Source organism: Sarcophilus harrisii, chromosome 6, assembly GCF_902635505.1.
Source record: "Sarcophilus harrisii chromosome 6, mSarHar1.11, whole genome shotgun sequence".
NCBI classification, from domain to species: Eukaryota; Metazoa; Chordata; class Mammalia; order Dasyuromorphia; family Dasyuridae; genus Sarcophilus; species Sarcophilus harrisii.
The window spans coordinates 177,007,242-177,146,278 of NC_045431.1; the positions used below are offsets into that span (position 1 = coordinate 177,007,242).

At 44.9% G+C, this 139,037-nt stretch overlaps 2 protein-coding genes across 2 annotated transcripts; both read left to right on the forward strand.

The window, feature by feature from the left end:
• Positions 1–30,000: 30,000 nt before the first annotated feature.
• MFHAS1 (malignant fibrous histiocytoma amplified sequence 1) lies at positions 30,001–83,672 on the forward strand. The gene is made up of 3 exons (XM_031943249.1): positions 30,001–33,529; positions 79,613–79,739; positions 80,661–83,672. The coding sequence occupies exons 1-3, from the start codon at positions 30,445–30,447 to the stop codon at positions 80,692–80,694; spliced, it is 3,246 nt and encodes a 1,081-aa protein (XP_031799109.1). The 5' UTR covers positions 30,001–30,444; the 3' UTR covers positions 80,695–83,672.
• An 18,985-nt stretch (positions 83,673–102,657) lies between these two features.
• FRG1 (FSHD region gene 1) lies at positions 102,658–120,407 on the forward strand. The gene is made up of 9 exons (XM_003772806.4): positions 102,658–102,816; positions 108,004–108,074; positions 109,307–109,432; positions 110,892–110,949; positions 111,215–111,329; positions 112,371–112,475; positions 115,670–115,761; positions 117,691–117,801; positions 119,528–120,407. The coding sequence occupies exons 1-9, from the start codon at positions 102,755–102,757 to the stop codon at positions 119,562–119,564; spliced, it is 777 nt and encodes a 258-aa protein (XP_003772854.1). The 5' UTR covers positions 102,658–102,754; the 3' UTR covers positions 119,565–120,407.
• Positions 120,408–139,037: the final 18,630 nt, after the last annotated feature.

Genomic DNA, 139,037 nt, shown 5'->3' on the forward strand with positions numbered 1-139,037 from the left:
GTTTCAGCTAAAGGTCCCCCTACTGCAGGAAGCCTTGGCCAGTCTCCCTAAATCTTAGTGACTTCCCTCCCCAATAATTCTATTTGTATCATCTGTACATTGCTGTTGTTCTTACCTCGCTTCAAGGGCAGGTTTTTTTTTTTTTTGTTTGTTTGTTTGTTTTATTTTTTTATTGCCTTTTTTGTATCTCCAGAATTTAGCATAATTTCAGGCACATAGTAGGTGCTTAGTAGGCACACAGTAGGCTTGTTGGCTTGACTTGACTATTTGGATTTCCCATCAGCAAGAGACTCACACCATCACACACCTTTAGACATGCACAAGGTTCCCATGAACAGGATACATGATCATGGACCATGATGTCTTTGCTTTTAGAATGAACGTTGACAAGCCCTTGGTTCAAACAGGAGCCCCCTCATGAACGGGCCATTTGGAGCCATCCCCAGGTGGAGAGATGTTGGAGAATCCAGAGCTGTTTTACCTGAGGATCCCCTCCCTGGGCTTATCCCACTGTACTCATTCACTCCCATTGCAAGAACTGAAGGCATTATTCTTACATCCCCAGCAAGAGGTCCTTCAGCACTTAAAGACCTCCAAAGCAGGGAGCCTTTGCTCTTACTGTGGGAAGTTTTTCCCCGGTTGCCCACCTAAATGTGTATCCCTGATCAATTGACCAAAGAGGGGCCCATGGGCAGCTGAGGGGATTTCTGAGTATTGCTGATGGCCACCCTGGGGCAGAGGCTTAGACCGGTCCCTTGGGGAGTCAGCCTCAGCTCTGCCCCTTGGATGGTGGTCCCCGCCCTCTTCATGGCACAATCCCAAGTGACCTGGCTGGCTGTGCTTGTGCCCCAGGCTCTTCTCAACTGTGAGCTCCAGAAGGGCAAGGACCAGTCCAAGGGAGGCTCCGGACGGTCCCCCACACCTAGAACAGTGTTATTCACCTTTGTGGAATGAGTGAATGAGCCAGTATCACGTCTGTACCATCAGCATTTTAGAGTCACTAAACAGGGATCAGCAGCTCTGACAAAGGAGCTCTTCTCCCCTGTCCTGCTCCCCCACTATCAAGAAAAAACAGAGCAACAAACATGTTAAATCTTGTTTTGTTTTTTAAAACAGATGGTGTCGGGAACAAAGCTGCCCCAGCATTCAAGATGAGGGTGGGACATGAAGGAAGGAGGAAAAGTTAAAGTAACTCTCTTCCCAGAAGCAGATTAGGAGTTCCATGAAGGGACTGATCAGTCATACCTGATGCCTTGAGGATGATGACAAAGCCAGACCTTTATGGGAAACAACCCCCACGGAGCCAGGGGAACCTCGGAATGGGATGACTTTGTGGGGCCTGAGAGGAAGGGAGGAGGGGGATGGCACCTCATGAGCTCATGGGGACTGAAGCAGGCTGAGTGCCCATGAGCCAGAACAAGAATCAAGCTGGCAGAAAGAGGAAAAATGGGCACAAACCCAAGTGATTTGGGCACAAGAGCCTACGAGTAATTAACTAGGAGGTAGCAACTCTCGAGAATTCAGCTCCACGGGCTCCCAACCACACACCCGTGGCAGAATGAGACTGCCATCACAGGGCTGAGCCCAGAATCTGTCTGTCACCCTCTCCATCACACCCAGGACTTTTTAGGATCTCCTTCCAGTATCTCTTTCCAAGTACACTGATTTATGGGCAGAATGAGATTGCCATCACAAGGCTGAGCCCAGAATCCATTTGTGAACCTTCCCCATCTCACCTAGAACCTCTTAGGATCTCCTTCCAGTATCTCTTTTCCAAGGAAACCTTTACATTCATTAAATCCAATTGATGAGAATTACAATTGATGAGAAAAAGGTCAAAAATTGTTTTTAGGATCAAACTTTGAATATTGCAATCATTTACAACTTGTGCAACCCTATGTGATTTCTCTGGGCATTAGTAACCTTAAATGTAAAAGGAAGATTTCCAGGTGGCTTTTTGGGTACCTTCCCATGCCAAAGTCCAAGGCTTCTCTAAATCCAATCATCACGGGCTGGGGGATAACACTATTCACTGGCCAGATGTATTAAGAGCTGGATGTCTAGTTTTGCCTTCATGCACCAACCATTGTTGCTCTTTTGTTGGTTCTGCAAGACCTGAGAATATCAGGAACCAGGATGGTCTAATCTTTCAGGAGCAAATGAAACTATCTCAATGATGGAAAGACCTGGTATTCCCTCCACACGGGCAGCTCCCTGAGAAAGGCTGCCCTAGGGTCAAGACACTCTCTGCTGGACCACCCACTCAAAAAGCAAAGCTCAAGAGGATACATTAGTTCAAAACAACAACAAAAAAAATTTTAATCAAATATCATAGCAAATAAGATAAGAAGATCCTCCAGAACAACATACTTGAAGAAACATGCAACCAGGGATCATGTATGGAGGCCATATGCAGTGAACATGCATGATCAGCTATCACATGTGAAGATGACACTCAGGTGGGCAGGGACAACATCTGGGGGTCAGAGCACACACCTAGAGTGCACCTGTCTAAGGAGCATGTATGGCCACCCATAGCCCAAGCATCCCAGACACTATGGGGCCTTTGACATCCTTTGGTAATAGCATCATGCTGCTCTCAGCCCTTTCAGCTCTAAATCCAGGAGCCAGGGTATCTTTTCTCTCTCCTCTCTACGGAGATCACCCTCCAGTTGTCATTGCACTATCTCTCCTGGGCATCTCTCCTGGCCTAGGGTCACCAGCTGCCTTCTGATGGCATCTGATGAGTTTCTGCTCTTCAAGGTTCTTCTGAGTGCTCAGTTCTCATTCATTCAGGGGCAGTGGCTCAGTGCCTGCTCCCTAGAAGGGAAGGCTGATCCTTTCAGGCATTTCTCTATAAATGTGAGCTCCTCACCCAGCCAGGCAGGCAACAAATGCCAAAGAAGGCCATCAGATTGAGCTCTCTTTGTACGGAGGGGAGTGAGGTCCACCATCTCAGACATCCATCTGAATTAGGTTTAGAAAATTGCTTGCGGCTCCCACCTAATCCCTGAGAGGAAGTCTACGTCCCTGAAACCTGCCCTTTAAAACTCCACAGGAGCTATGTGAAGAAAATCTTCCTCCTTCCCAGAGTCCTTTTTAGTGTACAGAAAGGGTACACTGTCCCATAGGTGAATGAGCTATCAAATAGAGAAATATATGCACTTTCTTTGCCAAGAAGTCATGGCAAAGCCAAACACTTTGGTGAGACAGACATTCCTTCATGTTATATACCACCCACCAACAAAAACATTGACTCCTCTTTGCTTATTTCAATGGTTCTCAGTGTTTTTTGTTTGTTCAGTGAAACATTTTCAACAACAATAAAACAAGTGTCAGGAACTCACAAAATAATTTAATATGCTAATCAAATTATTCTTTATACTAATTTACTACTTAAAAGTGCCATAAAGAATTTTTAGCTTGATTCTCTTGAACCATGATCAAGAACCCCCAAGTGGTTCTTAAGCAATTAATTTATGTCTTTTTAAGATTTAAGTTTTTTTATCTCTCCCCTCTTTTTCCTCCCCTCTTTTTCCCCTTCCCTCTCTCCCCCCTCCCTTCTTCCCTCCCTTCCTTTCTTCCTTCCTCTCTCCCTCCCTTCCTTTTCTCTTCCTCTCTTTCTCTCTTTTTCCCTCCCTCCCTCGTTCTCTCTCTCTCCCCCTCCCTCCTTCTTCTTTCCCTTCCTCTTTTTCCCTCCCTCTCTCCTTATGTCTCTCTCTCTTTCTCTCTCTCTCCTCTTCCCTTCCTCCTTCCCTCTCCCTCCCTCCCTCTCTCCCTTCCTTCCTCGATGTCTCTCTCTCAGACTTTAAACTCTTTGAGAATAGGAACTGGTTTTATCTCCAGTGCTTAGCAAGTGCCTAACATATAGTAGGTAATTTAGCACCCACTTTATTAATTGATTGACAAATAAATTTCTATTTTATAAAACTCATGGAGGATAAATGGAAAAGCTCTCAAAGTGTTCAAGCCAAACAGGTCATCATGGTGTGATAGAGACCTGAGTGTCTGGAGATGTGTTCTGTTTCTGCCACTGATTGACTGTGTGACCTGTGACAAGTCATTTAATTGGTGCTTCAGTCTTCTCATCTGGAAAATTAGGGGCTTTCAACTAAAAAAACCTCTAAGGCTCCTTCTGTTATTAGCCACATACACAGATTGTTTGATGAAGTGTTTGGGACTCGTTTTAAATATGATTTAGGTAATAATTATATACTAGTTGTGCTTGGCACCTGTCGTCTAGTAAATCACCTGAAACAGGTGCATCCTGGAGGCTGATGAAGGAGAAGCTAAAATGGACTCGCGTTTGGAAGCCTAAGTATGGACCCTTCACCCAAGTGGACTTGGCAGGGAATGTCTATCTTGAAATTTATTTTAAGATGATTTGGCAGGAGCATTTCATAAAAATAACTTCTACTATCTCAGGAGCTCAGCTTCCTGGCAGGCTTCCCTTCCAAGGATGTCCCCTGAGTCTCCCCTAAGCTGGGGCACCTCAGGACTTTTTTAGATGAAAAGTCAAGGAAAGTATCCTGACTGATTCATTCCAGACATACCTGGCCATGACTTCGGGCTTTGTTCCCTCCCACCCTTTTAATACAGTTTATGGAAACAAAAGCAAAGCTATGCCTTCAGACAGCCCAGCCCATGAACTATAGAAAAGAAGCTTTTTTCCTTTTTGTAAGAAAACAGAAGCGCTTGATCCAGGCACTAACAGTTCAAATAAAAGACAAAACACTCCAGTAGAGCTAGGAATCCAGTCCTGTGGGTGGCTATCCCAACCCCAGGAAATGCCCATCTCACTCCATCCTTACCTTCCCAGTATCCCATTGCCACAGATATTTTGGCAAGTGTGGACCAGACCTTGTGAAGGGATCTAAGCTGCTAAAAACTGGGATTTATTTCCTCCCAGCTCACAAGGAGATGCTTTGGAGGGGTTCGAAGTGGAGGGAGGGTAGAGTCTTTCTGAACCAGCAGTAGATTTAAATCTCTCTAGAGAGAGAGCTAAAAGAACAAGAGAATAGCTCAGCAGTAACAGCAATGGGGTCATCTCCCCAGCCACGCCTAAGACTTAATGAAAGGAGAAATCAAAGGAAGACCAAACAGGAGCAGAGAATGGAGAGATGGGTGAGACCATTAGCCTTCCCAGACATTTCAGAGTAGGCGACTCAGGCTATTCAGGAACTAAGGGAAAGGACTTCTTCCCCACTCTTCTCTCCCTGAGACTCTGTAACACACTCTACTCCTTTCTACATCTCTAACATTTTCAAGAACCTGAAGTTTTGCTGCAATCATGAAAAGTGCAGGGATAAGAGACAAACTTAAATCAAGGCAAAGAGATAAGCCTCTTCCAAATGTTAAGAATTTTTCTAACTGGGAGCTCTGGCGAGTAATGTGATTATATTCTCAGCTTTCTATTCAATATAAATTCCATAAAACAGTAGGATGATAGGGACAGAGATAGGAGAAATTCCTAAGGGTCCATTATAATTCCTAGAGACTCAAAAATGAGCCAAGTGTTGTAATAGATTTTTTGCTGATTAAATCACCAGAGACAAAGGAGATAAGGAAAGGAAGACCTTGAGGACCAACACCCACATCCATAGGAGTCACACTATGTACAAATACTGAGAACAATGGGTTGACTTAAGAGTTAGCCCAACATACCTATGACTGAATACAAGTCAAGATTTCTAATGAGGGGTGTGCTGGCAAATATTTAACAACTACCTCTTGCAGAAAAAAAAAATACCTATGACTAATTCTTAACTTTAATCTGCAATATTGACATTTTTTCCATCATTTTCTTAAGTCTAGATGATTCACTGTTAAACTTTTTCCACTTGTAACCTTTTTTCACCCAAGAAATTTTTACATGACCCTGGGGTAAATAAGTATAATAAAAAAGGTATACAAATTAAACATTTACCTATAACAAATTGTAATTTCATGACCCCGAATTCAATTACAACAATAGAACAATAAAGTCCTGATGTGTAGCATTTGCTGATTTATGGGTTATAAACACTTCTATTGAAAATTAACAATCATCTCTCTGGGGCTGCATTGAACTAATTCTAGAGCAGCCCTGTTTCTAACTCTGGACTCACACTAATGAATTATATTCAGCCCTGAAAAAGCCTAGTGTCTAGAGAATTGAGCTCTTTTTCTTAACTCTATTTTTTTTTTTTTAATACTCCCTGGAACTACAGGGAAATAATTTAAATATTAGTTTTGGCTCATGTTTAGGGTAGTTTCTAAAAAGGGAAGTAGAAAGATCCTAAATGTGCAATGTAAATCAAAGAGGACAACTATTTATTTCACACACACAATCGTGAGCCACAAAAGATTTACAATATACCAATAACTTAAATGTGAAGTGGTAACTTAACTACTGTTATACTCTCCAGGGAGTTTGACTTTAAACATCCAAACTGGAAGCACTGTGTGGGGACACTGTGCTGAACGGATCTCACCCTTAGACTGAGCTCTGCATGGCTGCCCTTACACTCTGTTCCTTAGAAAAGTCTTTTGGTTGTCTTCTCCTCCAAGAAATATTATAAGGGATGTAAGAGGTAACTTCTACCCTTACAGTTATAGTTACTGTTGAGACATCTATGAGCTCTAGACCTCTCAGACTCATACAATTACCTCTAATTCTGGCCACATCCATCTCAAAATCACTGTTCAATCACTATGCTCAGAAAAGGCACACAAACAGAAGAGGCTCAAAATCCTAGAGCAGGCTTCCCAAAGTAGGACACATGCCCCTTACCATGTGCTCAGAGTAGCCACTTCTGTCAGCACCTTTCCCCACTCAGATGGGAAATCCCAGGAAAAGACAAGTCTGTTGCATTATTGCACTAGAACTTATAGGCAAAGTAGAATGGGAACACTCCCCATAATTCCAGGGCAGAAAAAAATGCTTGTGGTCAATACCCTAGAAGTATCTCTGAAAACGGCTTAAGACAGTGTGCCTTCCATCCTGGAAACAGAACTCTACTTCAAGAAAAAGTTAAAGAATAGGGAAGTTAAAGTTAAAGAAGTGGAAAAATTAGCAGACAACAGAAAAAGATTCTGACCATAGAAAGTTACTATAGTGACAAGGAAAATCAATCAGGGAAAAAAGCTATTTTTGCCATGTATTCCATGAGATCAAGAGAAATGGGTCATTGAAAAGGGCCCATCTCCAACCATGCTCCATAGGGTATACATCAGCCAAAGCCAATTATCAGTAGACATTCCCTTGAGTTATAGTCACTAAATTGATATTATACCAGCAAAAGGATGATAATCAAAAACAATCATGGTATAATGAATAGAGTGCCAGAATTGGGGGTCAAAAATCCTGGATCCAAATTCTGCCTCTGACACTAGCTGTGTGACCCTTAGCAAGCCACTCAACTTCTGTGTGCCTTAGTTTACCCATCTGTAATGGCAACTCTACCTCTCTGATATGAGTCTATCCCTTGGTAGAATACTGACCATCTAGTTTTTCATCTAGACTGGTCTGCAAATACACCACTATCCCTTGCACTTAAAGTCTGCTCAGATAAGTACCATCTAAAATTGGGCTTCCAAAGCACAGGCTCTGAGAACCCACCCTTTTTTTGGTGAGATACTTAAGAAAGACCCTTGTGGAAGAGCTTAAGAGAAATTCATACAACTGTCTCTCAAGGAAAGGAGGATGCGAAATCTGTTTCATTAGAGAGAGTAAGTACCTCCATGGAAGCATCACATCCCATAAAGCACTGATGTAAGTAAGCATCACAAGCCAAAGGAAGACAGATAAATGTTCCAGACAGAGATGTCCCAGGACCAGAAACCTGAAATCCTACCTCTGAGCCTTGTTCTGACATTGTCTCAGTCATTGATCTTCTTGATGCCTCAGTTTTTCCATCTATAAAAGAGGTCAATCATGTCTGTCTCATAAGGATGTAAAGAGAAGATGTAATTTTCTCATATGCTTTGAAGATGAAAAGAACTTCATACATCAAACCAATGGCATAAGAGTTCCCATGGGGGGGTAGGAAATATGGTGACAGTTCGATGTCCCAATAGTGAAGAGTAAAAATGAGCTGGTTACAGCATAATAAGATCATAAGTTCAGAGATAAAAGAAACTCTGTAGATCAGGGAGTCTAATCATTCATTTTAGAGCTAGCTTATAAAGATAGCTATCTGTTTTCAATTCAAAAAACCTTTATTAAACACTGATTGTGTGCCAGACACTGTGGATAGAAAGACCAAAAAAAGAAACAACCAATCCCTGCCCTTCAGGAGCTGACATTCTATGAGAGGTAAAAACATGTACATTAATAAATAAAAGCAATTGGGGGGTGAAAATGGGAAAGATCAGGAAAATCTTGCAAGAGGTGGCATTTGAGCTCAGTCTTAAAAAGAAGGAGGGATTCTGGGAGCCTCAAGCCAAGAAGAACATTCTAGTCATGAGACAACCTGTGCAAAGGCTGGAGATGGAACTCCATGTGAAGGTAACAGTGAACAAGTCAGATCAACAGGTCCACAGAGTTTAGAAGTAAGGATGGCATGAAATCACTCTGGAAAGTCTAGAGCTCAATTGTGAAAAGCTTTATTCTAGAGGTAATAGGGAAGCCACTGAAGGGAGAGTGACATTGTAAGAAAAGTGCATTAGAAACATCTATTGGCAAATGTGTGGAGGATGAATTGTAGAAGGAGAAGACATGAGGGAGATGAATCAAGATAGTCCACAGAAGAGGGGATGAGAGCCTGAAGCAGTGTGGTGGCTGCTAATGGAGAGAAGGGAATAAATATGAGAGATAGATAGCACCGGGGTATGACCTGGAAAAGGAGATGAATTAGCCAAGCAGGAGGAGTAAGGACAAAAGGGGTACCTCTCCCCACTGCCTTACCTCTCATTCCCCAGATGTTATCAGGTTCTATTAATTGAATTCCATTCAGCTCAAGCAGTACTAAATATTTACATATATAAGGCATCATCCTGGATGATTTTTGTTCACTCTTTCAGTCACGTCCAACTCTTTGTGACTCAGTGAACCATAGGACATCAGGCCCTCTCTCCTTCACTACCTCTCAAAGTCTGTCCAGTTTCATGTTTGTGTTTCTATGAAACTTTCTATCCATCTCATCCTCTGCTATTCCCTTTTACTTTTGCCTTCAATATTTCCCAATTATCAGGATCTTCTCAATGAGTCCCATCTTCTGATTATATGATCAAAGTATTTAAGTTTCAGTATTTGACTTTCCAGTGAATAGCTTGAGTTAATTGCTTTAGGTATTGACTGATTTAATCTCTTTGCTGTCCAAAGGACTCTTGAGAATCTTCTACACCACAATTCAAATCTTGATTCTGTGGCACTCATCTTTCCTTATAGACCATTTCCTACAGCTATACTTTGCTACTGAAAAAACCCATAGTTTTGACTATATGGACCTTTGTCAGTAGGTGATGTCTCTGCTTTTTTGAATGCTGTCCAGATTTGCCGTAGCTTTCCTTCCAAGTAGCAAGTATCTTTTAATATAATGCTACAGTTGACAGCTGATAGTAAACTCTGAATTCAAGAATATAAAATCTGATACTATTTCTGTTTCTTTTCTATTTGCTAGGAAATAATGAAACCCATTGCAAAGGTCTTTTTTTTTTTTTAAGCTTCGGGTCAACTTTTACATTCTCCTCTTTTATACCTCATCAATTTATACTTTTCTTCTTCACTTTCTGTCATCAGACTAATATCATCTGCATATGAGATCATTGATATTTCTCCCAGCAACCTTAATTATAGGATATCTACAAGTACCTCCAGTATTAATGAAGCAGCTGGTCCAAAGCTAAAAGGAAGCTCAGCTGCGGATGTATCTGGTGACAAAAGACAAAGTCCAATTCTCTTAAGATTAATATTGCATAAGAAGCTGGAATGTAAGATCTATGACCCAAGATAAGCAAAAGATGTGGTCAAATAGGAGGTGGAAAGAGTAAACCCAATAGCTTGGGTGTCAATTAACTTAAATGGACAGGACATGGGTGAATTTAATTCAAATGTTCACTACCTATTCTACTGTGGACAAAAATCCCTTAAAAGAATGAAATAGCCCTCATAGTTAGCAAAAGGGTGAGAAAAGCAGTACTGTGGTAAAATCTCAAAAAAATGATAGAATGATATCTGTTTGAACTGAAGGCAAATAGTTCAATGTAACAGTAATAGAAATCTATGCTCCAACTTGAAAGGCCAAAGTTGATCAATTCTATGAAGACCAGTAACACTTTAAAAAAAAATCCCCAAAAGTTATCACATTATAGAGAACTGGAACACTAAAGTAGGAAATCAAAAGATAATTGAACCCATGCATATAACTTGTAAATAAAAAGCTATTAAAAGGAAAAAAAAAAAGATAATTGAAATAACAGGAAAGTTTGGCCTTGGAGTACAAAATGAAGCATAGAGTTTTGACAAAATATCATAGCAAACACTCTTTTATACAACAATCTAAAAGGCAGATGATCAATATTGATTGATTGATACTGATATACTTTGCAGTCAAGGGTAGAGAAACTCTAGACAGTTAAAGCAAGATCTGGAGCTAACTGTAGCTCAGATCATGAGCTCCTTATTGTAAAACTCAGACTTAAATTGAAGAAAACAGGGAAAACCATCAGATCATATAGGTACAACCTAAACAACATCTCTTATGAATAAGAAGTAGAAGTGATTAATAGATTTAAGGAATTAGATCTTTTAGAGTGTCTGAAGAATTATAGACAGAAGTTCACAATATTCTACAGGAAGCAGCAGCAAAAAAACATACCAAAGAAAATGAAAAGTGAGAAAGCAAAATGGTTGTCTAATGAGACATTATAAATAGATAAAGAAAGGGAAAGGAAAAAAGGAAAGATATACTCAACTGAAAGCAGAATTCCTGAGAATAGCAGGGGAAGATAAGGTTTATTTTCTTTTTAACATGAGCAATGTGAAGAAATAGAAGAAAACAATAAAATGGGAAAGATAAAAGAAAAAGAAAATTAGAGATATCAAGGGAACATTTCATGCAAAAATGGGCATGTTAAAAGATAAAAATGATAGGCACTTAACAAAAGCAAAATAGTAAAGAGGTGGTAAGATTACACATTTAGGAAAGATCATTCTAGTCCTTGCCCTCAGGAAGTTTACATTTTAGTCCACTTCTACAAATTCTCCCATATCCATTGTCCCTGATCTCTTCAACTGCCATTATATGCTCACAAGTTGTTGACTTGAGTTGAGTTGCTCAGGACCATCTCCAACCTGGCTTTCTATCACTGCCCTTTCTTCCTTCCAAATTATCTCATCATGTCAGTAGAATTCCTACACATTTTTAAAAGCCACATTCAAATTTTCTCTCCTCCACAAGCCCTCCCTAAACTCTGGTGATTTTTCTCTTGGGTCTTTAAATCACCTTTCTCTGTGTCCTTCTCTCAGGTACTCACAGTACAGAACTTGACCCCTGGAGAAGGCTTTAGGAGCTCCCATGTGAAAGAATTCAATGCTGTCAAATCAGAAGAGAAAGAGACTGGACATTGCCCCTTGCCTGGTAAGCAGACATGATTGGGTGGCTAGGGAGAATGGTCTGGTAGGAAATCAGCAGATGCCCTGGTTGGTGATACAGCCAGAATCCAGAATCCAGAATCTCTCTGTAGCAGGACCCAGGAGAATTCTGTTCCCCTTTGTCCACTGACAGCTTCCCTCCCTGTTTCCCCTCTGACCAGTAGGCAGAGATGTAAGGGGTGGGGAAGAAATTCAACTTCCTCATTTCTGGATTCAGGCAGAGTCCCATAACCCCTCCAATGCTCTTATGCTCTTTGAAATGCAATTTAAAAATATGACCATTCATTTTGCCCAAGCCTGTGACTTTGTAGTTTGGGTTCAGGCTGTTGTATGAAAGGGGTAGAGAGTGGAGAAGAAGAGAAAGAATTTCTGCAATGTTAATAATCTTGGAGCGATCCACTCCTGTTAGACTGCTTGGAATCTGGGGAAATACTTATTAAGGAAATGAGCCAGTGAAGTGAGGCTGAAGATAGTGTGTTTACAAAACCTTGCTGGGTCCACACATATCAACCCTAAATTTTCCCCCATGATTTCAGTTCTTTGGGGACTTTCTTCCTCTCAGACTCAGCTTCTACAACTAGACTGGATGATTCTTTATCTGGACTGGATCCTTCATGTATTATGTCCTGTGATCCTACAATTACCAATATATATATTCGGGAGCTATATGGCTAACATACTGAGCTTGGATCCCAAGTTTGAATCCTAACTTATTGAAACCCAAGTTGAAATCCAAATAACTGTGAGACTTTAGAAAAAGTTAAATTTCTCTAAACCTCAATTATTTTCACAGTAAATTTGGCATATTGATATCTTATAACATTTACTTTTCTTTTCAAAAGACCCAAGTAATTTATCTTCCAAATTATACTTTTCTATCATTGGTATGTATCTATCATATTGGAAAATGAATTTATTATTTGAAAAAGTATTTAATCATCTCCCCCATGGACTACTAATGGATACTCTACTATGGATTATTTCTATGCCACAAACCTGACTTTGAAATTCCTCCTAACAAATTCAGCAGCACAGGTGATAGTCCTTTGTTGACAAAATTCTCTGCCGCTTGTTTATTTTTCCTTTCTGAGGCAGCCTGCAGCCCACCCAGAAACCGCAAACCCATAATTACTGCCTTTAACCCAATTCAGGTACATGCCACAAATATATTGAGAAAAGGCAGCTCCTTTTATGTCAGAGTTTTCAAAACTATGAGGCATGGGGCTTGCTGTAGTTACTCAACAAAAATAAGCATTTATTAAGTGCCTCTTCTGTGCTAGGTTGTATACTAAGCTCTGGAAGGGTAGGAGATGAATCAGTGGTCAAAGGCATTAAATTATCTCTAATACAACCTTTATCAATAAAGCTATTTTTTTTCAGTGAAAAAAAAAGTTCATTTCAAACTCAACAAAGCCAAAGCTAATATGTAAGATTTTCTCCAAATGACAATGAATGTCATAATTATTTAATAGTGCATGCAAATCAGATTAGCTTTGGGGCTGATAAAATCCTTTACTATCACTACTGGGGAAGGCAGGGCTTCCTGATTAGAATGGGGGAGCTAAAATCTCAAAATTAAACAGTTTTTGTGTGGTAATAACTATATTATTTCTCATCTTCATTCATTTTGGCAAATGCAATGAAAAAGCTGATAACCACACACTCTACAACTTCAAAAAATAAAAATAAAAACCTGATACAGCTTATATATTTCAAATGAGATAAAAATGTGAAGTTCTTTGCAAACCATAAAGCTATTTTATTATTATATATAGCATTTGAAGTTTTCGACAATTAAATTTTAATAGAATTGTTTCAAATGTTTTATTATCTATAAGTTTTTTAAGTTAAATAATATCCCTCCATGGTGGACAAATATACAACTAGTTAGAAGAGAAAAATATCACGAAGTCACTAAAACTGAGCATAAAATTGAGTAAAGAGCATAGAAACTGTTTAAGAAATGCAAATTAAATCCGAATACAGCAAATACAGTCTACTCTATAATTGGATTTCCAAGTACTGATGGAGAAGGAAGGCTACTTTGTTTACTTTGTGGAATATGCTTTCGCTGCAGATATCATGGAATCTATTAAATTGAAACAGCATCTGGAGAGTGCATTGTAGAATATACCGGCAAGACAAGAGAATTTTTCCAAGGAAAACTAGATGCTTTTAATTTGCCACTTGTTTGCTTTTCCTTCCTGAGGCAACTTGCAGCTCACTCAGAAACCTCAAACCTACAATTACTGCCTTTAACTCAATTCAGGTTCATGCCACAAATATACTGAGATAAGGCGGCCCCATTTAGGTCAGAGTTTTCAAAACTATGAGGTATGGGATTTGTTGTAATTAGTCAGCAACAATAAGCATTTATCAAGTGCCCCAGAATTATTATTGTTGTTATTAAATTCTCGCAAAAATCATATCTATGACATTTAAAAATTACATATATCTATAAAGTTGCTTACAGAATTAGTAAATATAAAAAGCCTTATTCAAAAGGAAGGACATCAATGCTACCTGTAGCTATTGATATAATCGAAATATTTTATAAATCACATACAAAACACTTGCACATAATATGGTGGGAAAGAGAAAAGTCAATATATCTGAAGACCTCATCAATCAATTAATCAAGAAACTAAAATATTACTATATGCATTGCAAGTGAATAAAGCAACAGATGCTCATTTGATGCATAAGTTCTGTTATTGAAAGTGATGCTGGAGTGCCATTACTGGATCTGTATCCCAAGAAAATCATAAAGGAAGGAAGAGGGCTCCCATGTGCAAAAATGTTTGTAGCCCTCTTTTTGTGGTAGCAAAGAATTGGAAAATGAATAGATGCCCATCACTTGGGGAATGGCCAAATAAATTATGATATATGAAAATAAAGGAATATTATCATTTTACAAAAATGATAAACAAGTTGATTTTATAAAGGTCTGGAAAGATTTACAAAACTAATGCTGAGCATTAGCTGAGCAAAACAAGCAGAACCAGAAATAAATTTTACACAGTAACAGCAAGACTAATGATCAACTATGAAAGACTTGGTTTTTCTCAGGGGTTCATGATCCAAGGCAATCCTAATAAATTTTGGATAGAAAAACCCTATCTGCATCCAGTGAAAGAAGTATGGAGACTGAATATAAATTAACACATGCCATGTTCACTTTTTTTTTTCCTTTTTCTTCTGGGTTTTTTTTTTCTCTTGTGAGTTTTCCCCTTTGCTCTGATTTTTCTCTCCCATCACAATTCATAAAGAAATGTGTCTAAAAAATGAATGTACATGTATAATCAGGAAAAAACAATAATAAAAAAGAAGGTGATTCTAGGGAGATGTGTTACCTTGCAAATGTACTGGTAGCAATGCCATATCAAAAGATACTTTCAACAAAATTTTTGATTTAAAAAAATAAAATGACACAATATAGAAGAATTTTACTAGAGTCTACAGTGACAGAGATCAGCCTCAGAACAAATTGCAGATCCATAAGTACTAATTAAAAATGTGTCTTCTTAGAATTGTACACTTCACACAAAATTTTAAAAATAAAATATAAAAAAATCAAAAAATAAAGTAAAGCACTTTATATAGTTTTCATGTTATTGCAAGAGAAATCAACCTTATTAAAATAATTCCTAAAGGAAAGACTCTGAAAAATTGTGTAATTATTTGAGGGCAATTTATAATCTAGGCAGCTAAGTGTTTACTTAGTTTACTTGATCTGGACTTGGGCATCTCTAAGTTCAAATCCTGCTTCAGATACTTACTAGTTTTGTGACCCTAAACAAGTCATTTAATTTCTCTGTGCCTTAATTTCCCCATCAGTAAAATAGAAATAATAAATAGTTTCTATTTCCCAGGACTTTGGTAGATATCAAATGGGGCAACATCTGTAAAATACTTTGCGAAACTTAAAGTATTTTATAAATTATATTATTGTCACATTTGATAAGATATTATTACTAGTATTACATATTACGATAATATATATTATTACATTTACATATACATAACACATTATTATTACTTTATTGTTACAAGGAAAGAACCTCAAAATCTTGCTCCAATGCAGAAAGATCAAGTAAATGAATTTATAAAAAAGTTAGAATTATGGGTAATAAAAGCACTTGTGAAAAATGTCCCAGTTATACTAGTGCATCGTTGATGGAATTGTGCATTGATTCAACCATTCTGGAGAACAATTTGGAACTATGTCCAAAGGGCTCTAAAACTGTCCATATTCTTTTATCCAGCAATACCACTACTAGGTTTATATCCCAAAGAGATCATTTAAAAAAGGGAAAGGACTTACAAAAAACAAAAAATATTTGTAGCAGCCCTTTTTGTGTTGGCAAAGAACTGGAAATTGAGGAGATACCCATCAATTGGGGAATAATTAAACACGTTGTGGTATATGAATATCATGGAATGTCTTGTGCTGATTATTATAAGAAATGTTGAGCAAGTGGTTTTCAGAAAAACCTGGAAAAGACTTACAGGAACTGATGCTGAGTGAAGTGAGAAGGAGCAAGAGAACTCTTAGCTGTAAGAATTCAAGACAATTTCAAAAGACTATGATGGAAAATGCCATCCACATCCAAAGAAAAAGCTCCGGAGGGTGAATCAGATCAAAGCATAGTATTTTCACTTTGGGGTTTTGGGAGGGATTTTCCCTTTTGTTCTGTTTCTTCTATCACATGACTAATGTGGAAATATGTTTAACATGACTGTATATGTATAATCTATATCAGATTATTTGACATCTTGGGGAGCAGGAAAGGAGAAAAATTTGGAACTCTTAATCTTATAATAAAATGAATTTTGAAAACTATTTTTATATACAATTGGAAAAATAAAATACTATTTATTTTTTTAAAAAAGAAGGGAAAATGTCCCAGTTTAAATATGCCAGCCCTGAAAATGAAAAAGAAAGACAAATTCTCCTTATTAATCTTTTCATTGATCTTTAGGAAAGCATTCCCATTTTATTGTTAAGGGCCAGACATTTTTGAATTTGAATAAATTAGGGATCCATTTGCCATTTGGTCTCACAGCAACAAGAATGGTGTGGAAGCATACAAAAGTAAGGCTTCAGATGTGTTAAAATCTGAAGCCCTTCATTTCACTTGAAAATGTAATCAAGCTATAGGTTAGTGTTTGACAGACCTTGAAGTAGGGTTCTTAATAGTTCTTGTGTCATGGACCCCTTGGGCAAGCATACTGATGAAACCTATGGACATAGACATTCTCTCCAAATCATGTTTTTAAATACATAAAAGACATAAAATAGAAGGAAGCCAATTATATTGAAATAAAGATAGCCTGCATGGTGATATATCATTGTAATCCCAAGTTTTAGAAAAGCTGAGGCTGGTGCATCTCTTGAACTAAAGAATTCTGAGCTATAGCTAAAGCCAATTGGAGTTTTGCATCAATATGGAGAGCCACTGCAGGGGCCCAGGGTCGGGGGAAGAAGGATATCAAGGATTAATGGCCCCAGACCTGAGAAAGAGCAGGTCAATGCTTTCATGTTGTTCAGTAGTGGAAATGAGTCCATGAGTGGGGAGGGGAAGGAAAGGAAAGGAAAAGGGAAAAGAAGGAAAAAGGGAAAGGAAAGGAAAAGGGAAGGGAAGGGAAAAGGGAAAGGAAGAGAAAAGGGAAGGGAAGGGAAAAGGGAAAGGAAAGGAAAAGGGAAGGGAAGGGAAGGATATAGAGAGGAGAGGGAGAGGGAAGTAGGAAGAGAGAGAGAGAGAGAGAAAAGAAGAGCGAATTTTTTTCCTATCCAAGTTTTTAGATCCCTGAAATCTATTCATACACTACTTGGACCCCAGGATAAGAACTCCTGTTTTAAATACTATATATAAATGTTGTAATAATAACAATAATAATATATTCATTATATTTCCCTTGAATAGAAGACTTAACCACTTTTAGAAACTGATATGAGTTCCCCCAAAACTAATTTCTTGGAGAATGTTTTTCTTATTTATGATGATTTAAATAAGAATGAGAATATCCTTTGACCCAAACCAAATTTTTTAGCCCAAGTATAAGACTTTATATTTATATCCATTTCATCTCATTAGATTCAGCCCAGTCTTCAATTCCAATGGGCTCTTTGTAGAGCCTAATGCCAGCATATTATCTCTTTCTCACAGCTTTGTGTCTTGGGTAAATTTGATAAACATGCTTGTACCTTTATACAGTCCCTGAGAGAAATGTTAAAAATGTAAGACTAAGCACAGATCTCTAGGGCCCTATAATATAGACTTTCTGACAAAATGGCATTAAACCATCTAAATGTTGTCTCACCTAGTCTACTTCTCACCATTTTCCATAGGCAACTTATAGATATGGAATTTCCCAATCTACAAAAATAGTATCAAAGATGCAACCTACATCACTCCTGAATGCCATTCAATCCATATTAAAAATGTAACTGAAAAATATTTAACTAACTAAATAAGTGAAAGTATAATAAAACATAGATAGCATTATACTTTAAAACTAAGTCAATATGCAGCCAACAGGATCCTGAAGTACAGATTGGTATTCCTATTTCTGCTTGAATTTGATAACACTGACATACACAATTCAATAATCCATCCCCATCCCCTCAAAACAGTTAGTCTGATATGATCTGTGCTTGAGGAAACCATGTAGGCCCTTTCCTAGATAGTTCCTAACCATCTCTTTACTGACATATTCTAGAATTTTTCCAGGAATTGAATTTAGTCTTGTTGAGCTCTGGTGTACACTAACATATATGTGAGACAGGAGGAGGGGGAGTCCCCAGGTATCATAGAATCTATGGATGTGTATAATGTATGTGGTAATGTCAGACAAGACTAGATGCAAGCAGCAGTACCAAAAAGGTGCATTTGAATGGATCTGATTACTCCCTCATCTCTCTCTCTCTGAAGCTCACAGGTTCATTTCCTTGTTAAATTTCTCTCTAGCTATTAATATTTTCAATTTATCAAAATATAAAAAGCATTCTCAAAAATTGACTCTCCTCCACTAAAGAGGCTGTTGATGTTGGGATAATTGGGAGTCAAAAGAAATATTAAGATTGGATAACAGATATAATAATAATAATAAATAGATCTAAGAATTATCTCCATAGACATAATAATGGAACTCATGGCAGCTGAAGAATTCACTAAAAGAGATCATATAGAGGGACAGGAAGAACCACTGGGGGACACCCAAAATTTGTGGCCACGATCTGGTTGAAGATCCAGCAAAAGAAAAAAGAGAACAAGTAGTCAAACAGGTAGGAAGAGAACCAGGAGGAAATCATTCCCAAAATCCTAGAGAATAGAGTAGTTAGATGGGTTCATAGTTTCCTCCAGTCCCAGGCAGAGGATATTAATAGGAGCAAAGGCAGCAGATGGTGGGAGTCATCCAAGGATGAAGTTTGGCCAGACTTTTGGTGACATGATAAGGGAGGAGGGGCAAGGCATTTAGTTTAGTTTAGATGCTTTGGGTCAAGATGGAAAGGGAGAAGGGCAGGCCTGGGAGAGAGCTGGTAGTGGGAAGGATTGGTGGTGATGGTGAGGATAAAAAACCAGATTTAGGGGTTTAAAGGGAGAGGAAAAAGTGGAGTGATAAATGATACTGATCAGATCAAGGAATTTCAGAGTTCATGAACATGGAAATATTTACCATTATATATAATGGTAAGATTAAGAATAAGGTCATCTCTTATACATTTCAAATTGGATGCCCTGTAGACATCCTAGACTCAACATGTCCAAAAGCGAAATTATTTTTTTCCTTCAAATTTTCTCCCTTTCCAAACTTTCCTATCACTGTCAAGGGCATCAACATGCTCTTCATCACTCAAGTTCTTGGTGTCATCCTTGACTCCTCAAATTCATCCTATGCAGCAAATCCTATGATTTCTAATTTCCTGATTTTTCTACTTCTGTTCTCTCACCACTTGGGTACAGGCCCTTATCACCTCTCTCCTAGACTATTACAGTAGCCTGATGGTTACTATCCCTAAGTCAAGTCCATCCATTCCAAAAGGAATTCCCCTAAAACTCCTGATTGTGTAATGCCAGAAAAACTGAACAAGACAAGAGATTAGAGACCAATTCAATAGTTTATTAAATGGAGAGAAATACTGGGACCATTGGATCCATGGTTGATCCCAGGGCTAGACGAGATTATCATCTCAAAGAGTCTAGCCCCGGGACAGCAAGTTTTTTATAGAATAACAAGAACAATGACATAATGGGAGAGGTATCTAAGTGGGGATAACCTAATGGAGGGAGGTTACTGATATTCTAATGACATTTAAAATGGATAAACTTTTATCTTGTCAAACATTAAGAAGGAATGTCTATAACCTAAAGATATAAAACCTTTATCTCATCAAACATTAAGAGGGAAAGGTTATAACCTGAAGCAGAATAACTAAATAGGACAATTGGAGAAACTGGGTCATGACATTAAAAAGGGAACTTTGGCACAACAATTGTGTCATTCTTTTCTTCAATAAACTCTCCTGTTTGGCCTTTAAGGCCCTTCAGAACTCAGACTTATCCTACTTTTCCAGTCTATTAAAAAGTTTACTCTTTTCCATGGACGCCATAATCCAGTGATCCTGGGCCTTGTGGCTGTCTCAACCCTACTCCCCCACCCTCAGCACTCATCTCTGTTCCTAGTCTTGTTTCCATTCAATGATCATGACTCCCATCTCAGGTTCCCCTCCAACCTTCTCAAGAGAAAAACCAAACAAAAATGCCCTGGCCAAATGTCTTCATTTTTCTGAGCCAGAAGAAAGTTCCTTCAAGGTCAAAATCCCTGGAAATCTGAGGAACTCTGGATAATGACTGTGTGTCAATGTGCCCACATTATTGCCCATCAATTCTCAATAGAGACAGAGACAAAGACAGAGAAAGCATTTATTAAGTGCTTACTATGTGCCAAGAATTCTATCTCAGTTTTATATATAAAGTGCTTTCCAAAACTTAAAGAGCTATATAAATGTCAATTATTCATATTATTATGAATCTATCAATCTCAAGCATTGGACTGTGAAATGAACTTCTGGAAATCTTGGGAACAGAATACATACAGTTCTCTCTGTATTCCAAGGTCATTCAAGAATGTGTCTTTTCTTAACAAAACCTAATTTCCACTATTCCCCTAGGTGTCCCAGAGTGAAAGATCATGGAACTCTTGCAGTCAGTGTTTCCCTGGCTCCCTTCAAGTCTTAGTGAAAATCCCATCTTCTGTAAAAAGCCTTTCCTGGTCATCCTTAATTTGAGCAACTTTCCTTTGAAATCATTTCCAATTTATCCTGTGTGTATCTTGTTTGTACATTGCTTTCGTGCTGTCCCCCCAATTAGATTGGAAGCTCCTTGAGATAGGGAATATTTTTGTCTCTGTATCCCCTAAGTAAATGCTTTAAAGTGTTCGTTGACTTGCTGGCTCTCCTGACACTGGGCAGAGAAGTTTTAGCTTGATTTGGTAGCAACAGAATGAGTCACTGCATTTTTTTTTTGGTTGGGGGGGGCAATGATGACATAATTTAAAGTATTGCTTTGGCAGTATAAAGAGGAAGGACTGGAGTGGGGAGATGCTGTTATGCAGGATGAGCTGATGAGAGCCACCACGAAGACTTGGGTGGTGGCAGTGGGCATGAACCAGAAGGGAAGGGCCCCAGAGAGATTTCAAAGGAAAATCGTTGGGACTTGGGAACTGACTGCAACTATGGAAATAAAGCAAAGGGAGGAATCAAGAATGACTCAGAGTTTTTGAAGCTGATGGCCTGAGGCAGTAGTGAAGCCATCGACAAAGACGGGGAGGTTTGAAGGTGGAGCTGGATTGGAAGAAGATGACAATCCTGAATGATGATGAGATAGACAAATGAAAATACCAGGGGCCCTGGAATTTATGATCAGAGTATAGGCAAAAGAACTGACCTGGACACAGAGATCAAAGCATCATTAACAGGAAGTGATGGCCACTTAGAGCGAGTAGTTGAAATAATTAGGATGAATAGGCACTCCAAGAAACACAATTGAGAAACAGAGTCAGAACCACAAAAAGACAGCTAGACAGAGGCAGAGAGAGGGGGGAGATACAGAGAAGGAGAGAGAAAGAAAGATAGAAAAAAACAGAGAGAGAAAAAGAGAGAGACACAGAGAGAGATGTATGTATACACACATGTATGAATATAACTAATATTCAATTCCTAATAGTTTAATGATCAAAGGATATGAACAAATAGTTCTTCAAAAGGAGAAATGTAAATCAAAACAATCCTAAGTTTTCACTTCACAACCAGCAAATTGCCAAAAATGGCAACAGTCAATGTTGTGAAAAATACGCACACTAATACATTACTGGTGGAGCTGTGAAATAGTATAATTTTGGAAAGTAACTTGGGATTACACAAATAGAGAAATTAAAATACCCATATCCTTTGAACCAGAGGATGTTACTGGGCTTATACCCCAAGGAAACCACTGACATGGAAAAAAGTTCCCCAAATCTCCAAAATACTTATAGTAACACTTTTTGTGATAGATAAGAATTGGAAACAACATGGATACCCATCAGTTGGGGAATAGTTCAAAAAACTGTGGTACATGAATGTCATAGAATATTAAAGTGCTATAAGAAATGATGTATGATGAATAAGAGAAATATAGAAAAATCTTTATGAATTGATGCAGAGTGAAGTAAACAGAAACAGGAAAACAATATGCACAATAATTACTACCATTTAGTTGGAAAGAACACCTCAAAAAAATCATCCGAATGTGACACAGTTATAAATATCCCATAGGACTTGAATGAAGAGAGATGAGAAGACTCTAACTCACCCATTCACGTAGATGGGACGGGATAAGTATCAAAGAAACATTGCACATGTTAACAGACTTTTTCAGTGTATCAATCAGATGTCCTAATATTCTTTTCTTCTCTAAAAATATTATTCATCGTATGGGAACGCACTCTGAGAAGGATCAGGAAGGGTTACTAAGAATGACTGTTGTGAAGTAAGAAACAGAAATATTAATAGAAATTTATCATTTAAGAAAAGAATCAAAACTTAGTTTTAAAAAGTCCAGTCATTACTATTTTCAACTACTGGATATGAGGACAAAGTTGAGAATAAATTTTAATACTTAAATGTCAAAGTACAGGTAGGACCAAGTAGTTCACACATGTATCAACCAACAAGTGTTTTTGAAACACCTACTATGTGCCAGTCATAGGTCCAGGCACTGATGATATAAAACAGAAATGAAAGTCATTTCTTTTAAAAGTAATTTAATTTTTAAAAAATTCTAAACAAATGTCAAGCAAAAGGAACCTTTTCATATACAAAGTAAAATAGAAAGCAGGTTGTACTGAAAATCCCTATAACATACAGCTTGCTTTTCCCTTCAAACATATCATCAATTCAACTTTCAAAAACTTTCAAATCTAAACTGCTTTTTTGTTCTTCCCTCTGAACTGTTGTCTCCTATTCATTAAAAAAAAAAAAATTCAGTAACCCTCTTTTCTCTTTTTCTTCATTTTTTTTTTTTTTTTATGAGGAGGGAGAGAGACCCAGCCTTAACTGTAATCCTAAGCCCCTTGCTCTCAAACTTCACATAAAAGAAAAACAAAATTCTTATAATTAACATGTATAGTCATATAAAAATGATTATATCATTCTGTGTCTTGAGTCCATTACCCAAGAGATAATGAACTGTGAAGCATTAGTTTTTAATGTGGTTTTCCACAACCCTTTACTCCACAGTTTCTATAGAAGAAGAAGACTTAGAACCCCACCCCAGTTCTCCCCCAACTACTGGCCTTCTCTAAACTCTATCATGCCCTTGCTTTGAGTAGCTTCTCTCTACCACTCCAGATTTACACCTTCTTTTTATGGTTTGTTTTCTTCCATTAGATTATAAGCTCTTTGAGGACAAAAATCATATTTTTTTGTATCCCCAGGACTTATCACAATGTTTAGCATGTGGTAGGTGTTTATATGTTTCTTGACCAATGATTATTGAACTTGAATGAGGAAAAAATAGTATTTTTCTTTCCCCTACCTTCTCACTAAAATTTAGCATTTCCTTCTATTAGTTAAAAAAAAATTCATTTTGATATGAATAAGTTCATTGGCTTCCTCAGACTGTTTCTATCAGGGTTCCAAAGTCTCCTACAGTTGTTGGTCTTTATAAGGTTGTTGTTTCGGTATACACCATTCTTCCCCTAACTCTGCCCACTTAACTCTGCCCTGGGCAGGTAGATTCTATCTGAGAGGAGAGCATACAGACAGATGCGTTTGTGTAAGATATTGCCAACTTAAAGGCCATAATTCTGGATAATGAGACACTACAGCTCAGGGATCCAGCAAGATCTCCAATATTAAGGCAAATGAGCTGTGTTTTGAGGGAAATCGGGGATGCGAAGGTTAGAGAAGAGCTTTCTAATAATGTGCAGAGGCCTGCGGAGACAAGAAATGGAATGTCATGTGGGAAGAGCAGCAAGAAATCCGGTTTGGCTGGAATGAAGAATGGGTGACAGGGAACAATGGATAATGCGGTTGGAAAGGAAGACTGGAATCAGTTTGTGAAGGGCTTAAAATGCCAAATAGGAGTTTGCTGTTGATCCCTGAGGCAATAGGAAGGCCCTGAAATTGTCTAAACAAAAGAGTTGCATGTAGAAAAAATAATAATAAATCTGGAAGAACAAAAGATCAGGAATTTCAAGAGAATTAATGAAAAAAATGCCAATGATGATGGCCTAGCTGTATCAGAATAAAACTATATTATAAAGCAGGGATCATCAAAACCCCTGCTTTTGATATTGGCTAAGAAATAGAGTAGTGGATCAGTGAAATAGGTTAGGTTCACAGGACAAAGATTCTAGCCTTTGGGGATAGGAGCTCACTGACAAAAATCACTGGGAAAATAGTTTCATGGTCTTATCTGTGCTTGAGGAATGATATTTTGGAAGCAGAGACCAACAAGGAGGCTCTGACAACAAAGCTCCAGTGAGAGGTATCAAGTGTCTGAACTAGGGAAGAGGAAGGAACAGAGGAGAGAGCCTTACAGAGGTAGAAATAGGATTTGGTGACTGGCAGGATCTGAGAGATGGAGAGTGAGGGATGAAGGACAACTCAGAAGTGGTAAAACAGAATGAGAAGGATGGTAATGTCCTTGACAAAAATAAGGAAGAATTTGGGAGAAATGGCAATGATAGTTTAGTTTTAGACACAATTTAGAGCTGGATATATCAATCTGAGGGACATTTACATAGGAGAAGAGTTGTGAATTTGGGAGAAATGGTAATGATAGTTTAGTTTTAGACACAACTTAGAGCTGGATATATCAATCTGAGGGACATTTGCATAGAGATGGTGGCCAAGCACATAGCCGCTGAAATCACTAAAAGAGTGTGGCAAGACAAGAGAAGTCAGGGCAGCCCACATACTGGAAAAAAGAAGGATGAAGTCCAGCAAAGGGGAGCAAGAAGAATCTAGAGGAGAGAGTTGTGGGAGACAAAAGAAAAGGAGCTTACCTGGAGAGTGTCCCTGGCTGCAGAGAGGTCACTGAGGACAAGGACTGAGAAAAGCTTTAGTAGTTATGTGATCCCTGGTAATCTGGAGTGGGAAAACAAAAACATTGAGTTGAATGGTGAGATCAGGAAGCCAGATTGAAAGCTGAGAAATGAATAGGAAAATAGGAAGTAAAGGTAAGGTATTCATGAACCTTTCCAGAAGTCTAGCTAGGGAGAAAGGAACATAAGACAACAATTCCAGAGGAGGACTCTGTCAAGGGGACTTTTAAAAAAAATTTTTAATAGTATTTTATTTTTACCGTGTGTTCCAAATATTTCTCTCTTCTTTCCCCTCCCTCTCCCAAGACAGCAAGCAATCCAATATAGGTTAAACATATGCAGTCCTTCTAAATATACTTCCATATTCGTCATACTGTGAAAAAAAGGGGGAAAAAAACATGAGAAAGGAAAAAAACCAAGCAAACAAATAATAATATAAAAAGATGAAAATATTATGCTTTGATCCCCACTCAGTCTCCAGAGTTTTTTCTCTGGATGTGAATGGTTCTCTCCATCACAAGTCTATTAGGATTGTCTTGAGTCGCTATAATGTTAAAAAGATCCAAATCCCTCATAATGGATCATCAAATAGTCTTGTTATTGTGTATAATGTTCTCTTGGTTCTACTCACTTCACTCATTTTACTTCACTTAAATCTTTCCAAGCCTTTCTGAAATCATCCTGATGATTATTTCTTAGAGAACAATAATTTTCCTTTACATACATATACCATAACTTTTTCAGCCATTTTCCAGCTGATGGGTATCCACTCATTTTCCAATTCCTTGCCACTACACAAAGGGCTGCTGCAAATATTTTTGCACATGTGGATCCTTTTCCCTCCTTTATGATCTCTTTGGGATATAGACCCAGTGGAGACATTTCTGGATCAAAAGGTATCCACAGTTTGATAGCCCTTTGGGCTTAATTCCAAATTTTTCTCCAAAATGGTTGGATGATTTCACAACTCCACCACAATGTATTAGTGCAAAAGGATGTTGTTTTAAGAATGGAGGAAACTGCTTGAAGGGTTAGCAAAGGAGCCAGGGGGTAAAGAGGACATGATGGGAGAAAAAGCAGAAAAGTCATGAGGGAAAGCTCCCAGAAAAGGGAGAGGAGGAAATTTAAGACATAAGTAGAAGAGGTGGCCTTGAAGAGACAAAGGGCCACCTCTTCCTCAGAGAAGGGAGCTCTGGTGGAAGGAATGGACCATAATAGAGAGGAATTATGTGGAGGTGTAGAGTGGTGTGGAGTGAGGGAGAAGAAAGAGTTGAATCGATCGAGTAAGAAGCAGAGTTCTCTGCTTAGAGGAAGAACTGAGGGAATGGAGAGGGCTAAAAGAGAAGAATGAGTGGGGCTAAGGAGTCTAATAGCTGCTGTGGCGAGTAGAAACAATTTTTCTCCCATTTGTCCCTTTTTTCCCCTTCTCTCACACAATTACCCCTTACATCTGGACTCTTATAGTACTCTTCTAAGTGATTTCCTTGCTTCCATCCAATCAATCAATTTATAAACATTTATTTTAAGTATCTACTATATGCCAGAGATGTACTGAAATGCTTTGTGAATCTGCAAGCTCTCCAGAAGGACTAGGTACTATTACGATTGTGTTTTGTCCTCTCTCTGATCCCAGTAGAACATAGGGTCACTGAGGACAGGGACTGTCTCATTTTTGTATCACCAATGTCCCATTTTGGGGAGGGAGGGAGACATCTGATTTTACTGGTGTAGGAAATGTCCAGCAAAGAAAGCCCCTCTGGAACATCAGATGAGAAGTACTGACCATGCACTCCATGGAAATTAGAGCTTTCCTACTGTTCTGTGTAAAAGATAGTGCTTGAACCCCAAACTCCCCGGCTCGGAGGCTCGCTTTGCCAGCCATTGCAGCGTCATAGGGAGAGTGTCACATGTGAGATTAACTAACTTAAATTTGTCACGTACCAATTGACACAGTCACACCAGTGACACAGGAATGGAGAAAGCAGGTGATGGATCACCTGGAAGATCTGGCAAGGTGTGACTGATGAATGATAAGGATTCCAGGGAAGAGGACAGGATCTGGGTAAATTAGTCAAGCATAAAATTGCCTCATAAAGACAAAGGAGACCAGAATAGAGGTGATAGACTGGGAGAATGGGGAAGAAACAAAAGGAGGACAAAAAATAAGGTTAGGAGGAATGAAAGAAGGGAAGAACTAAGGATAGGTGGCTTTGATCAGAGATAAGAATTCCAGGATCCCAGATTATGGAGGAAGAAGGCATGCAGAGTAATCTTAGATCAGGGAGATTGTGGATGCTGAACCTGGAAGAGCACAGAGGCTCAAGTTGGGGAAATGGGTGTCAGCCCTTTTTGGAGCCAGCTCTGGCCTGTCTCTGGCCCCCTCAAAGAGGGCTGGGATCCTTTGAGTTCTAAATTATCTGAACAGATACCTGAATGCTGCTGTCTCCTATAATGGGGGGAGGAGAGGAGAAGAGGAAGGCCAATGTTTGTGGGCTGTTCAGGGGTCCCATGGCCAGGTACACAGCATTCACCTGAGCATGAACCATGAGTTCCTGAATAAACTGACATGGTCTGGATGTACTCCAGGCTATTCTTGTTCTCTGGGACCAAGGGAGCTGGGGACAGGGAGTATTGTAGGGCATCCAAAGAACAAAATGCCATCTGATGGAAAAGACCAGAACCCCATTCACTGGCAAGTCTCCCGAGCAAGTCCCAGAGACCCACATCTCATCTTTTTTTTGAGGAGAGCAGGAAAGAGAGAATAGAAATTATGTGTATCAGGATGTTCTCCCTTAGCCCCCAGAGGGATGGCTTTAGGATATGCATCTCACGGACAGTATGTAGGGTCTAAGAACACAAGCTTCACAGGTTCTGCTGCTGGGAAGCCTTGGAAACCAAGACTGGTAACAGACCTTCTGTTCCCTGAGGATCTGCCTGAGTAAGGCTGGCCTCTGGGCCCACTTTTCAAGTCCAGCAACTCTCTCCAAGGCCACATTTACAAAGGTGCAGAGAACTTGTAGAAGAGTCAGTAGCAGGAACATCTACTCCATAGAGGAAGGGGGAGTCAGCCTGAGTCAGTGGAATGAAGACTGGGTATGGAGGCAAAGGACTTGGCTTCCCTGGGTCTGACATTTTGTGTGTGGCCTGGGTCATTTAACCTTTGGACTAGCTGACGTCAAAGGTCCCTCTCACTTCTGGATCTAGGCTCCTGCAGCATTCTAGAGCCTGGAAATAATAAAATACATTTAGGGCATGTTCTGGGGAGAGGAAGGTCCAAGAATGGCAAAGTCCTATAAGTAAGGGCTGGCTTTGAGATTTGCACCTCCTAGTGATAAGCCCTGATCATGGCACAGACAAGGTAAGACTTTACTGCACAAAGCCAGGAAGCACTTGAACCCCGGACCGGACCTTCTGACTTTGAGGGCCTGCGGGACTCACTACACCCCCACCTATAATCTGATAAGAGGATGCAAGTCATCTGGTAGTGAGCCTCCCTGCATTTAGGGAGAGACAGTTCATCAGGGACCAAACTTCCAGGGGGAGAGAAACCCTTCTAATTTTTCCACTCAGTGGGAATCCGGGGCCAACTTTGAAGCATCAAGGAGTATTTTATTGGAGGCTGCTACAGTAGCAAGCACGAGAACCGTGTAATTTTGTTCCAAAGCATTTGGACAACTACTGTCCTGGTCATTTTGCAAATGAGCCAACTGGGGCTCAGCAAGAAGCCACATGGCTTAAGTCCTGGATTCTTTTCACCGGCCCTCTAGGAATATGAGCTTGGTTTGACAACTGTCCCTAAAGACCGTGGGAACTAAGACCGCCTGTTATGGCCCCCGCCCCCCCATTAGATGGGAAAGCAGGGATGGTCTCCCTCCTTTCTCTGGCATCCCAAGCACTTAGCACGGGTTTTGATATAAAGGAAACCTTTAATAAATGCTTTTGTCATTCCTTCCTTCCCTCCACCCATTTGTTGAGGTACAGTGGGAAGACGGTTTCTGATCCCAGTGTGATTTCTGATGAGACCCCGCCCTCTCCGGGCCTCAGTGGACTCATCAGTAAAAGAAAGGGGCTCGACTAGATGTCCCAGGTGTCTTCCAGTGCTCAGCCCTACGATCCTGCGTGTATTCGGACCTGTTGGACACTTCCGGGTCGGCTCTCCACAGTCCCCATAAAGGGATAACGCGAAGGGCTCAGGAACACAGCGCGTCCCCCTTCTCCGCCTCCCCCACCCACCCACCCCCAGCTACCGGCTGCCCCAGGTCTGGAGGGTGCATTGTCGGCAAAGGAGAGGACCCCAGCCCCCAGCTGCTGCCCCCTGCTCTGATAGCTAATGAAAGTCTGGGCTGGGGGAGGGGGTCCTTACGTCAGGTTCAGAAACCAAGGTAGGGGAAGGTGGAGAAGGGGAGAAGAAAGCCGGGCGCGGTGCAGGCTGTCTAACAAAGGACACGGGCGGGCGGCCGGTCCTGGGCTAGCCCCTCCCCGGCGGTGGGCCGCTGGGCAGATCCCGGACTCGCTCAGCCCAGCCTAGTCTGCCGGCCCGCCCAGAGGAGCAGAACCCCTTCCCCAGTCCAGGCCTGCCCCCGCGCTGGTCACGTGAGCGCCCCCCCCTCCCGGAGCCTCGGAGTCCCCAGCAACCTCCCCCTCCTCATCATCCTTTTTCTCCTCCTTCTCCTTCCCTTCCTCCTCCTCCTCCTCCTCCTCTTCTTCCTCCTCCTCCTCCTCCTCCTTCTCCTCCCCGCTTTGCTGCTGCTGCTGCAGCCGTCGCGGGGCGGGGCCGGGCGGGGCGGAGACAGGAAGGCAGCCCCGGCGGAGCAGAGGAGCCGGGGCGGAGCGGGAGCCAGAGCCGGAGCCGGGGGCCGGGGCCGGGCCGGGGCCAGGCCCGAGCAGCAGCCGCACCAGCCCCAGCGCCACAGCGGCGGGCGGGAGCAGCTGCGTCGCCAGCAGCACCAGCCGCAGGAACAGCACCAGCTTCGATCTGAGTCGGGGCCGCGGGCGGGCGGCGGGTAGAGGGCAGTGGGCAGCAGCCGGCAGACAGCGAGAGGCGGGCGGCTGACGGCTGGCGGTGGGCAGCGGGCAGCCGGCGGGGACAGCGTCTCGGCTCCGTTGCGGGCCATGTGAGGGGGGAGGATGCTCGTGGCGCCCGGCCCCCCGAGCCCCCGGAGCCTCCCCACCGCCGCCGCCCGCCAGCAGCCCCGGGCCGCTCCCCCAGCCGCTGCTCCGACGGCCACGGCTACGGCCGCGGCGGACCCGGGGGGCCGGCATGTAGCGGGCCCGCCATGGCCGGCACGGACGGCGGCGGCGGCGGAGACCTGAAGACGGCCCGCCTGTGGCGGGAGGCCGCCCTGCGAGCGCGCAAGCTGCGGGGCAACCTGCGGCAGCTGAGTCTGAGCGGGGCCGCGGCCACCGCCTCCTCGGACCAGGGTCCCGGCCCCGGCTCCGGGTCGCCCAGCCCCACGTCGGCCCAGCAGCCTCCGCCTCTCGTGCTGCCCCCCGACCTCGCCGACGTGGAGGTGCTCAACCTGGGCAACAATGCCCTGGATGAGTTGCCCACCGGCCTGGCCACCGCCCTGGGCAGCCTACCCCTCCTGCGGGGTCTGGTGCTGCGCCGGAACCGCCTGCCCAGGCTTCCCCCGCTGCTCGGCCAGCTGGGCGCCCGCCTCACCGAGCTGGATGTGAGCCACAACCGGCTGGGTGCCGTGACCGCGGAGGTGCTGAGCGCCCTGCCCCAGCTTCGCAAACTCAACCTCAGCCACAACCAGCTGGTCGACCTGCCCGCCCAGCTGGGCACCCTGGGCCACCTCGAGGAGCTGGACGTCAGTTTCAACAAGCTCCCCCAGCTGCCCGAGGCCCTAGGCCACCTGCGTGCCCTACGCACACTGGACCTGGACCACAACCAGCTCACCGCCTTCCCCCCTCAGCTCCTGCAGCTGGCCACCCTGGAGGAGCTGGATGTGTCGGGCAACCGACTTCGAGGCCTGCCGGAGGAGATTGGAACCCTTCGAGCTCTCAAGATCCTCTGGCTTAGTGGGGCTGAGCTTGGCACCCTGCCCTCTGGCTTCTGCCAGTTAGCCAGTCTGGAGAGCCTGATGCTGGACAGCAATGGGCTGCAAGCCCTGCCCGCCCAGTTCAGCAGGCTCCAGCAGCTGAGGATGCTGAACCTCTCCTCCAATCTCTTTGAGGACTTCCCCGGGGCTTTGCTGCCTCTGGCCAGCCTGGAGGAACTCTACTTGAGCCGCAACAGGCTTACTGCAGTGCCTGCCCTGGTGTCAGGCCTGAGCAAACTGCTCACCCTATGGCTGGACAATAACCGGATTCGCTATCTGCCTGATTCCATCGTGGAGCTGACGGGCCTGGAGGAGCTGGTGCTACAGGGGAACCAGATTGCTGTGCTGCCTGACAATTTTGGGCAACTCTCCCGTGTGGGCCTGTGGAAGGTCAAGGACAACCCGCTGATTCAGCCACCCTATGAGGTGTGTATGAAGGGCATCCCCTACATCGCAGCCTACCAGAAGGAGCTAGCCCACTCCCAGCCTGCAGTGCAGCCTCGACTCAAGCTGCTGCTCTTAGGCTGCAAGGCTGCAGGCAAGACCTCCCTGCGCAGATGCCTCACTGAGGGAGACCGGGAGGAAGGGGTCCGAGCAGGGAAGGGTAGAGAGAAGGGCCACCCGGGCCTGGACTCTGTCCTTGGTCCAACTTTGAGCAACAGTAAGGGCATCGAGGTGACTAGCTGGACTGCCGACGCCGCCCGGGGCTTGCGCTTTATCGTCTATGATTTGGCGGGGGACCAGAGCTATGAGGTCATCCAGCCCTTCTTCCTCTCCCCGGGGGCCCTTTATGTACTGGTGGTCAACCTGGCCACCTATGAGCCCTCCAGCTTCCCCTCCGCAGTGGGCTCTTTCCTGCATTGCGTGGGGGCCCGCGTGCCGCACGCCGTGGTCTGCATCGTGGGCACCCACGCGGACCTGTGCGGAGAGCGGGAGCTGGAGGAAAAGTGCCTGGACATTCACAGACAGATCGCCCTGCAGGAGAAGCAGGACGCGGCCGGTTTGGGCCGCCTGGCCAGCGCCGTGGACGAGGCCCTGGCTGGGGACTTTGAGCTGCGCTGCGCCAGCCCCCACGCAGCCTATTACGGGGTGTCGGACAAGAACCTGCGAAGGCGCAAGGCTCACCTGCAGTACCTCCTGAAACACCGCCCGCAGATCCTGTCCCCGGTGCTGCCGGTGAGCTGCAGGGCCCCAGCGCAGCTGCAGAGGCTGCGGGCCAAACTTCTGTCGGTGGCGGAGCACCGCGAGATCTTCCCCAACCTGCACCGCGTGCTGCCCCGCTCCTGGCACGTCCTGGAGGAGTTGCACTTCCAGCGGCCGCAGGCGGAGCGCCTGTGGCTTAGCTGGTGGGACTCGGCCCGCCTGGGCCTGCAGGCGGGGCTGACGGAGGACCGGCTGCAGAGCGCGCTCTCCTACCTGCACGAGAGCGGCAAGCTGCTCTACTTCGAGGACAGCCCGGCTCTCAAGGAGCACGTCTTCCACAACCTGCCTCGCCTCATCGACATCCTCAACGTCTTCTTCCAGCGGGACGCCAGCCTGCTGCTTCGGAAGCTGCTGCTCGGGGCCCAGGGCGAGGTGGGGAGCCAGGGAAACGGAGCAGGCGCGGCCCTGGCTGGGGAGGGCGGCGCGGACCCCCTGCGGGCCGCCCAGCTCCACCACTACGTGGAGGGCTTCCTGCTGCACGGGCTGCTGCCGGCCCACGTCATCCGGCTGCTGCTGCGGCCTCACGTCCAGGCCCCCCAGGACCTTCAGCTCCTCCTGGAGCTGCTGGAGAAGATGGGGCTCTGTTACTGCCTCAACAAGGCCAAGGGCAAGGCTCTGAACGGGGCCTCGGCGGCCTGGTACAAGTTCCCTTGCTACGTGCAGAACGAGGTCCCGCCCGCCGAGGCCTGGATCGACGGCTCGGGCGGCGCGGCGGCGGCCGCCCTCGCGGGCCAGTCCTTCGTGGCGGAGCAGCTGCAGATCCGCTACAGTTTCCCCGTGCTCTTCCCGCCCGGCCTGTTCGCCCGCTACAGCGTCCAGATCAACAGGCACGTGGTGCAGCGCTCGGACGGCAAGTTCCAGATCTTCGCCTACCGCGGGAAGGTGCCCGTGGTGGTGAGCTACAGGCCCGGCCGCAGCGCCCTCCAGCCCGACACCCTGTCCATCGCCAGCCACGCCTCCCTGCCCAACATCTGGACGGCGTGGCAGGCCATCACCCCGCTGCTCGAGGAGCTGGATGCCCTGCTTCAGGAGTGGCCCGGCCTCTGCTACACCGTGCACATCCTCTGCTCCAAGTGCCTTAAGAGAGGCTCCCCCAACCCACACGCCTTCCCAGGTGAGCTACGGGGAGGGCTGCCGGGGAGGGGGAGGACCGGGCCGGGCCTGCCAGCACTCCCAGAGCGGCTGCCTGCCGGGGAAGGGAGACGGGAGTGCGGGGTGTGCCGTTTCTGGCTTGAAGAACAGGGCCAGAAGGTGAGACCTAAGAGCCGGGAGAGACCTGGGACACCTCTCCAGCCAGCCCCCATTTTTTACCGAAGGAAACTGAGGTTCCCAGAGGGAAAGGAACGTCCCCAAGGTCACAGGGGCTTACGGAATCCCTATTTTAAGCCTGGAAGGCACATAGCCGTCATCTGTTCAGCTTCTAACTTTTACAGAAGAAATGGGGAAATCGGGACAGTTTAGTAACTTGTCCAGAATCACTCAGATATTAAGTAGCAGTGGAAAAAGGAGTCAGAGAACTTGTTCAAATCTCATCCCCAAAATTGGGCAAGTCACACTCCTGGGCCTCAGTTTCTCTATCTGTAAAAGAAAGGAGCTGACCCTGATGGTCTCAGAAGTCCCTATCAATTCTAGATATAAAAACTTTTGTGTGACCTAGGGCAAGTCATGCCTCCTGAGCCTCAGTTTTCTTATCTGTAGAAGAAAGAAGCTGGCCTTCTGGCTCTAGGACCCCATGCTCCTGTCAAGGTGTCCAGACTCTAAGCCAGGAGCTTTTTCTCCTCCATAACTCCTCCTCACCTCTTCCCTTGGCAGTTTTCCCAGGATGAATTGTTCTCAGTACCTAAGGCTGGGCCAGCATAAGGTGCAGCTCCTGGCTTGGTGCAGAAGGGAGGGAGAACCAGGGGCTATCTGTGAATGTGTTTGCTTTGGTAAATCCTAAGAGATGTGCACCCCAGATGCCCAGGAGAACTCCAAGCACTGAGCCAAGGCGTTTGGCAGATCATCCCCTTTAATCTCCCCAATTCACTAAGTGTCACAGACCAAGAGTATCTGATGTACCCTAAGCTCTTTTGACCTCAGGCTCCATAGTTTGGCATTTCCTCCTGTCTTTTCCTATAAGTTTCTGTAAATTTTGACCCCTGTGTCAAAAGGCACATCCTCCTTTTCTTCTGAATCTCAAGGAGAACCAGACAAAATGCCTTGGGTGTCTGAGCCATGGGTGAGTGGTTCCAGGAAGGGTGGATTGGGCCCCCAGGCCTGAAAAGGGATCATTTCCCCAGCATATCTGTGGGCCCAAGCCCAGAATGGCTAGGAGACTAGGCGGGGCAGCTTGAAGGTTTCCCCTGAGCAGGAAATGTTGACACTGATGTGCAAAAGGGGATTTCCTTGGTGTTCTGTGGCTGACTTTGGGGGAGCTGAAGTCTAGCTCAGTGTCTGTCATTTGTGCCATGTAGTCCTATATGACTGCTTTGAGGGGCCGTAGGTCTGTACCTGGGGGTGACAGGGTCATGTCGGGTGGGCAGGCACGTGGCTACTTTTACCCTTTGTTGCTGCTCCCCAAACCTTTGTGTGCCCATCCTGGGGAAGGAGGGAGATCTAGCCTAGGGTGACTTTGGGCTACTCCACTCAGATGGCCCGAATCCCGTCCTTTTTGGAAAACCTTTCTTCCAGGGTGGGTCAGGCAGGTTGACACTATTCCAAATGGCCTAATCAGAAACATATTTGGATCTATCCTAGCCTGTGTCACCGCTGGCCAGCCCCACCCCACCTTGTCTACCCCGCCCAGGCCTTGTTTACCGGGGCCCCCTCCTGCGGCATTGAGGGGACTGAAACCAAAGCCTTGTGCCACCCTGGGTGAAGGGTGTCCTCGGCTGAGGGCACACAAGGAGGCCACTCCTCCTGAGGCTTCGGAGGAACTGGACACGGGCGTTTCCGATGGGCTGCCCCAGATCTGAGTCCGGGCTAATTCATGCCCTGAAAAGGCCTCCAGATTACCAGTTAATTGAGCCTGTGAGAGCCTCCGTTATCTCATCACCCCAAGCCACCCTGCCTGTACCTCAATCACATTGAATTCCCTCTTGTGTTCTCAGAAGCCAGGCAAGCATTTGGTCTCTGCGCCCCAAGGGACCACGGCTTAGAGGAGAGAGAGGATATCTGCTCCCCCAGTGCAAAGGGCCGGCGTGGCCTAAATCCCTGCGGTGTGGGGACACTGGGGGACAAAGGCTTGTGAGGAAAGGGAAAACATACACACATGTATGTGTCTGGGAGATAAGGGAGGGAGAGAAAACCACTGAGAAGCCAGGCAACATGCCCAGGGAATTTGGATGGCAGGGAGAGTGTTTTGGAAAGGGGATGGGGCAGGTTAAGTCAGACTTCCTGGGAGAGGTGAACCCGAAAGGGTTCTTGAAGGAAGAAGCAGGAATAAAGGAGCCTTAGTGACTGGAACCTGGACGAGGGAGAGAACCAATTCCAGGTGTGGGAGGCAGGGGGAACAAAGGCACAAAGACAGATGGGAGGGGCAGGCCCAGTGTGGCTGAGAGGTGCAGAAGGTGATGGAGAGAAAGAGGGGAGAGTTTGGCTGCTAGCCAGGTGACAGGCCCTGGGCTGCCAGAGTGAGGAGTCGCCAACATTGGGAGATTTTAAACAGAGGGCACCCATGGGCAGAGGAAGCCTGGGATTAAGTCTTTGGGCAGCTTTGAGAATGGCATTGGAGAGGGGAAGGCCTTAGATTAGTAAAAAATTAAAAAAAATAATGTCCTGAACTGGGGTGGGGGGGTCTATGGGAATAGAGGGGAGGGGACAGGTGGGAGAGATGTTTCAGAGGTGGAGTTTGGAGGGGAGGGTGGGCAGGGTGAAGAGGGGGCAACGGAGGCTTCAAAATAGGATGGGCACAAGTAGGAAAGTTAGGGTAGTTGTATGGAGAACCCCAAGGTAGAATCGGAAAGTACTTTAGAGGTTTCTTAAAACTAGGAGTCTTAGACATCATTGGGTCCATCATCCCCATTTTACAGGTGAGGGAACTGAGGCTGACAAAGATTAAGTGAATAAGCTTCTCAAGCAGGGTTTTCCTGACTCGAGTCTCACTCTCTGTCAACCATGTCTAGATGGAGATATCTGATGGAGATTCAGGACTGGAGTTCCTGATAGAGATTAGAGCTGGACATATAGATTTGGGAATGTCTGAGTGGAGGTGGTAATTAAAGCCATGGGAACTAAGGAGAAAAGAAAAAGGCTTGCAACAGAGCCTGTGGGAGTATCCAGGTTTGAGGGGCAAGGGAAAGCTGAGGATGAAAAAAGAAGAGAGAGAAGGAACAAGCATTTAGGTAGGATGAGAAGCAAGAGAGAGCACGAGAGATGAGGGAGGAGAAAGGGTCTGAGTGGTCCCAGCAAGGGGCCAGGACTTGGAGATCCCAGCTGGGCTTGGGGCCAAGAAACTATCCAGACAATCCCCCTTAGTCCCAAGGCTGGGGGATGGGAAAGAAAGAATGCTTCTACCTCCAAAAGAAGGAAACCAGCTGCTAAGCAATCCGATCCCCTCATTTCCTGAGCACCTACTATGTGCTGGGTGTAAAGACAATCCTGGCTCTAAAGGAGCTTATATTCAACCTGTGTAGAGAATGGGTTATAATATATAAAAGAGATATAGCTAGCTTTATTTATATCCTTATTTTATATATATAAATTGATGTTAATATATGCATGTATATGCATTTTAGGAGGGACAGATGGCTTAGGGGAACCAAGATTGGTTTTCTATAGATCCTAGAGAATGAGCTAAGTGTCAGTGGAAGCTAAGAATTTTAAGTGGGGAAGAGCTTGCTAGAGCATTAACAATTAGGCTATAGGTAACCAATAGACGTGCTTGTTGGATTAGATCATAAGGGGTTTGGGATGTTGGCCATTGCACTGACCAGATTCCCTTCCAGTGCCCTAATTGCAAGCTTGGGCCCTTTTCCTCCTTGTTTTTCTTCCCCTTTCAGACCAATGACCTGTCTTTGCAAGTGTCACTGAGTTTGCACAGAGAGAAGGGACTTTTTCTAATGGGACTTTTGCAAGAGGAAAATAAACATATAGTTGAAAAATCCTAAAATAACAAGGTTGCTGAGGTGGGAGCAAAGCATGAATTGTCTGCACAGTTCTGTGCATGGATTTCTGCCTCGTCTGCTCTGGCCGGAGAGCAAAGGGTGCCCTCTCCTTTCTGTAAGGCTGGAGAATTTTCCAGAGCATTGTGAAAGATAATTGAGTAAGGAATTGTAGAAAGGGAGCAAGGACTTCTCTATTTTCTGTTAAAGCAAGGGTATGCCAGACCAGAGAAATTTATTGGAACCATGCTAGGCCAGACCTACATCACTTATTTCCTTCTGTGCTATTTCCAAAATAATTGTCATAATTCTCACTCCTCTGGGATGGGGGAAGAGGTGTCAAATGTTTAGATGCAAAAAAAAAAAAAAAAAAACCAGCAAAAAACTTTTATCACATTCATTGTCACAAGAAATGACTCTTTGGGAGGGGAAAAGAAGGGATACAGAGGAACATTTAAAGGGTGTATTACAGGAAAACATTTAGAAGGTGTATAAACAAAAGAGATCAATAAATATTGATTTTGTTTTGAATGTAGCAACAGCTGGGCCTACAGGAAAAAGAGCCTGGATTTGGAATAACCTGCTTTATTCCTTGCTTTGCTAACAATAATTGTAATCGTCATATTTCCAATAATCAATGGCTGATACCTTCATGGTGTATTCAAGTTTACCAAGTATCTTGCTTATTTACCCCATTTGAACCCTGCTTTCTAGATACTCCTTTTAGTGAGTCAATCCCCTTGTCTTGGCCAAAGGAAGGTGGTAAAGGGAACAAGCAAGTATTAAGTGCCTAGTGTGTGTCAGGTGCTTTTTTTTTTTTTTTTTTTAAACTAAATAAACCTCCTGACTCTCTCTTGGAACCATTGTTCAGATTCCTGACCATGTCTATCTCTATTAAAACCCCCACAATAACAGTAGCTTCCATTTATTTAAGTGTGTAAAATAAATGTGTTTGATTTATCAGGATTTGGGCAAGAGCTCTTGTTTTGGGATTCTAGTTGTGATTCTGCTTTTAGGATCTTAGATAAGTGATCCTTGTTGTCAGGGCCTCGGTTTTCTTGTCTGTAAAATGGCAGGTGTTTTTCCAGCTTTGAATCCAGAGGACCTTGAGGGAGTATTCCCTTGGGATACTTGTGATTTCCTTGGTATCTAAGTAAGGAACAAAGCTATTTCCTCTTGCTTATATTTTCAGCAGAAGGCAAGACAGGTCCCGGAGACTTAGTTTTTAAAGCTTGGTGCTGATCTTAGGACTGGGCTTGCTGTCTAGGGATCGGTGAGCGGATCCCAAAAAGGAAAAAGGATGCTAAAAAATAAGTAAGCTAAGGAAGGGCTCTGCCCCTTGTCTCTATTTCTTATCTGAACCAGAATGTGAGCTTGGGTGTGACCCACCACCTCTCTGGGTCTCTGTAAAACAAGAGAGTGGGCTCCCTGGGGGCAGGGTCCCAGGACAGGTGAAACCCCTACCAATGCCAGCAGACCCTAGGTGCACAGTCTAGACCCTGCTCCTAGGTTCCCCTCTCCCCTACAACTACTACTCCCTTTTTTCCCCACATCTCAGTTATTTGTGAGTGGGCTCCCATAAATTCTTCTGGGTAGGGAGAATTAGCTATATTAGAAGAGAGAAAAATGAATTACTTATTATATTTGGAATTGGATTACATTTATACAATAGCAATGTGGAATAGTGGATCAGGAATCTGGTCTTAGAACCAGGAAGGTCAGGATTCAGATCTTATCGTTGATACATCCTGGCTGTGTAACTGAGCACCTCACACAACTTTAGTGCTCCCAGGAATCTCCCTATGTCTATTAAGTTTCACGGGAGGTGCAATTGTCCTGAACTGGTAGAGGGAATTTTTTCCCCTGGGGTTCCCTATAGTATTGACCTTGCAGGTCCAATCCCTGTCCCTATTACATTCATACTTATATTTGTCTTGTCACTCGCTCTAAATTCGTGCTCCATAAGGGCAGGAGAAATGTCTCAGACAAACGTATCTTCTTCAGCCTCTGAGCCAGGATTCTGGATTCGGAATATGCTTAAAGAATTTCTATTGGTTGAATGGAATTTTTGAAACTTTTAGTTTCATTGAATTATCAGTTTTATTTTATCTTTTTTTTTTTTTTTTTGTAATAAGGGTTGGCTTGAAAGATGAGAAGAGGTATAGAGGGAAAAGTAAGAGATGTCAAGATAAAAGATCGATAAAGTCTATTTTTAAAATGCCAAAAAAAAATCTGCTGAATAAATTCCACAGAATCAAACCTTCCCTGAACTCCCAGACAGCAAGACCTTCCCCCTGCTAAACTTTGCTCTTGGGACTTTGGGTCAAGGTACCCACTTCTTGGGTACTCACTCCCTTCTACTTTGCATGGGTTTTATTCGGAACCAAAGGGTCCAAAATCCCCACCTTCCACTAGGATGCAAGTTGCTGGAGGACAGGATGTATGATCTGGAAACTCCTCCCTGCCCCCTATCTTCCAATTCCTGGCCCAAAGTCCAGATGGAGTAGTTTTCCCCCACATTTGTTGAATGACTAAATGTAGACTTGTTGGTAAGGAATGGAGCTCTCCTTTTTCCTTCCCCACCGGCGTGCACACTGAGCTTGCTGGGTGCCCTGGCAGTGCCCTTCTGCTCCTTCTCCTTCCTGCCCCTCTCCCCCACGGTGCCCCATTCATGAGGACAGAGCTGATTGTTTTTCCTTTCCCTGAATGACTCTCTTAGTTTGACTAATGAAGCAAAAGAGGTGAGGGTCTCACTCTGTTTTCATTTCACTGGGGCAGAGTCTGTCCGCTGCTGGTGACCTACAAAACAGTTGCTGCCCTCTTTCTGCAGTTCCCTAAGGGCTGTTCAATAGACACTTTCCCCTCTGGTTTCATTGACCCCGGTGCGTCTGGGATTTAGATGATACTCTCCCGTCTCATTGACATTTACCACCCTGTTCTCTTTGCCCTGTATAAGTGACTATGGGGGCCCTGGCTGGGAGACCCCGAGATTGCTGCAGAACCTTGGGGAATGGCAGCAGTTTAGGTCTATGTAGCCAATCTGAAAAGGGCTTAGCAGAGGTATTGGGGTGAGGAGAAAGAAGGCCAGCCCCCCTGTGATGGAATTCATGAACCAAAGAAAGTTTCAAAGTGGTCCTCAGTCTCAAGAAGTCCCTTGGCTTCTGGAAGTTTGGCAGGAAAGGGGACAAGATCTTAGACCTTGGTCAGGAAGGAGTGTCTGCTCCCAAAGTCTTCAAGAAGTTTTAATGTGTTAAAAAAAAAAATGTGAATTTGGGAAAACAATTTATTTCCAAATGTGATACACTTGTCCAATGTCCATCACAGAAAGACTAGATCACCTCAACCTTGATATTCCTCCTGGAAATGAAACTGGAAACTAGAAGGAGATTTCATTTGTTCTTCTAGGAGAGTGGGTTTTATGGCACGTCTGTCCAGGCAGTATTGTATTGCAATGGTCCTGAGAGGAATATACCAAAATACAAAAGTAATTACAGTTTATGACGCTGCTGCTGTTAAAAAAAATTTAGAGGTAGAGAGTGTGACAAAGAGCTGTATAAAGTTATCTAAAGGTAATCAAAGGACAACCACCTTCATTAGTGACTCCAATTGCAAAGACGGGTAAAGAGCAAAAAAGCTGCATTGAAAAGCTTGATTCAAGCCTAGCACCCTTATCTTCTGGATGCTTTATTCTGACTTCAAGAGTCAGGAGATGCTGATGGGCTCAGCAGGAACCCAATAGCTTTATAGAAAATGAAATCATTTGGATTCTAAGTGACCTTTTAACAGAGAAAGGAATCATTTTGAGATCAGCTGTCCACATGAGGTTAGACTGTCAGCTTATTAGAAAAAAATAAATATTACCAAATTGGAAGAACAAATATGTTTAAGTGATATATAACTGAAGCAATTCTACCTGACCTATTTAAATGAGGGAAATGGGAAACAGGTAAAATAGCTGACTGTCAGCGTTTTCTAGGGAAGTTTATGCATTGTGAATCAGTCATCACAACAACAGGTGACTCTAGAAACAACTACCTTGGTTTTATTACTAAGAGGTCAAAGAGGACAGCCCAGAGTGTCACTAATTTTGAACATAAACTCATTTGCAAAAGCTGATGGAGGAAGGTCATACACAATCTTGCCCCATAAAAGCAAGAAATCAAGGAAGAAAAATGAAATTTACAGAATGCTTGGGGAAAAACTCAACTAAGCTAAGTCATAAAGGACATTTATTAAATGTTTGCTAAGTCCAGAGCCTGGAGAAATAGCATAAGCAAGCAAGACTGTTCCTACTCTCAAGGAGCTTACATTTTAATGTAGGGAAACAATACAGAAAACAGAGCTAAAAAAGTGAAAGGGCATGGAAACAGTCAAGAAATGTTAAAGAAGCTTAGTTCTAGGCAGGTCAGTAGTTATAGACTGATTGATACAAATTAAGTATGTGTTAGGAGTAAAGTTGTTGGGAGGCTTTCATGCTAAATCCTCCATCCCTCCATCTCTCCATCCCTCCATCCCTCCATCTCTCCATCTCTCCATCTCTCCATCCCTCCATCCCTCCACCCCTCCACCCCTCCATCTCTCCATCCCTCCAGTCTCACCCTGTGATTAGGCAGTACAGCATATTCTCCCCCAAGAATTGTACAGGGAAGCCTTGTGAAAGCTTTAGAAAAGACAATAATGAGAAGAGAAGATGGGTAGTCATGGAAAGGAGAGCAGGGAAACAAATAGACATCCCCCGGGTTTCACCCATATTCATACAATAACAAGAAATCCAGAGGAGTGCCCCTGGTGCATTGGGAGTTCTGTGTCTGCAAGTATCAGTAGACAACAGGGAGCTATGAATGGATGCTTAGATGGATGGGAATGAACTCATCTAGACAGTGTTATGGAGGATGAATGGAGGGTGGTGGAGAAAATAGCGGTAGGAAGACCTGGGGATAAGGAGTCATTCCTCTCCTGGGTTCTCTGGTGGGAGCCCTCTCAGTCCCCAAGGATGGCAATGGGATCCCCTGGAATGGCAGGATCCTGCCCCCTCCATGGCAGCTGCTGCAATGGTGTGACTCTGGCTAGGGGCCCTTTCCTTGCGTGGACTGTGCTCAGCATCCAATAGCTCCGGTCGGTCTGAATTACTTTTTAGCACCTTCTCCTGCAAGGCAGGATTCCAGCCAACTGAACCTGGAGGCAGTGAGGGAGGGAGTGACTCACCTCCCTGGCAGGTCCTGCTGCAGCATCAGTGCCTGGGGCCAACGGGTCTGAGCTTGCCAGGACAGCAGGGAGGGGAAGAGAACACCAGGCTTTGGATAAAAGCAGACAGGGAGGGACATGGGGGAGAGACTGTGCAGGAGGAAGACCTCTGTGAAGTTTCAGAGGCAGAGACAAGGCTGAGATAGAGAAAAGGAGAGAGAAAGAGACAGAAAAAGGGAAAGAGAGAGACAGACAGAAAGATAAAGAGAGGAAAAAGAGAGGGAGACACAGAAAGAGAAACAGAAAAGAAAAAGACAGAGAGAGAGGCAGAGACAGAGAAAAAGAGACAGAAAAAGGTAAAGAAACAGACAAAGAGAGGCAGAGAGAGAAAGACAAAGGGACAGAGAGAAAAAAGAGATGCAGAGACAGAGAAAAAAAGACAGAAAATGGGAGAGAGACAAAGAAGCAGAGAGAGACAGAAAGAGAAAGAGACACAGAAAAAAGAGAGAAAGGAGAAAGAGAGGGAGAAGCAGAGACAGAGAGACAGAAAAAGAGAAGAAAGAAAAAACAGACAAAGACAGAAGAAAGAGGCAGAGAGAGAGAATGAGAGGCAAAGAGAGAGACAGAGCACTATTCTTTGGCTCAAGGGAAATCGCCTGGTGATATCAGTAGAGCCAAAGCGAGTCTGTGCAGGAGGACTGGGCTTTTCCTCTTTGGAAGGCTCCATTTCCATACCCAGGCCACGGGATTTCTTGTCCCTTAGGAACGCTGGAGAGGGAGCTTTGGCTCGGCTGCAGGCTGGACTAGAAGCCTTTGGTGTCCTCTTGGGCCTGGAATGGGGTGATTCTGTGAGCAGGGGGTGGGCTGAAATGGGGACTGGTGGTCTTGAATTAGAAGACACTGATCCACAAAACCCAGAAACCCCCTTCCTCTTTCCCTCCAAGCCCCACCCCTAGCAGCATCCCTGAGCCCACCTGCCCCCTTCTGCTTACTGGTACAGTGTACAGGGGGCCAGACTGGGGAGGGGACAGTAGGAGCCCACACTCTCCCCAGGGTTTGCTGGCGGTGCAGCTGCATTCTGGGGGACTCCCTGCCCAAGACTTTGCCTGGAGAGGGGCAGGTAGTCCGGCCCCAGCCCTGGCCCCTGCCAAGGCAAGCCTTGGCCCGAGGATCTGGCTCGGATGCCCTCAGTGCCTCCTGAGAAGGCTGCAGCTGTTTCCTCTGCAGAGGGCGGATTGCCTGTACCTGGCAGGCCCTGCCAGGAGCCCAGAGCTTACTGGGACTCTCCCTGGAGGAGACACACGGCCCGTGAGAAGGATGGCCTGCCCTTGGGAGAGCTCAGAGTCTCACCTTGAAGCTTTGCCTTCCAGCTGGGACTGGGGCTCAAAGACAGACTGACTGGGGCCTCCTGGAGAGAGTCTCTTGCCCAGCTCGGGGACCCTGGGCTGAGCGATTTCAGGGGTCCTCTCTGACCTTGGAGCGATGGGGCTGCTGCTGGAAGGTCCTGGTTTCCCCAGCAGGGACTGCAGGACCTGGCCACAAACAATGGGCCAGCTGGCTTCCCAGCTCCCCATGGCCAGCCTCCCTAGCTGCTCGGCCAGCCCGGCCTCTGCTGAGAGATTCTTCCTCTGTGAGAGGATCCAAAACCTTAGGGCCAGGACAGCCATCCTTCTCCTAGTCCTCTCCCCACTGGGAGCTCCCATTAGGAATGGCAAGGAACTGGGCCAGCTTGGCTGAGGAAGTCCTGGGGGGCTATGGAAAGGTAGATGGAGTCCTCCCCACCTCCCATCTGGATTATCCTTAGCCTCCCAGCTGACTTCGCTCCCCTGCTCTCACAAAGGGCCATTCCCACAGCACAGACCCAGCCCTGCTCCATACCACAGTGCATGGCTCCCTATTACCCCTGGGACCAAAAACACATTGTTCTGTTTGGGATTAAGAGCCCTGGCCAGTCTGGTTCCAATCTACCTTCTAGTCTTGCTTCCAGGCCTTGCGGTACATGTGGGACTGGACACATCTCCCCCTTCCTTACCTTTGCACGTGCAATCCTGCAGTGCCCTCCTGACTCACTTCTCTCTTAGAATCCTTCAAAGCTCTGCTCAGGGGTGCCCTTGTCCTTTAAGCCTTCCTAGATCTCCTGGCTACTGATACGTTCTCACTCCTGCCCCTAAAATACATCGAATTTACTTTATATGTGCTTTAGTAGGTGTTTTATATGTGCTTTTTTGTATTTGTTATCTACCCTAGTAAGTGGAGCAGGAATGATTCCTATTATTATCCTCTCTCCCACCAACTCTTTTGGGCTTGAAACTGTCATTTCATTAGTATAAGAAACTCCCAGTATGGAAATTCCCTCTACTGACACAAATAGGCAGTTCCCTGGTAACTTGCATCTGAAACAACTTCCTCCATTGGGCAGATGAAGATCCGTGCAAAATAAATCCCAAATGTTGGGGAAAGGGCTTGAGCCAAAAGCTCTGGTTGCCAGAGGTAAAGGTGAGGCAGGGGCACCTTTCAGGTGCGGGATGTTACCTGTACAAAGTTACAGGGGCAGGAAATCATGTTGCCTACAGGGACAGTGGTTATCTAGTTCAGCTGGAGCAGAGGGAGTGTGAGGGAAAGCAATCGGCTTGTGAAGGGCTTTAAATATTTTATCCTTGCTGTAGTCCTGAAGATTTTTGAGTGAGGGAATAATCTGTCAGACCTGGGCTTTAGGAACATCAGTTTGGCGGCTTTGGGGAGGGGGACTCAGGGAGGGCAGTGTCCCCAGATAAAGGGGAAGCTGCTGGAGACTTCCAGACCCCCGAATGGAGAAAAGTCCCCATAATGGTAGGATGGGGAGCTCTCAGGCACAGCCTTCCTTATCAAGGCTGGAATATCTTTAGTCATGAGATGACCACGGAGTTCCTTCCCTTGCCTTTGGTTCCAGTCCATAAATCTTCCAGCTTCTTGGGCCATGTGAGAATTGGGGCACATTGGCTCTTGGGGAATTTCCATGTGAATTGTGGCTCACTGGAGGAAGAGGCTCTGATAAGCCCAGAAACCAGAGCTCCATTTGTGACTGTGTCCATTTACCTTGCATGGTGAAATACTGGTATCTAATAATAATATATAATACTGGTGTATATATCTATATATAACATATTAACATATATATAATGGTATATAATAATACAATTTTTTATTATTTTTTTTATATAGGATAATTCTGGTTTTAAATAGGATGATTCTATTGCTTCTCCCTTGCAGACTCAGGATCCCTCCTGGGATCTGCAGGTAGAAGGGACCAGACCATAGAGTTCCTCATTTTATAGATGGTGCTGACCCAAAGACCTTTATGAGTCATGTTGGGAGAGAAAAATCGAAACAAAAGGGGAAAACTACGGGAGAGATTAAAAAGCAGAAAGAAGAAATGAACATAGCTATCTATGTCCGAGGAGGCAGGACAGGGCCCTCAGAACAAGGCCAGACTAAGATGCTGCTAGCTCTCTGGACTCCAGATTTAGTGTCACTACCGCATAACATGTTCTCTGCAAAGTAGAGCAAAGTCACTGCATTTGGGACTTTGAAGATTTTTCTTGCTCTCATATGTAAGCTTATTGAGTCTCTGAAGAGGTTCTTGATTTGATTCAGTGGATTGAGCCCCCCTCATGGGGTCCATGTGGGGTTTCAGGACAAGACAAGTGTAAGAAAGGCCTTTCTTGCTGGGGGGAGCTTCTTTGGGATTTCTGACCCCAGGTGGTTTGCTTTCTTGTGCTCATGGCTGCCTATAATTCACAGATATCTAGCACAGAGACTTGGGTGCAAGAAAACAAGTTCTGCTCCTTTTTGGTACAGCTTCCCAGATCCAGCTCCTTTCCCCGATATCTGCCCAATCTAGAAGGAGTGATGGGGCAGCTCTGCCAAATCACATGGTATTTTTAAAGGTCCACCCACAATAAGTAGAATCTTGTTGTATACTTTGTACCTTTCGTCCAATTGCAAAACTTTCAAGAGGTGACCTGTTGTAGAATCTGAGCTGCAAAACCCACCTGCCTTCTTGGATTTTCATCATCAGAGCTCTCAATACCTGTGTAAATTAGGTTCATATTCAATGAGATAATATTTGTAAATTAATAAATTCTTGTTCCTTCCCCCCCATCCTCTCATTCATAAAGACGTATTCATGATAGGAAAGGAGGTGTGTAAGCTGGTGGTTATGGATCAGGACTTTTTCCTTGACCATCTTCCCCAGTACTAATGCCATCCATTGTTGTTTCCAATCATTAATTATTGAATATCCTTCGAGGAGGATTTGATCTCTCCCTGCCTGAGAAATTGTGAGCTTTAAGCATGGCCCTCCTCTCACAACACATTTAGAACTGAGATTTCTGGAGCTAAATATGGCCCGTTCCTTATTATTGATGGAGAAGGGAAGGCAAGGAAATAAGAATTGATTCATCCCTGACCTCAAAGAGTTCCCACTCCAATGAAGAAAGTGCATAAAAAGGGAAAAGTGAAGTGGGGAGGGAAAGCAAAAATAGTCATGGTGCTTGGTCCTTCTCAGTGGTTCAGAGATCTAAAACAATCCCAATAGACTTTGGACAGAAAATGTCATTTGCATCCAGAAAAAGAACTAAAGAGACTGAATGCAAATCAACACATGCTATGTTCACTTCTTCTTTCTGTTTTTTAATCTCTCCCATAGATTTCCCCTTTTACTCTGATTTTTCTCTCCCAACATGATTCATAAAGCAATATGTGTTAAAAATAAATAAAAATGTAAATCACAGAAAAAAAGGTCATGGTGCCTGGAAAATCAGGAACAAAGCCAGGAAGGGAAGGCAGAATTAGAAGAAAATAATTTCTTTTCTTATAGAAATCTTCACAAATATTTCCCATTTTTCATCTTTTTCTTGTTCTCCTTTCAATTTTAACCTAAAATGTTCTTTGGAAGATCTGGTTTTGTAGTTCTCAAACCAAGATTTCTTTTTTTATACATAATAGCTATTTATTTTTAAAAAATACATGCAAAGAGAGTTTTCAGCATTCACCCTTTGCAAAAATTTGTGTTCCAAATTTTTCACACACCCTCTCCCCTAGACAGCAAATAATCCAATATAGTAAAGATGTAAAATTTCTCTAAACATATTTTCACATTTATCATGCTGTACAAGAGAAATCAGGTCAAAAGAAGGAAAAGTGAAGAAAAAACAAACAAACAAGCAACAACAACAAAAAAAGTGAAAATACTATGTTGTCCCATCAAGATTTCTGTCAATTTGTTTGTTCTTCTCTTGCCTCTTGTTATTTGGAGGCAGTTAAATGATGCAGCAGAGAGAGAACTGAGTCTAGAATCAGGAATACTAGCTCTGTAATCCTGAGCTGGTCACTTAACCTCTGTCTGCCTCAGTTCTTCATCTATAAAATGAAGATAAAAATAAGACCACCTAAGGTTGTAATGAGGATAAAATGAGACAATATTTATAAAGTGCTTTGCAAACCTAAAAGTACTACATAAATTTTAGGTAGCTTTATCATCATCAACATTATTATTTTATGAGGCTTTCCTATTCATGATGTTCTACTACCTCCCCAATGGGACTTTGTAAATGCATTTTTATTCTAAACAAATGTTCTTTTGACTGCTCCACTTTGCAAGGAGTTCAAGCTTCTAATGGCTGAGATATATTCTAGGCTCTCCTGACCTCCTTATTGTAGGAATTGCTTTATATATGCTGTACATCCATGTGAAAGGGTAATGGACTGTGTTAAAATCTTTTCCCTTTTTTTGCATCAATAGTTTGTTTACATAGGTCGTCAGAGCTGCTTTCATTGCAGATCATGTCTTTTCATTTCTATTCTGCTGATCTTGATTATTGGGCTAAGAAATTGCTGATTGAGCACTGACCTCTAGTTCTACACCACCCCTACTTTAGTAACCATTCAGTTACAGTTCTGGTCTGTGGACAGCCCATTCAGCTGTCCTGGGATTGCCATGTCCAGCATTTCCTGTGTCTTTCTCGAAGAAAGTCTTCATGATTCATAGATGGGAAACTCCCATGTATCACTTGATTCCAACTTTTTTTTTTTGCCCTCCCTACATCCCCTTACACTGATATCAGTGACTTTTAAGGTCTACCTGGATTTTATAGAGGGGGTCTCACCAGGATTTCTATAGCATTTCTCTGTCTCTTTATTCTTGGGCGAAAACTCTGGCAAGTAAACTGTCATTATTTTCACAGGGGTCTCTTCTCAAACCTTTTCTAGAACACTGCTATGAACACTGGCTGATTATGGGCTGATTGATTGTATGATTATATATATCATATGAATATGTGATTATGATTCATGGAACTAAGTTTCTTGTTGCCTTTGAATACACAATAAAACCAGCTCCAGAACCATTAGTGCAGGGTAAGGAATTACAAATACAAAGAATATCATATGTTGTTTTCTGTCAATTTGTTTGTTCTTCTCTTGCTTCTTATTATTTGGAGGCAGTTAAGTGATGTAGCAGAGAGAGAGCCGAGTCTAGAATCAGGAATACTAGATTCCTGAGAGACATGATTGATAGAGGAATGGTAGGATATTTGATGAGCATTTCCTATGTTACTTGCAGTTATATGTGCAAGCACCAGGCTAAATGCTAGGGATACACTCCGAGCAAAAATAAAGGCAATTCCTGCTCTCAAGAGGCTTACAAACCTAAAGAGGGTTCCAAGTGTGTGTGCTGGGGAGGAGAGTGTAATATTAATGATGGCATGGCTTGGGAAATGAATGACAACCTGGTCCTAGGCAAGAAAAGATGAAATTTATCTCTCAGAGATCACAATGGTTCTAGGAGAGACATGAATAAATATAGAATAAAGCCAATAGAATCAATTAAACAGTGAGTTAAATAGTGAGCTTCTGTAAAATGAACTAGAAAAGGAAATGGCAAATTATTCCCAAAAAATCTTTTCCAAAAAAACCCCAAATGGGATAACAGAGAAATAGACACAATTGAAAAATGATTTAACAACAATAATTGTGTCTAGAGAATCCAATATATTAGAAATATTAAATGATGTGGCAAGATTTAACAGTCCGTGTAAATGGAAAGAATAGAAAGGGAAAAGAAACAGTGGATACTGCGTCGTTACCATCGCTGAACTTGGCCCCCAAGGAGAGGAGGAAATGCATTAAGCATCTTCCCTTTATGCAGAGGTGGGGTTTATGAGTGTGCAATACTGCATGCATTGTCATATATGGTTTGGCTGCTTTCTTTTTCAAGTCTTTGTTGCAAAGGAAAGGTTGGTGAAAGATAGATTCAGAGATGAAGGTGGGGTGACTAATTTTGTGATCTCCTTGATTTAAGACCCTCAGTAGCCATGAGCTACAAATTCCTGATCTCTTCTGGTTTCTTTAACAGCAGTCCCATCAAGATGGTTATAATTGAACTCATACAGTGTTAGGTTGACTCACTTATTGGACAAAGATCTCTCATTTAGGGCACCAGTTGCCAAACTAAGGCTTAAAGATTGTCTAAAAATGTTGCCCTTTCCCACCATCATGCAGAGGCAAGGAAAGGTTTTGTATTTTTTACGGGTCCCTAGTCAAAGAGCCAAGCAGCCAATCTAGGAGAAAGGAGTGATTGTCAGCTTAACTGGTCCTTGGAAATCAGACTTCACATGGTCTGGGACCATCCTAGGCTTTCCAGCTTGGCTGGACTTCCCCAAGCTTTGGCCAGAACGGCTTCACTTTGAAGAACCCTGGGCCTCTCCCTGACAAGATGCAGCATCGGAACAAGGTTCCAGTAGGTTCTGGCCATGGTCCACATCGAGGAAATATATACAAGAACCATGGAGATGAGCCGTGACAAACATGGCAGCTTGTTAACTGCTGCCAGAGGCACAGGCAGAAGGCAGGTTGACGGGAGCAAAAGCAAGAAGAGCCAGAGAAGGGAAAGCCGTCCCACTGAGAGAAGGGGGGATTTTAAGAACCTGTCCTGCTTTCAAAGTGAATTTGAGGACCCACAATACTGAAAGCATAGCAGGATCCCCTTGCCTGATGGTGGAAGAGGGAATGCTGTGAGGGCAGAAGCGGCTGGCTGAATGAATGGGCTCTTCTCCAGGAAACGGGCATTAAATTAGATCCCTGGATCTTTGCCATGTAATCCCTAAGCAGGCAGAGCATTGTCATTGTTGCCACTGAAACTTGACAGTGTTTATCATTCATTATTAAAGATCAGAGTGGAATTTCTACCAGGAAGATCGAAATGGTTTTATTTTTCCTTTGGGCAGGACAAATGTAAACAGGTGGGTGTAGGAAAGTGTCACACTTTGGACCCGAGGTGAAAAGATTCCCTTTGTTCATGATGAGGGATTAGGGGCCCCTGTGGGCCTGGATTTCTCTGGGTGAGCGCCTGTTCAGGAGGGTAGGGAGGGGTTGGGAAGAAAGGAAGGGTAGGTAGTTAGTGGTCAGCAACACAATATGTTAGAAGAGATACTTAATTCAAAATTAGAAAGATATAAGTTCACATCCTATCCTTGATACTCACTGGCTATGTGGTCATTTAACTGCTCTGTGCCTCAGTTTCCCCATCTGTAAGACAAAGAAAAAAACCAGTGCCTTGTCAGGTCCCTTGGATTATTATTAGGAAAGCACTTTATGACTTTTTCTTCTTTGATACTTGGATGGATCCAAGCGCTCACTGATATGGATCAAATTTCTAAGGGTGCAGGTCGCTATCTATCCATACTATCTTCTGGGTCACTCTTGTCCAGCTCCTCCCAGGGAATCCTGTCAGGGTAACCACTGAGTCACTATTCACTTTTAGCTCCATGATTTTAAATCACCTTCTCAAGGGGAGCCTTCACCTTTGCTCCTCCCTGGAGTGTCTGGAACCTCTCTCTGTAGGATCACTCACAAACCTCACCTTCTCTGAGGATCTATCTCTGGGAAAAGTGCAGTGATTCTGAGGAACTCTTCCCTCCCACAAACCTACCTAGTAAAACCACGTGGAACTGAAGGGAGAAGCTGCTTCTCAGTCCCCATCAAGAATGCTTCTGGTCACCAGGCAGATCAACCCACAAGTGAGGTCCAGAAAAGAGACTTACATCTGGCAGCCTCTGCCCTCCTCCCCACCAGGGATCCCAATCACTGCACACCCTAGGCAATCTCCCTTTCCTCCCAGCCCTCGATCTCAGGCCATCCCAGAGCCCAGGAGCATGATCAGCAGCATGGGCTCTCTGCCCTTGCACAGAGTAAGCTCTTAAATGCTGCTTTTCCATTCGTTCATTCCCTGCGTTTGTCTTGCTCTGTCCATATCCAGGTCCAGGATCCTGCTAGCTTCCAATCACATTGTATTTTCTTTCTAAATATGTGCTTGGTTTCTTGTCTTCTCCATTGTGATACCTGTCCTTACCCTTGGGGACTTGGAAGGAAGGAAGGAAGAAAGAAAGGAAGGAAAGGAGGGAGGAAGGAAGGGAAAAAAAGAAGGGAGGAAGTCAGGAAGGAAGGAAGAAAGGGAGGGAGGAAGAAAGGAAGGAAGGAAGGAGGGAGGGAGGGAAGGACGGACTTGCCCAGAGTCACAAAGATAGCACGACTTTGAAGCACGACTTAAACTTGGATCTCCCTGACGCTAGACCACCTAGCTCACTAACTTCTTCCTTCTCCCATGTCCTCTATCAATATTCTGCTCCAGTCCCTGACAGACACTGTCATCCCTGGACTGGAACTTTAAAATAAGTCTTGTTCTCTGTCCTACTGTATAAGAAAACCAGACTGTTTCAGTCAGTCCCTAAGTGCCGCCTCACTGATCCTGAATCCTCAAGTTCCCCATTCAGATAACCGTTTCTTGCCCTTCCCCTTCCAGGACTCTCCTTTGTCGTCCTACAGACCTTCATCCCTTCCATCCCCTGCCCGTTCTCTCAGCCCCTTGCCCGGCCCCAGTCACCTTTCTCCCTTCACTGTTGACTGTGGGGAACCTGTCCAGCCACAGCCTTCTCCCCCTGGGCTCCTTGTCCTGCTGTCATTCACACCCCGCCAACCTCAGGCTTGGGTAATCCTGCTGACAGGGATAATCAGCCCATTGCCTGCCCATGTAACTTCTCCTCTGGGGGTCCTTTCATTCTCCCCCCTGGATTTTTGCCTCACTCCTAGGGAGATGTCCCAGAACAGCTTCTCTGCCCTCGAGGCCCCTTCTTTCCCCCTACTCCCATTTCTCTCAGCCAGGGGATTTGCCTTGGAAATGAAGGTTCCCTGCCCCCACACACACAATGCCCACCTCAGAGGTTTGTCCTTCCCTCCTTTGCTTTGGTCTCTAAGAAAGAACGCCTTTAGGGCCTTCCAGCCAAGACCATGTCCTCCGCATGGGCCATCACTTGCCTCCTCTCTTTCCCTCCCTTCAGCTGGTCCTAAAACCAGGTCTGCCCATATTCCTCTCATTTGTATCTGAAGCAGAGGCCCCCCACCTCTTCCAGTCTTTAAACTCCAAAGCTTTCATACAGCTCTCCCATTCCTACCCTATATACCCCATATACCCACATAAGATATAAAATAGAGAAATGCAGTCATTTCAGTAGGATGATGTAGTTATTTACCAATATCCCTCATAATCCCCATAAGCTTATTTGTGAGAAGCCCCCGGGCCATCAGCATATGAGCCCCTATGAGGGCAGGGACCATTTCATTTTGGTCTTCAGGCGCCCAGGGCTTAGCACAGGTACTAACTACTACCTTGTACAAGTATGAGCTTAGTAAAAATTGGGGAAAATAAACTGAATTTGAGCCAAAAGAGACCTTAGAGGTGATTTAATCCTATCCTTCCATTTCTTGGAAGAGTAAACTGAGAGAAAAGGTGACCTTCCTTTGGTCACCATATTCATAAATAAGGGGCAGACCTGAGCCTAGAATCTGGGTCACCCAGGCTACTGCCTGCCCCTGCTGTTTGGAACACCTGCTCTAAAAATATCTACAGAAAACTCACGAGGGTGAGATAGTTCTAGGGCTGCAGCCCTCATCATCCCTGGGACGGCAGCCCTTGTGCGGGCTTTCAGAAAGCTCTAGTCCCTGTGGTAGCATGGACCCAGAGTACCTGGAAACCTGGGAGTTTCCCTCTTCAGCTCCCTGGCTGTCTGGTCCAACTCTGTGCTCCCCCGGGGATATTGAGAAAGTGATATGTGTATGAAAGCGATTTGTAAGATCAGGCCATTGAAAGTATCCCCTTTCCTCTGGGGCCAGGGTGGGAAATGCCCTGATAGATACTCTTTTCTGCAGGAAGATCCCACAAAGAGTATACCTTAGGAAGGCAGGTAACCTCCGCCAACTCGTGAAAGCATGTCTACTCCTTTTTTTTCTTTTGTTTTACAAAAAAAAAAAAAGTTAGTTTTTGACATTTAATTTTTTTAAATTAGTATTTTATTTTTCTGAATACATGCAAAGACGGTTTTCAACATTCACCTTTGCAAAATCTCGTTGGCATTTACTTTTATAAGATTTTGATTTTCATTTTTTTTCTCCTTCCCTCCCTTCACCCCTCCCCAAAACAATTATCAATCTATTCTAGGTTATACATGTACAATCATAATATACATTAGTCATGTTGTGAAAAAAGAATCAAAATAAAAGGGAAAAACCACAGAAAAGAAAAAACAGCAATAAGGGTGAAAATAGTAAGTTTTAATCTGCATTCGAATTCCATAGTTCTTTCTCTGCATGTGGATGTCTCCTTCCATCGGGAGTCTTTTGGAGTTATCTTATTTCATGGTATTGCTGAGAAAAGTTCATCTATCATTCACATAATATTGCTATTACTGTGTACAGTGTTCTCCTGGTTCTGCTCACTTCACTCAGCATCAGTTCGTGTTAATCTTTCCAGGTTTTTCCAAAATCTGCCTGCTCATCATTTCTTAGGATACAATAGTATTGTTACATTCATATACCACAATTTGTTCAGCCATTCCACAACTGATGGGCATCCCCTCGATGTCCAATTCTTAGGCACATCTATTCCTTAGGCAAAACAGGCAAAAAAAGGAGGGGAACAAGCATTTATTAAATGCCTAGTATATGCCAATTACTGTGCCAAAGGCTTTACAATTATTATCTCACTTAATTCTCAAAACAACCCTGCCCCATTTTATAGTTGAGGAAATTGAGGCAAGTCTAGGCTAAGTGACTTGCCCAGCTAGTGACTGAGGCAGAATTTTAATTCAGGTCTTCATGAGTCCAGGTCCAATGCTTTATCCACTGGCCTTTTTGCTGTCTCTTTTACAAGAACAAAAGTGCTGCTTTATCAATGGTTTCCTTTTTAAAGCACAATAATAATAATAAAATAAGTCACTCTGATGTCAAATGGTTGAGATGTACTGCAGACTGTTAGGAGTTCTGGACTGTGCCCTCTGATATTTTATAAATAAATAAAGGAACTGCCATTTGTGTGGGGAGGGCAGAAGCTCATTTTTTTTTTTTTTTTACTGGATCCATTACAAATTTATTACATAATCTCAAAGATTATCATTGCTGATAGTCAATCCTTCTATAACTCATCAACTCACTATCCTGATGTATTTCTTTTTTCTTTTTCTTTTATTGTTAAAGCGTGCATTTCAAAGACAACATTGAATAGTAATGGTGATAGAGGGCAAACTTGTTTCATTTTGATCTTATTGGGAATGGTTTCAGTTTATTCCCATTCCATAAGATGTTTGCTGATGGTTTTAGATAGATGTTACTGATCATTTTTTTTTTTTTTATTTAATAGCCTTTTATTTACAGGATATATACATGGGTAACTTTACAGCATTAACAATTGCCAAACCTCTTGTTCCAATTTTTCACCTCTTACCCCCCCCACCCCCTCCCCTAGATGGCAGGATGACCAGTAGATGTTAAATATATTAAAATATAAATTAGATATACAATAAGTATACCTGACCAAAACGTTATTTTGCTGTAGAAAAAGAATCAGACTCTGAAATATTGTACAATTAGCTTGTGAAGGAAATCAAAAATGCATGTGTGCATAAATATAGGGATTGGGAATTCAATGTAATGGTTTTTAGTCATCTCCCAGAGTTCTTTCTCTGGGCATAGCTAGTTCAGTTCATTACTGCTCCATTAGAAATGATTTGGTTGATCTCGTTGCTGAGGATGGCCTGATCCATCAGAACTGGTCATCATATAGTATTGTTGTTGAAGTTGTTACTGATCATTTTAAGGAAAACTCCATTTATTTTTAAGCTCTCTGGTGTTTTTCTTCTTTTTTTTATATTATAGCTTTTTATTTACAAGTTATATGCATAGGTAATTTTTCAGCATTGACAATTGCAAATCCTTTGGTTCCAACTTTTTTCCTCCTTCTCCCCACCCCCTTCCCTAGATGGCAGGTTGACCAATACATGTTAAATATGTTAAAGTATAAATTAAATACAATATAAGTATATATGTCCACACTGTTATTTTGCTGTACAAAGAGAATCAGACTTTGAAATAGTGTACTATTAGCCTGTGAAGGAAATCAAAAATGCAGGTGGACAAAAATAAAGAGATTGGGAATTCTCTACAGTGGTTCATGGCAATCTCCCTGAGTTCTTTCACTGGGTGTAGCTGGTTCAGTTCATTACTGAGAAGCTCATTTTTAAAAATCATCTTTTGGGGTTTTCAGTTCTCAGGAAATGTCCTCCCCCAGCCCCATCTTGTCATGAGCTAGCTCTGTCTGGGGGTTTTCCTCTCCTCTTTCTGAATGTTCTTTCCTTCAGTGACCATCTTTAGACAGATGATGGTCATTTTCATTTACCCAGCCTCAGTCTTCCTCCTGAGCATCACTCTTGAACACCTTGTGGACAGCTCCACCTGAATCAGCCATCATCTCCAGCTGAACAGGACCAAAACAGAGCTCTTCCTCTTTCTTCCCTCCACTCCAACAATCCCCTCCTCCCAGTCTCCCCATTTCTTTTGTGGGTGCCATCCTTCCTACCTACCTGCCAGGATCATGACCTCAGAGACAGTCTTAATTCTTCCTTCTCCCTCACCCCCACATCCAAACAACTGAGTTTTATAACATATTAATTGTGTATAGAAGCCCCCTTCTTCTCCACTCACCTGGCCATCACCTTAATAGTTTTGGGGAAAAAAATCAATTAATAAGCTTTTATTTTTTCCTCCTCCCACTCCTTCCACACTTTTCACCTCCTATTATAAGTCTCCTCATTAGTCTGTTTGATTCCAGCTCCCCCCCATTCTAATGCATCCTGCATATACTGCCCAAGTAATCTTCCTAAGATACATTTCTGACTTTGTTACTCCCCTGCACAAATATCTTCAGTGGCTCCCTATTGCTTCTAAGATATAATACAAACTATTTAGATAATATTTAGAGGCCTCCACAATCTAATTCTAACTAACCTTTCAAGATTTATTTTCTATTACTCTCCATTATATACTATGCATTCCAACTAACCTGAACTTGTAGCCTTTTCTTTTTTAATTTTTGTTTTTGCTGAGGCAACTGAGGTTAAGTGACTTGTCCAGGGTCGCACAGCCAAGAAGTGTCTGAGACCAGATTTGAACTTGGGTCCTCCTGACTTCAGGGCTGGTACTCTATCTACTATACCAAATAGCTGCCCCTTGTAGCTTTTTCTTGAGCCAATCAACTTACTTCTCCCTCCTGGATCTCTGCTATAAGTAGCAGGCCATCCCTCTCCATCTCTGCCTCTTGGAAGCCTTCTCTTATTTCAGGTCTAAATGCAAAGGCCACCTCCTCCATGAAGTCTACCTGAGTTCTCCCCTTTCCAGTTGTTGGGAATCTCCCTCCTTGGCTTGTCTTGTCTAATTAGACTGGAGCAGCTGGTCCTTGAATAATTCATTCTTTTTCGTCAAAATCATTGTTCCATTTGGTATTTATTTGAATGAAGGGAATAAGATATGGCTGGATTCCCATCTTTCATTAAATTGCTGTTTTCCCTGTGTTTTCCTGGATTCCTTCCCTGTGTTTTATGAGATGTTGCTTATCAAACACTACTACGTTGGCTATAGCAGGCTTCAGTTAGTGATTATATGATTTGTCCTTTTTTAAAAATCCAATACCGAATAGTTTTACAATCAGCACATCCTTGTGTGGTATGAAATCTGTCAGGGCAAATGCTCCTTCTTTCCCCTTCCCTCATTTCCCTTGATAATCTGGTCTGCTTGCTCTTCCATGAACATCTCATTATTTTATCTGATTACAAGAAGCACCCTTTGGTGTTGCATTAAATGCATAAATTAATTGAGGCAGAATTGACATTCTCAGTGTATTGGATCAGCCACACTGTTTGTGTCTTCATCTCTTCAAAAGAAATTTTTCTACAACATTTATAGGGTATTGTAGCAGGGGGGTTTGTGTGTTGGGGGGACGCTAATGCTGAAGTATCTGGATGAAGAAACAAATGGGAAAGCATCAATTAATTGCTTATGATATACCAACTTATGAATAGAGCACCGAGCCTGGAGTCAGGAAGATTCCTCTCTGTCTCAGTCACTTCAACGAGTCACTAAATCTCAGTTTCTTTATCTTAAAATGAGCTGGAGAAGGAAATGGCAAACTACTTTCCCCCCTAAAGCTCTCAAATGCTGTAACCTCAGAAAAAGAAAAGATGTCCCAGATATAGAGGAAGGAAGAAGAATCAACTTACAATGTTTATAAAAAAAAACCTCATGAAACACCATCAAAGAGTGTAAATACCTGTAGAGCTTCTGCTGAAGTTCCCCATCCCCACCCACATCCTCCACTCCGTGCACTGGGAGGGAGCTCACGGGCTCACAGTCTAGTTCTGGGACACATGTCCAGCCCCTTCCTGGCTCAGCCCCAATGCCCCCTTTGGACTTAATCACCAGGGAAGTCTCCTCCAGCCCTGAGGCACGGTGAGCCCGTGCTCCCGGCAGGGTAAGGAGTCCCAGTGCACTCCAGTGTGGACCCCCAGCCCCAGAACGAGAGCCCCCTCCCCAAACCTCCCTGTTCTTGCGCTTCCTCTTCGGACTCTGGTCCTGGAGGCTGACGGTCACTGAGAGTTGGAGAAGTGACTTGGGTTGTTCCGCCCTGACTCTGTGATGGGAGAAAGGGGCCTGTACACCTGGCCCTGGCTGTCCCCAGGAGGGGAACAGACCACCCCCGATAGACTGTGTCTCCTCGCAGAAACCCAAGAGATCTGCAAACAGAAGAGGGAAAGGGATTAAGATAAATGAGTGCAGCCCTTCCCCGAGGACCCGATCCTGCAGGGCACTGCAGGGCTTGGGAACAGATGGGGACTCTTGTGGGCTGCCGCTTATTTGGGTCGTTTATTTACTTTTGGATAATTACTTTTCTGGAGCACTTTCTATTCTAGAGGAAGCATGAAAGCCTGTGCCCTCTGTGGTGTAAATGTGATTATCCAGGTTGTGGGTAGTGGTTAGAGAGTCAGCCTTGAGACAAAGAGGCCTGAGTTAATCGTCATGTGGTCCCTGGTCCATCCTGGCTGTCTGAGTTGTAGAGAGGGTGCTGATCTTCACTGGGGAAAGGCGTTGCCTCCCCTGGGAGCTCCCAAACCACGGTGAAATCACTAGTCCAGCCCTTGCTCCTTCAAGGTGAGAAATCCTGACTAGTGGAGGAATTGGGCCTTGAAGGAATAGTTGGGGATTCAAGAGCCTCAGTTTTCTTCTCTGTAAAATGGGCCTGTGATAATTATACTCTCTCCCTCCCAGAACAGCACGGGATGAGAAGTAGAATAGACAGTGCATAATCAATACTGTTTGATTGATTAAGATAACAAAGAAAGGAGGCAGAGAGATGGTTGAAAACAAAGAGGAGAAGGAATGGGGAGCTCCATTTTGGCCCCAGTGGAGACAATGTGAAGGGAAAGGTCGGTAACTGAGCCTGAAATGGTTGGCTGGGCTCAGATTGAAGTGGGCCTTGAATGCTGGGGTCAAGAATCTTCGTTTCTGGGAAAGCCCTGAAGGATTTTGAATAGAGGGTTTCTTTCCGGAGCACCCTAGGATTGCTCCAGCTTCGGTTTTATCTTTCGGGTCCTCTCAGATTCTACAGTCCTTTTACCTTTGAGTAGGTCACTAGAGATCCCAGGCGGTGAGGGGGGAGGCCTTGGGGACCGGCCTGCTGCAGAGAGGAGCCTCGGTGAGGAAAGGGCCGCAGAGGAGTCAGGGTTAATGGACACTAAGACAGGAAGGCTGGCCCAAGCAGGTGGGCCATGGGCCCTGCCCGCGGCCTTCCTCCTTCCGAGAGCTGAGAAAGAGCCGGCCCCTCTCCAGGCAAGGACAGAGTCCCAGGCCTTGTCAGACTCGGCATAGAGGAAGGGGCTTCCAGGTGAATCCCCCTTAGATGCCGTCTAATACAGAAATAAATGTAAACTGGCTTTGGGCAGCCTCCCTGTAGGCCACGTGGCCTTGGGGCTGAGTGCAGAAGGAAGGGTCTCTGGCTGGCCCTCCGGCCCCCAGGGGAGCTCTGGAAGCTTCTCAGAGCCAGACCAATGCCTGAGGTGAAAGGTCCCGGCGGCAAAGGGCCAGAGAACCTGAGAATCCTCTGTCCCGTACCAACCGCCAAGCTAGGCCCAGAGGTAGATGCAAAACAGCACCTGCTGGTGGGAGAAGCACCCAGCCAGACCCGACCAGGCTCGGGAGCCTCTGCTCCTCTGGCTCCGGCAAAGCCTTCCATCTGCCTGGAGAGCGGGGAGACCAGGGCCCGCCGTGGGGTCCCTGCAGCTGGGGTAGCCCCTGGGTTTTATAAATTAGCAAAGAGCTTGGGTGCCTCGGTGACGGTCCCATACCCAGGAGGCATGGACCCCGACCTGGAGCCCCCCCCAGCCTGCCCACCATCACCGTGGGATGGACACTCAGGGCGCAGGCCCAGCGCGAATGTGTGGGCACATGCGTATACAGGAGGCACTTAATAAATGCTTCCTGTCTGCTCCCCCAACGACGGAAGGACGCGCACCGCGCAGCTACAGATGAACTTTTGCAACTGGGTCTGAGCACTGAGAGGTTCTTTCTGGGGCCCTGAGAGGTTCCGCAGCTTGTCACACGCTGTGCCATTTGTCACTTAGCAACCAGCAGGTGCTGGAGGCAGAACGGGCTCTGAGACCAAGGGGCTCCAACACACATGGACACACTCTCTGTCTCTCTCTCTCTCTGTCTTTTTCCCTCCCCACTCCCCCACTCCCACTACATCTGCTTCCTCAGGGCTTATTAAATGGAACTGAAAGTGGCTGCATTGAGTTCTGGGCGTCCTGGGCGTGTAGGGCAGTCCATGATGCACCAGGGCGGTAGCCTGGCCAGAGGCGCGAGGTGCAGGTGAGCTCCGGGTGCCTTGCTTACCTGGCGCACACCTGTACAAGTCCCTGGAAGGACGTGCAGATCCAAGGGCTCCAGCCCTGGCCAGAGAGCAGGACTTCCTGTTCCCGGCCCCACCTAAGTGTGACATTGTCCCAGAAGCTTCCCAGGGATCGGCTTCCGGGATTTGTCTCTATCTGGGTCCCCAGGCCCGTTGCACTCATGAAAAGCAGGTAGAGAGTCAGGGAGGGGTCGGGATTTTGTTCCCCCTCTGCCCTTCACAAAGGAAGGATGTCACCCTCCCAGTGACCAGGTTTCCTATCTCCAAGCTTCACACAGAAGTCGGCATTAATCGGTCGCCTCCTGCCACGTTCACCTTTGGGGCAGGTTACTTTTCCGTAGGGAAATGGTTGGGGGCTGACCTGAGGGTGTTCGATGACCTCACTTCCTGGCGGCCCAGGGGCTGTGCCGACCTGGTCAGTGGGTGTTTGTTGGCCGGACACCTGGCACAGTGAGGGTTGTGCCCCGTGGCTCGCTCACTCCTCCTATCTCCTGGTACAGTGGAGGCTGACACCATCATCTCTGTAACTTGATGAACATTCTCTGAATTCGATCCAAGGGTACCCCTCTTGTGTGCTGGAACGGAAAGACCAGAAAGGCCCCAAACACCTTTTTTAAACAGTTTTTTATTTTTCCAAACCCACACCAAGGCAGTTTTCAGCATTCACAAAATGTGTTCTGAGTTTTCTCCCCCCCGCCCCCCTCCTCCCGCCTCCCCTAGAGAGCAAACAATCCAAAATAGGTTAAACGTGCAGTAAATAAACGATATTTATACCGACCCCTTTGGCTCACAGAAGGGGGTATGGCTTGAGAGGAGGGGACGGGACTTGCCTCGGCCACATTTCCCTCTCAGCAGGAGGAACCATGGCTCTTTCCTGCTTTTCCTAAGGCTTTTTTTTTTTTTTTTTTTTTGCTGCCTTTGACTTTTCCCCCCTGGGCTCCCAAGCCAGGGGCAGGACCCCAAGAAAGGGGAAATCTAAACCGCTTCCCATTCTTTTAGGCCCATGCAGCTCCCAGCCTGAGCTCGATCCAACAGTCTGCTGTTAACTTCTGCTACTTGAAAAAGCAAGACCCCGTCCTCCTGTGCAGCAGCCTCCTAATTTATTCAGGGCCGGAACAGGAACTCTGAGAGCCAGAGAGCTCCCTAGGGGGAAAAAGCCCTGACCGGTGTATATGGGCAACTTCTCTGTGACTTTGAGACTAATGATGAGGGTGGAGTGAGATGGGGTGTGGAATATTGCATACAAGGGCAAATTTTTTTATGATCTGGGTATTATTTCCTCATTTTTGTACTAAGGGTAAGCTTTCTAGGAGGAAGTGGGGTGAGAGAACTGGGAAACGTGGCTGATATATAAACAAAAAATAATATAAAATTTTTTAAAAAGAAAGAAAGATGATTTTAACTTTGTAGTGAATGCATTGTTGGACCAAAAGGAAGAGGTGGATCCATTTTCTGCAAATCTGGTCCATGGTGGAAATCAAGGGCACTCATAAAGCCCTACCTAGAGTCTTTAATTTATTTTCCCATTTTTACCTCTAGTTATTCTGAACTTGACAAATACAGACATTGTCACAAACAAGGGAAGAATAAAAAAAGAGGATTGTCCATGACCTCTCTGACCTGAAGCTTGGGTTTCAAAGCAGTCCTGATGTTCTGTGACTCTCCAAATGCCTTTCCATTTGTTAAATGCATTTTTAAAAAAGCTTTTATGAAGCTCTTTCTTATATCCTCTTTTCCACATACTTATGTCTTCCCTCAAAACAAAGAATAAAGTGAAAGAAAAAAATCAATTTAGGAAAGTTAACCAAGCTGTCAACTGACATACTATGCAAGGTTGGCCAGCTACAGCCCAGGGAGATTCCATGACATTCATTTGTTCAGTGATTGCCCAGTCATTAGGCATCTACTTTATTTCTAGTTCTTAGTTCTCTCTGAGTGTGTCTCTGTCTCTGTCTCTCTGTCTCTCTCTCTCTCTGACTCTGTCTCTCTCTCTCTGTCTCTCTCTCTATCTCTGTCTCTCTCTGTCTTATGCACATACACATACACACACATATACTATTGCTATAAATATTTTGGTGTCTATGGAGACTTTAATCACCATCATCATCATAGCCAACATTTATTAAAGTGCTTAAGCACTTTACCACTATTACCTGATTTTATCCTCACAGCAGTCCTGGGAGGTAGGTGTTGTTATTTATCCCCATTTTACCAATGAGGAAATTGAGGCAAATAGATTAAGTGACTTTCCCCAAAAAGTGTCTGAATTCAGATCTTCAGCTGACTTCAGACCTAGAGCTCTATCCACTGAGCCAGCCCAGCTCTCTCCTATGGGGCATGAGATCCGTGTGTTAAATGGCTGGCTTGTGGGTCTTCTTGACCTTTTTATAAATTTTAATTTTTTATTGTGAATTTAATCATCTTTAGACAAACACTTTGATATATAAAAAAATATGCTTGTATAAAAAACGGAATTTTTTTTAGTTAGTTTATAAGAAACCCATATGATGGCCCACCCCTGTAATCCCTGCCTCCAGGTAGTGAAGGCTAGTAGACCCTTTGAGCTCAGGGAGTTCTGAGCTAGTTGAATATCAGACACTAATATGGTGAGTGATGAGCCGGCCCAGGAGCAGGCTGGCTCAGAAATAGAACAGTTCAAGCCGCAGTGGAGTCAGTCTGGCCCTGAGTGTCCATTGTACTCCAGCCTGGGAAAGAGGGAGATCCAGTCTCAAAAATAATTAAAATATAAAATAAAATAAGATAAAATTCCTTAGGGTAGAAACAAATCAGCTGTTTTGTGTGTCCCCTTGTGGATTTTGTTGTGCATTTTTAGCTGCCCCAATGGGCATTTATTCACTCATTAGTTCATCCTTCCCTGCCCTGTATCAGGAGGCCGAGGTCCACAAAGCATCTCCTTGAGCCCCTCCTGGGCCTCCTTCTCTGGCTGCCTCTGGGTGGGAAGCTTCTCCCTCACTTTGCTGCAGTAATCAGGCTCTGGTTCATTCTTTCTTCCTGTTAATGTCAGTATCCCCCTGGTCCTTCTCACATTTCTCCACATCAGTCCTTCTAAGTCTTCATAGGCTTCTCGGAAGCCATCGTCACTTACAGCACGAAGCTCTCTCTTATATTCCTGCTCCGTGCTCTGTCCAGCTTTGCCCCCATTCCCAACAAGCTTCTCTCTTGTCTTAAATTAGCAACTCTCTTTTCCCAGAGCCCTGTCTCTGAAATGTCCCAGTTAACACGGGCACGGTTTTTTCCTTTGCATAAGCAGTGCTGCAGTTGGTTCTTCCCCAATTTTATTTCACGTCAGAGAGATATTTCCCTGACCCAAAATTCTACCTCAATAACTCTCATTCTGCTCATTTCCAAGGGGATTTTTAATACCGTCAACACTTTCCATTCTAGCCTGATGCTAGAATTCTCTCCTAGACAATTGTGCAAGTGGGTTATAATAGAGTTCGATATAATCATATATTTATATATATTTATGTTTTATATAATTATATATTTATAGTTTATATAATATATTTAATGTAGTATTATATATTTATTAAGCACTTTAGGGTTGTCCCTAATGAAGAATTATGAACAACCAGTGCCCAATAACCCCAAGCTAAGGGGCTAAGGATCCCTGCCCATGAGGAACATGACCTCTCTCTGCTTTAAATGCAAAAATAATCAGAATAATCACTTCTGCGGAGCTGGGCCTGGGAGTAGACAAAAGAAGCAGGTTCTCCCTCTCCTTCTCCTCTTCGGGCTCCCTCTGTGTGGGAAGTACGCTGAATATCTTTCCAGTCAGGTCTTGCTGGGGTCAGGGGAAGATTTTTTCAGGACAAGACTAGCATCCAGCGCCGTCTCTTACTTTGAAAACCTGCATTCTAGACTGAGAGAATGGCATAGCCTGTCCCTTGGTGAGGGACATTTAGTCTTGAGACATGAGAGATGCTTTTGTGACCATCAGACTGGGCCCTGCCGGTCTACTCCAGGAAAGACCGCCTATTTCCTGGGGTGGGCCATTTAAGTCTGGAGGGGTCTCAGGAAACCAGAGGATCCTGGGTTCCTGAGCAGGAAGGAACCTGAGACCTCTGACCCCATCCTTTTAAAGTCCAGGAAACAAAGGAATTTGCCCAATAGGACGCAAAGGGACAGGCGTCCTTGAGAGTCCATCCTGGGACTGACTCCCCCCTTGTAGATTATTTATATCCTGTCTCTGTCCTTGCCCCCTCAAGGTGCAGGGGATGATGCTTTCTGAGGGGACAGTCTGGTGCTACAGCCTCAGTGGCCCAGACCTCCCAGGGTCCTGGGGTCCAGTGGGCCGAGTTTCATCACTGGAAGTCAGAAGGGAAAGCTGGACTGGGATGCTTCAGATGCTGCTCTTGGGGTTTCCTGATGGGCAGTCCAGCTCTCTTTCTGCAGATTCCTACAGCCCTTTGTCACAGACAAAAGCTCTGTCAGCAAATGTGAAAAAGATACAGGCAGAACACCCCCTCCCCCAGATGCTGGCCATCTCCTTGGGGGGCTCAGGAAGGGACACAAGACAGTAAAGAGCGGGATGAGGACAGTTCTTGTCCTGCAGCTCTCCAGGCATCTGTCCTCCCCTGGACCCATTTAAATTGCAGTACTCTTGATGTGAGCCAGTGAGGGCTCCTCTCCTTGTACTGGAGCAGATTCTTACAGAAGGTTTCTGGACTAGGAGGGAAAGAATGACCGAGTCCCTGGTACAGACTGGCATCTTGACCAGGGAGTGGCAGAGTCCTTCAGAGACTCCCTGGGTCTGGCCAGGCTTTTCAGCCAAGCAGGCAAACCCAGGGGCCCACGTAGATGTGAGGGAGTGAACTCCCCAGAACTGGGAGGCTGCTAGCAGAGAGTCTAAATGACCGCTTGTCCAGAACATTTCAAAGAACATTCTCTCTAAGGCCCTCCCAGCCGTTAGGATCTTTCAGGAAAATATTAAATTATCCTTCTTAAAAGTAAGTTGCATGGGTAATTTTTTCAATTTTATGCATATGTTTTATAAATAATTTTTTTTTGAAAAAGCAAGTTGCAGAAACCAATTTAATCAATCAATCAATCAACAAAGCATTTATTAAGTTCTATTGGGTACCAAACACTATACTAGGTGCTGGAGATACGAACCAATTCCTGCTCTCCAAGAGCTTCCATTCTGTTGGGAGAGAAGCAAAGGAGGGGAGGGTCCTGTGCCCCATGAGCCCCCCCCCCCCCCTACACACACACACACACACACACACACACACACACACACACGCATATGAGAAAGGCTCAGATCTGGCCAGGGCTGTAGCGTACGCGGGGAATCTGCAGGAATAAAAGCTCAGGACTTTATGTGGAAGCAGCTGCCAGCCGTGGGCAGCAGGAACCTGCTGATGTTTCCTTGAAACAACCCCCAGAAGGACCAAGCCCAACTCTGGGAACTGCACGTCCTTAACAGCCGACAAACTGGCCTAAAATTAACTTTCCAGTCATCCCTCCCCTCTCCCCACCCCCAACCTTACAAGGTTCACTCCTGGCTCCTGGCTCCTGGCAGAACATGAGAGCCCCCGGGGAGGGGAGGGCTTTGATTTGGGTCCCACCCTGCCTTCCTCCAGCAGACCACTTTAGGGGCTGGATGGAAGGGGGCAGCAAGCCAGAATATCCTCCTGACAGACCCCCACCCCTTCTTCCGTCCACTGCCAGCTCTCTAGCCTATTGAGATACTTCCCAAGTCACACAGATGCTTTTTAATTTTTAACTAGGAACCCCACCCAGCAACCAAAACCCCTGAGGGAAAAGGGAAAGGGGAAGGAGGTTTATGAATATTCATAAATTCTCAGAATTTTTTTTTCCATTTTCAGTGGTGGTCTCATAAAAAAATCATGATGGAAAGAACAGACTTTGCTCCCCGATGGGTGCAGACAGGTCAGACGGCTGTGCTCAGCCACCTTGGATGCAGGATCCCAAAGCCGTTCCCTGGCACAGCTGGCCCCTGGCACTGCCCGCCAGGGAATGGTGGCTGAGTCACTTTCCCTCCTGGAGCCTCAGTTTCCTTCTCTGTAAAAAGGTGATCTTGATCCCTGTACTAACCTCTGCCACTCTGCAGACCTTAGGGGCTAGCCACATGACCCTCTGTGAGGCAGGCAGTACAAGGGTTATTATCCATTGTTTCTCCCCAAAAGAGGAAGCTGGCAAGTGCCAGAGTTGTGATTTGCCTTCAGGTCTCCTGGATCAGAGCCCAGAGCCCCAACCCTGTGGGGACAGAGAGCAGCCCAAACATTCAGACAGGAGCGGGTCCATACCAGGCCCTGATCGCTGACCCCCCAGCTGCCCCCAGCTCTGAATGGTTTGCCAACTATTGCTCCTTGTGCCAGCATATCCTATGGCTCCTGATTGCTGATGCTCTGCACCCTGCCCTCTGGGTCCCCATGGAGACAAGGGTGGGTGACTCAGGAGGCTTCTGCCCTGCTCCCAGGCAGGCCGAGGTGACTGGAGGCCCCTGGACAGAGAAAAGGCTACCCGTTCTGTCTATGTAAGAAGAAAACGGAGGGGTTCCCCGGAAGGCAGGAAGTGGCCACGGGACCCCGGGCTAAGGGCTAAGCCAAGCCATCAGAAACCAGGAAACAGACCCACAGGGCTGAGCTTTAACTAACAGGCTCGGGAGGGCGCCCAGGGAAGGGCTTTGGCCAAGTTTAGGACACTTGATCTCAGGACAGTGCAGTGCCAGTACCTCCATCTGTGAAAGAATAGAATGGAAACCCACTGAGGGCAGGAAATATTTCTTTGTATCCTCAATGGCAAGGCTTAATTTTTTTTTCATTTTAATAATATTATATTCTTTCAATTACATGTAAAGATAAGTTTTCAACTTTCATTTTTGCAAGATTTTGAGTTCCAAATGTATTTCTCCCTCCTTCCCTTACCTCCCCCATTCTCTCAACAGTAAGCAATCTGATATAAGTTTTATATGGATATATGTGTGTATGTATATGTGTGTGTGTGTATATATATATATATATATATATATATATATATATATATATATATATACTATCATTTTAACATATTTCCATATTAGTTATATTGGAAAAGAAAAATCAGAACTAAAGGGAAAAACCATGAGAAAGAAAAAAACAAAACAAAAAGATGAAAATAGGATGCTTTAATGGGCATTCAGTCTCCATAGTTCTTTCTCTGGTTATGGATGGCATTTTCCATCCCAAGACTATTAGAATTGTCTTGGATGACTATGGTGGCCAATGGCTAATTAGTCATTGATTCCACCTTCTTCCCTCAGCATTAGAGAGTAGATCAAATAGATCCCAGAGACCAGAAAGTCCCACCTGGTTGAAGGCTCACACTTACCTCTTCTTCCGAGCCCTGGCTCTACGGAAACACAAAAGCTTCTCTGAATTTCACTTGCTTCATATGTAGACTGGGAATAATACTGAGTATCAGATGAGAAAATGTCCGATGCCCCTCAAAGCCCCTTGAACATAGTACCATGCTTACCTACCAGAGAACGAGCTTCATAAATGCATATGGACTTAACGGGGTAAAATGGTAAAATCTGTAAAATGGGGATAATCTTAGCATTTATCTCCCAGAGTGGTTGTGAGGATCAAATTAAGTGCTTTATAAAGCACTATGGAAATGGTAGCTATTGTTATTATCTTTTTAAATATCACTTTAATCTCACAGATCCCTATTTCCTCATCTGTCATAAGAGGGGTTTGGACCTTTGCTCTCAGAGGTTCCTTTTAGTTCTAGATCTGTCCTATGATAACCCCCTCACTTCTGGGGGTCACTCATATGTAGATAAGTGTATATTTCTGTCTGTATCTGAGTATGTAAGAGAATTGTGTGAATATATGAGTGTATATTTCTGTCTGTATCTGTGTCTGAGAGAATTGTGTGAATATATATGTATATGAATGTATATTTCTGTCTGTATCTGAGTATGTGAGAGAATTGTGTGAATATATGAGTGTGTATTTCTGTCTATGTGTCTGTGAGAGAATTGTGTGAATATATATGTATATGAATGTATATTTCTGTCTGTATCTGTGTCTGTGAGAGAATTGTGTGAATATATATATAAGTGTATATTTCTGTCTGTGTCTGAATATGTGTATCTGAGAAAATTGTATGATTATATATATATATGAGTGTATAGAGAGAATGTGAGTGTGTGTGAATGGTTATGGATGAGTGTGTTTGTGTCTGAGTATGTTAGAATTGAGTGTATGTCTGAGCATGTAAGAATGTTAATGATGAGTGTATGTTTGTGTGTGAGAGCAAGAGCAAGAAAGAGGCAGACAGAGACAGAGAGAGAATACGTCTCCGTGTATGGCTGTATGTGAACTCTGTTGGGGGTGGATTAACAGTTCTCTCTGTCCCACTTAAAAGAAGCTTTCTTCTTATGGGTTGTCTCTGAGGGCTTCAACTTGCAGGATTTTGCTAATTCAGGGTTTTTTCATGGGCGTAGAGTGTTTTTGAACAGGAATCAAAGGACCATCGGGACTGGGCCCTCAGTTTACAGAGCAAGAAAAGAAGTGATTTTTGTTGTTGTTCAGTCTTGTTGACTCTCCATGAGCCCATTTGGGATTTTAACTGCCAGAGATACAGAAGGGATTTGCCATTCCCTTCTCCAGCTCATTTGACAGATGAAGAAACTGAGGCAAATAGAGTTAAGTGGTTTGTCCAGGATCACACAGCTAGTGTGGCTGGATTTGAATTTGGGTCTTCCTGAGTCTAGTCCCCATGCTTTATTCACTGTACCACCTGATCGAAGAAGAGATTTGCCTAAGATCATAAATAAAAGGGACAGCCTTGATTTGAACACTTCCTATTCAGCCCTAGGAGATCGTTGTCTCCTCTTACAGAGGAGGTAAAGGGACTGGGCTCAGGTCACACTGTTCACAATTATCCATTTTCATCCCTGGAGCTGGCATTTGGATTTAATCTCTGGAAACTGTGGTCCAGATCAGGGAAAACCAAGAGTTGCTAAGTTCTTTGCCAAAGGTGTTTGGGATTTTATTTTTATATCTATTTTATATACCTAATACCTGGGGCCATATAAAAATTTCTCAAGCAAAAACGGGTTGCAAGTGGAAAAAGTTTAAGAAGCTCTGCTCATAATTAATGATAGAAATGGAATATCTAAAGAGTAGGAGACCTGAATGTTGGAGGCCTATCTTTCTCTCTTGCTGTATGCAGTCCCCTCTCCCTGGGCCTCAGTTTCCCTATCTGTCAAATGGGATGGGTGACCTGGATGTTTTCCAAGAACCTTTCCAACCCTAAGATTATGTTCCTCAGGTAGCAGTATTTTGGTGAAGTCCTTCTTAGCAGCACAAAGACTGACCCAAAGCTTGTTTGGGAAATGACCATTCTCTTGCATGCATGGGGTTAATATTAGCAGACTTTCTCTAGGGACAGGAATGGGAACTTGCATGAGATCTGTTAAATTCTTTGCATGCTTGGGGTTTTGTAAGGGCTTTCTGGACACAGGCCAAATCCTTTTTTAATCCCGACAGGATAATTTAAACATTGCTGACCAGTTGGGTGTTTTTTAGGCTTAGAAAACAAATCATGTGTACAGTGAGTCGTATAAAATCAGACTGATTAATGAATAGGGATTAATGATTGTCCTGGAATTTGTCTCAGAGATTCGTAGACTCTCGGCTCGAGAAGGGAACTCGGGCTCTCTGAGAATTCTGTTTTTGGAGGTCAGCCTGTCCAGAATCCTTCAGTCTTAGAGCTTCCAGAGAAGGACCTAGATTTTACAGAATGGGAAACTGAGACCCAGTAAAGACGAGGCAGAGCTCATTCACCGTCCCAGGCTCCCCTTCTCCTATTGTCTATGAAATTGAAACTGGCTGGGATGAAGTCAAAGAATCCTGTTATGTGAAGGGAAAGTAGCCCGGCAGCAACCTGAAAGGGAAGCAGTGATTGCCAGGAGCTTCATCAAGCACAGGCTAACTCCTCTTATTTCCCTTTCTGACCGGGTTATTGAGGGCTAGGAAGCTGGAAGGCCAGAGTATTCTAGAGGCACGGAGAATATTTACACACATGGGGGGTTGCTCCTAGGGCTAAGAAAACTGGCTCCTTTCCTCCTGAACGCAGAACCTCGTGATCATTATATGGCAGGCAGAGTTTGCCAAGATCTGAACAAAATAATTGATAAAGAATCGCGTGCTCTTTTTGTGAGCGAGACAGGGAGATAAGGACTTATGTGTGTTCAGAATTGGTTCATTGGCTGAACTGAAAGAGTGGTCATTGTTGGTCCAATGTCACCATGGCAGGAGGTCTCCTACGGAGTGTCTCAGTGATCTGTGCTCAGCCCCATACTGCTTAACGTTTTCATCAGGGACTTTTTATGATAAATCTATTTATACAATAGATATTATATATTACATATAATATATTACATAATTTACATATTATATAATATATTACACATAAATGTTATATATTTATACAATATATTATATATTGTATAATTTATACATTAGAATATAAATGTCATATTTATACAATATATTATATAATTTATACATTATATTATATGTTACATATAAATGTTACATATTTATACAGTATATACATAGAGACAGAGAGATGCGAGCTCATGAAATGTGCAGGTCACAGAGCTCAGAGAGGTAGTTGGGTGGCCCCATGGATAGAGCACTGGGCCGGGGAGTCAGAGACCTGAGTTCAAATGTAGCTTTTGATATTAATTAGCGGTATGATCCTGGGCAGATATCTTAGCTCACCCAGACTCAGTTTTAGCATCTGTGAAATGGACGCCAGACTCCCTACGCTTGGGAGGCTCAGCTGAGATCCACAGGTCCTTTGGAACCTGTATATCCCCTTGGGGTGGAAACCCATGAGATCAGGCAAGGATACATGTTCGGGTGACTGCTCCTCTGGGAGCTGGGGGCAATGCCGGCGAGCCAGGCAGCTGGGAAGGGCACAGCCCCCGACCGCCCTTGGGCCCTCCTCCCCAAGTTTGCCGAGGCTGCCCTCCGGGCTCCTGACCGCCCACAAGTCCTGGAGTGACCGGGGAGCCGGCAGGGGAGGCCCAGGCCGGTCCCTGCCCCCCAAATAACGCCCCCCCGGGCCAAGGAAGCCAATGGCCGGACCCACGGGCCTGGAAGTTTGGCGCTTGCGGAGCCGCAGCCTTCCCAAAGACTGCGCTTCTGGGCTCTCCAAATAAGGAGCGAGCGCCGTCCCCAGACCCTCAGCTGGGGCTGGCGGGCCTTGGAGGCTGCGCGCCGGCCTCCCCCACCTCCCTCCAACCCGCCGTGCCCCCTTTGATCGGGAAGCGTGTCTGATCCCCGGCCAAGGCGGCTGGGACTTTCTCCAGGACAGAAAAAAGGGAAATACTTTTCCTTTCTTGGGTGGGTTTGTATTTATATAAAGCCTTTCCAGTAAAGCACAGCCAAGTGTCGGGCTCCAGAGGCCGCGCGGGAGGGAATGAATGGCGGATGGGAAGGGGGGCGGCCGGGGTGGGCGCCGTCCCCCCGGCTCATTCCGAGGAGGGCCGCCCCGCAGGCCCGGCGGCTCGGAGCCCAGCGCGGCTCTGCTGCTCATTTGGAAGTCAGAGGGAATACAGGCCCTCCAGCCCGGGTCCCGGGCCAGCCGCCCACGTCCTCCTCCGAGCTTAAGGCCCCCCACCCCGCCACGTGCTTTCGGCCCCCAGGCCACGCTGGAGCAGCAGGACTTCTCATCCTGCCTGGCCAAATGCCAAGTCAAGTGGGCAGGCTCTTATTAAGCACCTACTGTGTGCCAGGGCACAAGGAAGCCCTGGAGATGCCCTGTCTCAACGGAAGGAGACCACGGGCACGGGCGGCTGCGCCCCGGCTCTGCGCCGAGACCAAGGCTAAGGGTTCTCTTCAGGGGAGCTGCCTTTGGTTCTGAGTTTTCTCTTCTCCAACCTCCACCTCCCCTGTCCTTCACTCTTTCTCCCACAGCAAGGGGGAATCACTTCTTTGTCCGATTTTGTTCCGCGGGGGGCATCCCCATTCAGCGTTGTTGTCTTTATTTTGGGTTTCTTTGTGGCGAAGGCTGCCTCGCGGGGTGCCCTGGGCAAGGCGCTTAAGCCGCCTCCCTCAGTTTCCCCCTCTGTGGGACCGGGATGATAATTGCTCCTATTTCCCAGGGCTGTAGTGAGGATCAAATGAGACGACAATTGAAAAGGGATTTGCCAGTCTTAGAGAGGTAGAGAAATGCTAGTTTAGAGTGAGGATGAGGATGAGAATGGCAGCTTTCAGGTGCCCCAAAGGGGGAAGAGTCCCCTACCCCTGTAATCTCTTCTCTGTCTCTTTGTCTCTCTGATCGCTCTCTGTCTCTATTCGTCTCTCTGTTTCTATGTCTCTTTCTCTTTGTGTCTCTTCTCTTCTCTCTCTCTCTCTCTCTCTCTCTCTCTCTCTCTCTCTCTGTCTTTCTCTGTCTCTCTCCTCTCTTTCTTTCTCTCTTCCTCCCTCTCTGTCTCTGTTTCTTCCTCCCTCTCTCTTCTCTCTCTCTCTCTGTCTGTCTCTGTCTCTCTGTCTCTCTCTCCCCTCCCCCACTCCTCACCAAGTGGCAGGAAGCCAGAGGAAATGCTATGCGGAGACTGCATACCCTACACCCTCGCTCCAGATAGCTCCCAGTGCTGGGGAAACCTGATTCCCTTCTCTCTGAATGCAGAGCCCTCTGGTGATCAGACCCCAGTCGACCCCCCTCCTCTCACCCTTCATCACCGAATCACCACTTCCAGGCACCCCACCATGTTTCTTGTCTGCCCTCACCATACCGTTGCTAAGGTGCATCATCAGAGCTCCCCTGCCCCCATAGACAGGCATGAGCCCTTTCCCTTTGAGTTTCAGGGGGTCCTATGCCCTGTATCTCCGGGCGGTCACTCTAAATCTTCTATTACTGACTTCGTCCATCCCCTCCTCTAGTCCATCCTTATTCCCAGAGTCAGCCATTCGCCTCTTGCAGAGAGCCGTTTCCCCTACCTAGCTGGGGTTGGGGAGGGCTTGGGAACACAGCTCTCTCCTTCCCCTAAGATACCTGGTAAATGCCCAGACGTCATCACAGTCTCATAGATTTAGGGCTATAAGGAACCTCAGACTGGGTCTAGTCTGGATCCTGAATTTTACAGAGCATTGAAGTAACTAAAGGCTTAAGAGGTCAAGTCACACAAGCCCTTCAAAGGTCACCCAGCCCATTAGAACTTAGGAGTCCATCTCCAAGTCTATCCCTCCCAGGATATCCCACAGCCTTCTCCTAGGGCCCCAGCAAGAACTGACCCAAGCTGACCTCTCACAAGTTTATTTTCTCCAGGACCATCATAATTCAAGCAATTTAGTGTAATCAGAGCAACAGACTTTAAAATTCAATCAGCAAATGACTGCACTTGGCATTTTTTCCCAGCTTCCCTGTGGGCTACAGTCATGGTAGAATCAAATATCCCAAGGAACTCTGATGCAGCTTGTTTTTGAAACCTTGTGAGCAGAGGAAGTACAGAGGAGGAAAAGCAGTGTAGAATGAGGAATGGAAAGGAAGAAAGGAAGGAAAGGAGGGAGAGAAGAATGAAGGGAACCAGAGGAAAGAAAGGAGGGACAGAGAAGAAGGAAGAAAGGAAAGGAGGGAAGGGGGAAGGAGGGGGGGAAGAAAGGAAGAAATGTAAGGTACATAAGAGAAAAGAAACCAGGGGCCAGGAGGACATGGAAAGACAAGCCAAAAACAGTCTGTGAGCAGAGACAGGAACAGTGTGGCAGCCAGCACCAAGGGCAGCAGTGTCTCCTTTGGCCAAAGATCTGCTCATAGATTTATGTTTTCTTCTTTCCGATAAACTTCTGATTAATGTTGAATCCTAGAATCCTAGTCCTAAAGCTAGGGGGGCTCTCAGGGTCCATCTAGTTCAAACCCCTCATTTTCTAGATGGGAAAACCGAGGGCCAGAGAGGATAGGGGAATGCCTTGCCCTAAGTTCCCTTGCTGGATTTTGTCTCCTGTAAATTTCTGGGTATCTTGACTGCTGTTCTTGCTGCGTAGTATCATCTTTGATGATGCTGTCATTAGGGTATGAAATAAACCACCTGGGCAAAGGAAACAGATGAAAGCTTGGGTAACAGAGGAGGCTTCTGGCCCACAATCACAACTTTGTAGTGATGAAAGACTTTAGTTATCCAGATTTTCTCTTCTCCCCGGCTTTCTCCCCTTCCCTCCTCACTCCCAAAAGCAGACCTACTGATAATTTCTTAATCGACCTGAATGATAATTTTGCCCTTCAGAAGGTAAAGAGGAGCATTCCATTCTGCATCTGATTGTCACCATCTCCAACAAAAAATTAGTTAATGTGGTGAAAAGGATGGGGACCTTGAAGGGAAGTGACCCCTTTATCAATCAATAGACAAGCATTTATTAAGTCCTGCTCATGTAGGAAAAAACACACACACACACACACACACACACACACACACACACACAATTAAAATGTGTAATTTTAATTCTATCAGAATATATGCTTTTTTAGAACATTTTTGAGATTTAAAAAAAAAGAATGTTAAAATTGCCTTTACATGTAATTGGGGGGGGGAGGGACCATTGGTTTTTTAACATTAAATTAAAAGAAAAAGAACTTCTGAGAGAGGAAATGGAATACGAACAAACACAACATGCACTATAGTTCTAGGTACAGAAGACTTCAAAAGATTTAGGAAAAGTATTAGTATGGTTCCTTGGAATAAAATTCTATTGGGGAAGTTAATCTGGAAGAATAATAATCTCTGAAGAATAAAATTCTGAGGATACATAGAAAATCAAATGAATTTATATTATATATATGTGTGTGTGTTGTGTATATATGTGTGTGTCATACATGTATGTACACACATATGTGTAAAAGATTTTACAAAACTTGAAGAAAGAGCTTATAAATGCTAGCAAAATTCAGGTGAAGAAGAAAAAGAAGCAGTTGCCTAAAGAAATCAGTGTGGATTACTTCCCAATCAACTAAATTTAGAATGGATATGTAGACAATATGGAAGCCAGGGCAGGTGGATGAAGGACTGAAGGTTCGCACAGTCCGGCAGGAATAGTATCAGGTGGACTAACACAGAAAAAGCAGAGACTTCCAGGGAAGCTGAGGACAGCAAGGTGGGGTGTAAGTGATATGGGGAGATCGAGGAGCGTCAGTGTTGATGGGAGTGAATGGGATGGTGATAATGGAAAAGGAGAGAAGGCAGAGCTGTCCAACCATTTCTTTGTTTTCTCCGCCCAGGAGAATGGTCTTTGTGACTGAAAGGACAGATCAGAAATGACTAATAGGGAGGTGAAACCCAGGACAAGTGGGGGATTGTGAGAGCACTGGGCTGCCATTGGTGAGCTTGAGTCATTGAGGTCAGAGGAGGTACCTGGAGAACCATCAGCTGTGATGGCTGAACCCCTGTTAGGGACCTTTGAATGATTGTGGGAAATGGGAAAGCTGTCAAAGGATTAGGGAAGGGAAGCGCAGCATGATTTTCAGAAAAGGAAGAAAATGAAATCTGCAAACTCTGGGCCAGAAATCTTTGAATTCCTAGCAAAGGTCTAGGAGGTCTAGTTGGAGGGATGGTCGACTCACACCTAGAAAAGGAGGCTGTGGTCCCAGAGAGCCAGCAGGAATTGTTTGAGAGTATGTTGTGCTGGACCCTCATCTCCTCTGTGCACAAGGTTATTAGGTTGGTATGAGCCCATGGGACGGTGCGGATTGATGACAAATAAGAGAGTGGTCCATTGGTGAAGGGAACTCCAGATGAGAAAGCTTCTTCTTCCAATCTCATATGACATAGTCTTAGCTGCCTAGAGCAATGAAAGGTGGGTGACTTGGCCAGGATCATGCAGCCAAAATGCATCAGAGGCAGGATTTGAACCCACCTCTTCCTGGCTCCAAAGCTAGCTCTCCATACTCCGCCATATTGCCTTGTTGTAGTTTATTTAAACATCAGCAACCCTTGGTGTCTCATGTGTAAAAGGCGTGTTTATTGTCTCCACTTCCTTTCCTGTCACTCTGTTCTAAACAATATGATCCCACTTCTGACCACATTATTCACCTGGAACTGCACCAAAGGAGACAGTGAACCTGGCGGTCTTCTCTCAGTTCTCATCACTTCAGTCTTCTCTGTAGCTTTGGTATCTTTTGGTCATTGTCTCCTCTTGATTGTCCCTCCTCTGGCTTGGGTTTCCTGCTACTTATCTCACCATTCCTTCTTAGCCTTTGTTCTTGGTTCATCATGTCCCAACCTGAAGTGTCTCCCATCCTCTTCCTCATCCTTCCTTTCCTCTTCCTTATCCTTCACCACCACCACCACCACTTTCTTCTTCTTCTTCTTCTTCTTCTTCTTCTTCTTCTTCTTCTTCTTCTTCTTCTTCTTCTTCTTCTTCTTCTTCTTCTTCTTCTTCTTCCTTCTTCTCTCTCTCTGTCTTTCTGTCTCTCTCTTTTTCTCTCTCTGTCTCTGTCTCTCTTTCTCCACTCTCTTACTTGGTGCCTTCATCTGCTTCCAAAGGTTCAGTTATCATCCCTCTGTAGAAGACACCCAGATCTATGTACCCATCCCTGAGCTCTGTCCTGCCATACTAGCTTCTCCCTAGACATTTCCAAATGGATGTGCCCTAGACATCACAAACTCAACATGTGCTCATCTTAACTTAGTATCTTTTCCCTAAGACCGCTTCTCTTCCGAACTCCCCTCTTTCTGCAAAAAGCTCCAGTCACATTGTGGACAGCCAAGCTCACCACTTGGGTGCCTTCCTCTCTTGTCTTCCCCATCCATCATTGGCATTTCTTGCCCATCTCTACCCCCACAACACTTGTCATATCCACATCCCTCTCCTTCACACAACCGTCATCACCTCTCACCTAAGCCATGGCAACAGACTCCTGCTTGGTCTCCCTGCCTCCAGTCTTGCCCTTTTTCAATCCATCCAGTTAGGCAGCTGCCAGAGTGATAGGACCACCTTACTCTATAAACCTTTTCTAGCTCCCTATTTATATTTATATTTATAGCTCCCTATTACCACTATGGTAAAATAAACACTCCTTGGTTCAGTATCTAAAGCCTTCAGCCTTCCTTCCCTGATTCGTGCACGCTCTTCCCTTTCCCTCACTTACACCCCTCCCATTCAGGTATCCAGCTTCTTGCCAAGCTCAGCCCTTCACATCCTATCTGTCCCCCAGGCCAATGGGACATCCTTCCTCTCTTCTGCCTTCCTTCCTTCCAAGCTCAGCTACTTGAAGCCTTCCCTCATCCTCCCCACTGTTAATTCCCTCCCCTTCCTCAAAAGATCTCCCTGGCTTTTCTGTATGTCCAGTAGAATGTGAGTTCCTCAGGCCACGGCCTGGCTTTTGTTTTGTCTTTGTGTCCTCAGCCCTGGGCTTTTTGTGGTCTGGATCTGTAAAGTGATTGGCAGAAGGAGCTCCCGGTGAGGAAATCCCCTCCATCAAGGCAGAGCATCAGCCCATAACATTCTCTTTTGTGGGAGTTTATGGCTTGTGGAAAAACCTGGGAGCCTGGGGGGGGGCGGGGAGGGGATGACCAGAGAAGGACATTTGTGATGGGTTTTTTGGTTTTCTTTCACAATAAGAGTTCACAATGCACTGCAGTGGGGAGGGCACCAGGTGTAGCAAAGGAGAGTCAGGGTTCCAAGTGACTCCTTCTGGGTATTCTCTATGTGGTTGCGGCCTTGGGCTTTTGCTTCTTCCCAAATGACTCCAAAGCCCCTACAACTGAGTCAGACAATGTCTGACCTGAGCCTTTGTCAGCTGGTTCATGGTGCTCTCATCCTCCCCCAGCCTGGTCTTGCTGGCTTTCTGTAGTACCTTGGTCAATGATCATAGTGGCTGAGGCTGGCTTGGGCAGAAGAAACTGGTCCTCTTACTTTATGGAGAGGTGCAGAAAGAGGAAGAGGAGGAGAAAAAGGAGAAGGAGGAGGAAAAGAAGAAAGGAGGAGGGAAAGAAGGGAGGAAGGAAAGGGGAGGAAGAAGAAAAAAAGGAAAGAAAAGAGGAAGAGGAGGAAAAGGGAGGATGAAAAGAAATGAGGAAGAGGAGGAGAAGGAGGAAAAGGGAGGAAGGGGAGAAAAAGGAGAAGGAGGGAAAGAGGGAGGAGGGTAAGAAGGAGGAAGGGGAGGAGGGAAAGAAGGGAAAGAAGGAAGAAAAGGAGAAGGAGGAAAAGAAGGGAGGAACAAAAGAAAGGAGGAGGAAAAGAAGGGAGGGAAAAGAGGAGGAAGAAGAGGAGGAGGAGAATAAAGAATAAAAATAAAGAACAAGGGAGGAGGAAGAAGAGGAGAAGGAGGAGGAGGAGGAAAAGAAGGGAGGGAAAAGACGAGGAAAAGAAAGGAGGGAGAAAAGGAGGAGGAAAAGAAGGGAGGAAGAGAAGCAAGAAGGAGGAGGAAGCCTCCCGTCCTGTCGCCATGCCAAGCACTTGGGGGAGGCTGTGGGATGGGTGCCATGGCTGGGCGCCAGGCGGCTGAGTGTCTGGCTGTTGTCTTGGGCTCTGACCATGGCTGGGGCCTCCCTCCGTGTCTCCACCCCATCCCTCCAGCCTTTGTTTCTCCCAGGGTCTCATCAAACTCTTTTCTTTTTCTCCTGCAGGGGAGTTGCTAAGTCAGCCCAGGCCAGAGGGCGTCGCTGAGATCATCTGCCCCAAAAACGGCAGCGAGCGAGTGAATGTGGCCTTGGTCTACCCCCCAACGCCCACCGTGATCAGCCCCTGTTCCAAGTGAGCTCCACTTGAGCCCAGCCCCCTCCCCCTTTTTCTGGAGGTCTCACTTTGTAACCTTGAAATGCTGTATAAATGTTAGCAATCATTATCATTATTTATTATGATGATTGCCGTTTCAAGAACATTTTCTTCCCAAAATGTCACCGAATTTCTGGGACATCCAGATCTCCCCACAGCCAGGTTCCCCACCAGGTATAAGTCAGTGCCTAATGCCTCCTTCTACTCTGTCACCACTGGATTCTGCAATGCAGGTCTTAGGAGGAAATGAGCATTCATTAAGCACCTACTGTGTGCCAAATATTGTGCTAAGCATTTTTATAAAATGACCTCATATGATTCCCACAACCACCCTGGGAGGTCAGTACTATTACTTCCCATTTTACAGATGAAGAAACTGAGGCTCAGAAAACATATTTAATATCCAGGTCTTTCTGACTCCAAATACAACACTATCCATTGTGTCACCTAGCCAACTCAAGCATTGTTACTATGTGCTGATCAGAGGGCTGGACCTGCAGTCAAGAAGGAAGACCCTGAGTTCTAATCCCCTCATTAGCCATTTGCCTCTGAACAAATCACTTAACCTGCATCTGCCTCGATTCTCTCATCTGTAAAATGGAGATAATAATAGCACCTAATCAACAGGGTTATTGTGAGAGTCAAATGAGTCAGTATGGATAAAGTGCTTTGCAAGCCTTGCAGAGCTTTGTAAGTATTAGTTCTTGTTATTCTCCCCATTTTTCAAATTAGCAAACTGAGCCTTAAGGGGGGGATGATTTGCCCTTAGTTGTCTGTTCTGTCCCCAGCAGGTACCACTCATGTCATCCCCTGCCTCCTTTTCCTTGAGTCAGAAATGGCATCCTTCACTCCTGCTCCCCTTAACAGCATCTTTTCTTCCTCCCTCCCTACTGTTTACAGGAAGAATGTTGGCGAAAAGCACAGAAACCAGTAATGGCAGGTGGGGCTATGGGAAGAGGAAGACAGCTCTGAACCCTCGGGGACCGTCTTGGCTGGTGTCTAAGGGCTGGAACCTCTGCTGGTCTCCCAGCATGGACAGATATGAAAAGTACTTTCAAAGGATGGAGTGGACAACCCGGACCCTTTGGAAATGGAGCTGGGAGAAAGGGGATTGGGGAGGGGGGAAGAAGAAAAGAAGGGGAAAAGACTATGGAGCAAACGTTTTACAATCTGAACCTCAGAACTGTGATCCGCCAAGGAAGAGCTACTTGAAGAGACAGGGGGAAAGCCGAAGAAGGAAGGAAGAAAGGAAGGAAGGAAGGAAGGAAGGAAGGAAGGAAGGAAGGAAGGAAGGAAGGAAGGAAGAGAAAATCAAGAAAAAAAAGAAAAGAAGGAAGGAAGGTCAAATGGCCACTCAGGGATTTTGTTTTCTGTGCACACATAAGCCATAGCTGCCGTCCACATGGCTGGATCAGAGACTCTGAAGTCAATTCTGTTCCATGGGAAAGAGAGACCCTTGCCTGAAGCTCACTGCTGCTGCAGAGCAATGACCAGTGTAAAATATGTATATGTTTATCTTTATTTTTATAATATGAAAATACATTTAAATTTATACAGTTGAAAGCTTTTAGCATTAGTTCACACTGGGTGCAATATTCTGCATGAGAACCGTGCCAATTTGGGGCTGGTTTCTTGTTTTCCTTCATGGTTGGGGTCTCTTTCCTGCTCTCGACTTCCTGGTTTTCCCATCCCCTCACCTGCTCACCTGCAGCCAGGTGGTTTGTGAGGGGATTCGAGGTCCATTCTGTTCATTCTTTGCTGCTAGCCTCTCACCATGAAATCGGACAGGAGTAGTCCTGGGCCCCTTCCCGCTGCCACTGTGCAGGATATGTATAAGCCCGCCAGCCCATGTCCCCTCCGTAGCGGGAGAGCCGGCCAGATCCACCCTTCTCCGTGGGAGGGGACGTCCTCCGGGAGTCTCCCCTTGCAGTCTGCCCCCAGCCTGGACCTAGCTATGGGCCCTTCCAAAGCTGGCATTCTGGGGGCCCGGCATCCCTCAGAGCCACACTAGAGAAGGCCATGTAGAGATGAAAACATCGGCCCTTCATGGGGATTGAGCCTTGGCTCCCAAGGCTTCAACAGCTGGAGGATACGGACCCCCAAATGCTGAAATTCCTCCTGCCGGGCAGGGTCGGGGAGAGCCTTGCTTCCCAGCAGAGGCGCAGCAGGTGTGCTTGCAGACCCCCATCGCGCCCGCCCCCACAGCTGTTAATTCACTCACTGAGGTGACCATTAGGAGAAATGGCTGCTCGATGGACCCGCCCCCATTTCACTGCCCGCAGAGCCCGGCTGAGAAATCTTACTGCCACCAAATCGGCTCAGGGACAATAAAGGTGTCCTAATGTCCCAGTCTATCCTGACTTCTCAAGAGCCAGGCACCCTCCAATCATTGCATGAATGTCCGCCCAGAGGCATCGGAAAGTAAGCACCCCGGGCGTTTGGGTTTTCCTGCCCGGGAGCGGCATCCCCTGGGGCTGTGATTAAAAAATAAGACTCTGCTAGGTGGTTTCCTGCCCCGGAGCAGCATCCCCTGGGGCTGTGATTAAAAAATAAGACTCTGCTAGGCGGTTTTCTGCAGAGCTCCCAGAAACCGCTCTGGCATTATGTGGCCAACGGTCCCCATCCACGGAGCCCGCGTTCGGGGTAGGGATGGTGGTGGGCTGCCTCAGTTATGTGATGATGGGGAATGGACCTCTCTCTCTATCAGGAATAAAGGGATTAAGAGGAGGAGGAGGTCAGACCACGGGCCAGCTGGTGGTCATCTGTTAGTCCTAAAAAAAGGTATTGCCCCCTGAATGCCAGTGGCCTTTACAAGTTCCGCATCCCTCTGTAAGGCACAGTGGGGGTGGAGGGCTGGAGTCCTCCGCCGGGAGGCCGGCCTCTCTACCCGAGGCCGGCCGGGCCGAGCGGGCGGACGTGCCAAATGTTCCCGGCCACGAGAACCCGGTTGGACCCGTTTCTCTGTCTCCCTCGTGCTCTCGAATACTTGAATATGCTGGGCGGCTCCGGCCGGAGGCTCCGGGAGCCCGCGAGTGTCCCCGTTTCTCTGTGTATGTGTGTACAGTGTAAGCAGGCCGGTGCCGTGTCCGTGGTTCTGCGGCCCACCTGTCGGACGCGGGGCGGGTGGGCGCCCTAGGTGTGTGTATCCGTATCTATGCATATAGGTCTCTCTCCTTTGTAGCTCGGCATGAAACAGTGCGGTCCGTCCTAGCCAGAGCGGCCCGGCCCTCCTGCGGAGATGGCCGAGGGCCCGCCGTGGGCACGAGTCACCCGGATGCCCGTCTCCTCGTGCGTCCTTGTGGTAGTGTGGAATGTGTGACGTGTGCTCTCGAGGAACCCCGGGGGGGGGGGGGGGGCAGAGGTGGACCCCCCCTCCCAGCCCGATCCGCTGGAGAGCCTGCTTCGTCCGAGCAGGGGAGCCAAGCCCGGATGTCCTGAAAACACTTTCTGCCATGCAGGAATATTTGCCACCGACGCGGGGAATTCCGCATCCTCCTCCCACGCAGGGAAAGGACTGACCCGGCGCCAGGGGAGGCTGGATCGGCATTTCGGGAACGTGGAGGGACGAAGCGACACAAAGCACAAGAGGGGCTCCCGGCCTCCTGGACCCCTCTCGGGACTCAGAGGAGCTGCCCAGAGCGGTGACGACGGCTCGAGTCCGCGTCCAGGCAGCTGCTAGGACTGAACAGGGCTGCCCACATACGTCCGACCGTTCACACCTGACGCTTGGGCGATAGACTCTCCTAAAGATGAGCAAGGGCCGGCTGGCTTTGGTGGACCCTCCGGTGGGTTTTTCTCATGCCACAGTTTGTGAAATGTAATTGCAGTTGACTGTCAAATCGTCTTAAATGGGCAGAATTTAAAAAAATAAAAATTCTTGCCCTGGAAAATTTAAATAAAAGGAAAAGGAAATTGTGTTGTGTTGTGTAGATAATTTGCTCCTGACAGTTTGGCGCCATGCTGACTTTTTAGAAGTTTTTATTGATATCCCCCCCCCCTTTTTTTTTCTGAGGCAACTGGGGCTAAGTGACTTGCCCAGGGTCACACAGCTAGGAAATGTTAAGTGTCTGAGGTCACATTTGAACTCAGATCCTCCTGACTTCAGGGCTGGTGCTGTATCCACTGGGGCCACCTAGCTGCCCCTTATTGATATCTTTTGATTTTTTTGTCAACTTTATTTTTCCATATCTACACTCCTCTTGATCATCCACTCTTTCTGGGCACACAAATAGAAACACTTTAATGGGATTTTCTGTTATTATTAAATTCTCAAAATGATGAGCAGACTGATTTCAGAAAAACCTGGAGTTACATGAACTAATGTTGAATGAAGTGAGCAGAACCAAGAGAACATTGTACACAGTAACAAGTTTGTGTGATGGACTTGGCTGTTCAATGAGATAATTCAACTTAATTCCAATAGACTTAGGATGAAAAATACTCTCCATATCCAGAGAGAGAACTATGGACACTGAATGTGGATCAAAGCATAGTATTTTCACTTTTTTCTTTGTTTCTTTTTCTCATGTTTTTCCCCTTTTGGTCTGATTTTTCCTGCACAACATGACAAATATAAAAAAGAATTGCACATATTTAAACTATATCAGATTACTTGCTGTCTTAAGGAGGGGGAGAGAAAATTTTGGAATACATAGGGTTACAAAAATGAATATTGAACATTATCTTTACATGTATTTAGAAAAATAAAATACTATTGAAAATTTAAAAAACAACAAAAATTCCTTTTTTGATTTTTTTATTATAGCTTTTTATTTACAAAACATATGCATGGGTAATTTTTCAGCACTGACCCTTGCAAAACCTTCTGTTTCAACTTTTCCCCTCCTTCCCTCCATCTCCTCCCCCAGATGGCAGATAGTCCCATAGATATTAAATATGTTAAAGTATATGTTAAATACAATATATGTATAAATATTTATATGGTTATCTTGCTACACAAGAAAGATTAAATTTAGAAAGAAGATAAAAGTAACCCGAGAAGAAAAAACAAAAATGCAAGCAGACAATAAGAGAAAGAGTGTAAATACTATGCAAAACAAAAGTTCTTAAGCAGCAGCAGCAATGTATAATTAATAGACTGCTGGATTTAAGACCAGAACAATTGAGTTCAGACTCTTGTTTTGACGTTATTATCTCAGTGATATTTGACAGGTCACTGCTCTGAGGCTGTCACTTCCTTCATATTAAAAGAGAGCTTCATGAGATAATATGTCTGGGAAACATCTATAAAAATGACCTTTTTAAGTGAAAGTTTTGGGGACAGCAGCCCATCCTCATTTGTAGTAGAATTATCATCTACTCTCTAACTGTTCCTGGCTCACTATCTGGTTAATTATCTACCTGGATTCTAAGACAGTTGAGGGATATATAATGATTCACAAATGAATAGAAAGGTACAACGCTCTCATTAATCAGCCTGAGCCCCACCCCATTTTATAAAAGAAAAACCTTTTTCCCATAAGTTTTCACTCAGCTCTTTCTTAATATTAAATCTTGATCTCATAGATTCAGCTAAACATTGCTCCTGGAGATATGATTTATTAATAGTATGACAAACATCACAAAGATATATTTAAATATTTCAACAATCCATTACTGATGAGAAAGCTTATAGTCAGACTGACTTTCCATAGACACTGTAGAGAGAATGCCACTATTCAGGTCTCTCAATATGGCAGCCCAAGTTTCATAAAAATCCTTTTCAGCTTGTCTTCTCCTCTCCAAAAAATTAGAGTTAAACTCAGTTTTTTTTTTAATTAAAATCAACTATAAGGATCATTTTTTATGTCATATAACTATCGCTTATAATATTTGTCAAGAGTATTTAATTTTTCCAATGACATGTTAAGATCATTTTAAACATTCATTTTTGTAAGATTTTGGGTTCCAATTTTTTTCTCTCCTCCCCAAAACAGCAAGCAATCTGATATAGGTTACACATGTACAATAATTTTTTAAAATAAATTTAAAAAATTTTTTTAAAATTTTAAACCCAGTCCTTTTTAGATGTCTCTTCATATTTTCTCAAATGAGGCAGTTGATTCTTGGGTCCCTCCCTCAGGAAAGAGGTTGTGAGTTTGCTATGAGATCTCTGTTCCTTGCGGGCCTGATATCTGCTCCCCCTTCTCTCCATCACTTAGATTCCACATCTTTCTTCCAGACTCAGCTCAGGTACCTTGGAAGCAAGTCCCTTATTCTTAGTTTTCTGTCCCTCAATCACCCCTCAAGCACCTGACCTGGCTCTCCCCTTTGCCCCATCACTCCCTCCCACTGATCAGAAGCATCTCTGCCCAGGTCACCATGAAGAACAGGACCTCTAAAGGTTGTCTATGACCTCTCCAGTGTCTAGAACAGGGATCGGTACCTGAACTGAACCAGTCTGGATAGACCTGAGGACACAGGTGGTCCCGGACTTGTGGCAAAACTGAAGCATGAAGAAGAGATGTAGGGGTCATTCTCAGCTCGAAGATCCTGCCCCAGGGCAGGGTTCTGTGTCCAGAATACCTTCTTTTTTTGCCCGGGGTCTTTGCCATCTATGAGTGGACACGGCCATTTGGACGAGCATGATGACAGGATAGGGGTGGGGGATTGGAGGGATGCTGACCCCAGCAGAAGGAAAACTCCTATCTGCACCCGTCCCAAGGACCTCAAAGCCCAGGAGTTTTGACAGTTGAGAAATCTGAGATCTGGAGACACTGTGACCTGCCCAGGGTCACCTAGCCCCAGAGAAGCAGAGCTAGGACCTCCCTCCCCAGCCGGCCCCAGCTCCTTGCCCTGTGCCAGAACTCAGGCTGGGGGTGGGCTGGGCTGCAGTTGTTTTACGGGAATCTGTTGGAGCAGATCCATTTCCCCTTGGCAGGCCGGGCAGGAGAGCCTGCAGGAGGCTGTAGCCCTTGTTTTGACAGGTCTAGCAAAAATCAGTATTCACTTACTTTTTTTTTCTCTAGGAAAATCAACATTTTAACTTCATGTAGGCTCTTGGGGCTAGCTGGCAACCTTCCCAAGGATGACTTTCATTTTCTTGGGCCGGAATTTTTCCAAGGAAACACAACTCCAAACTCACAATGGGACTGAATCTGAGCTTTTCCAAAATGCTTTTCCAAAATGCAGGCACTTGGGGAATGCATATAGTGAGATGCATTTGGGCTAATTGGTTCAGACTGGAGTTGGCCCAGGCCAGGAAAGGGAGCATGCATTCTGAGACCGAGTCTCCAGGAAGACTCGATCCAGTGCCGAGAGCAGCAGCAGCTGGGGCAGAGTGGGGGAGCTGGGGCACCCAGGTCCCAATCCTGGCTTGGCTTTTTCCCAGCCGCTCCCATTGAGCCCTTGTCCCCTCCCTTCTCCCAGACTCAGTTTCCTCCTGTGCCCTAGATGGAATCCTAGATTCAGGGCTGAAAGGGACCCCAGAGGCCTTCTAGCCAACATCCTCATTCTAAGCAGGAGGAAGCTCTTTCTTCCAGCCTGCTGGAGTTAAAGGTAAGGGGAAAAGGGCACCTCTTCCAGAGCCATCCCTTGGCTCCCATCCACGTTTGCCCACAGTCTCCTCTGATGCCTCGGCAGTCAGCGCTCCAGGCCCAACCTGACTCCACTCTTCACCATCTGTGTAACTTAGAGAAGCTCCTTCCCTTCTCTGGGACTCGGTTTCCAAACCTATGAATTGGATTGAACCTGACTTCCAAAGTCCTTCCAGCTCCAGATGGAGGCTCTTCTGTTCTCTTTCTTCTCATCCTTCTACAAGATAGGGCAGGCAGCCCAAGGGTCTGGACACAGGGCTAGGAGGAGGCGTCTGGTGCAGCTGGTCCCCCAGAATTTCTCTTCTCCAGCTCCTGCTGCTCCTTGTTTGGCTGGAACTTATGGCTCTTTTGGCATCTTGTCTCCTTTGGGGTACTCTGTTGGTAATCACTGTCCTAACTGAATTGTAGCACCCCAAACTAAATGAAGCTGGCCAGCTCTCTGTCTCTCCATCTCTGTCTCTCTTTCTGTCTCTCTCTCTGTCTGTCTCTCTGTCTCTCTCTTTGTCTCTGTCTCTCTTTGTCTCCCTCTGTCTGTGTGTGTGTGTGTGTGTCTGTCTCTGCCTTTCTCTCTGTCTCTCCATCTCTGTCTCTCTCTCTCTATCTCTGTCTTTGTCTCTCTCTCTTTCTCTCTGTCTCTGTCTCTCTCTGTCTCTCTGTGTGTCTCTCTCTCAGAGTCTCTGACTGTCTCTCGTGTGTGTCTCTGCCTCTGTCTCTCTGTCTCTGTCTCTCTCTGTCTCTGTCTCTCTCTGTCTCTGTCTCTATTTCTGTCTCTGTCTCTCTCTTTCTCTGTCTGTCTCTCTTTCTCTCTGTCTCTTTGTGTGTGTGTATGTCTCTCTGTCTCTGTCTCTCTCTCTCTGTCTCTGTCTCTCTCTCTCTCTCTCTCTCTCTCTCTCTCTCTCTCTCTCTTTCCCCTTCGTGACCTCATAAGTTCCCCTGGACTGAATCACTCAGTCGCTCTCCACCAAGGACTCCCAGCTGCCTACACCGAGCCCCAGACTGTCCCCTGCATGCCAGACCCAGGCCACAAGCTGCCCGCCTGACATTCTGCCCTGAGCTGACTGGCTCTCCTTTCCGTCTCCCTCCAAACTTCCCCTTCTCAGGAAGGGCTGTGTCTCACCGGTTCTCCAGCCGGCTCTCCTCCTCTACTCTCCCTCTCCTCACCACACCATCCAGTCTTTGGTCTCTGACACACCCTGCCCTCCCCTCCAGCCCAGGGAGGACCCTCACTTCTGGTCTTCCAGCCTTGTCTCCCTTGTTCCAGTCCATCCTTCTCTCCTCTACTTAATGCATAAATCGGACCTCATCACTCCCCTACTTCATCTCCCAAGAGCTCTAGCCAGATTTACACACAGCCCTTTCTAGCTTGCTCATACATTATTGTCCCTCACACGGTGATGGCCCAGCCAAAATGGTCTTCTCTTTGTTCCTCCCTAGCAATATAGTAGTTTCTCCCACCTCCATGCCATTGCCCAGCCTGTGCCCCCTACCTGGCGTGCCATGCCTTCTGGAGACCCTAGTTTCCCTCAAGATCAGCCCAAGGACCTCCCCCTCCAGAAAGCCTTGCCTGATCTCCTGTAGAGACAGCCTCCCAGTCCTTTCACCCTAGAGAAATAATCTTGCATAGTTTTGCATGTATTTTGTTCATTCTGATATGTAGACATCTTATCTCCTCCTGCATTTCCAATAAAGTGTAAGTTCCTAAGGGTAGGAAACACTTTTGTTTTGTCTGTATCTCTGGTGTAGATGGCACACAGTAGGTACTCAATAATGGCTTGTCCTACTTTAGGTCCACATTTTCCTTATGTCAACTTACTCCCACAATGAGAGGATGATTGTAACTCCTTGCCCCCATTCCCATCCCATCCCCACAGCTAAGGAGAAAGCTAAGGTACAGATTCTAGATTCAAAATTCTCAAAAGAGACCCAGAACAAAGTCTACCCCCACTGCAGAGGAAGGGCCCTGTGTGCCCTGGGCCATTGCAGAAGACCCAGACCAGCTCCAGGAGATGGTCCAGCTCTTGGCACCCCTACCCAAGAGTCTCAGAGCTTCTCTGGTCACCCCCCTTTGGGAAATCTTGTGCCCAAGCCAGCCCCCTCCCCCATCCCACTGCACTGAGAACATCTGGGAATGTCTTCTCTTCTCCAGTTGAGCCGCATCCACTCTGGATTGCCCACGTGAGTGCCCACTGAAGGCATCAACTGGCTGGACCACCCAGGACTTTGGCACTTGGCTACCATTCCACATCACAGGCGGAGCTTCCAAAATCAGCTCTCCCATTCGTGGGTCCCACTCTTATCCAGGGCACGAAGGAAAGAAGGTCTTTTATCAGATGACTGAAGTCATCCTCTGAGGATGAGTGGACCCTGCACTCCAGGGGCAGGACGCTCCCCTGGTAGATACAGCCTATGCTCCGGCATTAGGGGCTTAGAGACCCAGGGAGATCTGGGAGATGGGGAGTTGGGTAGAGAAGGGAGTTGGGGTTTTCCACTGATCTATGACTGATGGGTAAATTGAAGGCCATTTCAAAGAGGGAAATCATCCAGTCAAACCTCTGCCTTTTCCAAATTATGGAACTAACCTCTGAGAAGAAAAGGCTGAACCTAGCAGGAGTCAGGGGTAAAAATAGGTCTAGAACTCAGATTTCTGGTACCAAATTCGGGTTCTTTCCATTATTGCCCCAAAACTACGCTAGGTTCAAGACACTGGGTAGGTCAGCAACCACCACAAACTAGAGATCAGGAGCCCCCAGTTGCTCAATAAACATTTATTAAGCACTTATGTCCCAGCCACTGTGACAAACATCTGGGATACAAAAAAAAAAAAAAATGCAAAAGACAGTCCCTGTCCTCAAGGAGCTTACAATATAATGGGAGAGACAATAAACAAATATATGTAAACTACCTATGGACAAGGATAAATAGAAAATAATTAACAAAGGGAAGGCACTAGAATTAAGATAGGTAAAAAAGACTTCCTATAGAAGGTAGAATTTTTGTTGGGACTTAAAAGGAAGCTAGGAAAGTCAGTAGTTACAGTGGAAGGGAGAGAGTATTCTAGGCATTGTGGGCAGGCAGAGAAAATGCCTGGGAGATGCAAGAGATGGAGGGATAGTCAGGGAACCGGTGTCACTGAACTGAAGAATAAGTATTGGGGAGTGAGGTGATAGAAGACTGGGAATGTAGGAGGGGGCTAGGTTGTGAAGGGCTTTGAATGCCATAGAGGATTTTGTTTTGATGCTAGAGGCAATAGGGAACTGTTGGAATTTATTGAGTAAGGGGGTGATGTGATCCAACCTGCATTTTAAGAAAATCTCTTTGGTGACTGAATGGAGAATGGACTAGGGAGGAGAGAGATTTGAGGCAAGCAAACTCCCACTCCATACACAGCTGTTACAGGAGTCCAGATGTGAGGTGACGAGGGTCTGTGGAGAGAAGGTCCAGAGAGGCTTTGTGATGACCACATATTTTAAAATCAGCCAGAGTCAGGAATTCAGGTTAAGGGAAAATCTTTAATCTTTGTGTGCCTCACGTGCTTGGGACCTCAGTGCATCAACTCGAGCTTCAGCCCATTACAATGCTTCAAAGGTAAAATCACAAGATCTTGGTCTCAGCTTGTATATGGGGAGGGAGAGATGACAAGGAGTCTGGATGGCTCCTACTTGTGATCCTGGGGGACTGGGAGGATGGTGACACCCTTGGCAGTGGTAAAGAGGGGAGGATGTGGGGAGGATTAGGGGGAAAGAGAATGAGTTTTTGTTCTGGACATGTTGAGTTGAAGATGTCTACTGGACAGCCAGTTCAAGATGTCCATCAAAGTGTTTGCTTTTATTCAGTCAATCAGAAGGCACATTAGTTCAAAACAAAACAAAAAAGAAGAAATCCCACTTAATTAAATAGTAGGGGAAAATAAGTGGGGGAAAAATCCTCCCTTGTACCCACAGGGATACAGCCTCCCCCAAGTTACCACATCAGTCAGAGAGGAGATACGTAGAGAGAACACACGTGGAACGGCTCATGTGGCCAAAGACTACAAACATTACAACTCACACTCTCTTGCCATGAAGAGTCCTCCATTGTCCGGTACTCACAACCTTGCTCTTCTCTCTGCTGGATGTGTCCACTGAGATGCTCTCCTGTGAATGGAGCCCCTGGGTGCAGTCTCCATGGAGATGGTGTAGTATCCATGGAGATGCTACTGCTCTCTGCTGCCATCTACTGGTATTTGAATGGCAGCTTCTTCCTTAGGAGGGGTCTTTCAGTTCCTTAGCTCATAGCCCCAGCCCTGATCTTACTCCTTTAGTGATACAAATCTGTATCCAAAGGAGTCCGTAGGTATTGCTACATGGGTTCTCTCATTGCAGGCTCTTATTTGTAGTTCAAAATTCCCTTAACTCAAATCATATCCCTAAGTAGTTTAGCCTGGACTGCCTTCAGTTATCCCAGAAACTCCACTTAGAAAAACTGCAAAAGATCTGGGGTTATTGATACTCTTTTCAACCCCCATAATTCCCCTGGCTGCCATGCATCTCTGTGCAGGAGAAACATAAGACAGAATGGAGTTGGTGAAATCGCCCTACTTTCCCCCCAGCAACCAAAGCCACTGCTCTCCCTGCCTAAGAGCCCTCCTCTGCAAGGCTTGCAGTGTGCTGGGTACCACGGAGGATGTAAACGTGGACAAGCGGTCCCTTTGTCTTCAGTAAGGTAGACTGAGGAGTGTGCTACATATGCTATAGAGAGAGAAAAAGGTATATTCTACATCTATATACATAGAACCAAGTGCATACTATTCTCTGCTACATGTACAGAATAAGGTGTATGTTACTATGTTGCATTTACTATATTCATAGAACAAACCTTATGCTACTAAATACTATATACATAGAATGAGTTATATACTATTATATAGTATATATCTATTATGTACCTAGAACAAAGTATCTACTACTCTCTACTATATATACTATAATACAAAGAAAGGGATGGATTCGAATTTGTGGGTCAGGGCACTTGCCCAGTCATGCAGCAGGTTCTCTGGCTTCAAATCCGGAATCCTTTCCCTCATTATCCCCCCTCACAGAAGTATTAAGTATAAACTCCAGAAGGCAGGAACCATTCCTTATCGGGTTCCACAACTCACCCCGTGCCCACCTTTGCTCAGAGTGGTTTCTGCCCATAAGCCCGCTGACTTGAAAAGAAATTTACCATTTGGATTGTCTAACACCAGAGGTCCCACAGGGGCTCTGAATCAGGAGGGGGCTCAACAAGCATCTGGGTTGGTCCGGGACCCCCACGAGATCCAGCGTGCTCCAATATCTCCCCAAACAGCCCCTTCCTCTCTCGGACGGCGATCCCGGACAGGAAGGTTTTCCTGACCCTTTAAGGACTACTATATTGCCCCTAGTTCTTCTCCCCTTGGACCAAACAGAATTAACTTAATCCCCCTAAAGGCAACGATCACTGAGCGAAGAGAGCTCGACCATTAAGTCACCTTTGTCGGGACCCTTTCCCTCCCATGAGCTACTTCCTAAAACAGCCTCTACATCTGGCCACAATGTTCTAGGTGTCTTTAAAGCTGAAGGTTCCCACGACTCTGTCCTGAGCCCTCTTCCCTTTTCCGTCTCTCTCTTTCATTGATCTCAGCCCTTCCCATGAACTGAACGATCAGTTCTATTAGACGCCTCAGGAATCCACGTATCCAACCGTCAGCCCCTTTGCCAGCTCTAGCCCTCCACTACCAGCTGCCCAGAAGTCCCGCTCCTCATTCCCAGCCTTCTTCCAACAGCTTGTCCCCACGCCGACAAGGGATTAGCTTTCTCCTCTCGGAAGGATAATCCCCGGGGGCTGCTGGGCACTGTTTTAGCAATCAGCTCTGGGGGCAGATGGAAGGGGAATGTCCGCGAGTCTCCTAAGATTTGACAATCAACAAAAACAATGAATCAAGCCTTGTTGACTTGCAGATGCTCATGCTGAAAAATTAACAACCAGCTCAAGCTGGATCTAGCACACTGCTGAGGCAGATGAAGTTCACCTAGAGTCTAAGGTTTTCAAAGCACTGTTTGTACACCGTCTTATAGCCCCACGAGCAGTAGGTGCTTTTATCCCCATTTTACAGATGGGGAAACTAGAGATGAAGTGACTTGCCACAGACAAGAGCTAAGCAGACAGCTAAGAAGCTCCAAGACAGGAATGGCTCCAGTCCCATAGTCCTGTGCCCCTCTCACTTTCACCATCCAGTTGCCTCCCTGAGGAGATGGTTTTTCATTGTTTTTGCATCTCCAGTGGCTGGCACAGTGGGGATTTAATAAATACATGTGAGTAGAATAAGATTTCTTCCTACCCGCTGCCCCAAACTCCTCATTTCTGCCCAGGGCACTGCCATCCTTCCAGGCACCCAGACCCCCCAGCCTCACCTCTTCCCCTTCCCATCATTTGCAGTCAAATCTTCACTGCATTCTCTCAGGCATCCTTCCTCTTCTCTCCACTCAGGTGCCCACCACATTTCTTCAAACCCTTATCGTCTCTCTCCGTCTCGGTCTGTGTCTTTGTCTCTCTCTCTTTCCTTTCTCTCTCTCTCTCTCTCTCTCTCTCTCTCTCTCTCTCTTTCTCTCTCTCTCTCTCTCTCTCTCTCTCTCTCTCTCTCTCTCTTTCTCTCTCTCTCTCTCTCTCTCTCTCTCTCTCTCTCTCTCTCTCTCTCTTTCTCTCTCTCTTTCTCTCTCTCTCTCTCTCTCTCTCTCTCTCTCTCTCTCTCTCTCTCTCTCTCTCTGTCTCCCTCATATAGGCTCTTATAATAGCCTCCCCATCAGGCTGTGTACCCCAAGTCTCTTTCCTCCAGTCCAACCTTTGCCAAAATACCCTTCCTCCAGATGTAGTGAAACATCGCCACCATGTGGCCTTTGGGGATATTTCTATTAACGTTGGACAAGCTCCGGAACTGAAAGGGACCTACCTCAGAGGCCATCTACTAATCCATCTCCCTGTTTTACAAAGCAGGAAACTGAGGCCCAGGAAGGGTAACTTATCCAAGGTCACACAGTTAAATAAGCATCAGAGGTGGGATTTGAACTCAGGTCCTCTCATCCTAGTGCAACTGCCTTTCAGTATAGGGCCAAGGCACAAGAGGACTCCAGCTATAAAGGAGAAATGACATGTTCAACTTGGGGTTAAGGTTGGTGCCCTACACATGTTTCTTTTGGATTTCTGGCCTTCCTAGTAGGGGTTCGTACTATGAAATAGTCCCATTTTCTCCCATTCTTATGCAGATGGACGGACGGCTCATCCACTGCCCTTTTCAATTCAGCCTTTCTGGGGTAACTTCCCCCAATTCACACCAGTACTGGCAGGTGAGGTCCTTCAGTGAAGCACTATTACTCTCAGGGCTCTAAGTTACTCCTGAGGATCTAACAGTGTCACCAGTGAGCTTCCTATTAATAGTCAGCCAGCCAAACTTAATGAACTTCTTATAAAGGATATTTACTTTAATTAAGAAAAAAACAACAACAAAAAAAAAAAAAAAAAAAAACATGGCAAGAATCAGGATCATAGATTTGGAGCTAGAAGAGCTGGAACTGTTTTCATTTCCCCCCAAATATGGTGTATACTCTCTCACAAATATACACAGCATCCATGGAGATTTGTTGGTTAGTCATTTCAGACACGTCTGACTCTTTGTGACCTTATTTGGGGTTTTCTTGGCAAAAGATACTCAAATAATTTGACATTTCCTTCTCCAGTTCATTTTATTCAGGAACTGAAGCAAATACGGTTAAGTGATTTGTCCAGGATCACACGGTTAGTTAAGTATCTGAGGCCAGCTTTGAACTTAGAAAGTCTTCTGGACTTCAGACCCAAAGCTCTGGGCTCAAAATGAAAATACGATGTTAATTAAACATATAGAGAGAGAATGCATATTCCGATTCCTTTTCTGAAAGCTCTCGTCTTCCTTCATGGATTCTTCTGAAGTTCCCATGAAGTGAAACCCTCTTTTATCTTAGCTACTCAGCTGGTTTTCTAGGATCTATGACTTTCTAAAGCCCATTTTTGGCAATTTTTCTCTGCCATATGGGGTCATGCTCCTAGGGGATGTTAACATTTTTAGGCAAATGTTTTTCCACCAAAGATTAGCACTGCCATTGTGGTCAACCATTTTCTATACATACATATATATATATATATATATATATATATATATATATATATATATATGTTTTTTTTTATGTTTTTTTTTTTTTTTTTTTGCTGAGACAATTGGGGTTTAAGTGACTTGCCCAGGGTCACACAGCTAGGAAGTGTTAAGTGAATGAGACCAGATTTGAATTCAGATCCTCCTGACTTTAGGGCTGATGCTCTATCCACTGCACCACCTAGCCGCCCCATCCATTATAACATTAATGGAATGTGTATTCTGATAGGTAATTGTATAACACAAGGCACATAGTAGGCATTTAGTCAATTTTAAATTTAGACAATTTAGTTTATTGATATATAGGGGCTGGCCAGCAATTTACTGTTACCATGCTCCAAGTCCTGTGCTAGTCACTGGGGATACAAATAAGAGAAAGAAAGATAATCTCTGCCCTCAAGAAGCTTACCATCTGTCAGAGGAAGATGATGCTCAAAAGGAAACTGGAAGTGAGGGCAGAGAAGATGGATACCAAAGGGGAGCTTGTTCCAGGGAACTAAAATTAAGAGAGTGGAATGAGCTGGAAAGTCCAAATGCTGCCTTCTATAAAGGAAAACTTTGGGAGGGGTTTAATGCCTCTGCCAGCCCTTCAATCAGAGGGGAAAAGAGCCCCAGAAGAATGGGAAGGAACTGAGTATCCTCGCCTAAGTTGGTCTCATAGCAACAAGATTTGGAGTTTATCTTGGAAAGGACATCTTGTTCCCTGAAGTCAGATGACCGAACAAAGCTGCAGATAGAGTTAGACTGCTCCCTGATTCTGCAGCCAACTTGGCTCTGTCGGATGTTGCAAAACACCATGGCCAATGGGAAGAGAAGAAAGAGAACTCTCCACTGCTGGCTTGTCCCTCCAGATTTTGGAGCTGGACCCCTTTGAGTAGAGACTCAAAAAATACAAAATATAAAAAAGTGGAGTATACTGTTAGGTGTTCCTGGTCCAAAATGTCATTGCTGATGAGGAAGAAGGGAACAAGCTTTGATTAAGCATCTTCTGTATGCTAGGCATTGTGGTAAGTACTTTACAAAGATTATCTCATTTGATTCTCACAACAGCCTGTGAGTTGATATTATTATTCCCATTTTACAGTTGAGAAAACTGAGGTAAACAGAAGTGAAATGTCTTGCCCTGGGTCACAGGGCAAAGTTAGAGAGTATCGGAGGCTGCATTTTGACTTCAAGTATAGAATTCTAGTCAGTGCACCAATTAGCCACCTCTAATGATGGGGTATGGAAGAGAGAGAAGGAAGAACAAGAGAATGAAAAACAAGCCCCATAGAAAGGGATCAGCTTGCTTTCTATCTAATCAATAAGGACATGGATGGCCTCTTCAGCCAATCACTGGAAGTGTTTTTTGTTCATCAGTTGTCTTCATTCAAAGACCCTTATTATTCCATCATATTAAGGAAAATCTTCACTTTGCTATTATTCACTTTTGCAGGCTCTTTGTGATCACACATCAGGCCCTTCTGTCTTCCATTATTTCTCAAAGTTTATCCATGTTCATGTTCATTATTTCCACACTATCTATTCATCTCATCCTCTGCCATCTCCCTTTCCTTTTGCCTTCAATTTTCCCCAACATCAGGGTCTTTTCCAGTGAGTGCTGTTTTCTCATTACTTGGCCAAAGTATTTAAAATTCAACTTCAATATTTGGCCTTTCAGTGAAGTCTGAATTAATATCTTTTTTAAGAGTATTTTATTTTTCCAAATATATGCAAAGATAGTTTTCAACATTCACCTTGACAAAATCTTGTGTTCCAAATTTTTCTCCTTCTTCTCCTCCTCTTCCTTCCAAGACAGCAAACAATCTGATATAGGTTAAACATGTGCAATTCTTCTAAATATATTTCCATGTTTATCATGCTATGCAAGGAAAAAAAAAGATCAAAAGGGAAGAAAACACAAGAAAGAAAAAAACAAACTAATAAACAACAACAAATGCTTTGATCCACATTCAGTTTCCATAGTTCTCTCTCTGGATGCAGATGTCACTTTCTATCCCAAGTCTATTGAAACTGCCTTAGATCACCTCATTGTTGAAAAGAGTCAAGTCCTTCACAATTGATCATCACATAATCTTGTTGTTACTGTGTACAATGTTCTCTTGGTTCTGCTCACTTCACTAAGCATCAATTCATATAAATCTTTCCAGGCTTTTCTGAAATCAGCTTGCTCATCATTTCTTATAGAACAATAATATTCTAATACCTTCATATATCATAACTTATCCAGTCATTCCCCAACTGGCAGGCATCCATTCAGTTTCCAGTTCCTTGCCACTACAAAAAGGGCTACTGCAAATATTTTTACACATGTAGGTCCTTTTCTCTCTGATATGATCTCTTCAGGATTCAGACCCCCTGTAGAGACATTGCTAGATAAAGGGGTTTGTACAGTTTGAAAGCCCTTTGGGCATAATTCCAAATTGCTCTACAGAATGGTGGGATCAATTCACAATTCTATGACAATGCATTAGTGTCCCAATTTTCCCACATACCCTCCAACATTTATCTTTTCCTGTAATCTTAGTCAATCTCAGATTTGCATTTTCTTAATTTGTATTTCTCTAATCAATAGTTGTTGGAATCTTTACAAATTGTTAAGTCATTAGAGTTGATAGAGACAATAATTATCTAATTTAGCATGCTTCGTTCGGTATGATTGATCTGATCTTACAAGGAGATGTTATGGGCCAGAAGAAACAAGGTACTAAGTACAACTGATGGAAACAATGCTTGTGTTCACATCTTTAGAAAGCTCATATAAGCAAGAAGCTCTTAGGGCCAGAGAGCACTCTGGGAGGAAACCCAGAAGCCCACTCTCGGAAGTGGAGTGAGATTCATTCCAATTTTCACCTTGGTGCTGGCTGGAGGTTGAAGAAAGCAGAAGCAAAAGACAACTTCAAGAGCTCTTAGAACCAAGGAGAGAGAGAGGCCTCTAAGAAAAACTAACCGGGCTATATTGGAGACAATCAAAGATCAGAACTTTTAGCATCTGGCTGCATTTGGGTGATTATTGATCTGAACTGATACTAGGGCTACCTCTCCAAGAAACCTGATCCCAGAGAGAACCATTATATTTTAAAGAAGAAGAACACCACAAATAGTGATTTGTAGTATTTTTATATGACTAAAAATAGTTTTAATTTCTTCATCTAAAAATTGTCTATTCATGTCCTTTGACCATTTGTCAATTTGGGAAGGCTTGTACTAAATTAATTCCTTTAAGCATTGACTTATTTGATCTCCTTGCTGTCCAAAGGACTCCCCGAAGTCTTCAGCTCCACAATTTGAAAGGGTCAATTCTGCAGTGCTCAGCTTTCACAAACATATATTGCTATTGGAAAAAACCATAATTTTGACTAAGTGGACCTTTGTTGGCAAAGTGACATCTCTGCTTTTTAGTATGCTGTCTTGATCACTTTAGTTTTCCTTCCAAGAAGCAGACATCTTTTAATTTCAGGGCTGCAATTGCTGTCTGCAGCAATCTTTGAACCTAACAATATAAAATCTCACAGTGCTTCCATTTCTTCTCCCTGCTTGCCAGGGAGTAATGAAACAAGTTGCCAAGATCTTAGTTGTTATTTTTTTAATGCTAAGTTTCAAGCCAGCTTTTACACTTTCCTTTTTCATTCTCATCAAGCTTCTTAATTCCTATTCATGGGAATATTCTTCCAGCCAACAGAGTGTTATCATCTGCATAACTGAGATTATTGATATTTCTCCCGGCAACCTTAGTTTGGCATTTTATATGATGTACTCTGCATATAAGCTAAATAAATGACAATATACAGCCTTGTCTTACTCCTTTCCAAAACTTAAATCAATTAGTTATTCCCTATTCAGTTCTAATTGTTGCTTTTTGACCTGCACTTATATTCTTGAGGAGATAAGATGAACCCCCATCCCTTTAAGGATCTGTAACTCTTTGCTATTCAATGAAACTATAAGCCATACCTTTCAGGGTTATCAAGATGAACAGGCCATAATGGAGAGTTCTTACAAAAGGTAATAAGAAAGATAATGGTAAAACACCCCAGTATCTTTGCCAATTAAAATACCATGGACAATATTAAAATAATAAAAGAACATCATAAGATGAGCCCCTTAGTTCAGAAGGTATCCAGTATGCTACTGGGGAAGAGCAGAAGACAACTACCAGTCCTAATGAAGCAGCTAGGACAAAGCTCAAAAGATAACAGCTGTGAATGCATCTGGTGACAAAAGAAAAAGTCCAATGCTGTAAAGATAATATTGCATAGGAATCTAGAATATAAGATTTAAGAATCAAGGTAAGCTGGATGTGGTCAGAACGATTAAACCTCAACATCCTGGGTATCAGTGAACTTAAATAAATAAGAATGGGTAGATTTTAATTCAGGTAATCATTACTTATACTACCATGGCTACGAATCCATTAGAAGAAATGAAGTGGTCCTCATTATCAATAAAAGAATGAGAAAAACAGGATAAACAGTATAATCTCAAAAATGATAGAATGATATCTATTTGAATTCAGAGTTCCAACCATTAATGTCAAAGAGACCCAAGTTGATCAGTTTGATGAAAACCTACAATAACTTTCTAGAAATAATAGTTTTTAAATGTCCCATTCATCATAGGGTATTGAATACTAAAGTGAGAAACAAAAGATAATTGAAATAACAGGCAAGTTTGGTCTTCAAATACAATATGACACAGAGCAGAGACTAATAGAGTTTTGTCAAGATAATTTGTTAGTCATAGCAAACACTTTTTCAGCAATCCAAAAGGAAACTCTATACACTCCAGGGGTCCTCAAACTTTTTAAATAGGGGGCCAGTTTACTGTCCCTCAGACCGTTGGAGGGCCGGACTATAGTAAAAACAAAAACTTTGTTTTGTGGGCCTTTAAATAAAGAAACTTCATAGCTTGGGTGAGGGGGATAATCGTCCTCAGCTGCTGCATCTGGTAGTTTGAGGACCCCTGCATCAATACTGAAATCAGATTAATTATATACTATACACCCCCAAAGAGGGAAGAAGCTCTGTACAGTCTGTTGTAACAAGACCTGGAGCTGACCGTGGCTCAGATTACGTGCTTCTTATTGCAAAATTAAATTAAAGAAAGTAGGGAAAATCATCAGATCATATAGGTATGACCTGAATAACACTCCCATAAATATGAAGCGGAGGAGATGATTAGATTTAAGCGATTCGATCTGCTAGACAGCGTTCCTAGAGAACCATGGACAGAGGCCTACAATATTGTACTGGACACAGCAATAAAAAACATCCCAAAGACCTTTGTCTTTGCAAGAAGGCCAAATGGCTGCCTGATGAGACTTCACAAATAGCTGAAGAAAAACGGAAAGGTGTTGGTGGGTTTTCCTGGAGGCAGCCTTAGTTTCAGTTGCAATCAATAATTACTTCAAAATCGCCACCAACTGCTAAAAATGCAAACGTTTATTTCTCCTTCCAAAATTAGCCCGGTTAGTTGAGGCCTATCTCTCTTCCTGGCTCCAAGAGATCTTGCCGCTTTGTCCTTGGCTTCTGCCTCTGCTTTCTTCAGCCTCCAGCCAGTTCCCACTTGTGGCTTCTCAATCTCCAGTCTGTACTTCAAGCTTCAAAAGCTCCCTATATTTATGTGATCTCCCAAAGGTTAACTCCGCCTTCTGGAGGGAGAGGGATTCTGGGTTATCTCCCAGAGTGCTCTCTGGTCCTAAGGGAGGTGTGAATTCAGCTCTCATACTAGCCCTGAACTCTCCCCAAGGAGTGAACTCCATTGAGTACTTAGATACTTATGAGCTCTTTAAAGGTGTGAACACAAGCATTGTTCAATCAGTTCCACTTAGTATCTTGTTTCAAGTTCTGGCCCAAAATAACTCTAAGAATAAATTAACTCCAATGTCTTTAACACTTTGTAAAGAAATGTCTTAACACTTTAGTAAAGATTCCAACAGAAAGGGAAAGGAGAAAGGGACATTCTAGAGAAAGCAAGGAGAGAGATTTTCTTAAATGAGCAAAAGCTTCACATCTTATTGCTAGTAGCTGCTGATCCTCTCCCCATTTGCCGCCATATTCCCACGGGGGAGCATGGAGTCCGAAGGGATGGTCAATCTGTGTTTTCTGCACTAGGAGAGAGGGCAGGGAGGTTCTGGAGGTAGACGCTACAAAAGGAACTCAAAAATAAGTCATCAAAGAGAATGTTTCCTCTCTTGACTGCTCTCTGGCAAAACAAGCCAAGGTCCTTGGCGAGGTGGGCAGTTCAGTGTCCACCCCCACCATGAGCCCCCCGCTACAAGCTGGCACCGTCCCAAACAGAGGAGCAGGCTTCCCAAAGGCAGCCCCGCTACACCTTAGCCCCACAAGTTATCTTTCACAATAACAGAGAAGTCCGCAAGAAGAGCCAGAGGTTTACTCTCCCAGCGGCCGTTCAAGCCCGGACCAGTGTGAGATGATCCGGATTCGGAATTCTCGTTTCAGCCCCGGAGTCTCAGAGAGCTTATTGCTGCTCAGAACCTGATTTAAATGAGGCACAAAGCACAAAAGTCACACGCAATTAACCAACGCAGCGGCCGCTAGAACAACAAAACACCCCATCTCCCATGCCCGCTCCGAGGAGGTGCTGGCATCTGGGTTCCTTGGCTGAGGACTCGGGGTCACCGCTATCTGGTCTTGGGGGTGAGTGTCTGTGTGCTGAGAGTATACGTGGGGCCAGAAAGCCGCAAGCCAGCCACAAGCATTTATTAAGCGCCTATTGTATACCATTGGGGACCAGTAGGGGAGACGGCCCTGCCCTCAAAAGGATCACAGCAAATGTGTGCTGGATCTAAGTATTCCTTGGATGAGGACTCGGGGTCACCGCTATCCAGTCTTGGGGGTGAGTATCTGTGTGCTGAGAGTATACGTGGGGCCAGAAAGCCGCAAGCCAGCCACAAGCATTTATTAAGCGCCTATTGTATACCATTGGGGACCAGTAGGGGAGACGGCCCTGCCCTCAAAAGGATCACAGCAAATGCTGCTGGATCTAAGGATGAAGACTAAAACTGGGATGCCGGTGGCTCCCCGGACCACCAACGCAGGTCACTCCCCTTTCCTTCTCCCCCAGACGGAGATGTCTCAGAATTAGCAGGAGAACGCCTCCTGAAGTATAGCGGACCTCCGCGGCCTCTGTAGCTCCAGGAAGCCAAGAAGGAACCGGAAGTGTCCCGCGCGCCTGCGCCGTATAAGAGAGGTGGGATTTGCCGAAGCGCTGATCGCGGTAGTGTTGACCTGCTTCGGGAGCCCCCGTTCTCCGCTGTCATGGCCGAATACGCATCAGTCAAGTCCACCAAGTTGGTGCTGAAGGGCACGAAGGTCAAGAGGTGAGGCGGGAGGAGCCGGACTGGGGACGGGGTGGCGGGTGTGTTTACTTTAGCCCGCCCCCGAGGCTGAGGCGATGGAGGCCGGGGAAGAAGGGGGAGGCGAGCCGGCGCTACGGAAGCCCGGATGGAGGCGGGGCCTGGCGTCCCCTGATTGGCCCCCCCCCGGAGGGGCGGACTTAAGCCTGGCGCGGCTCCGCCTTGTGTAATTGACCAGTTATCGCCCTGGGCAGCCGCAGTAAAGAGCAGGCGAGCGGAGCGAGGTCCGGAGCCGGGCAGTGATCGGGCCCCTCCGAACCCCCGGCGCTGCCCCGGCTCCTTCCCCGCTTTGGGAACAATCACGGGGCAACAAACGGAGGAGCGCCCTCCCCCCGGCCTGAAGTAATCAGGAAGGCGGTTCCTTTCTCGTCCGCGACCCCGAGGGCTCTGTGAGCCCCCAGAGGCGAAGAGCCCGCGGGCGGGGCGATGGTTAACACCCCTGGCGGCTCCGCCCGGGGCCCCACTCTCCGGGCACGCCCTTTCTGACCTCCGGGGGAGGCCCTCCTCCTTTCCGCTGCGTCGTCCGCCCCTCTCTCCGGCTCGTGGCCAGCCCCGTAGTCAGGTTCCGGGAAGAAAAACGCAAACGGGGTAAAAGGGGAGGGAAAACAGTCTTCAGTCTGCCCTCTCCGCCCGTCCTTCCTCCCTCTGGAGGTGGAGAGCGTTTTTCAGGGCGAGTCCTTTGGGGTTGTAGGGCCCTTGCATAGAGTTTGTATATATATATATTGTGTGTATTATTAACATATATTATTATTTATTACATTATTATATATTGTTAATATATTATTATTCATTACATTATTTTATATATTATGTATCATTAATGTATATTATTATTCATTGCATTATTATATATTATATATCATTAATATAAATTATTATTTATTACATTATTATGTTATATATTATTAATATATTATTATTCATTGCATTATTTTATATATTATGTATCATTAATGTATATTATTATTTATTGCATTATTATATATCATTAATATAAATTATTATTTATTACATTATTATGTTATATATTATTAATATGTTATTATTTATTGCATTATTTTATATATTATGTATCATTAATGTATATTATTATTTATTGCATTATTATATATCATTAATATAAATTATTATTTATTATTCATTATAGTTATATATTATTAATATGTTATTATTTATTACATTATTTTATATATTATGTATCATTAATGTATATTATTATTTATTGCATTATTATATATTATATATCATTAATATAAATTATTATTTATTACATTATTATGTTATATATTATTAATATATTATTGTTCATTACATTATTTTATATATTATGTATCATTAATGTATATTATTATTTATTTCATTATTATATATTATATATCATTAATATAAATTATTATTTATTACATTTTTATGTTATATATTATTAATATATTATTGTTTCATTACATTATTTTTATATATTATGTATCATTAATGTATATTATTATTTATTGCATTATTATATATTATATATCATTAATATAAATTATTATTTATTACATTATTATGTTATATATTATTAATATATTATTATTTGTTACATTATATATTATTATTTGTTACCTTATTATGTTATATATTATTAATATATTATTTGTTACATTGTTATATATTATTTATTACATTTTTTTATATATTATGTATCATTAATGTATATTATTATTTATTGCATTATTATATATTATATATCATTAATGTATTATTATTTGTTACATTATTATGTTATATATTATTAATATATTATTATTTGTTATATATTATTAATATATTATTTATTACATTATTTTATATATTATGTATCATTAATGTATATTATTATTTATTGCATTATTATATATTATATATCATTAATATAAATTATTATTTATTACATTATTATGTTATATATTATTAATATATTATCATTTATTACATTATATATTATTATATTGTTAATATATATTATTGTTTATTACATTATTATATGTTATTAATATACATTATTTTTATTACATTTTTATTTATTATTAATATATCATTGTTTATTACATTATTATATGTATTATATATTATTAATATATTATTTTTTACATTATATATTATATATCATTAATATATCATTATTTATTACATTATTATATATTATTGATATATTATTGTTTATTACATTATTATATATTATTAATATATAATTATTACATTTATATATATTATATATGTTATTGTTTGTTACATTATTTTATATATTACATATTATTTATTACATTATATATTATATATCATTAATATATTTTATTATTTATTACATCATTGTATATCATGTATTATTAATATATTATTTATTACATTATTATATATTATGTACATTATTATATATATAGATTAGAGATATAGATCTTTTGCAGTCGATTATCCTTACAATATTATTGCCATTCCTATGTAAGTTGTTTATGTTTGAATATGTTTATGTTCACTTCATTTGCATCAGTTCATACAGGTCTTCCTAAGTTTTTCTGAAACCATTCCCCTTGTCATGTTTTATAGCACTTTAGTGTTCCATCATATTCCTATACCTCAGCTTGTTCCGCCATTCATAAAGATGGGCACCTCCTCAGTCCCCAAGTCTTTGCCAGGCTGGTGCTAATCTTCAAGTCCCAGAATTTAAAGAATCTACTTTCCTCCCAGGACACAATGAGAGGAAAGCTGAAAATCCTCAAATTGAAGTCATCCCACTTACCTTCCCCCCAGGTAACCTTGGGCAAGTTACTTTAGTAAAGCCTCGGGTTTTTTCATTTGAAGAATGAGAGCTTTGTATTAAATAACCTCCAAGGTCTCTTTCAGCTCTGAATTGAAGATCTTCCTGCTCCTATCCTGCTAGCTTCTCATTCGTGCTAACTGTTTCCCCCTGATAATGACCTCTGTGAGCCATCTTCTAGACCATTCTCCTAATCCACCTCTGCCAGTCTGGCTGCTCTTGCCTCCAACCTTCCCCCTTTCCCCCTCCCACAACTATGTGGTCAGCCACTTTATATGGTCTTTCTCCTGACACTTACGTGTTCTTGACCAGATCTTTGTGGGTATTACTGGAAAACTTCTTGAAATCAAATTGATTCCTCAGTCCACATTTGTGTTGTGTGGACACAGTTGGGCTTGCTCTGATTCTTTGCAGTTCTAATTCAGTGTCTCATATATCACCCTGATTGTCCAAATTTTTCTTCCCTTCTTATATTCTCAATTAAATAGATAATAATAGTAGATAGCATTTATACAGCACTTTAAGGCTTACAAAAGGGCCAAGAGATCATTATATACTTCAACAACAATACTATATGATGACCAGTTCTGATGGACCTGGCCATCCTCAGCAAGGAGATCAACCAAATCATTTCCAATGGAGCAGTAATGAACTAAACCAGCTATGCCCAGAAAAAGAACTCTGGGAGATGACTAAGAACCATTACATTGAATTCCCAATCCCTATATTTATGCTCACCTGCATTTTTGATTTCCTTCACAAGCTAATTGTACAATATTTCAGAGTCTGATTCTTTTTGTACAGCAAAATAACGTTTTGGTCAGGTATACTTATTGTGCATCTAATTTATATTTTAATATATTTAACATCTACTGGTCATCCTGCCATCTGGGGGAGGGGGTGGGGGGGGGTAAGAGGTGAAAAATTGGAACAAGAGATTTGGCAGTTGTTAATGCTGTAAAGTTACCCATGCATATATCCTGTAAATAAAAGGCTATTAAATTTTTTAAAAATGCTTGCAAAGAGTTTTAACTACATAATCACATTCTGCCTCTGCAACAGCCCTGGTAGGTAAGTGCTGTTGTTATCCCTATTTTACAGTTGGGGAAACTGAGGCAGAAATAGATGACTTCTGTGCCACCAACTGCCTCAGTTACTGAATACTTATAGATTGTAGATTGAGAATTAGATTTCTGCTAGAAATACAGATGTGTATTTTATCTTAGAATCATGTTTTTTATTTCAGGTATTGTCAGAAATTAACATTATTGTTCTTAGATCCTGATCCCCTCTTACTTTTCCAATGTTTTTATAACTCACTCCCCTCCTTCAGTCCAGCGACAAGATCCAGGTTGTGAATGGCTTTGAATGCTAAATAGGAGTTTATATTTTCCAGGTCCCTGGATTTTTTTTTTTTCTGGCACATCTCTTGTATACTCTACCTCTTCTCTTCTAACATGGCTAACACCTAGTCCCTCACAATCTCAGCCTGGAGTATTGCAATAGTGTCCTCCTTGGTCAGCCTGCCTCAAGTCTCCTCATTCTGGTTCATCTTCTATTCAGCTACTAACATGATTTTTCTAAAGTACAGTGATTTTTAACCAATCACTTCCTTAATCAGTAAACTCCAGTGGCTCCCTATTGCCTCCTGGATCCAATTCAAAATGCTCTGCTTGGCATTCAAAGCCCTTCATCATCAGCCTCCTTATCTCCTTTCCAGACTTACATGTTTCTCTCCCACACATATTCCTCCATCCAGGGATTCCAGGCACATGGCTGTTCCACCAAGGAGATCGTCCATCTTAGCTCCAGGCATTCTGTCTGGCTGCCGCCTGGCGTGCCCTCCCTCCTCATCTCTGCCTCCTGGCCTCCCTGGCTTCCTCTAAGTCCCCACTAAAATGCCACCTTCTATAGGAAGCCTTCTCCAACCCCTCCTCATTCCAGTACCTTCTCTCTGTCCATATTTCCTGTTTCCCTGTGTAGAGCTTGTTCTGTACATATTTGCATGCTGTCTCCCCCATTAGACTGAGAGCAGGGATCAGTTGGAGTCCGGTTTTTGTGCCTTTCTTCTGTCTGTAGCCTGGCACATGTTAGGTCCTTAATCAGTGCTTCTTGACTGATGCTTGTCAGACCTGGAGAAAGAATCCCCAAGGATTTCTGGGGCTTTCCTCTTCACACCCACTGCGGCAATCACAGAGAATTGGTGCTCTCTCCATCCAAAGCCCTTGGGGGAGGAGGCCTGTGGCCTGGTCATGGCACCCCCTGCAGGCCAGAGTCTGCCCACCTCACCTGGCCGTGGGCCTCCACATGTTCTGTCTGTTGGCTTCCACTCCCTCCAGTGATGCTCCCATCACAGCCTCACCTTTGTGTCTTAACAGCAAAAAGAAGAAAAACAAGGAGAAGAAGAGGAAAAGGGAAGAAGAGGAAGAAAGCCAGCTCGACTGTGTTGGTGAGTCTGCCGAGGCCCCTCCTGAGGAGGCCCTGGATCCTAGAGCAGCAAGCACAGGTCCCGGGGCAGGATCCTGAGGCAACACTGCAGTGGGCTGCTGAGGAGCCACTGGGGGAGAGCCAGTGTCCTTGCCAACCCCAGGCTCACTGGAGCTCCTGCGTCTTCCTCCTTTCCTCAGATTCCTTCTTGCTTTCAAATTCCCTGCAGCTCTGCTCCCTACCCTGGGGTTCTTGGGAGTGACATAGCACATGAATTTTCATGTTAGTTTTTCTGATTATTGGATGAATCTTCTCAGTTGTCAAAGTCTTTACTCGGTGATTATAGTCTGTAAAACTCATGGCCAGTTTAAAGGAAAATGGGGCCCGGGGACACTTAAGATGGCCTGCCACTGATCCTCCCCAGCCCCTCTGGGTCTGGCCCCTTTGACTCCTTGCCAGGTCCAAAGGTTGGTGAAACCCACACCCCCAAGGATTGGTGAAATTCTGACCCTGGGCCAGACCTTCTGAGGTCTGAGTCAGTTGGACAACTTTGTGTGGGAAGCTAAAGCTGATGAAGCTCCCTTGGGGCTTTTTCAAGTGGGAAGTCAGCCAGTGGTCAGTGCGGGGTTGGAGGAAGGAAACCTGCCCCCTGTGCAGCTTTGCCCCTTGGAAGTGGCCGTGCCCTGATGGATGGACATGCTAGCTAGCTATGAATGCAAAGTGAGGTCATGCTGGAGGGACACTTTGCCAGCCTAGGAGTATCCAGGAATCCCCAGGGCTGCAGAAAAAAGGCTCTTCCAGCCTCCTCCTGGCTCTCCTCAGAATCCTAGCCACCCTCCCCTGCCCCCAAAGACCCACCTTCTAGAGGCCTCACCTGCAGCCACTGTCATTGCTGGGTCTGCCAAAGGCCAGTGAGAAGATGCTGTCCCCGTCATGCTCCTGATCTCTGACCACCTCCGGAGAACGGCGATGCTGGGGAGCAGCCTCCCGCCCAGGGAACCAGGCCCTGGGGAGCTCTCTGTCAGACAGGCAGAGGCAGCCACCTGAGGTTTTCTGCCCGTAGGGCACTGTCTGTCTCTTCTTTGTGGTCTCCCCTTGCCAATCCAACTGGCGCCTTATGGGATTTCCTGCAGTACGGTGGCACCAACAGGCTGAAGCTCCCCGCAATGCTGTGGGCTCACTATGGCCCACAGGACTGGGATAATACCTGAAATTCAGAAGGAAAATGAGGGTCTTTTTTTTTTTGCTTTTTAGGAAATTGGTGGGCAGTCAGAAACTTTGGTGAAATTTCTGGAACCATAGCGATTGAAATGGACAAAGGAACCTACGTCCACGCCCTTGACAATGGCCTCTTTACCCTGGGAGCACCACATAGAGAAGGTTGGTGGTCAGAAGTCCGGAGGGAACAAATGAAGGTCCTTGGGTTGGGCCCTTGTGTGTGTGCAGGCAACCAGTCAGAGAGGGTCAGCTACCCTCAGGGCCCTTATACTCTGAGTGGGCGTGAGGAAACACAAGGGGCAGAGAAAGGGTACTCTGTGAGTCAGAATGACCCAAGGTCAGGTCTGGCCTCCAATTCTTACTGGATGGGTGACCCCAGACAAATCACTTCATTTTACCTCTATCCACCTCAGTTTCTTCAACTGTAAAATGGGGATAATAAGAGCCCCCATTCCCTAGGATTACCTACTTCTGGGAAGAAATGATCCTTGTAAAGGACCCCAGGACCTGCTTAAGTGTTAGCTATTGTTATTACTAGACCTGCCCAGTGCACAAATTGAGGGACAGCTCTCAAACACTGATGTTTGTGACCATTCCCAATAGATTTGGGTGTCAGTCTTACCAGGAATTTTGAGTCAATAAGGGCCCTTACCTTCAGTCTTTATTCTGGTTACTTGGTCTTTATTTGTTCCAAAGTCTTTTGCTTTTACGTAGCAGAATCATGCCTTTTGTCTTTTTGGAATTCCCAGCTCCATTCTCAATGATGTTTCCCCTTGAGTGGCAAACTCTTAAGTGCCAGTGTAAGGAAATGGCCTTCTTTTCTGGGGCTCATGGCAGGGGGCACAGCCTGACCTGGGCAGAAGGCCACCACTCTGTGACCAGGGTGAAAGTGGATTGGAAAGGGGAAGGACTTAAGTCTGGGAGAGTGGCCCAGGACCTAACAGCCACTAAGTGCCTGAGACTGGATTTGACCTCAGGCCTTCCTGCATCTAAGGCCAGGGAGCGGGAAAGGAGGCTGGCTCTGGCTGCCACAAAGTGTCAGGGAAGAGTCTCTAATGCCAAGGGAGCTGGTAGGCAGACCTCCCTCAGCCACCCTGACTCCCTCCATGGGAAGGATGCCAGGGGAAGGTTGAGGGCTCAAAAGGGCTCAAGTTGGGGACAGGAATAAATCATAGTGAGGGGAGGGGGAAGACAGCACCGCCTGCAGCTCTCACTTTTGCTGTTTGGGTGCCTTGGGACAGGCTGCCCTGGGCCTCATTTGGCCCTCTGTGAAGCAAAGGTATCAGGCCAGCTCTGGGTTCAGGGCCCCCAAAGGGCATTTTAGAGTGGTAGATCAGGGGGAGGCCAGAGCTGTGGCTGAGCCTGGAGGCCTCGTGCTCATTCAGGGTCCCCAGATGAGGAGCCAGGCCCTGGAGTGAGGATAGACCCTCTAAGAAGTGGGGAAGGTGACCCAAGGACCCTTGGCAGCAGCACCTTGGGAAAGCCACTGCCTCCCAGAGCAGGCCGTGCCTGTGAGGCGAGTGGGGTGGCATCCTTCCCAAGCCCTCATGCCCTTCTCTGGGCCTCCAAGAAGTGAGGCTCTGCCCCAGGAGCCAGTCTGTTTGAAATATTTGTTTTCTAGATGACGAGGGCCCCAGCCCTCCTGAGCAGCTAACGGCGGTCAAGCTGTCTGACACCAGGTAACGTCGGCCCACAGTCTTTTGCTTCCCCCTCATACCTGGGACTCTTCCCCTCCCAGTGCAGCCACCATACACCCACACTGGAGGCAAGGGGGAGTCACCCACTCCTACTGGGGAGCCCGGAGACAGGCTCTACACGGTCCTGGCCGTGTCTGCCTGGGGCTGAGCATGTCCCTGGGGATTTTGTGCTATAGACTGAGGGAGCAAGGCGGGGAGGGGGCAGAGAAAGCCCGGTCTAACTGTCCTCATCTCTGTTTGCTTAAAGGATCGCACTCAAGTCTGGCTATGGAAAGTACCTTGGTATAAATTCAGACGGCCTCGTGGTGGGGCGATCCGATGCCATTGGCCCCCGGGAGCAGTGGGAGCCAGTCTTTCAAGACGTGAGTGACAGTGTTGTTTGTGGGTGCCAGGAAAGGCAGCAGGGATGCCATTAAATTAGTCTGGGTGACTTTCAATTTGATGGAAACCCTTTGGTTTTTTATATCCCAGTCATTCCTCTTGCTGCTGAGCCCTCTCTTCCTGCAAAGACAGTTCATTCATCTGGCTGTGCATTCAAGCTTTGCACCCTCATCCCCTGCCCCACGTGACCCGTTCCTACCAAAGGGAGGCGCATTTCCTTGTATTCTGGGACTTGCCTTTGGCGATACTTTGTCTTTTCATTAACGTCATCATAGTCATTATGCATAGTGATTTTCTGGTTATGTTCTCTTCAGTTTCCTTACATGTTCTTACAGATCTCTAAATTTCTCATGGTTCTCATTTCTTTCAATGGCAAAGTAATTTCTGTTTCATTGGAATTTATCCAGCCATTCTCTCATTGATGAGCACTCGTCCACTTTTGTGTTTAATTATTCATAATAATAATTCAGATTAATAATCTGAATATGTTGGCATATATGGAGCCTTTCTTTTGGTCTTTGAGCCTACCAGAGGGGTCTCTAGGTCAAAGAACATGGACAATTTAGTAAATGGGGTCAGTGAAGAGGGCTATCAACAATGTATAAATGGACCCGTCTTCCCAAAGCCCCTCCAATATGGATGATTATTGGTTTTTGCTACTTTTGCCCATTTACTGGACACCAAGTAAAACCTTATGGCTTTTCAAATGTCCACTTCTCTCTTTAGTAAGTTAGAACAGTTTTTTACATGACTGATGACAGTTTTCAGGTCTTTTAAATTTTGTTTCATATCCTTAGCCCACTTTACTCTTTGGGGAAGCTATGATTTAAAAAAAAAAAAACAAAAAACGGCTTTTAAATTTTTTTTTTCCAGTTGAGCTTAGATAAACCAAGGATAAATTCAGTGTTTAATGCCTTTCATTGGTAGAGGAAAATAATTCCATAGGGAATATTAAGACTTAAGTCAATTAATTAAAAAAAAATTTTTTTTTTAATATTGACTTTTTTTTTCCCCTGACCTAGGGGAAAATGGCTTTGCTAGCTTCAAACAGCTGCTTTATCAGGTGCAATGAAGGAGGTGATATAGAAGCCAAGAGCAAGACTGCAGGAGAAGAAGAAATGATCAAGGTAATCATGCTGCATCAGCTTTGGTTGACTGAGGGAGGGAGCCATAAGTATCCCTGGGCATCCTCCCATCAGGGGCACAGAGCTCACATCATACATGCTCTCTCTCCTGGCCTTAGGGTTTCTCTTCAGTACGTTGGAATTGTTTTGTGACCAGCACAGCACAAATGGGCTAATGGCCATCGAAATAAGGAGATGAAGTTGCTGATAATTCAGCAGAACTGTTTATTGAGAGAAATCATGCTACTTAAAGATCTTAAAACCATTGTTCTCTGACCAACCCTGTTTCCTGTGTTCTATGACCTAATTCTCTGAAGCATGTTGTTATTTTCTGGAGACTCAATCTTGTGTATAGTTCACAACGCCTCAGTAAATATGCCAGGACCTTATGTTTTCTCATGATTTCAAGCCTAAATGCACCCTTGATTAATCTTAGGAGGAGGGAGCATCTCAGTTACCAAAGTCTCTAGCTTCCTGAGAGTTATCTGCAGAATTGCATGGGGGTCTTCATGTTACCTTCACTGGACCGTCCATCCAAGTGTCTATCTGCCTGTCATCTCCCATTCTGTGTCACTGTCCATCCATGCATCTGTCTGCTTGTCTGTCATCCCTTGTTTTATGTTATAGTCTTTTCTTTTTATTCCCTCTGAGGATGTCTCTTAGCTGACTCCCTACCCATGATTTTCTGTTGGCAGTAAGCTGTCCACCATAAGATTTCCCCCTGCTTCACTGCTGACTGGCACATTTTATTCTGCAAGTACTCAGCAACTCATAGTCATACAGCATCTGCAGAAGAATGTTTAGTTGTTTTTCAGTCATGTCTGACTTTTCATGACCCTATTTGGGGTTTTCTTTGCAAAATACTGGAGTGTTTTGTCATTTTTTTCTCCATATTATTTTACAGATGAGGAAACTGAGGCAAACTGGGTTAAGTGACCTAGCTAGTAAATGTCTGAGGCCTGGCTTGAACTCAGAAAAAGTAAGCTTCCTGACTCCAGGTCCTGCATTCTATCCATCGTGCCTTGTAGTTGTCCCCCTTCAAAAGAATATTGATGTTGAAAAAAGATGGATTTGTTTCAGGGATAGACTTAGAGCTATTAAAAGCAACACATAATATCCTAGACACGAGACTCTCCTATGAAATTCTAGACCTAGTTCGTTATCTTCTGAGGTCTGTCTCTTGCATGGGCTGATGAGCCAGCACCATCACATGGACAGTAGGCAGCCCTCTTCCATCCATTGGTTTTCTCCTGAATGGAAGGAAACTTAAAGTAGCTCCTCTAGATCAACTTTGGCCCTTGTGGAGGCAGCTCTGCAGCGTCACAGGACTGCAGCATAAGGGCACTTCCCTGATAAAAGGGCTCCTTCCCCTGTCTCTGCCCCAGATGGCCTCCAAGACAGTGACAAACCTTGGCTGACTGTTTTGTTAAAGGCTTGGCCTTTCTGTTCCCCTCTACTTGATAGCAAAGTGGCCTCAGTTGTTTCATCTTTGGGAAATCTTGTATGATTTTACATTGTGCCTGAGGGACCCCTTTTTGAAAATATTGTCAGTCAATATTTTTTTAGGAAGGAAACAAGCATTTATATAACACCTGCTGCATGCCAGGCCCTGGACAAATCACTGTACAAATCAGATTTCCTTATATCTTCTTATGATTTGACCCCCATTTCACAGATGAGGAAGCTGAAGCAGGCAGAAACAAAGCACCTTGTCCAGGGTCACCCAGCTATTCAGTATCTGAGGCTAAATTTGAACTCGGGCCTAGCTTCTAGCCCTAGCACTGTGCCCTGGGGAGCCACCTGGCTGCCTCCGAAGAAAAGGAAGAAGGCTTTTAGTGATCTCTAGGCCAGCTCCAGTCATTTTCCCTTCTTTGTTTTCATCATGTCCCTTCTGGCTTCTCACTGGGGGATGCTGAACACTAGATCAGCCTTGGCCTTCTGGTCAGTGGTCCGGCTTGATGCACTGTACTGCTTTGCTGAACTGCCTTTCTTTTTTATTCTTCCCTGAAAGGGGTGGAAGATGACCTAAGATTACAAATGAACTTAAAGGCCAAAGACATCCTACAAGGATCTTAAAAAGAAAACGTTTTTAGCAGCAGATCTTTCCAGGGAGTCGCCTTCTTGGCAGGTCAATCTGTATCCTCTCTGTTGTATTATTCCTTCATGAAGGCTGCAGGAGCAAATTTCTAAGATAAACCCACTTTGAGGTTGCTATGGTGCTTCCTCCCTTCCTCATCCTGGAGGTCCAGGAACTGACTAAGGCCTTTCCCATCTCTTTCAGCTTCTCATGACTTACTTGCACAGGCTAAACCTCCTTAGGAAATGGTGATGGTCTATGCTTTAATCTGTTTCCCATTTTTACCATATTTGTCACTTTAAGTAGGTCAGGACAGGATAGAGTTCATTGTACTCAGTTCCTAGCACATTGCAAATGCTTAATGAATGTTTTATGCCTTTCATCCTGAAACTTTTTTAAAAAACATTTTGGTAACTGTACTTCAATAAAGTTGCCGTCTCTAATTGTGTAATTACAATCCTTTGCCATCTGTAGATTTTATTTTTTGTATTTAAACCCATGATTCTGAGAAGTCCATTTTCCCCAGGCCGACCAAACATTGAAGATGTTAAAAAGATGAACTCTGATCCAGTCTTCCCCCCTTCATTTTATGTAGGATGGACCGGAGAGCAGGGAACTCGGTCAAAGTCATACAGCATGTTAGCAGAAAAATCTGGACTAGAGCTCATATCTCCCACTGCCTTTTCTGATCTCCTCAGGCTCTACCTCCCTCCTTAGCTACCTTATGATTTACTGTCTTTTATTTATTTGTGTGTGTGTGTGTATGTATGTGCACACACGTGCACACGTACATATGTATTTATGTTGTCACCTGATAGGATGTGAACTCCTCATGAGTTTGGTTTGTTTCATTTTTGTCTCCTGTGTCTCCAGCCCTTGACACAGTTCTTGGCACAACATTGCACTAAACAAATTCTTGTGGCTTGATTGATCGATTGGGTGTTCTCTTATCCTTCATGATACACCTGAACTGTAGCCTCCCACTCCAGAGCCTGCCTTCTCTCTGCAGCCCCATTCCTGAAGGAGCAGGTCCCTTTCATTGCTTATTATTGAGGGATCCTCCACAAAGTTGTTTGGGATAACGTGTCCTGTTCTTTGTTCTCCAAACCCTGATCTCTAGATTCGCTCTTGTGCGGAAAGAGAAACTAAGAAGAAAGATGATATTCCCGAAGAAGACAAAGGAAATGTGAAGCAGTGTGAAATCAACTATGTGTATGTATCGTAATTGGGTGGGCAGGTGGGTGGATGGGTGGATGAATGGACGGATTGATAGGTGGGTGGATGGCAGATGGATGGATGGCTATGTAGGCAGATAGGGAGGTGGGCGAGTGCATAGATGAATGGGTGGATTCATGGGTGGATGCATGTTATATGGATGAATAGATGGTTGGATTCTCTCCTGACATATTTCCAACAGATATCTGTCGCCACCTTCCTCAAGGAGCTTTTTTTAAATAGGATGTCCCATTAAGGATGGAGTGGGTGGGGATGGTTAACATTAGAATTGAACTTCTAGGAAAGAAAACCCTGAAAAAAGTCCCAGCTGGGCCACTACTTGCTGTGTGACTTTAAGCAAGGAATATCTCTGTTCCAATTATCCCAGAAAATAACTTGTTTCCCAGAGTCAGGCTCTTGAGGTATTTCACCCTAAAGAATAACCCAAAAGGACTCACACTTGTACTCCCAAATATCTGCCACCTTGATAGCCCACTGGAGGAGGGAAGGGGTAGGGGGTCAAACCCACTTCTTCTGATGCAGGACTACTAACTGTTGGTTTGTGACTTGGGGCTTCAAGGGCCCCAGGGAGCTTCACGGGTATATTACAAGGAGTCTGTGAACCTGGGTGGGGAAACCTGGGACTTTATTTTCACTCATCTCAGGTTGAAGTGTAGCCTTTCCTTTACTTCAAACCCTGATTGTAATGCCATCAACATCTCAGACGGGGCCTGGCACCCAGAAAATCCAGAGCCCCTTCAGGAAAGAGCAGCTGGCCAAACTGATGAGCTCTGGGCTTGTGGTTGGGGAAACGGGTGGGATCCTTGTCCTGTCTAGCATATACATGGTGTGGCAGTAGGTCAGGGAATCAGGGTCTCCTCTCTGGAGTGTTCCCAGTCAGCACCTTTTGTTCAGAAAACTTGTAAATAACCCAGAAGATACAGGGAGGGAGGGGAAGATGGAAGAAGCCTTCATGGAGCTATCGTTCAGTAACAAGCACTGTGCTGAGTGTTGAGAATCCATATACCAAGGCAAAGGCGGGCTTTGCTCCAAAGCAGCTTCCACTCCACTCTGGGGAGGCAGCATCCAAGGGCAGTGGTGGGCAGGCAGCAAGCTGGTGAGTGGAGCTTAGGGACGCATCAGGGATGGCTGACCTGGCAAGGTGCCGGAGGCAGGATCCATGCCAGGCAGCGGGGAGTGACCTGTGGCTGGAGGCAGGCTGGCCGCGCTGGGCCACATGGAGCTCTCCCCAGGTGGGCCGCTGTTGGGCGCTGCAGAGCCGAGAGGGTTCATTGTTGGGGAGCAACACCCCGAGTCAGCCTGGGCAAGCAGCAGTGCCAGGAGTCGTCTGGGCACAGGCTCTTGGGTGTACGCCTGGGCTAGATCTATCTCCACACCTGGGAGCGTCTCCCTGCGCCATCATCCAGGAGCAGGGCTTGCTCCTCCGAGGCCAGCCTAGGACAAGTTGTGGGGGAGCTCAGCAGGACTGCCTCCTTCTTCCTCCTTTTCACCCTTGGTTACTTGGGCAGGGGTGGGGGGGGTGGGGAGGGGGGAGATGGCGAGAGGTAATGGGAAGAAAACTATGCCAGGGGAGGCCATTGCTGGCGCCAGGACCTATTAGACTTGGACTTAAGGGCCAGACCGAGGGGTCCTGGAGCTGGCTGGGCTGTTTTAGGCAGCGGGTGATGCAGTGGGTAGAGCGTGGGGCCTGAGTGTAAATCCAGCCTCCATCAGTCCTCATTGAGCAGCGTGACTGAGCAAGGCACTGACCTTCAGCCCAGTTTCCTTCCTCTGTATGACGGGGATTAAAATTGGAAATTACTTTTATTGTAGGAGGTTAGTTAAAGGAGGGGTGTTTTGTAAGCGCTGGCTGTCATCAGAATTGTGATTACGTGGTTTGGTTTAGCATATCATTTTTCTCAACAGAAAGAAATTCCAGAGTTTCCAAGACCACAAACTTAAAATAAGCAAAGAAGACAGCAGAGTTCTTAAAAAGGCTCGGAAAGATGGACTTTTTCATGAGACACTCCTGGACAGGTATGTCTTCAGTCCCTTCCTTCCACATCAGGAACCTGTGCAGGGAATTCAAAAACCAGCCCCCAGAAGTGACATCTTTAGATTTGTTTTTCATATTTCCACAATCATCATATTCATGATGAACAAAAGTGTTCTCAAATCTGGGGGGAAGTAAAAATGATGCCAGCTGGGCCACCCTGCTCCCCTTCACCCCCACACATTGAGACGTGCACTCTCACACCCTTCTACTCCCTGCACACATGTCAGACATGCACAAGGAGCACACTCTGGGGCCTGATCCCACCCAACTCCCTTCCCTGGGTCTCTTTTTCCTCTCTGTAAAGGAAAGGAGTTAGAGTCGCTGGCCTCGAAGGCCCTTCCAACTGCAGACCTAGGCTCTGACATCCCAAAGGGCTTGCCTCTCTTGCTCCCCTAGGGAGACCCCCTCCAGAGATTACACCTACACTCTGGCCACCCCCAGGACCGTCCAGTGTCACTGTTCCTCATGCACTGCACGTCCCCTGCTCTGCTACTGTGGGAGCCATTACTCCTGCTCCCTCTAGTCCACCTCCTTCCTCCTCAGATTTTAGAAAGGCTCATCTCAGGAGGCGAGGCTTCTCAAGGATGGTGCTGGGATGCGCTCCAGCTGGGGAGCTCCGAGCTAAAAAGAGAGGGGGTTCATAAGACACACCTCGGGGCCTCCCCTTGGCCACTAGAAGGCCTGCGTACCTTTTCATGAGACCCTGGAGGGCAGAGTTGGGGGAGGGAGGGTGTGTGTGAAAGAGAGAGCATGTGGGGGAAAGGGCCTCCTTACTGTGCAAGGGGGCTTGGGAGAGAAGTGATTTGTTTTGGTAAAAGTCATGACTTGTGCCTGATTTATAGAGGAGGAAACTAAGACCTAAGGAAGGTCAGGGCAGCCCCCTGGGATGCAGATTCTACCCCGGATCCACTGTTTTCTTCTGGATTGGACTGCCTCTCATCTCACTGAAATACTTCCCTAGGTTTTGAAGTGAAAATATAATATGGAAAGAGACTATGGAAATGCCCTTCCCCTCCCTATCCACACACATCAATGGAAAAATGGCCCTACTGCAGGGCCCCCAATGCTCCTCAGATAAATAAGCACAAAATCCCTCTTACACCTGAGGATGGAGGCTCCCAGTTAGCGGCCTGAGGTTCAGCAGGCGCTCAGTGCTAGAATCAGGCTGATGGGCCTGACTTCTTAGGGAACTCCTCCTTCTGGGTTTAGAGTAATCTGCAGTCTGCTCCAGTCCTAAAAAATGAGAATGGAGGCTGGGAGCAGAGCAGCCCCTCCAGCTCCTGCTCCTTCCAGCCTCATGTGAGGAAGGCTGTTGGCCAGCCCTGGAGAGTGCGTCCAAGCACAAAGGAGCACAACTTCTGTCTGCTCCCACATTTGTGACTGTGGCCCCTGGACGGGTTGTATTGAGTCCTAAGGATCAAGCCAGCCCCCCAGCTAGTCTGCAGCTGGGCATCAGAGGCCCAGGGCGGGGGGGGGGGAGGGGGGACTGCAGGGCAGGAATCTAAGTCAAGCTGCACAGTTAAGTCACCGCCCCCATCTGTGGCGTGAGCCCCCAAACATCATGGGATCACAGGGGGAGGAGGCCCACCTGGGTGTGTGTGTGACAGCAGAGAAAGCTTGCACTGTCCTCCCCTGGACCACATTCTGCCTTTGTCACACACACAGGGCACTCACTTTGGTTTGGTTTGTTATTGTTTATTTAAACAGGAGAGTCAAGTTGAAAGCTGACAGATACTGCAAATGAGGACAACGTTCTTCGCCATCCTGCTCTCCTTTTCATTGTTGTCCTGAATAAAATGTTCAGCAGATGTGATACTTTGTAAAGAAAAGTTGTTTCCTTTGTGTTGGTGAGGGTGGCCCCCCAGGACAACCCATCAGCCTCCCTCCCCGGGGCTCATGCTGTCAGGGGGCCTGGTTGGAAGAAGCACTTCAGACCAACGAGCCTGGAGACGTCACCCGGAAAAGGAGCCACAGCCCTGAAGTTGTCCTCTGTGAGTGGGATAGGCATCTTGGGGCAGCCCGAAGCTTTCCCTCCTTGGCAGCTGGATCCAGGGTTATCAGTTATCAGAGATGGGGGGCCCAATTGGCTGAAGAGCAAAGCTAATGAGAAACCGGGGCTGGATGCAGGCCAAGGGATGCACAAGATCAGGAATGGAAGACCTCTACTCATGCCTTCAGAGTGTCTCCAGTGAGTGAGACCCCCACTCCCAACGGGAGGCTGGTCTGCCAAGAGGCTTCTCGAAGGAGACCAGGGCAGGCGGCCCTTGCCTGAGCAGCCGCTCCTGATGGGGGATTCTTCACCGAGCTGATTCAGAGTTCACCACGATTCTCTCCTCCGGGAAGCTACCATGTGATGGGGGAGGGGTGACTGCTCACACTGGCTCCAGCTCTTGGGAAAGAAATGAGCCAGAGTGGGCAAGACCCTAAGCTACAGAACATCCCACCCACAGTACGGAGGAGGAGGGGGCCAGGGAGGCCAAGAGGAGGAGGAACTTCAGTTCAGTTGTTCAGGCTCTGCCTGGCCCCTAGATTGGTTCCTGGCATGTGCAGACCCCCTTCCCCCAATAAACATTTCCTCTGGATTGATTTTGTGGTGTCTGTCGTGTATGGGGTGTGGGGACTGGTCTCAGCTGTTGGGGTGACTCAGATATTCATGAAGGGCTTTTTGTAGGGGTGAAGAACCGGGAAGAAAGGGGGCTCCCCCTCCTCTGGGAAATTGGCTCAATAATCTTGAGTCTTAGAGTTTCACAAGAAACTGGACCCAAAACATCTTCAAAACATTTTCTGTCCATGGGAGATGTACAACTGTGGGAAAACTAACACAAACCCAAAGAGGTGGAGTGCTCGTCCCTCTGCCTGGCCTTATGTCTTCCCTGGGACCGGGGCAGGTGGAGATTGTACCAAACACTACCCAGAACAGAGGCTACAGACGGAAAAGGAAGTCCCTACTGCGGCGCGGGGCAGGGACATCCCGAGAGGGGAGACGCCACATGCAGGGGGATTGATCCGCTGCAGGTATGGCCCCTCCTAAGAAGACTGCCTTCTCCACCCCACCAAACTGTTGTCAGAATACTTGAGCCTTGGATTGGGAAAACAGATATGGGGGTTCAAATCTTGCTTCAGGAAACCCATGGGCCAATCCCCCTAAAATAAGACCACTGGCCAAAAGTATTGCTGATTCCCACTCCTGTGGGAGAGCATTTGGTTCAGAGTCTTGATTTCACCAAAGCAGGGGAGTGAATAGCATGGGTAACTAATTGACAATTAGGATGAAGGAAAAAAGCTTTTAATCCAAAATTTTGGCTCTAAACCATGTTGGGAATGCTAAGGCTGCCTAAAAACAGTCTTTTTCACACAGTAGCTTAGCCATAGGATCTATTAAAAATAGAACAGCAACTTGGTTACCTGGATTCAAGGAACAGTTTACGGGGCAAATGATCCTTCTGTGGGTCCAGCAAGTCTGAACATACTTATATTAGTGATTTTAGGAAATTTGTTAGTAATTTCCATAGGCTAATCTAGGGTACAGCCTGTCTTTTATGTTCCCACCTCTTAGGTGGCTGAGGGGGGTCTCCCATCAGGGGTGTTTTTCTCGAGAGGGCCTTCAGAAATATCAGAAAGGGCAGGCTCTCCTTACAGAGACAAATGTCCCATCCTGGACGAAGAGTTCTCCCCTGGGGAGGATCCCACAAGGTGGGGCAGGGAGAGCCGGAGGGAGCACCGAGAACAGAGCCCTCGTCTGGGATGTACCGTTGGAGGGGCAGGCAGACGGACAGTTTAAGGATAGGAGAAAGCAGCTGCCTGGAGAGTGGTTAACTTTCTCTCCTTCCCTGAATGTTGAGAATGCCAGGCAAAGTGAATATCGTTTTTGGTGCCTCAGCGACAGTTTGGGGTATTTGTGACTTGAAGGCTGGACCATTGTCACTGAAAAGGGCCGGACGGGCCCAAAAGGCATCCACAGAGACCAGGGTTCTGAAATTTTGGCGTGAGCATACGTGCAAAAGCTGATGACTGATTCTTAACCCCCCTCCCACCCACCCCAGCGCTGTGACAAATCGCAGGCGTGCTGGGTTTGGGCATTCTCCCAGGGATTTCTGGCTTCCTGACCTCTCCCTCCCAGGGGACTCAGGCACTGGGAGTATGTGCCACCCAGGCCAACCGTCCAGAAGGCCGGGCCTCTGCTGGGCAGTGGGCACGGCTCCTCTCAGCCTGCCAACCCGAGCGAGTCCCCCCCAGAAGGGAGGGGCCCTGCCGTTGTCCCCTCACCCACCTCCAGCCGTCCGGCCTTCTGGCACTGCCAGAACAGAAAGACCATTGTAGGGCCCTTCTGTCCCCCTGTGTTTGATTTCACAAGCCCCTCTTCTGACTCCTTCCATCCTTTCATTTCACTGTGGCCCAGCTTTAGAATCATGGCCTTTGTGCACAAGGGCCTTTGTCCGAAGAGGAAAAGGCACTTGTGATAAAATCTTTGGACTTGGCTGGTGGTAAACAGATTCTCCAAGTGACCCACAGGACCAGGAGTCATGAGACAGCTGCTGACCAGTGAACCCCCACAGCATTGCCTCCCAAGCCAAGCCTTGGGCCTGCAATACATCCCATGTCCTAATCCCCATGCAATCCTGCCGGACTTCCTGGAGGTGCTGCCCATATCATGAGAGTCCAGAGATCCAGATGTGGGGGGGGTCTTCCATGCATCAGAAATACCCATTGCCATGTAAAGAGTCAGGGCTCAGAGACCATAAGAACCCACTCCAGAAAGGCAGCCTTTTGGGGAACCCTCTGCCTTCGGGGGCCTCCTCTTAATGCACTGACCTCACTGGCTGCCAGTAATTAGACTTCCAGGACCATGGCTCACTTATCTCCCACCCACAGAACGGGGGATCTCTGCTTTTTATCCTTGTATCATGATCTTTCCAAAAGAGCCGGTCTTCTCAAAGACTTTGCTTCCCCCATCGGCCTTGGGCCACATTTTCCACAGGAGAAGCTCCCTGAGAATCCTTGGGGCTTTGTGGGAGGTAGGGAGTCCGCTTGAATGGTGTTCATCCAGTTTCCCTTTCTCCAAATACATGGTGGAATCATTTGAGGAATTCATTATTACACAAAGAAAGCTTGAATCCCCATATTTAATTCTTGGTCCAGATCAGCGTGAGAAGTGCAGCAGCCAAGAACAGGAACCAAACCGCAAACGGCAAAATGCGTCATTAAAGTAGAATGATGGAACAGATAACAAGAGACTGCCCCCCCACCATATGCTGCAAAAGGTGGGGGTGTGGAGGTTCAGAAAGGAGCCCCCGTCACAGACCAGTGTCCCAAGGCATCTCAGAAGAATTTGCAGGCTGCAACCCGTCTCCAAGTCAAGGGGCAAAGTGTATTGTAACTCCAGCTGAAGCGGGCCAAGTTCCAGAAGGATTTAGCAAGCAAACAAGAGGAAGAAGATAGAGTTATAGGACAAAGTTAGATCGGAGCTTCATGGTTTTTATTTGCTGATTTTATGGCTTTCAGATAGGTTTGGGGGGGTGATCTGTTCACTATTGTCTCAGGAACATGGTTATCACTGAGCAAATTATTTCTCTGACAGTCAGCAATGTTTGTAGGATTCTCCTAAAGCCAGAAGGCTTTAGGGTCATTGACAGACTGTTAGAGCAGAAGCATTCTAAGGTAAGGAGACCTCCTCGCTGTATATTTTCCCCTAGTAGCTGTACCCCATCATTTTTCCCTCAAGTAGTTTGAACCCCTAATTCATTTGGGACAAAGGGACTGAGATCTCATCTTCCGGAACTGTACAGTTGTCCCTACTCTGTGGGGTCCAGACCGAGGAGGAAAGGCAAGATGGTGGCAGCGGCATGCAGAGTTAACCAATGGTATTCAGGGTGAACAAATAGCTGGAAGTTCAAAACTTGGAGCCTGGAGGAAACTCACAGATAAATTAGAAAAGCCAGGGCCAAATATGAGCAAAAATTAAATTAATTAAAAGTGGAGTTAGTGTAGGGAAAGTTAGTAACCAGGAACCCCATCCAGAGGAAGACTAGGGGGAAGGAGATGAGGCTATCATGAAGGTCTCATCCAAATAGCTTTTCCTAGGGTACATACCAAAGAACATTTCCCCAAAATCCCCACTTTTGTTTCCTTAAAGGAGTAGAGGTAATGGGTAGAACAATGGCATATACAGTGAAAGAAGTGCTCAGTGCAAGCACCATAATGTTTAAAAGGCATTAAGCATTGGCTAGAGAGGATGACAGGCGGAGTGGGGATAATAATTAATCTTAAATGGGTTTGATCTCCTTTAGTAAAAACCTCTGAGGCTTTTCAGTCTTACAAGAGAAGGCTTTTACCCAATTAGTAAGGATGTCAACAAAAACCAAAAGCAGTTTGAAGCCCCTGCCAGGGGGCCTATGTGTAAAATCCATCTGCCCGTCCTCCCTAGATATGTACCCCTCCTCTGGATAGGCTTCAGAACGGGGGGGGGGGGGGGGGGGGGGGGGGAGGTTAACAGCTGTTTCAGGATTACCTGGGCACAAACTGGGCAGGCCGGACAGACCTGTTTCTCCCGGCTTGTGACCAGTGAAAATAAGTTTCAGGGGAACTGGAGAGCATTTTCCCCCAAGTGAGTAGCTTGGTGTATGTTGGTCAAGGAGATGGTTTGACTGGCTGGTCTCTGGCATTAGAAGCCGGCCTGAGGGTGTTTGAAACCACTCAGAAGGAGAGAGGGTGTCCCCCCTTTCTTTAGCAAGGGCTTGTTCCTGGGAGCTATGAGGGAGTGTAGGAGTTGGGGAACCCAAGGGCCCCCGTCAGAGGCAAACAGGCAGCGGCAAGAGCAGCTGAACCTGCAAGCCTGTCTCCCTTGGCCTGAAGTGAACCCCCCTTCTGGTGTCCTTTACAAAACATAACATAATTGTAGAATTTCTCCTGGATATTTAATAGGGGGATTATTTATTTATTTGTATTATCAAAAGTCCCCTTTCTTCACACAAAGCCCTATGAGCATGCGAAACATGAAAGGCAAAGTTAAAAATAGAGATGTTCACTCTCATTCCTTTCCCCAATTCTAAAGCTCTGGTGAGGGCAAAAATGCTCTGAACCCAGTGGGGCGTTAGAACCTCCAACAGTTGTCCTAGGGTGAGCTTAGAGGCTCCCTCAATTAGAAGGGCTGGGGCAGCTAGCTCTAAGGCAGGAGGGTCACCCCAAAGTTTCTTTCAGAAGTAAGCAAGGGGTCTGGGAAGGGGTCCCAGGGACTGAGCCAGGGCTCCTAGGACTTGGTCCCCCGTCCATCAATGTAGAGTGTAAAAGGCTTTAGGTAGGGCTAAGGCTGGGCCAAAGATTAGTTTAGCTTTCAGGGTCTTAAAAGCCTTGGCCCAATCAGGGCCCCGAATATTATCTCAGGGGCTTGGCAATAACTACATTTAGGAATAAAACCCAAACTTGCTGTTTCTTGGAGGAAGGCTCAGGGAGCTCTAAGATGGCTTCCTCTCTGCTGTGAACAAAAGGGAGTGGGGGATAATTCATGGCCCAAACACTTAACAGACTGAAAGACAATGTGAGCTTTTGGACAAAGAAACCATCGCCCCAGGAAGCCTGAAGGTTAGGGGTTCCTGTGGCTGCTTCCAGGGAAGCCTCTCAGGTGCAGAGGGAATTATTTAAATACAGGTAGCCAGGGCCAGCCCAAATATGTGGGGTTTCAAGAAAACTGGCAAGCTTACAGATTAAGGGGAGTTGAGAGACCCCAGGGAAGGGCTAAGCTTGCTGTTGCCCACCCCAACTGTTAGTGTTTTCATGGGCTGTGTGCTGTTTGATACCCACCCCCCTCACTCTGTGAAGGGGAAAGGTGTTGTACACCTCATACTTGGAGGCGAACTGAGAAGGCTTTCACCTCCTCATGCCTCTTGTTCCACACACGGTAATTACCAATTTTAGGTTTAACTGTGGTGACAATGACTCCAAGTAACTTAGTTAACAGTTTTAGAATTCCCCAAGTAATAGCCAAATGGTCTTAGCTGCAATTCCCTCTTAGTTTTTTAGCAAAGGTGAAAATTCCTAATTCCCTAGATCACATTTACAAAGCATTACAAAAGGGATGAATTAACAAGGCTAAATACACTTCTTTTAGTTGACAGGACACTCAGAAATCTGACTCTGATAACTCCAGAGCAGGCTGTTTGTTGCCAGACTTTTTAAAGTAATAGAAAACTGCTTTTCTGTGTTCCTGAAGTTCCCAAAACTTTTAAATCTTCTGTTAACACTCTCAGTGCAAATCGATTACAATTTACGGATCCCTTTAGTGAGCTTTGGGCTGTATTGATCTTGTTAACAATGCCCACAACTGAGATAGGCTCAGGACTCCGGGGAGTGGAGTGTGGATGGATCCTTTAACACCTGGGTGGTGGTGGGGGTCCCAAAGGAGCAGAGGGGGACTCTGGACAAGGGAGCAGTCAAGGAAGGGTTAGGGAAAAGTTGCGATTTACCTAGTCTGGTTTTTCTTTTCTTTCCTGCAATTATCCCCAGTGGTTCAGGAATTTTTCTTGCAATCTTAAAATGACTAATTGCCATCTTCCTATCATTGCTCTCAAGACTTTGAGAATCTGCTAAGATGTTAAGTTAATTTTAATTAGCTAACTTTGTTTCTGTAGCCTCCAGCTTGGCCAGAGCTTAAGTTCACAGGAAAAAATTAAGCTTTTCTCCTTTTTAAGGTGGCAGTCAAGGATGTTAAGACATCTTCCCAGCGTTCTAACTACAGCACAGAAGTTTCTTCTTGCTGAAAGGGTGTTAAGTCTTTTCAGGTACAAACAGGTCCACAGAATAAACATGACACAGACATTGTGCACAGAGGTGCAGACACAGACAGAAATGACATGAAAGAGGACTGCCCCATAAAATTTCTTTGCCAAAGACCATCCCATAGCACTTTGTCTCCCCATCCCAGAGAAGGTGGAAAGGTGGCAAAGCTTCCCTAGGAACTTGGCCAAAAACTGCAAGAATTTCCAAGTCTGGGCGTCCCCAATCAAGGAAACTTGCTGAGCATGGAACTCACAGTGACCCAGACAAGCCTTCTCCCAGTGGTTTGGGGTGTCCCAGCTGTAGGACTGAGGAGAAAAAAGGAGGGGCTTACCTTGACAAGGAGGGAATCAAGCAGGGAGGCCAGACTCTCCCCATACTGGGCTACCAAATATTGAGGTTCAGAAAGGAATCCCAGAGTTTGGTTGCAGACCAGTATCCTGAGATGTCTCATAAGAATTTGCAGATAAACTGGGGAAAAATTTTTGCATTCAAAGGTTCTGATAAAGGTCTGTATTTCTAAAATATATTGAGAATTGACTCAAATTTATAAGAATTCAAGCCATTCTCCAATTGATAGTCAAAGGATATGAACAAGATATTTTTCAGATGAAGAAATCAAAACCATTTCTAGTCCTATGAAAAGGTGCTCTAAATCACTATTGATCAGAGAAATGCAAATTAAGGTAACTCTGAAGTAGCACTTTACACCTCTCAGATTGGCAAAGATGACAGGAAAAGATAATGCTGAATGTTGGAGGAGATGTGGGAAAACTGGGACACTGATACATTGTTGGTGGAATTTGAACCATTTTGGAGAGTAATCGGAACTAAGCCCAAAGAGCTATAAAACTTTGTATACCCTATAATCCAGCAGTGTTCTACTGGGCCTGGATCCCAAAGAGATCTTAAAGGAGGGGAAAATGTGCAAAAATGTTTGTGGTGGCCCTGTTTGTAGTGGCTAGAAACTGGAAACTGAGTGGATGCCCATCAGCTGGAGAATGGCTGAATAAATTGTGGTATATGAATAATATGGAATATTATTGTCCTGTAAGAAATGACGAGCAGGATGATTTCAGAAAGGCCTGGAGAGACTTACACGAACTGATGCTGAGTGAAATGAGCAGGACCAGGAGATCATTATTCTCAGCAACAACATTATATGATGATCAATTCTGATGGACGTGGCTCCTCTCAACAATGAGATGTTTCAAGCCCATTCCAATGATCTTGTGATGAAGAGAGCCATCTACACCCAGAGAGAGGATTGTGGGAACTGCATATGGATCACAACATAGTATTTTCACTTTTTTGTTGTTTGCTTGCATTTTGTTTTCTTTCTCATTTTTTTCCTTTTTGATCTGATTTTTCTTGTGCAGCAAGATAACTGTATAAACATGTATACATATAATGGATTTAACATGTATTTTTTAACACGTTTAACATATATTAGACTACCTACCATCTAGGAGAGGAGGTGAGCGGAAAGGAGGGAAAATTTGGGACAGAAGGTTTTGCAATTGTCAGTGTTGAAAAATTATCCATGCATATGTTTTGAAAATAAAAAGCTCAAATAAATAAAAAATTTGCAGGCTTGAACACATCTTCAAATCAAATGGCAAAGTTTATTATAATACCAATTGAAGCAGGCTAAGTTCTAAAAGAATTTAGCAAGGAACCAAGAGAAAGAAGATAGATTTATAGGACAAAGTTGAATCAGAGCTTCATGTTACTTATTTGTTAATTTTATGGTTTACAGGTAGGTTTGAGGAGTGGAATATTCACTATTGTCTCAGCCACTTGGTTATCACTAAGCAGCAGATTATATATCTGACAGTCAGTAAAGTTTATAAGACCCTTCTAAGGCCAGAAGACTTTAGGAACATTGACAGACTGTTAGAACAATAGCACTCCAAGGTCAGGGGACCTCCTCAATGATATATTTTCCACTAGAAGCTGTACCCCATCAGGGGCCAGAGCTAATGTCCTTTGTTTACAGCCCAACCCATGCTGCCATTTAATCTGAATTAGGTGTTTGGGGGCTTCTTCCTCAAACACAGGGAGCACTGTGACTGTCCAGATGCTAATCCCAGTATTTACTCAACTCTTTTGAGGGCCAGGTCCATAGTCACAATGGCTCGGCACAGAAAAATTCCCCAATCTTTCTCTCCCAGCAATCTTATTGGGAATTCCTTCAGACTAGATATTTAGGTTGAAATTAAGACATTCCTTTCCAGTAGGAGTGTTGAGGTCTCGATTTGGGGACCTAAGTGAAATTAGGGTTTAGCTGAGGTCTAGTGGCGGGTTTGGGATACAGGGAGTCAAACAGAGCTCCCCTGCAACCCCCTTGGATTTGGCGCAAAGATAAGGCGGTAAATGATGTCTAGTAGCAGCGAGTCCCCAATAAAGGCATTTATTGGCCCGAGAGCTAGATTGATAAAAGAGGTTTATTATTGGGTGTGGAAATAAGGAGATAGGTGAAGGCAGAGATAAGGAGGGCACGGGACAGAGGGCCCTCACATGGCGAGCATGTTTGGGACCTCTGCAAAGAGGGGGTTCCCAAGGAATCCCTTTTATAATAGGAGATTTAGCTCGAGGGGCTTTTGGGTGTAACAGATCCAGGTGGGGCTGGGACAGGTCCGCATCTTCTATTGGAATACAAAGGGACCAGGATTTGTGAGTTAAAGGGTAATTACATTAACTAGGAGGGGTTGGAAATCAAAGATAGGAATCTTTCCCACCTCAGGAGTATGGTAAAAATAGATAAAAACTGGAGACCTAGAGTCAAGATCAATCTGATTTTAAATTGGTCTTGGACACTTATTAGCTGTGTGACCCCGGGCAAGTCTTTTTGTCTCAGTTTCTTCATCTGTGAAATGGGAATAATAATAGCACCTTCATAAAATTTGTTGTGAAGATGAGATGAAATTATATTTGTAAATGCTTTCTAAACTTTGAAGGATTATATAAATGCTATTAGTAGTATTGATATCAGCTTCAAGGCCACAAGAATTGGTCTGATATCTCCTTGAGGAAGTACAAAGCTAGATTGAAGGGCAGTCTCTTTATGACCTGAGGCTGTATCCTCCTTCCAGCCAAGATTTTCAATCAGCATCCAGACAAGATAGAGGAAAGATAATTTTGGGCTGATTCATTGTATGCTTCCATAGTTTCCTAAATGGATTTGTGGTCAGCAGACCTACTTATTGTCTGTGTGACTTTAAGCAAGACTTAAATCTTGGTTTACTTAGCTGAGTTTCCTTATCTGAAAAATGAAGGTACCGGGCTAGGAGCCCCAGGCAGAGCTAATATTCCTGCCTCCAATTCTTATGGCCACACTCAGATCACTACCCTCTTCACTGGTATATGACACATCCCTGTCTCCTCCCAAACTAAAGGCTTGTTTCTCCTGCAAATCTTCCCAGATTGATTCCAACAGGCTCCAGTTATTCCGGTCCCTCCAGCAATCCTCAGCCTATGTTGTAAAGCTGTGGCTGCTGTTGTATGTTTCCAACCCAAGCCCTTAATAATTTGTGTCACTTCTATGACAATGGACACAGAAGCGGCTCAAAACAATAAAAAATGAAGGTTGTAAACTTGCAAAGAACAAGCATTGCCCCCCAAAAGAGAGGTATAAAGACACCTGTCCCTTGGAGAAGTGGGAGGTTGTGAATGTGGAACAGGGCATCTATTTTCAGATCTTTGGGGATATATTCATTGGTTTTGATGTTTGTCTGGTTCCTTCCCCCCATCCCCTACCCCCCAGCTTTCCCTTTTTTTCTTTTAAAAAATTCATTATTGTATGGGATGACTTTCTGGGAGAGGGAGGAGAGAGCTACAAGGGAAAATTGAAGCAATATAAAAAATTGAAGATATCAATAGAAATTTATTTTTAAAAAGAAATGTTTCCTGTATGGAATTAATGACAGTTCACACTTAATTGTATTGTTAGATGTGAAAAATATTTTCCTCCTAATAGCTCTGAGAGGTGTGTAGTGAAAGAGGGGGAAACTGAGGCTTAGTAATGTGAAGTCACTTACTGTTATGCCACAGTTTCCTTGAATTGTCCTGCCTCAGTTTCCCTGAATTGTCCTAACTCAGTTTCCCTGAATTGTTCTGCCTCAATGGTAATCCCCCTTTCTGACCATTAGAATTGATATAAATTAGGACAGAGATAACCAGCCCTGACCATTAGCATTTTATAGAGCCATAAATTGCAGATGGGTTATTTAGAGATAGGTAAGCATATCTGTATCTCAGATTTAGTGGCTCCTAGCCTCTCCTTCTTATCAGAATTTATGTTCCTTGCCCCCAACCTGTCAGAACCGAAATTATGGTCTGCTCACCAGTGCTCTACTTCCCCCCACCTATGTCTCTCCTGATCACTGGAGCCCTATAAAAATCCCTAGAATTTTTCATGCTGCTGGATACTTTGGGACTTATTCAGCCCTGGGAACAACATGGATTTGCCCCAGCACAATCTCTCCCTCTCAAATAAAATATTAAAACTCTCTAATCTCTATCTTGCCTCAGTTTCTCTGGCATTACATTACCAATATCACAAAATCATTCTAATTAATCAATAAGCATTTAGTACTGGCTAGTGTGGACATATGTTTTGTATTCCTGTGCATGGATAATGGGTATCATTTTTTTTTTGCCTTCTCAATGGGTGGGGAAAGGGTGGAAGGAGGGAAAAGATGTAAAATTTTTTTTAAAAAAATAAAAAAACAAACAAAACAATGAGAATTGTGTATTCCAGGCTCCATTCTAGGCATTGCAGACATTAAGACAAAAATGAGACAGCCCTCTTTCTCAAGGAGTTCCCATTCTATCAGTAAAAAACAGTTGTACCTCCCATCCCCATCATCCTTATCTCACAACCCTCCCAAACCCCTATAACAAGTTTCCTGTCTCCAAACCCAGCAGCTCTTTCAGAAAGCTATTGAAACTCAGGGCATCAGTTCCAGCCCACCTTGAGGAGCTGCTCTTGCCTTTGGCTCCCAGTCAGCTGCCTTACAAAGATCTGTCACTGACAGCAACAGAAAGGGGAAACAATAGACCAGGGATCTGGAGCTGGGGGGGACCTCAGAGTCCTTGAGTGCAACCCCTCTTGTTACACTGGAGGAAACCGAGAATCAGGAAGCCATCCCCAAGGAAGGAGCATCTCAGGAAGACTTTGAACCTGGATCCCTACACAGCACAGCCGGGAACGTTTCTCCAGTGGTTCCGCAGATAGCCCAAGTGATCTTAGTGACGGAATATAGATGAGTCAAGGATAATTGACTTGGTTATCAGGAGGAAACCAGCCCTCAGAGACAAAGTCCTCTTTCTACTGAGAGTTTGTGCTCTGGGACAGAAATCCCCAAGGGTGGTGCTGTTCTGGCTTGTGGCTCAGGTGGTCCTGTTGAGCCCTCTTGAGCTCTCCATCCTTGGAGGTTGAAGAAATCCCCCTACTGCTCCTCTGTGGGCATCGAGGATGGGCCTGCGGAGGATGGGATCTGGGGGGCAAAGAGTCAGGTGAGAGCTGGATTTTCTGTATTTGTACACTTGGCTATGACTCTAGGTCCTGGTCTCTTAACTTCTGGACCACATCCGGCCTTATCTTATGTAAACAAAAGAGGCAAGGCAAGTTAAAAAGTCAGGGAGCATTTATAAAGAGGCTTTGTGAGGGGAATAAAAGTGACATTTTCTGTCCTCCAGGTGACTCTTCTGGGATCCTGAAGTCTGGCCCAGTGGGGCATATGCTTCCCTCACAAATGTCTGCCCAGATGCTCATCAGCTGAAGGCTGGTTGCCAGGCCACTTCTTTTAGCTGAAGCAATTTTGAACTCTCCTCCTCCTCCTTAAAAATCAAAGGAGCAAAATCAAACCAGTGCCAGACTGGTTGGAAGTCATTGAGGTGTGTAGACCAGACATGAGTAGATTCTTTCATATGATAAAGTCACACCCTCCTCTTCTCTACCTTTCCCTCTCAACCATCCAACTTTTTTATTTTTCTCAATTATATATTTTTTAAAAAGATCTTTATGGTGTTGAGTTTCACCAGGAGAACACTGTACACAGTTTCTTCAACATTGCACAATGATCAATTGCAAACGACTTCGTTATTCTCACAGCACAAAGATCCAAGACAATTCCAAAAGATTCAGAGTAAAACATGCTATCCACTTCCAAAGGGAGAACTGATGGATTCTAAATGCAGATCAATGCAGACTTTTTTTTTTTACTTTTTTATTTTTCTTACACTTTTTTTTTTTCTTTTAGTCTGTGTTTTCTTTTGCAATATGGCTAATATGGAAATATGTTTTGCATGATTGCACAAGTTTAATCTATATCAAATTGTTTGCCTTCTCAAGGAGGGAAAAGGGGAGGGAGAGAGGAAATTTGGAACTCAAAAAAATGTTAAAAATGTTTTTACAAATAATTTGGAAACTTTTTTTTTTTTAAATTTTGAATTTCACATTCTCTCCCTCGCTCCTAACCCTTCTCCCTCCTTGAAAAAGCAAGCAATTTGATATAGACTGTACGTGAATACTCATGCAATACATTTCCATATTAACCATTCAAACATCCTACTTCTAAAGCACAGAGAGGGTTGGGAGTTCCCATTTATGAAGGAATGAAGGTATGGAGCCTCAGAACATCCAGTTCATGCCCTCATTTTTCAGATGGGGAAACTGCCCAAGTAGCTAAGTGATTGGCTCAAAAATATTTTTTTAGAAAGAATCAAAGGTGAGATTTAAACCCAGATCCAGTGCCCTTCCTACACTATCTTGGCTTACTATATTATTCACGAGCTTCTAATATTGAACTAATGCCTGACGTAGGCAGGAAGTGTTGAAAGATTTTGAAGTATCTACAAGAGTTTCTTCACTTTCCCAGAGATCATGCTTTTATTCCCTTAGGTTGCATAAAGAACAAATAGTTCACCGGTGGCCAGACAGCCATGCCCCTGGGACAAAGTAAAAACAGATGAATGGCTGAGATTGCTTATGCATCATGGGACTATGGGGTGTTGGGCTAGGACTAAGAGGTGACCAGGGTGGGCTGGGTCTTCAACCTGACTGGAGCCTGCGTTCTCGTCCACGTGAGGGTGAAGGATCCAGGCAGACAGCCAAGCCAAGAAACTCAGAAAGGTATAAAATAGATGCATCCAGATCTTTGCCCCAAGAAAAGGATGTCAGAAGAAAATGGAATGAACAGAGAAGGTTGGATTAAAGGCAAGGGTCAGTGTTATTCAGAAAATCTCATCTTCAGAATATTTAATTCTCTGTGATTACGTTGTGTGTTGGGGGTGGGTATGTGGATGGACCCTGATCGTAGTAATTTGTTTGAAAGGACTGATATCAGCTCTGCTGAAGGGAATTCTCTAATAGGCTCATCTTTGAGAGTATAGTTATCTCTACTAATATGGTGGTTTAGGAGACCAAATGATGTGTTTGGGGTTCAGTTGCCTGAAGAATTCACAATGGCCACTCATTCTCTTCGGCAAGAAGTAGGTTTATTTAGGAGAAGAGGTTACAGACAAAATTAAGAGGAACAATAGACACCAGGAGTGGTAAATAAGAAATAGAGTTGAGAGAGTATATAGTTTTAACAATTAATGATGGAAAAGGCAAGTTCCCTTATGGAATTTACAATTAATCAGGAGAAAGGGAACACCCCATGAGGTCGGGATATGCCCTTGGCTGGCAAACTAAATCCATAGAGGAGTTTAGCACCCTAAAAGAGTTAACTATAAGAAGGAGAAAGATAGAATAAGAGGGGCAATGAGAGACACTTGGCATGGCGGAGGGATGAGAGTGCTGTGGGCTATAACCCCAGAAGGGATTCATCAGCAAAGATGGCATGAGCCACAGACAGATTTATAGGGGAAATGTAGCCTCAGGAGTATGACATAATTCAGATTTCTGACCAGGCATAGGAAGGTGGGGCTGCCCAGGACCTCCAAAGAGGGTGGAACTATGGAGCTAAACCGATTCCTATCAGCATCCTTCCCTGCCTACTCCAGGAAGCAATTCCATCAATATTTCATTCTTTCTCTACCAACCACACCCAGATATTCAGGACCTCATCATCTTTTATATCGAGACTTCCCCCATTCGGTTTTGAGATTTTGAAGGTTAGCATAAAAAATTAAATGGGACTTGGGAGGAGTTTTGCCAAAGCAGATAATACTCGAAGGCCAGAGGATGACAGGAAAATTTAGAAGTTCAGAAATGCATAAAATATATATGTATATATATGGTATTGTATAATACTGTCATACTTTATCTTTTAATGCCATAATAATCCAGACTTCCTCTTTAGTAGAAAAGTAGGACCAAAAAATTGACCCAGATTTTCTAGATCGCAGAGCCCCGAACCTCTGTGATGGAGAAGGGATAACTCTAATGGGTTCACCCTTAAGAGCAGAATAAAGAAGGAGAGTGCTACTTTCTTGGAGTGAGCTGGGAGTGTCTCTGACACTCTGAAGACTAGACTGCATGGTTTCCGAGGCCCCTGTCTACACTGGGTGTCTGAGTAATAGGGGTGTTCCTAAAAACAGGTGTCCCCATCTCTCCCATGGCAGGCAAATCAGCCTCAATAAACCATCCAGGCACCCTGAGAGACAGGAGGCAGCACATTCTGCCCACCATGATGGTGTAGCCCAGGACCCCTGGGAATGACCATGCTTTCAGCCCAGTGCCTGCAGCCATTGTCCAGGAAAGCATCCCTGGGGAGATGGTCACCGGATCCCACAGGGAGTCACAGATACTGGAGACCCCAGAGATCCAGCCACCAGTCCTTGTGACGTAAACTCTGAAACCAGCTTATTCTCTTCCCTTGTCAGGGAATGTTAAAAGAAGCCCATCCTGCTCCTTGGTCAACTATGATCAGGTCAGTTTCTCAGACTGTCCTATTTGCACAGAATGTTATGAAGCCAAATTGTTCATCCATCCATCCTGTCTCCAACCTTTGAGACAAGTTTGATGACTTTAAGACAGTCTCAAACATCTCAGTCACTCCCTAGATCTCACCTTTATTTTCCCCTGCTCCCTCTGAAACACCAAATTTCTTTCTGGCTCCTTTCCTTACTCCCTAGATCCCACCCCCCAACTTCTGCATCTTCCCTGGGCTACAAAAAATTGTGTCTCCCAAAAGCAAATTGTTCAAATCACCTAAAACTCACTGTGGTTGGTTTGAGCCTGTGTGCTATTCACATAATAAAACAGCAAATCTGTTATCTGTGATAAGATACTTATGACATAAATTCTTTTGTCAATTGAACTATTGTGTTCTCCCAAATCTATTTATTTCATATTACCTCTCCTGGTACCTTTATTACCACATTTCACTTGGCTCTGTCAAATTGTTCAAGTGACATGATTTTGTCACTGAAAATAACATGACTGGAGATGGGGTGGTGAGGGAAAGAAAATTTGGAATCAAGGTTTTGCAAGAGTAAATGTTGAAAACTATCTTTGCATGTATTTTTTTTTATTTTTTTTTGTTTTTTTATTTTTTTTTCTTTTTCTTTTTTTTTGTTTTTTGTTTTTTTTTTTTTTGCATGTATTTTGAAAACAAAAAACTATTATTTTAAAAAATGATATGAAAGAAAAGGCAGGATCATCCGCTTTGCCCCTGCCCCTTAAGGTCCAGGGGATCTTCCCATTTAGCTAGCAAATATAACCTCTGTGTTTCCCCACTAGAATGGGACTTCCCAGAGAATTAAAAACTTTCTTTTCTCATTTGTTCCTGAAAGGTGTGGAAATCATATTTTGGTTGACTTGACCCTGTTTCTCACTAAGAAAAGGTCAGATTTTGTTGATTTACATATGTGTGTGTGTGTGTGTGTTGTTGAAAGAGACTTATGAATAGTCATTCACCTTCTGTAAACCTAACTCTTATTTCATGGACTGAATATTCAGCTCCTAATTTACCTAATTTTTGTATATTGGGCTTTTGAGAAGCCGAGCCACACCTACTCTAGGAAATGAGCCAATCTAATGATTTTGCATGACTTCCCCTGTATAATGGATAACATATTTCATGTCTTCTCCATAGGTAAAGAAGAGACTTTAGAACTGAAAATTTTAAAAATCAGAAAGATAGAAAATGAGCTGATGGTCAGAGGGCTACTTGCTCATTAGCACCGCTCCTTCCTCTTCTGACGCAGGGATTCTGAGTGGGTGTCAGCGGGGAGGTCACCAGTCAGCCAAGAACTTCAGCTATTTTGATAGACATTTTGATAACTTAAGCTGACTTTCTTGTTGAACAAACCGATTACCCAAGTGAGCAACTTGTCTTCTTGTGCAGGTCACTCTGAACTGCCTTCTTTCCTAGGATGGTTGTTCATTCCAATATCATGTTTTCCAAAATAGGTCACTTCCCAGTTCTGATGGACCAGGCCGTCCTCAGCAACGAGATCAACCAAATCATTTCCAATGGAGCAGTAATGAACTGAACCAGCTACGCCCAGAGAAAGAACTCTGAGTGATGACTAAAAACCATTACATTGAATTCCCAATCCCTATATTTATGCACACATGCATTTTTGATTTCCTTCACAAGCTAATTGTACAATATTTCAGCGTCTGATTCTTTTTGTACAGCAAATAACGGTTTGGTCAGGTATACTTATTGTGTATCTAATTTATATTTTAATGTATTTAACATCTGTTGGTCATCCTGCCATCTGGGGGAGGGGGAATGAGGGGAAAAATCGGAATAAAAGGTTTGGCAACTGTTAATGCTGTAAAGTTACCCATGCATATATCCTGTAAATAAAAGGCTATTACAAAATAACGTTTTGGTCATGTATAGTTATTGTGTATCTAATTTATATTTTAATACATTTAACATCTACTGGTCATCCTGCCATCTAGGGGAGGGGGTGGGGGTGGGGTAAGAGGTGAAAAATTGGAACAAGAGGTTTGGCAATTGTTGATGCTGTAAAGTTACCCATGTATATATCCTGTAAATAAAAGGCTATTAAATAAAAAATTAAAAAAAAAAAAGGCTATTAAATAAAAATAAAAAAATAAAAAAAAAATAAAGAAATGTATTTTAGCTCAAAAGAAAAAAAATAAAATAAAAAAACCACCAGACTAGGCCTCTCCTCCAACTTGCACCCTGGCCTGGTCCGACCCAGCCGGACTCCCAAGGCCTCTTCCCTTCTCCCGGCTTCCGGGGTCTCCTCGCCTTCTTCATGTTTTCAGGGCGGCCAACAACAACCGGTGCGCGAGAAGGCGTGCGCGAGACTTTCTGAAAGCTGCTTGGGCAGGGTAGCAGTCCCAAGTGTGTCAGTGAGCGCGGCAAACAGGAAAGCGGCAGGCGGACCTTTGTGTCCGAGGCTAGAGAAGAGCTTCTTGCCATTCAGGTGTCCCGGGCCGGCCGCACCCTCAGCCGCCCCGCTCCCAGGCCGCAGGGCTCTCTCATCAGAGACAAGGCGAGGCCGGAGGCCGCCCTCGCGGGCCAGGCGCTTGGACGGCCCCCGAGGGCCACAGCCGCGAAGGCCTGGCTTCTGCGGGCCGCAGGTCTCCAGCCGGGCTTCCCCGTCCCGTCCGGGCGTGTGTTGGGGGGCAGCGGGATTGCTTCCGGCCTCCGCTCCGGTCCATTCCCTGGTCCTTAGCACGGAGGGGCCGCTGAGATTGGAATACGAGATTCACCTGCCGTCCCCGTCCCGCTCAGAAGAGGAGACCGAGGACAATTGCGGGCAAAGTCCTGGACTGAGCGCTCCGTCCCGGCGTCTCTGTTCTTCATCTCCCATTTCCCTCAGGGATTCACATCTTCAAGGCTGCCCTCCCGCCCTCTTTTACAACTGTCATTTGTAAACAAGGTGTATAAAAACGCCCCGCCCACCCGGCCACGCCCCCAAGCCACTTTTTTCTGCCTCTCTGGGCAAAACAAACAAACAAACAACTGCTTCCATTCCTTTTCCCCCACGCCTCGCCACCCCCCTCCCCCCGCCGGAGTTTTCTCTGGGCTCCTCCGCCTCTGCGGCCCTCCCCCCGCCCCCCCGCCCCCTTCCGACTCGGGCTCCGGCCTGACTCCGCGGAGCCGCCGGCCGCGCTCCCCGCCCCCCGCCCTGGAGAACGGGAGGTTTCTTCAGCCCTGTGCTTTCACTCATTTGGGATACCTCCGGCGAGGAGGCCGCCTCCGCCGGCGTGGGCGCAGCCGGAGGCGTCCGGGAGGCTCGGGGCGGGGCGGCCCCGCACAAGGAGAAGGGCCCCGGGCTCCCGCGCGCTTCTCCTTCCGCCCCCTCCCGCAGGATGCTTTTTCACTCCGGGGGCCACTCCCCACGGACACGGGGACCGGGTGGTGGGGGGGGAGCCAAAGTCGCAAAGGGCATCCCCAGAGAGCCGCGGGGCGGGACACCCGGGCGCTTGTCGTCTAGATTGGGTCAGTTCTCCCCCCCCAGACCCTCCCCACCTCCTCAGTAGGCGGGGCCGGCGCGGGCTTGG

Excerpts from the sequence above, each read along its gene's own strand:
- MFHAS1 (XM_031943249.1), top strand. The coding sequence starts at position 30,445 with ATGGCCGGCACGGACGGCGGCGGCGGCGGAGACCTGAAGACGGCCCGC. Across the intron at positions 33,530-79,612 it reads CAACCCACACGCCTTCCCAG|GGGAGTTGCTAAGTCAGCCC; the intron begins GTGAGCTACGGG and ends TTTCTCCTGCAG. Across the intron at positions 79,740-80,660 it reads GTGATCAGCCCCTGTTCCAA|GAAGAATGTTGGCGAAAAGC; the intron begins GTGAGCTCCACT and ends TACTGTTTACAG.
- FRG1 (XM_003772806.4), top strand. The coding sequence starts at position 102,755 with ATGGCCGAATACGCATCAGTCAAGTCCACCAAGTTGGTGCTGAAGGGC. Across the intron at positions 110,950-111,214 it reads GTCAAGCTGTCTGACACCAG|GATCGCACTCAAGTCTGGCT; the intron begins GTAACGTCGGCC and ends GTTTGCTTAAAG. Across the intron at positions 115,762-117,690 it reads CAGTGTGAAATCAACTATGT|AAAGAAATTCCAGAGTTTCC; the intron begins GTATGTATCGTA and ends TTTTCTCAACAG.